This window comes from Tasmannia lanceolata, unplaced genomic scaffold, assembly GCF_043159265.1.
Source record: "Tasmannia lanceolata isolate RefF3 unplaced genomic scaffold, GAP_Taslan_0.1 ptg000037l, whole genome shotgun sequence".
Classification (NCBI taxonomy): Eukaryota; Viridiplantae; Streptophyta; class Magnoliopsida; order Canellales; family Winteraceae; genus Tasmannia; species Tasmannia lanceolata.
This window is the reverse complement of record NW_027518714.1, coordinates 55,632,500-55,776,678: the sequence shown is the minus strand read 5'-3', so window position 1 is coordinate 55,776,678 and position 144,179 is coordinate 55,632,500. Positions and strand designations below refer to the sequence as shown.

General features: G+C 40.8%; 7 protein-coding genes, 1 long non-coding RNA gene and 2 pseudogenes across 10 annotated transcripts; 7 read left to right on the top strand and 3 right to left on the bottom strand.

Moving 5' to 3' along the window:
- Positions 1–22,433: 22,433 nt before the first annotated feature.
- Positions 22,434–29,045, top strand: LOC143861609 (UPF0481 protein At3g47200-like). The gene is made up of 2 exons (XM_077372507.1): positions 22,434–22,751; positions 28,320–29,045. The coding sequence occupies exons 1-2, from the start codon at positions 22,434–22,436 to the stop codon at positions 29,043–29,045; spliced, it is 1,044 nt and encodes a 347-aa protein (XP_077228622.1).
- An 11,363-nt stretch (positions 29,046–40,408) lies between these two features.
- Positions 40,409–43,127, top strand: LOC143860206 (uncharacterized). The gene is made up of 4 exons (XR_013239632.1): positions 40,409–40,486; positions 40,569–40,610; positions 40,721–40,783; positions 43,086–43,127. It is a non-coding gene; the product is annotated as an uncharacterized LOC143860206 (long non-coding RNA).
- Positions 43,128–56,922: 13,795 nt separating this feature from the next.
- LOC143862176 (UPF0481 protein At3g47200-like) lies at positions 56,923–63,253 on the top strand. The gene is made up of 2 exons (XM_077373180.1): positions 56,923–57,530; positions 62,375–63,253. Exons 1-2 carry the CDS (start codon positions 56,952–56,954, stop codon positions 63,122–63,124), a joined length of 1,329 nt encoding a protein of 442 aa, XP_077229295.1. The 5' UTR covers positions 56,923–56,951; the 3' UTR covers positions 63,125–63,253.
- An 8,489-nt stretch (positions 63,254–71,742) lies between these two features.
- Positions 71,743–85,977, top strand: LOC143861608 (UPF0481 protein At3g47200-like). Its single transcript, XM_077372506.1, has 4 exons — positions 71,743–72,354; positions 78,748–78,937; positions 81,435–81,505; positions 85,225–85,977. Exons 1-4 carry the CDS (start codon positions 71,767–71,769, stop codon positions 85,975–85,977), a joined length of 1,602 nt encoding a protein of 533 aa, XP_077228621.1. The 5' UTR covers positions 71,743–71,766.
- Positions 85,978–91,147: 5,170 nt separating this feature from the next.
- On the top strand, positions 91,148–91,897 carry LOC143861607 (UPF0481 protein At3g47200-like). The gene has a single exon (XM_077372505.1). The coding sequence runs from the start codon at positions 91,148–91,150 to the stop codon at positions 91,895–91,897; it is 750 nt and encodes a 249-aa protein (XP_077228620.1).
- Positions 91,898–93,362: 1,465 nt separating this feature from the next.
- LOC143860407 (uncharacterized) lies at positions 93,363–103,970 on the bottom strand (annotated as a pseudogene). The gene is made up of 2 exons (XR_013239705.1): positions 103,804–103,970; positions 93,363–94,201 (listed from the first exon to the last, which is right to left on the bottom strand). The product of XR_013239705.1 is annotated as an uncharacterized LOC143860407 (transcript).
- Positions 103,971–108,270: 4,300 nt separating this feature from the next.
- Positions 108,271–110,846, bottom strand: LOC143861606 (uncharacterized). Its single transcript, XM_077372503.1, has 4 exons — positions 110,174–110,846; positions 109,880–110,019; positions 109,051–109,533; positions 108,271–108,672 (listed from the first exon to the last, which is right to left on the bottom strand). The coding sequence occupies exons 1-4, from the start codon at positions 110,844–110,846 to the stop codon at positions 108,271–108,273; spliced, it is 1,698 nt and encodes a 565-aa protein (XP_077228618.1).
- A 3,555-nt stretch (positions 110,847–114,401) lies between these two features.
- LOC143861605 (UPF0481 protein At3g47200-like) lies at positions 114,402–115,004 on the top strand. Its single transcript, XM_077372502.1, has one exon. It carries the CDS (start codon positions 114,402–114,404, stop codon positions 115,002–115,004), a length of 603 nt encoding a protein of 200 aa, XP_077228617.1.
- A 19,205-nt stretch (positions 115,005–134,209) lies between these two features.
- LOC143861603 (UPF0481 protein At3g47200-like) lies at positions 134,210–134,950 on the top strand. The gene has a single exon (XM_077372501.1). It carries the CDS (start codon positions 134,210–134,212, stop codon positions 134,948–134,950), a length of 741 nt encoding a protein of 246 aa, XP_077228616.1.
- Positions 134,951–135,732: 782 nt separating this feature from the next.
- On the bottom strand, positions 135,733–143,864 carry LOC143860406 (uncharacterized; annotated as a pseudogene). Its single transcript, XR_013239704.1, has 2 exons — positions 143,192–143,864; positions 135,733–136,732 (listed from the first exon to the last, which is right to left on the bottom strand). The product of XR_013239704.1 is annotated as an uncharacterized LOC143860406 (transcript).
- Positions 143,865–144,179: the final 315 nt, after the last annotated feature.

Genomic DNA, 144,179 nt, shown 5'->3' with positions numbered 1-144,179 from the left:
CGAACGTACCTGCACGTAATATTTTTTTTAAAACTGAGGGGTGATAAATTCATCTCCGCCCACTAGAAATTCACCCCTTTTGTGTCTGTATGTAGGTGTGCATATCATATAATATATATGTAAAACGGAATCCTAGACGACGTGGGTGCGCCACCTTCCATTCCACGTTTCCTTTCCTCTTAAAATAAAAAGATCTCGAGAAAATATATGCTAAAATCTCTCTCCTATATCTAAAATCATATCCATCCTAAGCAAAATCCTACTTATTTTTCCTATAATTTCTCTATCCCCTTGAATAAGAAGCTTTCCTAATCTCAGCAACTTCCTATCTCCTCATTGAATAAGGAGTTTTCCATATCTATAAAAGACATGCAGGTATATCTCTCTATATTTCTCTCTTTTTCTTATTCACAGCCACTTCAGATTTTCCTCAAGGTAAATAAAATTTAGATATTTCTGATTTCTTCTTCAATCCTTTTTTTTGGCTATTGTCTTGAGTCATGCTATGTTCTTTTTGTTTTTTTGTTTTTATTGGGTTCTTCAATTTCTTTTTGGTACTTCTTAATTATAGCCCACCCATTCTTTCCCTCTTATTCGTTCCAATTGTTTTGGATATACTATCACTTTGGCCTTGTTTGTTTTGGTTTTTCAGAACCGATTGTATTTCCAAAACTGATTATTGGACTCAAAATTGTTGGAAAAAATTGAGGGTACTGTTGTTGATAGAAAACAGAAACTTGTTGCTTCAAGGCGTGATATCACTTTCCTTAAGACAAGATTCGCCCCCACTAGTAGTGTGCAAAGGGGATCCACGAATTGCCTCCAAGATACAATGAAGCCTAGTAGGGAAGCACTACTAATGTTTGATGACGCGTAGCACTAGCGGAATCAAACCCGAAATGCCCTTCCGAAATTTCAAGCCTTAGAGAAATTTCTAAATACTGTTTTTGCAGAAAAACAGTATCTAAAACAGTAAACAAAAGAAAAACAGTATGTAGAAATACTTGGGGATTTTGTAGGAGTGTAGAAGAGAGTGTAAAGTCTGTCAGAATTGCCAATTCGTTCTCCTGTTATGAAATGACTAAATTCTGCACATTTTGTAAACCACCTGGTGTATTTTCAGTGTGAAAAACACCTCTACATGGCACCTTTCCATAATGTTTGAAATCTGACCGTTAGATCGCACCCATTGATATTGAACGGTCATGATCGATCATAGAGGTGACTGTTGGTTTGAGTAATACCTCTCTCCAACCCAGTCATCGTTAGATCAACCATCTATGGTGTGGATCGCACCCCTTGGCATTTGACCGTTGGGGGAAGGGACACAACCCATTTGATCACACTCTTTGACCGTTTGAGTTATGGGCCCGTTGGGCCAACCATTAGGTCCGAACCGAAGCCCAGCCCAACCGAACCATTCGGCTTGATGGGCCGCCTACGAACCATTTGACCCACCCATCCGATCGGTCCACCTTCATCTTGATCCAACGGTGCAGATCAAATCTGAAAAAATTAAAGGCTCCAATCGCTCCTCGCGACGTTGCGTACAAGTGCAAAGTGCGCCTAAAAAAGCGCCACTATGTGCCCTATAGCCCATTGCCCACGCCGCGCGTGCGGGTGCGCGTGTGCGAACTTTGCGCTGCACCGTCCCGCGGGTCCAACCATGGGTTCAACCCAATGTGCAATCAATAAGTAGTAGAGAAGTGTAGTGCTTTATAAGCCCTTCTTTTTCCTTTCTCTCATCCGGTACAGGACTATCTTTTCAACTACACTTCTACATCCTTTTGTACAAGCAAATCTTTCCAAGAAAACATTTTCTTTTTCTCAAACGCTTTTGATAAAATATTTTCCAAAACACTAAAACATGCAAAATACATGATTTTGAAAATCCGAAATCACTAACAAAAATTACATTCAATTTTGACCCCATTAATCAGTTTTGGACTCTCAATCGGTTCTCAAAATCAAAACAAACAGGGCCAAATTGTAATTCGAGTCTAATAATCACTTTTGGGCTGAAATTCTATCCTCAAAAGCTAAATCAAACTGTATCTAAAATGCCATGGAAATTTCGGGACTGCTTCTCTCTCTAAATCATGCACCCAAAATTTATTCAATTATAGACCCAGTGCTTCTAATAACTATGTCCAAAGTATCTGTGGATACCAACACAGTAGTTATCCATATATATGATCTTAGTTACCTGATCTCCTTTGCAATTAAATATTATGTTGCTTCTGCAATTTTTTAAGAAGTACAGTGGGACAACATGGTGGCCCAACAAAGGAACGGTTTGGATCATCCATCCACTCATTTCTAAATACTATGATCAAGGACTTGCAGATGCCAACATAGTCAAAACATATTGATCCTATAGGATCCCAAGAATTATTTAAGTTGGGGCGAACAAAGCAATTGTTGGATCATCCATGTAGGCGGGCTGCATTTGAAAACACTATGTTGCTCAATTTTGCACTCCCTTTCTTTCTTCTCTTTTCATGATTACAATGTTTTATTTTGTTCTCAAGATTTTTATGACCAAAATCAACTTTTCATTCCAATTGCTCTTGATGAGAACTGTTGTTTCTTAAAATGGATTTCTTATAATGTCTCCTCTGCCATTCTTTCTCCATTTTTCCATAAGTTAGAAATTGTTTTATGTTGTTTTTTGGGCTACCCCATGCATCGCACGGGTTGACTCACTACTTTTTTTTAATAAAAAAATGAGAGCGGTGTTCCACTTTCTTCAAGGATCTAAATTTGTTAAGCTCAACGTAAATATGCCGTACCCAAAAACAATATAACCTTCTAATCTTCAAACGAAGTTGGCTCAAGTGATTATTTTAAAATTCGTGCAACGTACCTTCTAATCTTCAAAGAGTGGTGTTGAGAGAGAAAGTTGTAAGGGGTGTGTACAGATTTGTGTGAGAGAAAGAATGAGGGAGAGTGAGAGGGTTGCAAGGGTGTGTAAAAGGGGTTTGAATTTAAAACCGCCCAAAAAAAATTTGTTGTAAGGCCCATATGGTTGGATGATCCAAACAACATATGGAAAAAAAATTTCTGTTAATTTTCAAAAAAATATATATATGGAAAATTTTGCTAGAATTTTCCCAATTTTTTTTACGCAACATCGGTGGCCCATCATTTTATAATACATCTTTGGAAATGATATATTGCCACTTTATTTACTTGAGACGGCCTCCTCTACTGTAAAAGAGTAGTCATAAACATGGTTTAAAATTTCGGTTTTGATACCGGTTTCGAACCCCTGAAATTTTGAAATTTCGACCGAAATCAGGTGAAACAAAGAAAAGAATATTTTATTCAATATTAAATTTTGGCCCAAATTACCGAAATTTCTGTGAAATATTAAATTAATTAAAAAAATAGGTTTTTTGGGTGAAATTTCGGAAAAATTGAAATTTCTACCGAAATTCCGAAATTTCGACCGAAATAAAATAATGTTTCCGGCTTTCGTGATTTCGGTGTCGGTAATTTCGGATTTCAGTCGCTAGAGGGGGTGGTCCCGAGTAAAAAAAGGGGGTGAGTATATTGCTTCCCTACATGTTTTGATAAGATGGTGCCCACCATTTTATACTCATTGTTTTGTTTTGATGTGGCTCACCATTTCTACCCAAACTCATGCATGTGGTGAGACCCACTACTGAACACCCATGAGTGGGCCACCATCTCCACCCAAGTCCATGCATAAGGTGGGTCCCATCAACTCCACTCGAACACATGATCTGGTTGGACCCAAAATTTTACCTCATGTTTTGATGGAGTGGTTCCCAGAATCAGTCAAAGGGCGAGAAGAGTGAAAAAGGGGATACTCTTATCATTTCCCAAATTAAATCAAGGTATTTAGTTGATGTAATTTTTATCTTGTGTGCTCCCCTACGGCTGCCTAATCGTGAGCGGAAACATACAAATCCTTACACGCCACTTAGCATGGGGAGGGGTATTTTTGTCGTTTTAAGAAAAAAAAACACAATGAAAAAAAGAAACTAAGGCAGGAAGATGCTATTTGTTGGTTGCATACTCAATCTCCAACTCGGTTACCATTTTCACATATTCCGCTATTGCCTCAGAGTAGGTAATTGGTTCAGAACCCAACAACTCCTTGGTAATGGGTTTATGAATGAAATGCTGTGTAGTTGAGAATGTCTTCAGAAATTTTGCTAGTACAACTTACTTTTGAGTTTTACGGTATAAATGAAATGTTGTGTACGTTAGAATTGGGTAATGAAATTTTGCTAGCAGAACTTACCTTTGGGATTTTGCTAGCAGAACTTGTTAGGCCTAAAATTGGTAACAGATACGGCAGTGACGTAAGAGCTGAGCTGGAGGGTCCGAGGAGCCGAAGTGAGGGAGTTGAGCCCTGCACAGGAGCACACGAGGTCAGAAGACCAACCCGGAGTCGTTACTCCGGACAGGCCCTTCGACACTCAAGTCAGTATGAGCAGGAGTGCAGAGCGAGTTTGTAAGGGTTTTTAGTTTTAGAAGTTATTACCCTCAGATCTGAACCCTGAAAGGTCTTTTATAGAGGGAAACCTGGGGTGGTTGGATTACCTACCTCAGGACATGTGTCGGCCTTTTACAGGTTTAAGGTTACCTACTTTTAGGTAATTACCAAACTACCCCTGGGCCGACACTGGATTTGCAGTGGGCCATCCTGGGGCCACGCGTCGACAGCTGATTGACTGCTGTTTTTTATACCCCATCAGTTGCCCCCCAGTTCTCCAAGTCATTGTAGTGATTTGGGGAAATGTGGTGAGTTATATTCCTGAACGGGGGGAGTTTGCCTGGAAAATCTGCCCGGCGAAGCCGTTTGTCCGGCATGGAAATCAGTCCGGAAATTCTGTATGTCCGGCTTGGGAATCAGTCCGGAAATTCTTTCTGTTCGGCCTAGAAATCAGTCCGGAAATTCTGTCTGTCCGGCCTGGGAATCAGTCTGAAAATTCTCTCTGTCCGGAAGTTCTGTTTGTCCTGCCTGGGAATCAGTCCGGAAATTCTCTCTGTCCGGTAAAGCCGTCTGTCCAGCTTGGGCCGGACTGATTTTTGTCGTTTAGCGAATGCGTCATATCCTGTCCGGCTTGGACCGAACTGATGTTTGTCGTTTAGCGAATGCGCCATATCCTGTCCGGCTTGGCCGGACTGATTTTTGTCGTTTAGCGAATGCGCCATATCCTGTCCGGCTTGGGCCAAACTGATTTTTGTCTTTTAGCGAACGCGCCATATCCTGTCCGGCTAGGGCCAGACTGATTTTCTTGACGGGCACAATCGCTTTAGAAGTTATCCAGTACACAAGCACCTTACGGACTTCCCTTAGCCCCTTGGAGATACACGCGTATTTACTCACGCCCTTGCCTTGAAATCTGTGTCCGTCATTAATGAAAGACACGTGGCACCTATGTAAAGGCCCTCGAAGAGCGTGCCCTCCATTAAATGCGAACCGCCTTAGCCAAGGTCTATAAAAGGAGATTTTCACTTTTCACATTTCACTTTTACTCTTGCTTTCTCTCCCCTTTTTTCTTTCTTTCTTGCTCTGCCTGCTCGGCTTGGGTAGCTCGTGGTTGTGAACCTCCGCGGATTTAGGAGCTCTTCTCTATTCGGACCGGTGAGCGCGTCTTTTATGTCCGGTAGTGCTTCAAGTTCTGAGTCCGGTTCTAGGTCTGATTCAGGGGAGTCCGGATCCTCTAGTAGTTTGGCATCTAGCTCGTCAGAGAGGACTCGAATTGATTTGACAAGGGTTCCCGGCCCCTACATGGCGAGTCCTGACATTAGCGTAGAGGCCATAGATAGTGGGGACGATGAGATTTTGGATTTGAATAATACTTCGCCCCCAACGGATAGTTACTTTCGAGCAGAGGCGAGCGTTGGTAGCGACGCCGCTGAGGCGTCCACAACATTCCTCCCGGGCCGGGCCGTCGAGGTCGTAGCTAGGGCCCGGATGGACGCCAATCCTCAGTACAACATCCAGGCTCTTTACGAGGAGAACATCCTTGATGAGTCCAGGCTGGGGGACATTAGGGATAGGTACTGCATTCCCCTAAGGTTTGGGCTAAGGCCGCTGTAGAGGGAGATAGGGCTTGCAACGAAAGCTCCGACGTCTGTATATACAATGAGTCATTGAGGGCTGGGTTTAGGTTCCCTCTGCACCCATTCATCGTCGCGGTCCTTCAACATTACGGGCTGGCTCCGGCTCAGGTCACGCCGAACTCATGGAGGACGCTGATCGGGTTCATTTACTTCGTCCAGGGCCGGCTTCAAAGAAGTTTGTCTGTGCCATTGTTCCGCATGTGTGCGCACCTGAAGAGGCACAAGGACGGGGGTTGGATTTACATTAGCCAGCGCCCGGAGGTGAAAATGATCACTGGCATTCCTTCCTCCATCCATCTATGGAAGAACAGGTTCTTCTATGTCGAGGACAGGGAGTCTACTGAGCCCTGGTCGGTTCCTCTAAAATGGGACGCCCCAGACACACAGGCGTTGAGCCGCAAGCCGCTCCTCGAGGGCGAGGATATGGGGACATTTGCCTTAGTCTGTGAGGAGTTGCACCGGGAGGGCCACATTCATTGTGCAGAATTCTCTGGGGAAGAGGTTCTGGTCGGGCTTGGCATTAGTACTGCGACCCGGGCACATATGTGGCTAGTCTTGCTTTAAACTCTTTTTCCTCCATTTTGCTTCTGACCGGTTTGTTCATTCATATTGACTTTCAGAGATGCAGAAACAGTCCAAGTTGGAGAATGTGAGGCAAGGAGCATTCGGAAGGGCTCAGCAGGGCCAGAAAAGGAAAGCTGCGGACATCTCGAGTCCTGCTCCGACCCAGGACGCGCCGCCCCCAAAGGGCAAGACTTCAGTGAGGCTGGTCGGCGCCTACGGCCGAGGAGCGGGGTCTTCAAAGTCAGGTGGAGCATCCACTGGAGCCCGTCCACCCCCGGCGAAGTCTGGGGATAACGTTTTTCGGCCCAACTGGGCCGTTCAGAAAAGTGACACCGGCCTAGGTGAGAGCCGGGTAGCCATGGAGATCGTCACTAAGGGTCTCCTAAACAAAGACAAGCTGCGGATTCTAAACGAGCCTCCAGTTGCGGCCGACGAGACCATCTTCTCTTCACTCTATCAGGTAAGATGGCTTGCATCATTACTACATGTTTTTTTTTAACGCTTGCTTGCCCGCAGATCGGATTGTACTACAATGATTTTCGGGAGAAGAGCAAGAAGTTTTCTGAGGCGATCACCAAGTCTGAAGAGGAGAGCAGCCAACTGATGAAGGAGGCAGAGGAGCTCCAAAGGTCTACCGAAGAGAGAGACGTAGAGAATAAGCGGCTTAAAGATGAGTTGGCCGCCCAGAAGCACAAGGCCGCCGAAGCCCTCAACGCACAGAGGGAAAGAGCCCGGGAGAGGCAGATAGCGGCCGTCGAGGAGGCCGTACAGAAGAAGGATGACGAACTTATTAGTTTGTCCAGCGAATCCTACAAGCTGGGATTCTTTGATTGCCTTGATCAGGTCAAGGAATCCAACCCGGCTGTGACCTTGACGGGCCTAGTTCTCCCTGATCCATTGGTGCTTGGCGACGACAAGCAGAGCACTGCCGCTGCCGTAGAGGTCCCGAGGCACATCCATCACGGGGTGGTAGCCACGGGGTGTCTTGAGCTTCCGTTCTTTTCTTTTTTTTGTAATGGTCCTTGGAGACCCTAATTTTTGTAATGGCCCTTCGAGGCCCTATTTTTTGTAATGGCCCTTCGAGGCCCCACTTTTTCATGAATAGAAATTGCATTTTGCTTTCCATTATCCACTTATGTATGCCTCTGGCTAAGTACTGTTTTGGTTTTATACTGTGGGCCAAAAATACTCCGGGCAGAAATTCGAGCTCCGGTTGACCCGGGTCCTTGCGGGGGTGAACCGGGGTGAAATAACCAAAGAGTACCCAAGATTTAGTGAACTGGGTTTCCAAGCAGCTTTGGTTTTTACTGTCCGGGCTTGTTTCGGACCAGGAGTGTGCTCCCGGTCTTTGCGGAGACGAGCCGTGGCGAACCAAGCAGCGAGTACCCTAGTTTTAGTGAACTGGGTTTCCAAGCAGCTTTGGTTTTTGCTGTCCAGGCTTGTTCCGGACCAGGAGTGCGTTCCCGGTCTTTGCGGAGACGAGCTGTGGCGAACCAAGCAGCGAGTACCCTAGTTTTAGTGAACTGGGTTTCCAAGCAGCTTTGGTTTTTGCTGTCCGGGCTTGTTCCGGACCAGGAGTGCGCTCCCGGTCTTTGCGGAGACGAGCCGTGCGAACCAAGCAGCGAGTACCCTAGTTTTAGTGAACTGGGTTTCCAAGTAGCTTTGGTTTTTGCTGTCCGGGCTTGTTCCGGACCAGGAGTACGCTCCCGGTCTTTGCGGAGACGAGCCGTGGCGGACCAAGCAGTGACTATCCTAGTTTTAGTGAACTGGGTTTCCAAGCAGCTTTGGTTTTTGCTGTCCGGGCTTGTTCCGGACCAGGAGTGCGCTCATGGTCTTTGCGGAGATGAGCCATGGTGAACCAAGCAGCGAGTACCCTAGTTTTAGTGAACTGGGTTTCCAAGCAGCTTTGGTTTTTGCTGTCCGGGCTTGTTCTGGACCAGGAGTGCGCTCCCGGTCTTTGCGGAGACGAGCCGTGGCGGACCAAGCAGCGAGTACCCTAGTTTTAGTGAACCGGGTTTCCAAGTAGTGCGAGGAGATTTGCAAAAGAGTTTCTATCATTCACATTCAATATATATTTACAAAGTCACTTTCAAGCCGGGTGGTCTACTACTGATAGTATTTTCGGAGGTTCTTTGAGTTCCAGGCATGGGGTAATAGGTGCTCCTCAAGCGTCTCCAGCTTATAACTCCCCGGGCGAATCACCTCTTTCACTTGGTACGGCCCCTCCCAGGTCGGGGAGAGTTGTCCGACCTTCTTTGGTTGGGAGATCGCAGATTTCCTTAGGACTAGATCCCCTGCTCGGAATTCTCTGGGGCGTATCTTCAAATCATGATAGTTGGACACTTTTTGCTTGTAGGCGGCGACCCTGATTCGGGACTCTTCCCGGGTTTCTTCCAGTAGGTCGAGATTAGCACGGAGCCCCTCTCCAATGAGTTGCTCATTGAAGTTGGTAATTCTTGGAGATGGGGCGCCCACATCGACGGGTATTACGGCCTCCGTCCCAAAGGACAAGTTGAATGGTGACTCCCCCGTTGATGTGCGCGGGGTGGTACGATACGCCCACAGGACATGATAAAGTTCATCTGCCCATCGGCCAGCCATCTCGTCCAGCCTCTTTTTAATTCCCTGAAGCAGGATTCTGTTCGTTAATACTGTCTGCCCATTCGTCTGAGGGTGCGCCACTGAAGTAAATCTCTGTTCGATCTTCAAGTCAGAGCAGAATTTTCGGAAGTTCCGGCAGTCGAATTGTCTCCCGTTGTCTGTTATCAAGATGCGGGGGATCCCGAATCTGCAAACCACCGACTTCCAAAAGAAGTTCTGCACATTTTGCTCTGTGATCTGGGCTAGAGGTTCGGCCTCCACCCACTTGGTGAAATAGTCAATGGCCACTATTACAAACGTGCGCCTTCCGGAGGCTGGTGGAAAGGGGCTCAAGATGTCCATCCCCCATACTGCGAAGGGGAGGGGGCTGATGATCGGGGCCATGGGCACAGCAGGTTGGTGGATGGTGGGAGAGAACTTTTGGCATCTCTCGCACCTCTTGACCAGGTTCAGTGCGTCTTGTCTTAAGGTGGGCCAGTACATACCTCTCAGCAGCACTTTGATTGCCAGGGCTTTGCCCTCTAGCTGTTCCCCGCAAATCCCTTCGTGCGTCTCTTGCAAGGCGTACGAGGCGTTGCTGGGCCGGAGGCACTTTAGGTATGGGAGGGTGTGCGACCTTTTGTACAGGCTCTCACCATCGAGGGAAAACCTGGCTGCTCTCTGTATCACTTTGCGGGCCTCCTTCTTGGCCTCGGGGAGCTTCCCGCTACGTAGATATTCAATGATTTCGTCCATCCAACAGGACTCGAACTCCATCTGCATCACTTCGGTGGCCTCATTTTTTATACTGGATTTCTGTAGAAACTCCATACATATACTTCCGAGGGTGGTGTATCCGGATGCAGCCAGTTTAGACAGCAAATTCGCTTTTGTATTTTCTGTTCTGGGGATTCTGATGACCTTAAAACTTTTGAACTTGCTGGCTAACTGGCGGACCTTGGAGAGGTCTTTGATCATACGTTCGTCACGGGCCTCATAGACCCCTTGAATCTGGTTTGCAACCAGCTGGGAGTCACAGTACGCTTTCAGCCTTTGCGCTGGTCTGGACTGCTTGGTTCATTCCGGCGAGGAGGGCCTCATATTCTGCCTCACTGTTGGACGCGCGGAATCCGAACCTTAGGGCGTAATCTAAAGTGAAGTTGACAGGCCCGGTGAGAACCAAACGAGCTCCACAGCCACCCTTGTTCGAAGATCCGTCCACGTACACTTCTCAGAGTGGTTGGATGGTCGATGGATCCTGCTCTGCCGGTACGGGGATGATTTCTGCTCTTATCGGTTCAGTCCCATCTTCTGTTCGCTCCTCAGTTGTGGTTTCCTCCTCCACAGCCGGGGTTTGGACAGTTTCGGATTCGAGGCTCTGCTGGGGAATGGTGCATTCAGCAACGAAATCTGCCAGCACTTGAGCCTTTATCGCCGGCCTAGGCATGTACTGGATGTCGAATTCGCTCAGCTCCACGGCCCATTTTACAAGACGCCCCGAGGTGTCCGGTCTGTGGAGAACTTGCCTGAGCGGCTGATCGGTCAGGACCTTTATAGTGTGGGCTTGGAAATACGGCCTTAATTTCCTGGCTGCCATGACCAGGGCGTAGGCCAATTTCTCGACCCGCTGGTGCCTGATCTCGGCGTCGTGCAAGACCTTGCTGACATAGTAAACCGGTTTTTGTTGGCTGTGCTCTTCTCAAACTAGGACGGCTGCCAGAGCCATGGGGCTCACGGACAGGTACAGGAGCAGCTCCTCACCCGGTTCTGGCTTTGTCAACAGTGGTGTAGAGGACAAGTACTGCTTCAACTCCTCGAATGCGGTTTGGCATTCCTCTGTCCAGGGTGCGGTCTTGAGTCCTTTGACGGCGTTGAAGAAGGGCAGGCACCTCTCTGCAGATTTTGAGATGAAGCGCCCCAGTGCGGCCACCATTCTTGTTAGCCGTTGTACTTCTCTGATGGTTTTCGGTGGAGTGAGGTCCACCACGGCCTTGATCTTTTCTGGATTGGCCTCTATCCCTCTCTGGCTTACCATAAACCCCAAGAACTTTCTCGAGCTGACGCCGAAAGTGCACTTCGTGGGGTTGAGCTTCATGTTATGCTCTCTTAGGACTTGGAATGTTTCTCTCAAGTCGGACACATGATCTTGTGCGCTTCGGCTTTTGACCAGCATATCGTCGACATAGACTTCCATATTACGACCGATCTGATTTTGGAAGAGTTTGTTCACGAGCATCTGATACGTGGCCCCGGCATTTTTTAGGCCGAAGGGCATGACACGGTAGCAGTACGTCCCCTGATCCGTTATAAAGGAAGTCTTTGATATATCTGACTCATACATTCTGATTTGGTTGTATCCGGAGAAGGCGTTCATGAAGCTCAGTCGTTCGTGACCTGCAGTGGCATCAATGAGCTGATCGATTTTCGGGAGTGGGTAGCTGTCCTTAGGACAGGCTTTGTTCAGATCTGTGAAATCAACGCAAGTTCTCCACTTCCCATTTGTCTTTTTTACCAGGACCACGTTTGCCAACCAGTCCGGATATTGGATTTCCCGAATGAAGTCAGCCTTTAAAAGCCTCTCCACTTCTTCCTTGATCGCTTGCCGCCTTTCAAAGGCGAAATGTCTTCTTTTCTGTTTCACCGGCCTGCAGGTTGGGTCAACACCAAGTCTGTGCGTGTGTGGACCCCGATCCGAAGAATAAGGTGAGGGAACTAGTCCCTACACCATCCTCTGGATCATCCACGTGGAAGAGAGCTCTACCAAGGAACTCTCAAAATATGTGCCACCCTCATAGCATAGCACGAGTGGCGATATAAAAAGAAAGGGATATGTCTTGATCCAGAACCGAGGTTCGAAACCGAGACATACCTAAAATAAACTCAGAGTCTCCATCCATGGATATGCCATGGAACCCTAAAATCAAATCCTCTGTGCAATGGATAACCAGAAATATATATGGGTTCGTGCCTGATTACGAATGGGGAAGGTCTTAAGAGCACCCCCAATTCGTCCGAGTGCAAGCACTTGGTCTCTTATGCCATTTTCGTTAACTCCAAAGAAGTTTGGGTAAAAATCATGTGAAATGGGAATAATCCTCAGGAATCGTCTACCTAAGCATGCATTTCCTGAGGATGAAGAAATAAACATATAAAATGAAATGAAAAATGTGCCACCTAAGCAAAACTAGGTTATGAGTGACATGCCTAATGGGTGTCTAAGTTTCTGGTGGACAAGCACATGCAGGCTACAGCTAAAGGCATAGTATCAGTACAAGAAAGTAAGAAAACACATCAAAACATGAGATACAAATCTATGCTATATATGACAGGACAGGACAAGTCCTAACTCTAATGCAGGACTGGACTCGGACCAGAATGGCCATCCATCCTAGCTGCGCTACGTATCCCGGCCTCGGGAAGAATCGGAGTCCACGTAGTTCGATGCCCTATTCTAAACTATGATGGCCTAAGACACCTAGCCCTCTATCCTAGACTCGATCTAAAAGACCGAACCAGTTATTAAAGCTTCTTGTATGATTATTAAAATTCCAGTGAATTGTGGATTTTAGAACACCCTATATGCCCTTAACTAAATGCAGATTAGCCCTAAGCTAATGCAGGTGGATCCTATATCCTATGTGTAACTAGGCCGTGCGTCCTAAGAAAAACCACGGGCTGACTATATGCCTAGTCTAGCCATCGGTTCGACTAAATGTCTAACCGATCGACTCGAGGCCTCCTAACTCTAGGGACACTCACACGACAGGACACACCATATCAATACAAATCAAGACAAACTCCTAACTCTAGAACACAACCTAAACAGCTAGGACATACTCCTAACTCTAGAGGAAGATCTTTTTGAAAATGTTTTGAATATTTTTGTAATTTTGAAAGATTTAAAATGTTTATTTTTAAAGGTTTGGCTGGACTTGGGATGTGGATCTCAAGCTGCACTACGTACCTCGTGGAAGAGGATCAAGCCAACGTAGTTCGGAACGAACTCCCCTAATGGCTAATTCTAAAAACAATCAACACTTTAGACTTTTAAGGTTTTTTCAAATGTTTTTGATGTTTTAAATTTCCAATGTCACCCTTTTGGTCAAAGACCTAAGGGAACACACAAAGCAAAGCCCTATGGCTAAACCTTAGGGCAAATAGGGGAAACCCCTAAACCAGGTAAACTAATGTCAAAGACGAAGGAATGATCTAAGATCACAAATAAGAAAAAGCTCTAATGAGACTGTGCTAGTCTCAAACAAAGAAGAACGACGACAACACTAAGGAGAAACTCCTAACAGATAATACCAAGGAAGGAGCACAACTGAGACAGACGCTCTCTAACAATACCACGAAAAGATGAATGAGTCAAAGACTCCGATAACACCAACTAAAGGATAAATGAGTCAAAGACTCTCTAAAAGAAATGGAAACACGAGTCAAAGACTCCACTAACACCAACTAAAGAATAGATGAGTCAAAGACTCTCTAAAAGAGAATGAAACACGAGTCAAAGACTCCACTAATACCAACTAAAGAATAGATGAGTCAAAGACTCTCTAAAAGAGAATGAAACACGAGTCAAAGACTCCACTAATACCCACTAAAGGATAGATGAGTCAAAGACTCTCTAAAAGAGAAGGAAACACGAGTCAAAGACTCCGCTAACACCAACTAAAGGATAGATGAGTCAAAGACTCCCTAAAAGAAAAGGAACATGAGTCAAAGACTCCACTATCACCAACTGAAAGATAAATGAGTCGAAGACTCTCTAGAAAAACCAATAAGAGAAAGATTGAGTCAAAAACTCTCTAATAACACCACCTGAAAGACAAATGAGTCAAAGACTCTCCTATAACACCACCGAAAAGGCAAATGAGTCAAAGACTCTCCTATAACACCACCTAAAAGGCGAATGAGTCAAAGACTCTCTAATAACACCATCTAAATGATGAATGAGTCAAAGACTCTCTAATCAGGGCTGACTCCTATGCGAATGGACTATCGAATAAGGAGAAGCTCATAAGTAAAAAGGAATAAGAGACCTTGTGCATATTTGGCAAAGGTAAAACACCCAGCAGGGCCGGACAGCTACCTAGCCCTAGGGTGCAACAAATGTGCAACCAGATACCCATATAGGATAGGGGTATGAAGCCAAGCCGAGTAGGGTGTTCTCCCAAAAAACCAAACAACGCACAAAGAGGAGATCTAACGAGAGAATGAGACCAGACGGGTCTCCTAAACACACACAAAGATGGACTCTAAGTAACCTTGTTATTGCCCAAAAGGGGGAAGCAAGGCTAAGACAACTAATTGACCAAATTGGTCTCTAATTAACAGAGGTACAAATTGAGGTGCGACCTCAGAGAGGACTCTACAAATGAGGCAAGGCGTGCCTCCTACACACAAAAGATGCAAACAAGAGCACCAGACTACTATCAGACCGAAATGGTCCCCTACTAGCAGGAGGGACAAGTTAGGGAGGTTCTATAAATGAGGCTCGCCTCCAAAGGAGGATTCCCTAATGAGACAGAATATGCCTCCTAGCACAGGCTCCGATATCTAAAGAAATCTAAAAGAAATCTAGAAGACTGTGTTAGTCTAATCAAAATAGAGAAGAAAAAGGCTACCAGGCAATCTCAAATTTCCATTCAATTATTATAAAAACAAATCAAGTATTAGCAAAGTATGATTTACAACTAAAGAGTGCACAATCTGTAAGAATAGCAATCATAAAATAATAAACAACATTAATTAGTCCAGACCAGCCGCTGGATAGCCTAATAAAGTAAAAACAATATCAAACACTTCAATGCCAACCACAAACCCCATTACGGGGATTCAGCGAAATCAGATGATGTCAAAGTAATCATCTGATTTCCTACACATATAATATTTCTACAAACCGCCTTGAAATCAGACGATATTCGTGTCAAGGACATCGAATAGTGCAAATCATCTGATTTCCTTCTTCAATTAAACAATTTATTTAAAATAAAATTAATTAGCCCAGACCAGCCGCTGGGTAGCCTAAAAAACTTAACTAAATTACAATTACAAAGACTATAAACTTGCAGGACAGTAATTATGCATTGATGGATAGTAGGTATGCATTTTAGCTTAACAAATCACATTTATAAGGCAATTGAAATCCATAGGACAGCAGTTACACTCTAAAGGGGCAGCAGATATGATTTGTTTCAATGTCAAAAATTCTTCATAATCACTATATGAACAAAGTAAAGATATACATGAATCAAAGCATTTTAAGCGTGACAACCTGATAATTCACGAGCATTCATCCTATAGAATCATTCCAAACTAAATTAAATATAACCCTGCTCACACATGAACCTGCACACACAAATCTATGATCATTTCAGCTCATGCATATACACACAAAATCTATGATCATTTCAGCTCACGCATGCACACACAAAAATCTGTGTTCATTTCAGCTTATGCGCACTCACACGAAAATCTGTACTCATTTCAGCTCATACACATACATACACAAAAAATCTGTGATCAATTTCAATTCACGCCTACACATACAAGAAAATCTGCGATCATTTCAGCTCAATGGAAATTGACACTAAAAATCATTTCTAATAACTGGGCTTGGCTCCAATGATGCTATAAACTCCAAATTTCACAATCTGAGATGCCCTGGAGTATGGAATACTCAAAGAAAATGAAATTCACTCAAATTATGGTGGAGATGAATATGCAATAATCATTCTCTTCTATTAGTAATTCTTTGAGATTAAACTTCATAGACCAACATGGGGCCTACCATTTACAATTAATCAACATGCAATCTGACGAAACAACCCATGTAGCTATCAACATAAATAAAAACCAATTCACAGAGCTCATGCTGATACTATCACCATGCAAATCACAGGTAAAAAGGGGGTAAGAAAATTACTTGAGTTGCCGGATTCTGGTGGAAACTATCGAAGAAAATGAAGAAAAATCCTCTCTTCTCTTCCTCTTAGTCACCAAGAAATGAGTAGCCCCCGCTTTTCCAGAAAATTCCTCAAAACAAATCAGATGTCCCCAATGTAATCGGAATCTATGGAGTCTATGATTCTATTTCCCTGCACTGTTTTAATTTTGTGTGCAAAAACTCAAGATCTGATGAAGTATACAGCAGATCTCAAAAAAGGGAGTTAAAAAAAAATGCATTCCAGAGAAGACCAGATTCTGAGCTCCGTTGATCTTGCTGAAGCAGATGATCGGAGCAAATAAGATGAGATTAGGGTTTCTGGTTCAAAAAAAATGCAAATTCGTGAAAAAATGGTGAAATTAATGAGGTTATACAGCTTAACTTTAAGATTCTCTAAGAAAAAATGGATTCACGGTTTCGTGAACAGATCTGAGAACATCAGTGCAACTAGGGTTAGGAATGAAAGCAAGAGAAGAAGAATAGCTAGCAAAAAGACCGGCCAGAGAAAGAAATTTGGCTGAAAATTAATCGAATCTTGGCCGGAGTATGGTTTAGGTATGACCGGAGAAGATGGAATAAGGATTTAGGGCTTATTGGTTTTTCTCTTTCTCTCTCTCTACAATTTTCCTCTTCTCAGATCTGAGATTTGAGATCTCAGATTGAGATTTCTCTACGAGGAAATGAGATCTAGGGCTTGGGATCGGGAGGTGGAGATGGAGTTGGCCGACGGGAGGGTTGACCGGAGATGGAGGTTGCCGGTGGATCCGATCGGAGAAAGAGAAGAAGAGGGTTTGCAGAAACGGTATTGATGAAGATGGAAGAAGAGGAGGATGATAGAATGATGATGGGAAAATGGAGGAGCGGGGAAGATGACCGGAGCTAGCCGGAGGTAGCCGGAGAAGGCCAGAAAATGATGCCGATCCCTCTCTCTCTCTCTCTCTCTCTCTCTCTCTCTCTCTCTGCTTTCTCCCTCTCTGCGAGAATCAGATTTTTCGAGACGATGAACCCTCCTCTTTTTTTTCTTTGATTTTTCTTTTATATCAAATGAAGGTTGATAACGGCACCCCCCATTGATGAGCGCACAATTATTGATGAGCGCACGAATCGGCCGCGATCTGGACGGGATTATGCACCCCTCTTTTCATGAGAAATAATATAATTGCACTCCCTTTTCCCCCATGGACAACCCCCTTTCAGATGAATCACCCTCCTTATGCATGGATACCCTCTCTCTCGGCTCGTCTTATTTGACAAATTGGCTCGGAATTCAATGAAATTTTACGGGGACCTATGGGGGACCCTAACCTAGCTTAGGGTGCAATCTGGGATCCTAGCTTGGTGATTGGATGGGGTTTTCGGAAAATCAACATGAACCCGGGTCTGGTCAAAATGGGGTGTCTACAGCGTGCTGACCTCCGGGTCTATGCCGGGCATGTCAACGGGAGCCCATGCGAAGACGTCTGCATTGTCTTGAAGAAATTGGGTGAGGTTGTGCCGGGTGCTGCTGCCTAGAGAGGAGCCGATCTGAACGACTTTCTCATTATCACCTTTGCACTAAGGGATGGAAATGAGGTCTTCGGCGGGCTGAGTCCCCTGGGCTTCGTCCCTCAAGTCGAGTAGCTCAATCGGCAGCGATTCCACCGCATTTTTGCCCCGAGTGCTATGGCATAGCACTCCCTGATCTGTGGTTGGTCCCCCCTGACTTCTCCCACGCCGTTTGACGTTATGAACTTCATTTTCTGGTGATACGCTGAAGTAACGGCGCGGATTAAGTTCTGGCCGGGTCGTCCCAAGATAGCGTTATAGACCAAAGTGGCCCTCACTACCAGGAAGTTGACCATCGCAAAGGCTTGACAGGACGGCTCTCCGACGAGGACTGGGAGTTCAATCTGTCCCTCTACTTTCACGACCTCCCCTGAGAAACCGAACAGATCGGAGTTTGCCGGCCTCAAACGGTCGTCACCTATCATCATTTTCTGGAAAGCATGATAGTACAGGATATCTGCCGAACTTCCGTTGTCAACAAGGATTTTCTCCACCTCCCAGTTCGCGACGAGCATAGTTAGGACCAGGGCGTCGTCGTGCAGCAATATCAAGTTGTCGAGATCCGCATATGAAAAGGAGATCTCATTCTCCATCTTCATCTTTTTGCTGCATGTGTGCACGGCGTTGACTCGGCGTGCGTATGCTTTTCGAGCCGCGGATGATGTGCCCCCAGCGGCTGGTCCGCCCATAATCGTGCTGATGACCCCCTTTGGCTGGGACCGTTAAGCCTCTGGTTGCGGACTGGATGGCGGGGGAGATTGATCCCGTGCAGGGGGCAGCTGTGACCGTTAAGGGCTCCGGCCCTGGGGACTCTTCTCCCTGCGGTCTCTTCTGTGGCCGTCACTCATGACATATTTTTTTCAAGTATCCCCGGCCAATCAGCAGCTCGATTTCTTCCTTGAGCTGCCAGCACTCTTCTGTGTCGTGACCGTGGTCCCTGTATAACCGACAGTACTTCGACTTGTCTCTCTTATTTTCCTTGGAGATCATTCTGGTCGGCCACATTACGAACTCCTCTCCTCTGATTGCGGCCAGTATGTGTCTCCGGGAGGTGTTGAGAGGGGTAAAGTTCTCTTCCCTCCTCAGGGGGGACCTCTCTCTTCTGGTGGCCTTATCCTCCCTACGCTGCTTGGTAGGGTTCTTGTCTTCAAAGGTTCTCCTCCGATTTAAGTCCAGGGCCGCTAGTGTCTCTTCAACTGCTATATATTCCTCTACTCCGGCCATCAGATCTGCCAGTGACCGTGGATTTTGGAGAGCCACTGAGCGGCGGAAATCGTTGGATCTAGAGCCTGCGAGGAGCGCGTTCATGGAGGCTGAGGGATCCAAATTCGGCACTTAGAGTGCCTCCCTGTTGAAACGGCTAACGAACACCTTCAGAGGTTCGTTGTCCTCCTGCCGCAAGGCCATCAAGGATGTTGTTGTTTTCCTTGGCCTACGGCTGCTCATGAAATGGCGGACCAGATCGTCTCCAAAGTCTTCAAAGTTGCTGATGGAGTTCGGTTTGATACTTGAGTACAAGTCCCGGGCCGCACCAGTCAGTGTGGTCGGGAACGCTCTGCAGAGGAAGCCATCGAATCCGCCGTGGAGGAGTATCATCGTTCTGAACGTTTCCAAATGGTCCACAGGGTCAGTGGTCCCGTCATATTGCGGGATGGTTGGCATTTTAAACCCCGTAAGCACCGGGGCGTTCATAACATCGTCGGTGAACGACGTTCTGCTTGAGAACGCCCGCACAGCAGGCCGGCTCTGATCTTTTGCCAGCTCTTCTATACGGTGGTCCATTTCTTCTATCCTTCGTAGCATCGGATCAGCTCTACGATCTGGTCGGTCCAACGACCTGTTTCTCTCCACTGACGGGTTCGCCGCAGAGCCGGATTGACTTTCCAAACTCCTTCGATGAGGCTAGGATTTTTCTTGCGGTGCGTGGTCTTCATGGGCTAGGTGCTTTTGCGCAGACAGGGACCGTGACCTCCGGCGGTGGTGAGGCTCTGTATGGGCATGCCTGGCTCTGGAGTGTTGAACTTGTCTCGTCGAGTGGTGGGTCCGGTCTTCACCGTGGCGCGCTGACTCTCCCCTGTGGGCATTCGACATTTCCTGTAGAAGTCATGGAGCTTCTGGAGGATGTTGGGAAGGCGCTTGGATTAGTTGTTGGTATTGACCGACGAGAGCCGTCATCTATTGAAAGAGAGCTTGAACTTGATCCGGAGTGGGTGTGGGATTAAGGTGTTCCGAACGAGCTGGGCTCTGTTCTGCTGTAGCAGAAGTAGCCACTACCTGTGAGGCGATTCGCTCGCTCCGAGTCCTGCGAGGTAGCACGGCTCGAGTAGTCTGTGCAGTTGGTACCCGTGCACTCTTCCGCCCTGCCATTTTGTATAGGGGATTCGAACAGCTTTTAATTCGTGGTCCCACGGATGGCGCCAATCTGTTAGGCCTAAAATCGGTAACAGATACGGCAGTGACATAAGAGCTGAGCTGACGGGCCCGAGGAGCCGAAGTGAAGGAGCTGAGCCCTGCACAGGAGCACACGAGGTCAGAAGACCAACCCGGAGTCGTTACTCCGGACAGGCCCTTCGACACTCAAGTCAGTATGAGCAGGAGTAGAGAGCGAGTTTGTAAGGGTTTTTAGTTTTAGAAGTTATTACCCTCAGATCTGAACCCTGAAAGGTCTTTTATAGAGGGAAACCTGGGGTGGTTGGATTACCTACCTCAGGACAGGTGTCGGCCTTTTACGGGTTTAAGGTTACCTACTTTTAGGTAATTACCAAACTACTCCTAGGCCGACACTGGATTTGCAGTGGGCCATCCTGGGGCCACATGTCGACAGCTGATTGGCTGCTGTTTTTTATACCCCATCAGAACTTTCCCTCGCTGCTCCTCAACCCAGCTGCAGCCAAACCTCCCACCCTTCCCCTCTCTCTCTCTCTCAACATGAGCATGAGGATGTTTGATGTATTTTGTATCCAAAACTCAAATCCGAATCCAAAAGCTTGAGGTATCGAAACGTGGCCTAGAGGTTTTTCTCCCAAGTAAGAAAATGAGTTAATGTATCACGAGATTTTATATGGTGTAACCATTTATAGTCTCATATTTTTCAGAAAGGACTGTACGAACCACACTATAAGATGATCCAAACCATACATGTGATGGAACTCAACGTAAATAAGTTGTTCCCAAAAAATCATTTCCTTTGGATGATCTTAGCCCTCCGATCTGTAGAGGTTTCCTTAATATGTAGTTCCTCTATAGATCGGAGGGTTTGAATTATCCTATAGAAATGATTTTTTTTTAGCAGAACATATATAATTTGTGGCCCATCACATGGACGGTTTGGATCATCCTATAGTGTAGTCGGTACAGTACCTTTTGAAAATACGGGACTATAAGTGCCTACACCGTATAATTCCTCATATATCACTTCCCATCTGATACTATATTCGTGGTCGGTCCCACGTAGGCCTCACTTGGACCTTTTCTTTCTCCTACGTATCCACGTCTGACATGACAAATGACATGGCCGGAGATGATGACCCGGCTTTTTTAGGGCTCTTCTATAAATAGAGATGGACCGGAGACGAACCGGGAGCCCGGTCTACTCTCGTCAAAGGAGTGACGGTTCGACTAGCACCGGTTCATCATCTCCGGCCAAGTCTCCGGCCCCACCACCACTCCCGATCGGCTTCCACGACCGGTTTTTCAACTATAAAGAGGATTCAGAATGTTGCGGCAAAGGCCGCGGCACAGAGGCTTGCGCAGGTCATGGCATCTCAAAGTCTCAAACTGCTGGAGATGATGAAGATGAGGATGATTATCTGACTGGATTCCGGTCCAATGTTCCTCTGACTTACTTGAATAGTAGTGGTGGTGGTGGGAATGGTATTCCGGCGATCTCGTCTGTTAGGCAGATTAGATCTCCGTCTCCTGCGGTAATTTAACTGATTTGATGTGATTTTGTTGAATTGTGTTAATTTGAGACTGTTTTTGTATGGATTTATTTGAAAATGGTAGGGATCTGATTTGGATTTGATGATTAGTTGAATAGAACTCTAGTGGGGATGTCTTAGTCTTGAAATTTGATGACTTTGAAGTTTTTAAAGTTAAAAAAAAAATCTGATATGGATTTGGTGTTGTTGGGTAGAAGTTTAGTGGATTGAGACTGATTTTTTCGCTGCTGTTGACAGTGGGGTTTCTAGATTTTTCTGAAAAGCATATCTAGAAGAGGTGTAGGAAATGCAGCCCCTATTTTGATCTTTACACTCCTTTGCCCGTAGGAAAATATTCCCAATCCAAAAGTTGTTAATAACACATCCACTTTCAAAAATTCCCATACCAATTCTTTTGTAAGGCTTGTCAATCAAAAGGATAAGCACAGATCTCCTTCCAAGATTCACACACGTATGCACACACGTCATAGTTCCTCCAACAACATTAAACTCCACTACCTACCTCATCCACCACTTAATCCAACCGGAACTGGATTAAGTGGTGATCGGTGAAGAAGGGAACTGGGTCGAAGGATTAATGGAGCCTTTGGAAAATGGCACCCAAATTTCTTGGAAGAAACAGTAGATATACAGAGTACCAACTTACGTCAAAGACCTCAACATTAAGGCGCCTTAGGTCCTTATCATTACGGTAAGGAGATCTCAATCAATTCCTCAAAAAATCAAATCATCAAATAACTGTTTACATGGCGGCATTGGGGGAAATTGTAGAAGAGTTGATGGATTCATATGACCTGCTGGACAAAGAATGGAGAGACGACGATAAAAGTAGATTCTTACAACTCATGATCCGCGACGGATGTTTCTTGCTGGAAATCTTGAGCAAAAACTGTGGCTCGGAATACGGCGACTATGAGTACAAAGACCCCAGTTTCAGCAGCCATGGATTGCTTAAATACTATGATGTTATGATGGCAGACATGTTGATGATCGAAAACCAAGTGCCTCTTATGGTTCTTACAACATTAGTTGCTACTGAAACGGAGGCCACAGCAGATCATCAGGTGAGACCTGGTGCACACAACGGCTACTTTCTCTTTAATTCTTTTCCCTTCGGCTTCTAACAGCATTTCAATTTTGAGTTAGACGTTTGAACACTTTGAATGGATACTTCAACAAACTATTTGTTCTCTTGTGAGAGAACGGTTTCTACACACTTGTAGACAAGCTATCTACACACTTGCTTAAAATACAGTGGAGGGCATATTGTTTGGGTGATCCAAACTATTCATTTGATTGGCCCTCACATAGATAGGGTCTCCATAAAAAATCAGCTCTATAGGATCATCCCAACCCTACGATTTGTGGAGGTAAAATGGACGTGTATAAACCTTCACAAATCTGTCCATTTTTTGCCTCCACAGTTCGAAGGGTTAGGATGATCCTATGTAGCTGATTTTTTGTGGACACTCTACCTATGTGAGGGCCAATCAAATGAATGGTTTGGATCACCCAAACAATGTGGGCCTCCAGTGTATTTTAAGCTAGAGTGTAGATAACTTATCTACATAGAAACCGTTTTCTCTTGTCTATAAGATTAACTTGAAATAACCTTACCTGCAAACAAGAACAGATTCTAATGATAACTAAAGATGTCCTTGGTGTATAGAAACGAATCCTTCTGACCTTTCTATTTGAAGTTGCCATAAAAGACCTAAAAGCGGCAAAGTGAGTATTGTCAAGGTTTTGAATCCCAAACTTTAAAAATGTGCTCACATATGCTGCTTTGTTCAACACACTTTACGGTTATCTAATCGTATCTTAAGTGTACTTACGAGTGTCCTGAACGATTATCTAAAATGTTCATCAACTGCATTTACAAATTCCTCTGCATTCCCGGGTCAGAAAAAACATCCCAGATTGCAGTCAAAATAGAGCTCTAGACCGATATGATTAGAACACTCCCACTCCCCATAAGCATCCTTCATAATTTCATTGGGCTTGTCCTTCAGTAGTGTACAGTCTAGATCTATGTAGCCTAGAACCATATCAATCCATTCTATCACTTGCTAAGGTTTTGACCTACTAATGTCCTTAATACAATCAGGTATCATAATGATACTTAGGGTTCTATGCTATAGATTTAAACTTCCCAACAAGCTCATTACTTTTGACACCTATTATCCACATCCGAAGTTTAATAGCAAATATCACGTCATTTTATCGAACTTCCACCGATTGGTTAGATTTCCCAAGGATCACTCAAAACATCAAATGTGATCTTGGCGTGACACCCGATGTGTCATCATGGCCCTTCCGTTGGGCTGAGCTAGCACACACGATAGGCTCTTACCCATGAGACAAGCCAGAGATGAACAACTTAGCACTAGGGATTCCATCAGTGCTGGGAAGAAAAGAATCCCAAGCCGGCCATCAATTTCCTACTTCCTCACACCATCCAATCATGCTAGACAACAATTCTCTGTTGGACTAATTGTTTCCATGAATGAGTGGGCGCCAGTTCTTTTTGATCTTGCACAACAAATTGATACACACCTGTATCACCATCAAACAATCCATTGTGACATAAAAGAGAGATTCATTACATTCCATAATCATCCATACATATGAGATTGGATAAGGTATATTGCACAAGTAGCACACCATCCATTCACATTTTGAGAGGTCAAAAACTTGAAATTTTGCAACCACATGACCTAAAATTGCATAGGGAAAAGAAACTTTTGTTGGGCCGATCAGAGCTCTTATACAATTTTAAAGTTGCAAATTCCCAGCAAACATACATTTTCTTCAATTTGAGCCTCACACATCAGTAAGAATTCTCTTGGCATCACTTGTTTCATGATTCCAAGAACTTATACACAAGCAAAATATTTCAAGGCAATCCACCATAAATCCATTCATATACATACACAATCCACATAGGGTGCTAAAAAAGAAGCAAGGAATGCACACCACAAACATACTTTATGTAATAAAGCATTCTAGTATATATGGCCAACCACAAATCTGCCTCAAGAACCCAACAGCGGTAACCCAAAACATCTAAAACCATTAGAAGAGGGGGCCCATGCACTTTTAAAGAGAACCTTTCAAAAACTAGAGGCACACGTCTCCTTGGGGCATCACAAATACGTAGAGGGACAAGAGAGGGTCTTGAAACCGATTCGAACCGGCTGAGAGATGGCCAAACTGGCCCCAGAACCATCACAAGACATAGGGAGCCAGTTCGGACAAAATCGGCCTGTAGAACAGGTCGTCTCCAGTTCGGTGCTCCAGAAAACCCGACTGCCCGCTCATGGTCTGCCCTCCTTAGCGACACGCTCGTTATGGTGATGCTGACCTCCTCTCCTTTTGTTCTTATGCAGATCCTTAATCGAGCCGGGCATCCGGGTCCAACCTAGATTTTTCGGTCAAAGTCCCGGCCCGCCAGACTAGTGTCCAAACTAGTTGGATCAGTTTATTTATAGAAAACCGCCACCACTTAAAGGATAGGTTCCCTGTTACGAACCCGAATCGGTTCGGTTCGTAACGATTGTGATCTTCTTAGAGGGAGGATCGGCCTCTTGATCCACTTCGAGGGAAGGATCAATCCTCCTTTGTGCAGAAACACAATTTCTAGAATAATTTCTTCATTGATGAAATAAAAGATTACAATTTATTTATTTCTCACAATTCTAAGTAACTTTCCTACATAATAAGAATCGTACCAAAAAATAAAATATTAACTTGCTATTCCAAGAGTAGCCAATATTCTAATCAAATCCCCATCTCCTACTAAATATAGATAACTACTAAAACTATTGCCAAGAATCACATTAATATCAAAAGCTCATTTAGATATTGCTAAATCCTAAGTGGGACCCATCTAGGTACGTATCATTCCACCACCCTTGAAATCAACCTCGTCCTCAAGGTTGAAGATTAAGCACTGGTTGGTGAAAAATGAGATCTTGCGTCCCTTTCTTCTTCCCTTCATCTCGTAATTAGTCGTCGTTTCGCATGTTGTCATCAAGGGCCAGGACAACTTCATCTTCAAATGAATATCATCATGTCGTTCATCAAAGCTCTTTTGCCACGCTTTTTTGAAATAATTGCGATTTGGATGCATGAATGGTCTTGGATGAGAATCTTCTCGATGGCATTGGACATAGCAGATTTTTTGGAGACGAACTCGTCGAACTCGACGACACTGAAAATAGGCTACGACTTTCTTTTGTGGCTTCTTCTCTTCTATATGATCTCTTTCGCGCTTCTTCTTGTCTCCTCTTTTTCTGTTTCGTCGTTTCCTTTTTATTGTGCAAGGCTTTTCGACGGTGCTCTCTCTCAAATCTTCCATGAGACATGGAGGTTCTTTTGACTTCACACCAAACGATAATGCTATCTCATTGAACTTGGCCTTCATAGAAGATAGATGCCTTAGGATCTCTCTTATATTCTCATCCCACTGATCCATTGCTCTTTCGATTTGCTTCGACATGATAACGGATCGTGTCGCTCTGATACCAATTGTTACGAACCCGAATCGGTTCGTAACAATTATGATCATCTTAGAGGGAAGATCGGCCTCTTGATCCACTTCGAGGGAAGGATCAATCCTCCTTTGTGCAGAAACACAATTTCTAGAATAATTTCTTCATTGATGAAATAAAAGATTACAATTTACTTATATCTCATAATTCTAAGTAACTTTCCTACATAATAAGAATCCTACCCAAATCTACTTCCTAATTAAATAATAACTTCCTATTCTAAGAGTAGCCAATATTCTAATCAAATCTCATCTCCTACTAAATATAGATAACTACTAAAACTATTGCCAAGAATCACATTAATATCAAAAGCTAATTTGGATATTGCTAAATCCTAAGTGGGACCCATCTAGGTATGTATCATTCTCACTTTTCCAGCCATCGGATCGACCTCAAATGTCATGTGGTGGTCCATCGGTCGGAGGTGAACACAACGACACAGACCGCTCACCAGAAACCTTCTCTAGTCGCCGACAACAAGGGTTTTCCGGCGACTTGCCATACTCTCCATTTTTCAAAGAAAGACGATTTTCTCCGGATTTGAATGCCTCCAACTAGAAGCTCTGATACCAAATGTTAAACCAGCATTACCTGGATCGATCCCTTGGAAATTCAGCATTCAAATCAAAGAAAACTCATCTTTTACTTCAAGAGAGAGTTAGACCTTGTTCCATTGCCGCTTTCCAATTTCTTCAATCTGATGAAGAACCTTTGCTCTTTCTTGAGCTTGAAGACAACCCAGAAATGCCCCTTGTTCTTCTCTTCCATTCACTCTCTTTGATAAATTGGAGATCGTTTCCTTTGACGTGAAATCTCTCTCTCTCTCTCTCTCTCTCTCTCTCTCTCTCTCTCTCTCTCTCTCTCTCTCTCTCTCAAGCAAAACATGAAAGAGTAGGAAAGAGGGACCAATGGCCAGAGATGAAAGCTCCCATATTAAGCTTTCCATTCTCACCCATTTTCGTTTGGTATATATGTTGGAGCAAACTTTAGCAACATGCTAAAGCAAAACGTTAAGCCCATGAATCTTCCAAAACCATGTCCAAAACAAGAATTTCCTGATGCAAGGCCTCCTAGGGTAAGAAAGTTCTAACACATCTAAGATTAGTAACTTTTATCATTAGCAACAGTCACATTTTGATTCACAAAAATAAGGAAGAAATCTTGGGTGACTGGGTTGTTTATCACTAGCCAATCAAATGAGTCCAACTACTAGGGGTGCAAGTTTGGCCCTGTGAGCTCGTACCCGCCCTGGCCTGCCCTGAGCCCGAACAGGATCTGAGCTGGATTTTCCAACCCTGAGGGCGGGCTTGGGTTCACTTTTGCAGGCTCGAGCCAGGGTCGAATCGGGCTCAGGGTTGATACCAAGGGCCAACCCAACCTGGCCCAGCCCGACCCTGTTTACACTATATATTAAGTTGAAAAAATACGAATGATGTTTTTATACAATATAGCAAAATATATTCAGATTTGGGACAGTTGATGGAATTTTAAAAAAATATCTGAGTCTCATCCGATTAAATAAGTGTTGGTGTCTATGTCTTACATGGGAAACTCAAATCGACCCACACTATTTGTCACACTTCTGCCCATTTAGTCATATCTAAAGGATTTGTGACATTGTCTAGCTGGGGGTGCAACTCGGGTGTGTTTTTTTAGAATTCAGGGTCAATCAGGGCGGGCCTGGGCTGGGCTGAGCCCGGCATGGCAGGCTTGGGTTGAGGTTTCTTAGGCCCTGACTCAGAGTCAGGGTGGGCCTGGGCTAAGATAATGAGATCCAGGATTGGGCTTGGGTTTTGAAAAACCCGGCCCAGCCCGACCTGTTGCATCCCTAAGTCCAAGTCTCCACCCTGATCTACATATGAACAATCAATAGCTTAGAGAAATAAAAAAAGATGCCTTACTATCACCCTTCACAAACATGGTAATCATTTAAGCAAGATTTAATTTTTTTTTTCTTACATTTTTTGTGATGATGATATTATAACAGTAAAAAATGTGTTCAGTTGTTACTCATATTCTAACTTCAAAATGCAGGCTAATGCGTACATAAATGATCTAGTGTTCTACTTCATTTGACAGAGCAATTTTTTATTTCAAGTAGACCGAGGAATGGAATTGGGCTCCTACAAAGGTCTGCACCTGTTGGACTTAACTTGGAAGTTGGTGATTGGACAACCACATGGAAATGTTTCAGATTATTTGGATTTGAAACCTGTTCAAATTTTGTCTGCTAGCCATCTTTACGAAAAGGCCCAAGTTCAGTTGATGAAGAGTGAAACCAACAACCTCAACGATGGAATTAGATTTGATAATGGTGTCCTCAGAGTCCCCATATTCCGAATCCACTTTCCTACTTTTCCCACTGAATCAGTGCTCCTCAATCTTGTGGCCTTTGAGCATCTTCATGCGGGCGCAAGCCAACAAGTGAGTTCCTATATCGACTTCATGAGTGCCCTCGTCAATTCGGCCAAGGATTCATCAATGATCAGAAATATAAATGCAATGCAAACCATATGGAATGATGAGGCAGTCCCCAAATTCTTTCAAAAGATAAGAAATGACATGGGATTCAACCCTTGCTATAGTTATAAACTGCATGATATGGCTCTGACGTTGAATGAGTATTGCATCAAGAGATCGAAGTGGAGGAGACAACTTCACGAGTGGGGTTCTACCCTCAAGGAGAATTACTTAAAAAATCCTTGGACTTTCATTGCTCTCATTGCAGCAACTTTGCTTTTGGTCTGCACCATTATCCAAACCATCACTGGATTACTATCTTTGAAGTATAATAACCGATATTGAAGTTAGCACGATGTTTTAGTCACCTTCATGCATACTTTTGAAGCTCGATTAACCCCCTTTTTCTGTCAAATCATCTTTGCTGAATTATGGGCTTGTTCATGAACTTCGGTTGTATCACTCCTATTACAAGACATGTTAGATATGTTGTATGTAGTAAAATTGTTCTCTAAAATCAATTTGAGAGTGGTTATCATCAAATCCAGATACAAGAAGGAGATGAAAGGAAAACTACATTAAAAAACAAGAAACTTTATAAGTTGATGGTTATGCCATTTGGTTTGCCTGATGCACCAGTTACTTGAATGCGTCAGATAAATCAGCGTAGGCTTTCAAATGTTTGTGTTGGTGTTATATTGCTTACAAAAGGCTCACTTGCGGCATATATATAAAGTATTGAAGACTTTATGAAGAGAGTTGTATGCTCCTCTGAAGACGTGTGATTTCATGATGGGCTAGTTGGATGACCATTAAATGCTGATCCTATTTGCCTGTGCTTCTATTCCCTAACTTTCTATATTGAACATTACTGATAATATCTTGTATTTTAGCTTCTGACCTTATAATGTAATGCTTTATACAGCTATTTCTAGCCTCTGAGCTTGTAATGTAATTACCTGCCATCTCACTGCAAACTGTAAGGCTATATACGCTAATTATCTTCCATCAAGCTTCTCTCTTTACAACCTTAGCCTTTTCAATTTCGGCTCTCATGGTTGCTAATTTAGCGACATGCCAAATCAACAAAAGCAAAGGCTATTGCCGTTTGTAACACTTGCTAATTTTAGAGCTTGCCCTACGCATAAGGCCACAAAACAGATACTTTCTAACATCACTAAGCATCTCAATGTGTGTTATGTGTGTGAGATAAGCACTGAAATGTTTTGTAAATACTCCAAGGAGGAGCCTTTCAATTCTCCTTCGGCTTTTGTCATTCAAGATTTCATGGAAGACTGCACCAAATGTCAACAGAATTTGAGATAGTGAACTAGTAATGGAAAAGTCTCTTTTACGATCAATTGTAAAAGGCAGGTATTGGGGGTTTTGTATGGAGGCTTGTATGTTTATGTGAAATCAAGATCATTGATCTTGTAGAGCATTCCCCCACACTAGGGGTGTAAACGAGCCGAGCTTGGCCAGGCTCGGCTCGGCTCGTTAAGCTCAAAAGCTCGGCTCGGGCTCGAACCAGGCTCGGTTCGGCTCGGTCAGGCTCGGCCAGGCTCGTGAGCCTTACCGAGCTCGGGTTATATTAAGTTCACACCCCTCATCTTCCCTGGACAGCCCTATCTAGTGTAATTTGACTACTTTTTTTACACTATGGGAGGTGGTCCAAGTAACAAATGGAGTTCCAAAAATGAAGTGACATATTTTGCCTCCCCCTTTCACTCCCTGGATAACCCTTTTAGTGTAAATATTAATATAATATATATATAAATATATTAAATTCTTAACGAGCCTTAACGAGCCGAGCCTGGCCTAAATCGGGCTGGGCTCGTTAAACTTAACGAGCCTGGCAAGCCGGCTCGGCTCGGCTCATTAAGGATTCGAGCCGAGCTCGAGCGAGCTTCCGAGCCCGAGCCAAAATTGACACCCTTACCCCACACTAAACTTTGATCAAGCATCCTTTTTCAGGATGAATACAATCCCATCACTTCAAGGCTAGAAACATACATATCAAGCACGCTTTAAACAGCCTCTCACAATAAAAAGAAATGACATTTTAAGTTAATTGTCAAAAGAGAAATGATATCAGCACAACCATGTTTTAATAATTGCACGGTCCTAGCTTATCCTTTCTTTTTTAAGAGGCTTGTAAGAGCTTTTTGGGAACGACAAGATGCATTTGAGCATATAACAAAAAATGGTGGCACTGATATCATTTCCGTTGTCAAAATTGTGAAATGGGTTGCTATCTTGTGCTAAGAACTGCCACAGAAAAAGTATTATGGCAAAAAAAGAAGAAAAGAAACGAGGACAGCTCCAATCCTGCATCTTTTGGAGTTAGGAGCTTTGAAACATGTAGATAGAAATCACATTCCATATTTCCTTCTCCATCTCTGCTCTGATCAGAAAGACCTTATTGTTAACTGGAGTTGGACTAATCAGTTGTTTATCACCACGCCGTTCATCATCACCCATCCCACATCTGGAATTGGCCTTTCGTTAATCAAACAGTTCCTTTCCTTTTATTAACTAACAGATGCTGAATTGGGTACCTGACGATGCCGAGATATTACGCCCAGGAACATTCAATCCGATGAAAATGCAAATTATGGAGATCTGAGATGAGGAACCAATCGGCCAGAAGAAAGTAATTCTAGGTGTTGGCAAGTGCCGATCCCTCTTCCCTTTTTTTTTTTTCTTTCTGTAGTTTGATATCTGGTAGACTAGTATTTTGATACAGGTCCTAAAAGTTGTTAGCATTGATCAATGATATGTCTTCATCGATCGTGGATAAACTATTCTGTTCTCTAAAAGCGATTCTAGAAATTTGTAAGTATATGACGCAAGTGATCACATACACTGAAACTCAAAGATCAAATGTTCATGAAAGATAGTCCATGAGAAAATGATACCATACACTAGGTGAGTTAGACATCTTTCACCCCTATTTCTTACTTGGGACAGTCCGTTCCATCGGAAAAAAAAAGTAGTCATAAATACACTAGAGCTTGCTCTCCCAAGTAGGAAAAATGGGTTTAATACTGGGCGATGATATTTTCACTTCCCCTGGAGTACACATCGCTCCTCTCATTAACGCTTTTTTACGTCAAATCATGTTAAAAGGGGAGCGAATGCGTACTGTAGGGGGAGTGAAAATATCATTGCCCTTAGTACATCACAGGATTTTATATGGTGTAATCACTTATAGTCTCCTAATTTTCAAAAAGTACTGTGCGGACCACACTATAGGATGATCCAAACCGTCCATGTGATGGAACCATGGTTTTAAATTTCGACTACTGACACTGAAATCACAAAAATTCAAAATGGCATTTTATTTCGGCCGAAGTTTCACACCTGTTCGATTTTCAAGGGGTCCGAAACCGGTACCAAAACCAAAATTTAAATCCTTGGATGGAACACAACCTAAATATGCAATTCCTCTATAATTCGGAGGGTTAGGATCATCCTATAGAAATGATTTTTGTGGCACAACCTATTTACGCTATGGCCCATCACATGGACGGTTTGGATCATCCTATAGTGTGGCCCGTACAGTACTTTTTGAGAAATACGGGACTATAAGTGCCTACACCATATAATTCCTCACATATCACTTCCCATCTGATACTATCCTCCTTTCTCCTGCGTATCCACGTCTGACATGACAAATGACATGGCCGGAGATGATAAACCGGGCTCTTCTATAAATAGAGATGGACCGGAGACGAACCGGGAGCCCGGTCTACTCTCGTCAAAGGAGTGACGGTTCTAGTAGCACCGGTTGATCATCTCCGGCCATGTCTCAGGCCCACCACCACTCCCGATCTGCTTCCACCACCGGTTTTTCAACTATAAAGAGGACTCAGAATGTTGCGGCAAAGGCCGCGGCACAGAGGCTTGCGCAGGTCATGGGTCTCAGACTGCTGGAGATGATGAAGATGAGGATGATTATCTGACTGGATTCCGGTCCAATGTTCCTCCGGCTTACTTGAATAGTAGTGGTGGTGGTGGTGGGAATGGTATTCCGGCGATCTCGTCTGTTAGGCAGACTAGATCTCCGTCTCCTGCGGTAATTTAACTGATTTGATGTGATTTTGTTGAATTGTGTTAATTTTGAGATTGTTTTTGGATGGATTTATTGGAAAATGGTAGGGATCTGATTTGGATTTGGTGTTGTTGAGTAGAAGTTCAGTGGACTGATTTAGTCTTTAGGTAATTAACCAATTTGCTGTGATTTTGTTGAATTTTGTTAATCCATGCGTGATTTCTTATGAATCTATCAAAAAATGATAGGGATCTGATTTGGATTTGATGTCTTAGTTGTTAACATACGCTAAAGACTGTTTTAGTCTTTAGGTAATTAACTGTCTTGATTTTTCTTCTTCTATTGCATGTGATTTTTTTTTGAAATGGCAATAATTATATATAGCAAATTTAGGAGGCCGAGATGGACCACCCATATCTACAATAGGAAGCAAGAAAGAAACAGGAACGAAGAAAAAACAAAATACAGAGAAAACCCCTTCTCAGGAGGAAGGTGGTCGAACCACATAATAGAACCACCGGAGACACCACGCTTAGCTAGCGCATCCGCCTTATCATTTGCCGATCTTCTAACATGTTGAAAGCCGATAGCGTACCCCGCAGTTAAGTCCTCAATCTCATCAAAAATGGAAAGAAATCTCCACGGAGGAGCCACCCCACCTTTCAACCAACGAATCACATTTAACGAATCTCCCTCAACAATTGTCTGATCCATCAACCTTCTATCAATATTCAAAATGCCAAAATGTGCCGCCCTCACTTCCGCATCTGAGGAATCAGACACACCAATAGAGCCGTAGTATGCCCACATAACATCCCCCTTATCATTGTGACAAACCTCTCCCACTCCTGTCGGACCTGGATTGCCGGAACTCGCACCATCGAAATTAACCTTATACATGTTTTGAGCACGGGGCTTCCACCTTTGCAAAATAAGATCTCTGCGCTCAACACTAAAGCACACCTCCTGCCAACCTTCCCAAAGATCAAAAGCCGATATAAACCGGAATGATGGGAGGCATCTCACCCAAGATATAACCAAGGTGATGATCTTCAAGTAAATCCAATGAGGATTCATGGCTTTCCCCTCAAAGACTCTAGAGTTCCTCTCCTTCCATATAGACCACCACGTAGCTAGTAAACAAAAATTCCACAAGGTTTTTCCTTTTTCCTTCCAAGGAACCCCTCCCCATTGGTGCAATAGCGACGGAATAGATTTTGGAAAAACCCAACAAATCTCAAATCTCAGGAAGATGAATTGCCATCTGATCCTAGTGAACGAACAATGCATAAACAAGTGATCCACAGATTCCCCATCATGCAGACATAGTGGGCAATGATCAATAAGCCACATACCACGGTTTCTCAGAAAATTAATAGTTTGTATTCTATCACGACAAACCGCCCAACCAAAGATACAAACTCTAGATGGGCAATGAAATTTCCATACCTTTGCCGAACATGAAGGGTTAGAAATGGGCATAATACTTTTATAGAAAGATTTAACCGAGAAAGTCCCAGAAGGTCCTCAATCCAAAGCCTTTTATCCTCCCCATTCCTTTTAATGTAACAACCCTCAATAAGGGCCCGCAGGCTAGAGACCAATTCCACCTCCCACTCAAAAAATGATCTTCTAAACCCAGGGTTCCACACAAGAACATCCTCATTCCACTCAAAGCAATCGCTAACAAAGGCCTCCCTATTTGAAGCCATATTGAATAATCTCGGAAATCGACACTTAAAGGACACATCCCCACACCACACATCCTGCCAGAATGATATTCTATCACCCCTATACACTCTAAATCTAACCTTTAACTTGAAAAGAGAAGACATTTATGAATGTCTCTCCAAACTGACAACCCTTTTTTTGCAAACAAGTCCAAGGATTCCCATCTCCCCATATCACATCCATACTTACTTCTAATGACCTTGACCCACCAACGATCATGCTCATCCCCAAATCTCCATAACCATTTACCCAAGAGCGCATGATTAAAATCTCTAATTCTCCTGATACCCAAACCACCCAACTTGATGGGGACACAAACCTCCTCCCATTTGACCAAAGCAATTCCTCTCTTATCCTCATTCCCACCCCACAAGAATCTCCTCTGGATCTGTTCAATCCTAAGGGAGACACTAACATGGCATTTAAATAAAGACATGAAGTATATAGGTATATTGGACAATACCGCCTTAACCAGCACAAGCCTACCACCACGAGAAATAAGATTCCTTTTCCATGTACCTAATCTTCTCTCGATCCTCTCAACTATAGGAACCCACAGATCTTTATTCGGTCTACCAACCCCTAACAGAAGGCCCAAATATGAGGAAGGCAACGCGTCCAGCTGACATCCCAGAATCACAGCAATTTCTAGAGCCCTCTCCTCACTAATATTGAAAGCAAAAATTTTAGACTTGTGGAAATTAGATTTTTGGCCTGAAATGAGCTCATAGCATCTCAAAATGGCTTTTAAGTTTCTCACTTGCCCAATCTCCGGCTCACAAAATAATAATGTATCATCAGCAAATTGCAAGTGGGAGACCTCCACCTCCTCCAAGCCAATCCTGAATCCTCTAAAAAGATCAAGGCCGCTTCCCATCGCCAGTAACCTACTAAGGATTTCCGCCACAATGATAAACAAGAAAGGGGATAAAGGTTCCCCTTGTCTAAGCCCTCTAGATGACTTGAAGAAACCCTTTGGAGATCCATTAATGAGAATAGAAAACCAAGCAGATGACACACAACTCTTCATCCACGAACGCCATAGACATCCGAATCCCATACGCTCAAGAGAGTAATCCAGACATCCCCAATCCACTCTATCATAAGCTTTCTCCATGTCCAACTTACACAAGATGCCTTGCTTACGAAGTTTGCGATATGAGTTAATAGCCTCATTCGCAATCAAGGAGCAATCTAAAATTTGTCTTTTTCTACGAAAGCACATTGATAATCCGATATGATTGATGGAAGTACCCTTTTTAAGCGATCTGCTAAAACTTTAGCCAAAACCTTATAAAGGCATCCCACAAGACTGATAGGCCTAAACTCCGATATCCTACTAGCACCTTCCACCTTAGGAATTAGAGCAATGAAAGTAGCCCCCGAACCTCTATCCAACTCCATACCTTGATGGAACTCATGAAAAAACACCACTAGGTCACCCTTGACATATTCCCAACAAGATTGGAAAAATGCAAAACAAAAGCGGATCCTCCAATTTCCTACTCTGATCTCTACTCAAAGAGAAAACAACCCTCTCAATCTCGTCGAGCTCAAACGGATCCTCCAATTTCCTACTCTGATCACATTCTAAATGATTAAAATCCACCCCCTCTGGAATAGGCTTCAATATACCATCTGATGTATATAAGACATTATAAAAGCTCAATATAGCACTCGAAATATCTTCCTTTCCGGAAACCACCGCCCCGTCCACCATCAATGAGACAATCCTATTACCCCTTCTTCTAGCACTTGCCATAACATGAAAGTAAGCTGTATTTTTATCACCTTCCTTCAGCCACTTGACCCTCAACTTTTGCCTCCAGGATATCTCTTCATGTAGAAGAATACTTTTATGTTCTTCCCGAAAACGCCCCAATTCCTCCCTGGAAACAATGTTCCCCAATCCCTCTTCCTCTAAATCTCCTAGATCTACAATCCTACTTTCCAACCAATTCTTTCTGCAAGAGTCAGACCATCTTTTCTCCTTAATCCATTCCTTCATCATCTTCTTAACAAATCTCAATTTTCTCCCTATTCTTACGTCTGCAGGCCCCTCAAAATTTTCAGAGGCCCACCATTTTCCCATCCTTTCTTCCATATTCAGATCCTGGAGCCATGCAATCTCAAATCGAAAGGTGGGGGGCCCCAAGATTCTAACCTCGGATCCAGAAGAATAGGACAGTGATCTGAAACCGAATGAACCAGGGATTTTTGTATCACCTCAAGAGTCAAGCTCATCCACAGCGGACATACAAGGAAGCGGTCAATCCTACTATGACTCTACCCTCTATTCCACGTGAACTGAGCCCCAGATAACGGAAGATCGATTAACTCATGCTTAGAAATGAAATCAGCGAACAAGACCATATTTCTATCAGACCTCGTGCAAGCCACCCTTTCACACGCAAATCTAATTTCATTAAAGTCTCCACCTAGACACCAAGGATGGGACCATCACGCCCTAATCCCATCTAGCTCCCCCCATAACAACCTTTTTTTCCACCCTTTGAGAAGGCCCATAGACCCCAGAGAAAACAACCCTCACCGTGTCTTCCACCCTTTCCAGAACTACAGACAAGGAGAACCTACCCTTCCATTCCTCGACCACATTCCAATAAGACTCCTCCCAAGCAACCAAAATCCCCCCAGAAAGGCCAATTGAACCCACAAAAGAAAAGCTCCACTGACTTGTGAGACCAATACTCTGAACAGTAACCTTATCTATAACCTCTAATTTGGTTTCTTGTAGACATACAAGACTCGGTTTACATCTTTTAACCATTTCCTTCACTTGAGCTCTCTTCGCCAAAGAACCCAATCCATTTACATTCCATGATAACGTCTTCATAAGGAAACAATTTTCACGTACTTTCTCCCCTTTCTCCTTGACTTGACACTACTCAATGGAGAACTCTTCTTACCTCCCTCACTCTTCTTATCCCCATAGTTAACACCCGATTTCAATCTAGCCAACTCTCGGAGTGACTTCTTCGAAGATTCACTCCTGTGAGACTCGTTTACCTCTCCCCCTACCATATCCCTTAATTCAATCGACCGTATCATACCACGAAACTCCGGTAATGGTCCGAGGTATCTTACCCCCACCTTCCCACTAACATCTATCACCTTATCCACTGCCCTCTCCACTAGCTCCATGTTACCCTCAGACCCCTCAACCCCCTCTATCTCCTCGGGACTATTGGAATTTTCCCGGCCCAACAATGCCCTCTTATCAAGATGCCCATAACAAGAAGGAATAGGAGAGGATAGCAAGCAATGGTTTGGGACATCCATACCCAAAGACTCACTGATTTCGTCCTCTACATAGAAACCCATTTCTGTGCCCTGCATGTTTGGACAAGGAAAAGACACCTCATTGCCACGAAATGAAAACGAAGAGTTGATACCTTTGGGGGAGTTGAAGCCAAGACTACAACCATCGCATTTCAGTTGTGATTGATTGACTTGAAATATCTTCATTAACCCACCAATACCAGGTAAGATAGGATCTTCTACGGCACTTGTGGTGCTTTTCTCTCCCGCTCGGTCCAGGCTGAACTGTACAGTGTGCTCTAAGTTACCCAAACCATCATTAATTCTCCGGAAAACCAATTCCGAAGGGATAATCCTCGAGAGTATTCCTCACACCCTCCCCTCAAATCAGTGTTAGAATCTTCCCTACGACTCACCGATGTTCTCCTTAATTCAACTTCACTTGAATGGACACTATCCACCGCTCTTGAATCAGCCCTCCATTCTTCCAGGCTAATTTCATTTCCAGCAACACCATGCAAATCTGCCCCAAATTTTATGATCCCTTGATCTGGTGACATATCAATGAAGGGCGGGCCATCTGCAATGTTGCAAAATTTCCTAGCAATTGGCATTTGTCTTAAAGGTGTAACAGGCCCACAACCTCTCCCTGAGTTGTTCTCCACCAGCCCAATAATATTCTCCACCAGCAGGTTCAAATGTCTTCTAAGCCCATTAATATGTCCACTGATTTGATCATCTGGCAAGCCCACCAACCTATGCCAACTTATATTATCTTCCAGGCCCATTTCCTTTTGACGGCCCACTAGCAAATGGTCCAGCCATTATATAACTCAAACCCACCTATTCCACTTGCATAACAGCTAGCGTCAATCAAGTCAACCCCCCTACCTCTGTCAACACCAGTCGTCAGACCTTCCAGAAACTCCCGCCCACTCCCTTCCATTCTTTCCTCACCACATATTTGAGAAATTTGATTTTCAAATTCTGCGCTATCGTGCGCCCCCTGCTATCGTGTGCCCCCCCCCCCCCCCCCCCCCCGCTATCGTGCACCACCCTATTCCTTCCAGCCCAATCCATGCTAACCTGTTCCTCCAGCCTCCAAGACTCTTCCTCCCCACTGCCGGACTGGTTTTCTGAACATCCATCAGCACCAAACCCATCCTCATCATCATCCGAGCTGAATTGATTGGAATATGTCTCCCCCCCATCCACCTTTTTGCGCGCCGACTCCATTTCTCATTTCACCCACATCGTTGCTCCGTCGATGCCTACCGGAAAAGCCACCACAACTGGGCATCCAGAGCTTGTGGCAATCCGAACTTTGGCCCACTGATATCCTCTAGCAGCTTTGCAGGAATCATCCATCTCAATTACCCTACCAATCCTCTTCCCTATGTTTCTGAAATTCTCCACACACCAAGCTTGAGGTGGAATTCCAGAAATGAACCACCACTCCACCCTTGTCAGATTCTCAAACTTCTTCGACCAAGAGCTCAATTCAACAAATGGCGAATCTCTAGCAGCAAACCAGGCTATCTTCGATTTCCAAAGCCTGAACATTGCCAGACCATCCTTCCCCGATTTTGCCTCACAAACTACGTTCTGTTCCTTTCAAAGATACCAATGGAAGAACCGCTCCTTTGTCCGGCTCGCCAAAGACAATATTCAAAGGAGTTTTCCTACTGCCAGACTCAGGCTTATCTATCCCTTCCATGCTCCCACTACTTGATGCATTCAATGCATTGGTCTTTGGTTTTGTCGGACTCGTATCGACATTGCAGTCATACGACGACCAGATCTTCCCGCATTGCCAACATTCAACCCTTCTCTTGAAATTGTGGAACCCACACTTGCAGCACTTCCAATCTCCACTCTGCTGTTCCACTCTCTTCTTTCCTATTCTATCTATTCTCTTCTCCCTGTGATTCTTTTGTTTCGCCCAAGGAACCACCATTCTCTTCTCCCTGCGATTCTACTGCTTAACCTTCTTCCCTCTCAAAATCTCGGTAAGTAATTTTACTGGTAGCAATTCTTGCCTACATACCCCCTTTTTTCCTCCACAGCATATTCTTTTCATCCAACATGAAATATCTTATGACCCAGAATAACTAAGATAGCCCAGGAGTAAAAGAGAATCTGCCCAAAAGAAAAAATCTGAGTTTTGAATGTCGTGGATTTGATTCAATCTGGTCGGAGGGAAGCTGTCGGCGAAGAAGGGAAGCCGTCGGAGGGAAGCGCCCAAACCTGACCAGACAAGTGGGGTTTGGAGGCGAGAATGAGGAAAACAATGAAACCCTAGATTTTCTCACCGTTTCACCTCCGCAGCTCTGTTTTTCCACGGATGGGGATAACCTCAGTATATACTCTCAATCTGGTCGGAGGGAAGCCGTCGGAGGGAAGCGCCCAAACCTGACCAGACGAGTGGGGTTTGGAGGCGAGAATGAGGAAAACAATGAAACCCTAGATTTTCTCACCTGACCAGATTTTCTCTTCTATTGCATGTGATACAAACACATTTATGTATTCAATGAATGCTATCACTGTAAACAAAGTTGATAATTCTTCAATTTGACATAGGTATTATGGTGATCGATTTGACATTCTTTTGATAGGCTGCATACTAGCTGTTAACATACGCTACAGGTTTACAGCAGACATGGGACATCTGAAAGCAAAAGAATCAGGAAATCAGCGTGAGGCTTCTGCACTTCGAGATGAGGTATTTCACTTTCATATATGATGAAATTTGATACTGTAGTCCTTTAAAATTTTGGCATTAAATCTTTCTTCTCAAACTGCAGCTTGATATGCTACAAGAAGAGAATGAGAATATCCGTGACAAGGTGCGTTGCTTTTTTGTTTTTCTAAAGAAGTGAAGGGTTTAGTCATTCTTTTACTCCCCAACATAGTTTGCGGTATCTGCATCACATTCACATTGCAATGTGCCATCCAGCTTCAACATGCTGAGGAGAAATGGGAGGAAGCAGAGGCCAGAGCTAGGGAGCTTGAGAAACAGGTCATTTCTTATTGTTTGCCTTTATACTTATTAATTGCGTTTTGATATACGATATACGTGATACGATGATCTAAGAGCACTAAGTGAAAAATGAGTACTTCTGCTAAGTAATTCCTTTTTCGATTGCTAAATTTAATTGGCTCTAGCCTCTAGTTCCCATTGAGGCAAACGATCTCCATATGCTTGTCCGGTATGGAGAGGCTGAGTGCCAAGGATTCTCTATTTTGGCAAAAAGATGTCTAGGAAACAATCAGCATGGATGTTAAGGAAAAGCCATAATTTATCATCTTTTTTTCCTGATGTTATTTATATACTATTTAGTATTTACATTGTTATAATGATAATAGCCGACCCCAACTAGTTTGGGACAAAGGCTTAGTTGAGTTGTATTGTTATAATGATATTATTGTAAAATCTAGTTGAATTTATGTCTTTCACATGTTGTAGAAGAAGTCGAGAGAAGAGAGGGAAGACAAGTCATGGGAAGGGAGTGTAAACTATTTCATTAACTTCTTAATATGGCTTTACATTATCTTATCTATAGTGCCAAAGACTAAAATGCCCTTAATGAAGCACAACTACTCATCCTAGAATGGTGTACATGAGACTATTTTAACACCAGCCCCCTCTCTCAATTTGTTATGTTTTTCTGAACATGATCAATTTGTCAACTAGATGCTAATGATGATTTGTAGCAAGCCCCTTTGTAAAGATGTCTCCAATTTCATCGTGACATAATATATACTATGGAAGAATCTCACCCTTTCTATCTCTAGGATGAAATGATAGCCAATCTCTATACATTTTCTCTGTAACTAAACAACACGGAGGGCTTCTTGGCGCTTGGCAAGGACAGTCAGATCGACTGTGAAAGGCGTACATAAATCCAGCCGCTGGCACGCCGGAGGCTCATCCACTCAGGGTAGACATCACACATCACAGGTACGAGTGAGGTTATCAACCCCAGAATAGAGAGTAGATGTATGCTCCCAAATGTTTTTGGAAGTCTTGAGGCACGTCACCATGCCAGCTACGTGAGATTCCATAATGTTCCAGAGGAGAGTGCGGATCAGTGCATCATTCTGCCGCCACTTAGCATATGATGGATCCGTGGAAGATCACGCTCTATAAAATCACCTTACCTCGTGCCAGGAGGTAGGTCTCAACAGCCATATGCCAAGGAAGATAGTTGGACCTGTCGAGTTTGATGGAAGTCATTTGTGAGAAAGGAGCCTCCACAGAAGATGAAGAACTAGAAGAGGGAGTCGAAGGTGGTGGAGTCTTGATGATATGAGGATCCATGATGACAGAAATAAACTGAAAATTACAACCACAACAACGGCAGATGAACAATAGAGAAGGGAAAATCAAGAGATGGGCCCAAACACCATACCGCGGCTCCGATTTGCGATGATGTATGTGGGTGGGAGAAATGATGGTAGATGCCATGTGATTATAAAAAAAGGCTCGAAAGTCATGGTAGGTGTACTCACCAGTCACCATCTTCATCTCTTCATAGGCACAAGTTATGTGCAGCTAAGTGCTCAACAACAAGAGTATGTATCTGATTTGTTGAGAAGGAAATAAATTTAAGTAAAATGTGAATAATCATCAACAAATATAAGATACTAGCAGGAACCAAGCTTCAAAGATTAAACCAAAAAAATCTCTATTAACATAATCATCCATTACAAAATGTCTTGCAACTTTATATGATCCCCTAAACCCCTAATTTGTTCAAGTAACCCAAAATTTCGATTCTAGTCTATTCCAAACACTTTAAGACATGATATGTTTGATTTCTTAATCCCGCTGGGACTCTCAAATAAAAACATGGAAAGACACCCTCCAATGTTTTCATGTTTTCCTTTGAGGGTCCCCAATGAAACCACTTAAACTAACTCCTAACTTCCATAAGGAATTACTAGAATTCCGCTGAAATAGAAACAATACTCTTTAAAATTCCTCATCTTAAACAATTACCTAAAGACCCCTACCACACAAATTAGAAAGAAAAACACCATTTACAATTTTCAAATGAGATTAAATTTAAAGACCACAAAGTTAATTGTAGAACCAGTTATCTTTTACCATAAATCCATGTAAGCAGGAATAATGAAACCCTAAAATTTCAAGCCAAAAGAAGGCATCTAGAGACCTAAATTATCTTCGTAGGACCTAGTGTTTTGCACTCCATATTCTTCTGAATTTGTTAGATAATGTCACCTTTTAAGATACTGATATTTGAGTTACAATGCCTGATGTTATCCTCTTTTAAATTTTGAAATCTGATATTTTATAGGTTGCTGCTCTGGGAGAAGGGGTGTCTCTGGAAGCGAAGTTGTTGAGCACGTAAGTCTTGGGGTTTATTGATACTTTATGTTTGCCATTTTTTATATATGCATTAAGTCATCTTATGCTATTCATTTGCAGAAAGGAGGCAGCATTGCATCAAAGAGAGGTAATTGTGGAGCACTTTCATTTTATGGCTAATTTTCTTGTTTCCAAATTAATATTAGAAAAACATTTGTTCCTATTTGAAGGTATTATCACTAACATGTATTGCTATTTGAAGGTATTACCACTATGTAAATGTATATTTAGACACACATGCATGAGGGGTGGCTAGGGTCAATAGATCCAATTCAGATCAGATCCCACATATGTCTAGGTCACAATCCTTTCAAATCCTATTCGGAGTGTTCTTCGGATCCTACTTTTAGTGCATGGGAAGCGATCCATTTCAAATCAGACCATCCATCAAAGTGTCCTATGTCCTACCTAAATTGTACACAGATGGAATTTTGAAAAAGTTTGAATGTTCTTTCCACTATTAGTGCGTCTACGCAGTTTATTCCGTCGCATAAGTCCCCCTTATCTGTGACTAATCTAAACTTCTAAATAAGTAAAATAATGCTTGTAAACAAAAGGAATTAATCTGAACTGCATACAAGCATCTAGCCTCTAGAGTTAGGTTAATGCCTAATTGGTTTGAGCTTAGGGCTGAGATACTAGAGACTTCGTTCGTTTGAATTGAGGGAAAATAATTTTGATTAGGGATTTTATATGACAAAACTACCATTCATAAATGCTCTTTTATTTGCAATATGAAGAGTATTTTCATACATTAGCAGCCTCTAATCAGATTTAAGATGCTCTAACAGATTCTGTGGCTATGTTTGGGTTCGATCTGGCACGGTTTCAGACCTCAGGATATGGATCTGAATCATATCTGGTATTGTCCAATTAAATTCGAACCCTTTGGCTGTTAATGTCCACTGAAACCCTAGGGGTAGATTAGACTATTATTTCTTATGCCATTTATTATGCTATGAAGCACTTCTGTCATTCTGATCTTATTATGTCTCTATCGAGTGTTTTATCTCTTCTTGTCCTATGGAAATCATTATGCTTTGTATAATCATTTATATTATATGGATCATAATAGAAACTTTTCCTTTTGTTCTGTTTAAACTTATTGTAGAGGTTGCTTATGATCTAGTGATCTATGAAAACTTGCGAGTAACATCACAGTCTCTGATTCTCACTCATTGTAACAGACCTTTTAAACTTATTTCTTCTATTATACAACCACCCACGACTTACATTACCTTGATGTTACCAGTGATCACCGGCTATAAAGATCTTAGTTGGACAAAGTGAGAGTAGAAGCAGGAGTAAAGAAGCGGTGGCCTCAATGCGCACTTAGGAAACGGTTTTTTTCCCCTTTTTTTATTGATAGTGCATAGGGTGTATTTGCGTAAGATATATTGAAGAATTCAAAAATATAAATTATATTTAATGAGGTATAGGAATTATCTTATGTGGTTAATTGTGCAGATAAAAATTGAGTTTCTGTATTCCAAAATGGACAAAACTCGTTGTAGTACAAATTGAGAGAGTTAAAGGTGTTTTTTTCTGGGGAATAAGTGCAAGTAATGAGTGCGATATGATAGTCTTGTAAAGCATATATTTTAGGGGAAGAGTTGTAGCAGTAATGAATAGGATATGATGGTCTTTAAATAAATCAGAGTATTTCATTGAATGTCATCTTGTAGTCAAGACCTTTTGACCAGCGTTTCTTTTCTCTGGCCTTTTTTCTCTCTTTCTTTCTTTCTTTTATCACGACTAGGATCTTGGTGTTGTCACATCTTGGCATCTTGCCATTTGCTACTCCATCTTGCCATATTTCAAGCATGGTAATTAATTCCATAACCCGCCAGAAATTCTCTTCACAGAGTACCCACATTTGTCCCAGTCTCCCCCCTTTGACTCATTAGTTTTGTTTTCTATCATGTGGCACCTTTTGCATCTCCTGCCTGCCCGTACTTCCAACGCCAATAATGGTTATTCCTCAATCACCATCTGCCACCGCTACTTATAATAGCAACATTTCTCAATCCTCTTCACCATCATTCTTTTTTGCCACTCATGCAGCCATGTGGACTTGCAAAGGGCCGTCAGTCCTTTAAGTTCTTGTTTGTCTTGCCTTATTCATCCCCAGTCCCTTCTCTGAGCTTCCCTTATAAGTTATAACTCCTCTTTAGGTTATTACTCAATTTCCAGTTACAGATGCTATATGCTTTCTTAGTATGCATCTGAGTTTGGTAATTGTAATTTCTCCTTGGCATTAGCACACGGTTTACTGATGCTGCAAAAAGAAGAAATTCAATGTGGATGGTATGAAAAAGTTCACTTCTTGTGTAACCCACATGCTGCAACCCTCCGTCCAACTTACTCTTGACCCATCAATCAAGTACCATCTCATTTACTTGAGGCCTTCTCACGAGGCATTATGAAAAGTTCAAAGACATCTTTATCATCCGTGCCAGTCTTCTTCACAAGCATCTTTTTTATCCATGCCATTTTTTTCTCTTGGTCTATATCATACCCTTTGTCATGCTAGGCAGGTATCTAACATGGCAACCCCTAAAAATCTAGAAATAGTGTCACACTCATACACATACATACATATAAAGTAACTGACACTTCTAGCAGTACACTTGAAGTGTCTAAAGGAGTGTCGACATGTGTGGATACGGGTGTCGTGTCGGACACGACATGTATGTCGGCAATAAATTCAAAGTGTCGGCCAAATCATAGCAAAAACTATTCAAAAAACAGCAGGCCGAATCTCAAAACAGCTATACATGTTTCTTTTAGGTGTATTAAAAATCAAGGAATATAGCACTTCTATATCCGCTTCCTTGCTCTTTAGATATATGGGCACAGTTTTTTTCCCTTTTTTTTTGCTTGTGTATGCTAGTTAGGGGCATTGAGATCAATTGTTTGCTCCAGGCTGCTCTTAAAGCTTCCAAACAAACTATGGGAGAGATGAAGAAGTCGCAGCTCTTAGATTGGAAGTTGAGGTAAAGTATACTAAACTATATGCCTGTTTGTTCTACGATTAAGTTCTTTATGTCTTGCTGCAATCAGGTAGTGCCTGGTGTGCACCATAGGTTAACACATTCCATTCATTTGAATCACGGTGCAAAATATGAGGCTGCATCTGGGTCAGTCTTGAGGTTTCACAATCAATCGAATTATAAAAGAGAAAGTAACTTTCTCTTTTATAATTCGATTGATTGTGAAATCTCAGGACTTCCGTGTACAACACTCTCCATTCATTTGAATCAGGGTGCAAAATATGAGGCTGCATCTGGGTCAGTCTTGAGATTTCACAATCAATCGAATTATAAAAGAGAAACTTTCTCTTTTATAATTCGATTGATTGTGAAATCTCAGGACTTCCGTGTACAACACTCAACCAACTCTCTCTTTTTTAAATTATAATTTTTCTCTTTTATAATTCCTTTCTCTTTTATAATTCGATTGATTGTGAAACCTCAGGACTTCTGTGTACAACACTCAACCAACTCTCTCTTTTTTAAATTATAATTTGATTGGGACACATCGAGACCATGGTTTTAAATTTCAACCGGTGGCGACCGAAACCAGTATTTGGCAAAATTAGAAATTTTGCCATTTACCAAATTTCGGTAATTTCGGTCCGAAATTTCGAGAAAATGCCTTTTTTATTTTTTAAAAAAAAAAGCGTTACAAATTTCGTCCGAAATTTCAAAATTTCTTTGGCCGCGTTCCGTGTCGCATCCGCATTTTTAAACACTGACTAAAACTCAGACCCGTGCCCACACTGACAAGCTCTCCTAACTGACGATCCTTTGCAAGACCATGTTCCCCTAGAACCCTCATCAGACATTGTCCTAGCGGTTCAAAATCTTCAAGAGACTCCAAGAGGGCAGAAAAAAAAACATCAAAAAAAAAAAAAACAAAAAAAACAAGCACCTCAACCCGATCAGGAAGGCCGTCAGGAAGGCCCTCAGGAAGATATTCTCCATGATTTGCGGCATTATATGGAATATCAGAGGGGTAAGAAATAGCCTCACTCGGAGGAGACTGAAAGTGATATCAAAGATGTACAACCTTAGCTATATAGCTTTGATGGAACCATTAGTAAATGATCAGGAAATTCAAAACCTTGCCAAAATATTGAATTTCGACCACTCTTTGACTAACCTCACTGGTTATTCTAAGATTTGGCTTCTTTGGAACAAATCCCTTAGTATGAGACTGGTATCTACCATGTCTCAAGCCATGTCAGTTGAGCTAACTCACCTCCACTCTGGAAGTGTGGCCTTTCTCTCTCTCGTCTACGCCAGCTGCTCTATGGTAGAGAGGAGAGAGCTCTGGTCCTATCTTAGTGATTGCAGCCAGATATTTCACACGGCCTGGTTGGTGGGGGGGGACTTTAATGCCCTTCTTAATGCTAGAGAAAAATTGGGTGGGAGGCCTCCAAACCCTGTTTCCTGCAGGGAATTTCAAGGAGCCATTGATGATGCGGGTCTGATTGATGCAGGCTTCACAGGATCGAGATTCACCAGGTGTAACAATCAAAGAAATGGAAGTTGTGTTTGGACTAGACTTGATAGAGCGCTCTTCAACTCCCAATGGCTGAATGACTTTCAAGCTACCTCAGTTACCCACTTATCTCGTACATGCTCTGACCATTGTCCTCTCCTAATAAGCATCCATGCTCCATCTTCACCAATCATCAGACCATTTAAATTCCAAGCCATGTGGACTAGGCACCCCCAATTCCAGGCAATTGTAGCCGAGGCTTGGTCTATCCAAGTGGATGGAAACCCACTGGAGGTACTCTCCGTAAAACTGAAAAATACCAAAAGAGTCCTCAAAACCTGGAACAAGGAGATCTTTGGCAATGTATTTCAAAACATCAAAAGTCAGGAGGACGAGGTCCTGAAAGCAGAAGTTGCTCACCAAGGCAATCCAAACCCAGAAAATATTGAGGCTCTCAGCAGGGCTAGATCTAACTTGAATGAAGCTATTCTCCATGAGGAAATCTTCTTGAGACAAAAATCAAAGGAGAAATGGCTCAAAGAAGGTGATCAAAATACCAAATTTTTTCATGCTTCTATGCAACACCAAAGAAGAGGAGTAGGGATCACCAAAATCAGACACTCGGGAGAATGGATTACAGACCAATGCAGGATCAAAGAGCTAGCAAGAAAACACTTTGAAAAGGCCCTATCAGAAGAAGGTTCAAGGCAGAATCAAGAACTGCTTAATCACATCCCCATGTTGATCTCTACCGAGGACAACCAAATGTTACTGGCCCCTCCCTCAGAGGAGGAAATCAAAGTCGCCACTTTTAGCATGCCTCAGGAAAGCTCTCCAGGACCCGATGGGTTCAGTGGGCTCTTTTATTCCACTTGCTGGGACACAATCAAATCTGATCTAGTGGCTGCTTCCAAAGCTTTCCTGGCGGGAGGTAAATTATCTAAACACTACTCATCTACATTCATTTGATTGATCCCAAAGTTGGAAAACCCAAAAGATTTCTCAGACTTCAGACCCATCAGCCTTTGTAACTTTTGTTATAAGATTTTCTCCAAAGTTATTGTATCAAGACTTGCAAAAGTATTGCCAAATCTAATCTCCCTAGAACAAGGAGCTTTTGTCAAAGGCAGGTTCATTTCGGACAACATAGCAATCGCTCAAGAAATGATGACAGGGTTGAAGAAAAAAGTAAGAGGCAGCAATGTGATGCTAAAAATAGATATGGCCAAAGCATTTGACAGACTCAACTGGAAATTCATGCAAGATGTGCTAAAAAGGTTTGGATTCTCTAATCAATGGAGAAAGCTTATCAAGGAGGCTACTCAAAGTTGCTGGTTCTCAGTCATTCTGAATGGTGAGCCCAATGGATTCTTTAGATCTTCACGAGGATTGAGACAAGGAGATCCCCTGTCGCCCTGCCTTTTTATTCTAGGAGAGGAAGTTCTAAGCCGAGGGCTCTCCTCTGTTTTTAGAGACGGCCGAGCAACATATTTTCAAAGGTGCAGAGACAGCATCCCGATCACCCACTGCTTGTTTGCGGACGACACCATAATCTTCTCAAATGGGAGTAAACATAGCCTCCAGCAAGTCATGTCCTTCCTCGGTAAATACGAACAAGCATCAGGCCAACTAGTTAACAAATCAAAGAGTTGCTTTGCTGTTTCTGAGAAGACCTCTCCATCTAGAAGAACAATTATCGCAAGCACAACTGGATTCACTAATAAAATTCCACCAATCACTTACTTGGGAGTACCTCTCTATGTAGGGCGTGTGAAATCCAGCTTCTTCGATGATTTAATTCAGAAGATAAGAAGAAAGATAGAGGGCTGGAAAGGTAAACTTCTTTCCCAAGCTGGGAGATTAGTTCTCATCAATCATGTCCTGTCCAGCACTCCTATTCACACATTATCAGCAATGTGTCCTCCCAAAGAGGTCCTAAAGAGAATAGAGAACTTGTTGTCAAGTTTTTGGTGGGGCGGCAGTGATCAAGGAGCCAAAATGCACTGGGTATCATGGAGCCGTATATCCAAGCCCAAAGTGGAGGGCGGCCTGGCTACTAAATCCCTTTCGGAACTCAGCTCAGCATTCAGATTAAAGTCTCTTCACCACCTCCACTCTAACAACTCGTTATGGAGCTCCCTTATCAGATCGATATACTGCAGAAAACATCACTTGAATTTAATTCAACCATCTCGTGGTTGTTCAAAAATGTGGAAAGAAATCTTATCTGTTCGAGCTACTTGGATTCAAAATTCGAGATGGATTATTGGAAATGGATCCATCTCTTTTTGGGCTGATCTCTGGATGGGTAGCACCCCATTATTCTTCTTGGCTGAAAATAGAGAAGACATAAACATCACTGCTACTATCAAAGACATGCTCCTTCCATCAGGGGGCTGGAACATGGAGATCATTGAACCACACCTCTCGACAGTCTGGCTTGAGGTGTTATTCAACACCAGGCTCCAATTGAATGAATCTCCAGATATTTTGATTTGGTGTCCCACCCCATCAGGCACCTTTACTACCAATTCAGCATGGATCGTCAACAGAACTAGAAATAGCAATGTGAACTGGGCCGCACCAACCTGGGGATCTATCCCTCCAAAAATCAGCTGTTTCCTCTGGAAAGTTTTCCAGGATGCCATTGCCACAGATGAAAGAATAAAAAGCAAGCACATTCAGGCGCCATCCAAATGTGTTTGTTGCTCGATCCATAAAGAGGAAACCATGAACCACCTATTCATAGACGGAGAGTTAGCTCGATCTATTTGGTCAGAGTTTGCCAACCTTTGGAACTTCAATCTGATCCAATTTCAGTCTATCAAGACTAGAATTATAAGTTGGTGGAAAGCAGGAACTAAAAGAAAAACTCAAGCAGCCCATCTATTCAGCCTCACAGCTCCCATCATAGCTTGGGAAATTTGGAAAGAGCGGTGTCGCAGACGAATGGATGGAAAATCTAATTCCACCAATAGAATCATCAGCACCATTTCAGAGGGTATCAGAAACCTGGATTATAGCAATTCTCCTCTCAAGGAACCAAACTTGTTAGAGGTTCTTTCTCTGTCCCAGCTTGGCATTTCTCCTTGCCGTCCAAGGATTCAAAAGGATTGCTGGATTCTATGGAAGAGACCACCTAAAGGAACTCTTAAGCTCAATATAGATGGAGCTTCGAAGGGGAACCCTGGAGAAGCAGGTGGAGGAGGAGTTATTCGAAATGAAAAATCTACGGTTATCTTAGCTTTCTCTCTTTACTACGAGAAAGGCTCTAACATGGTTGCGGAAACTCGTGCACTCTTGGACGGGCTCCGCTGTTGCATGGCCTTTAATATGAGCAAGATAATCGTGGAATCTGATAGCAAAGTTCTGATCGATCTCATCGACGGGAAAGGGCAAATCCCTTGGGCAATCCAATATCTCTGGAAGGAAATTCAACCACTTCTTTGCATTTTGTCTCCCACTTGCAAACACCAATTCAGAGAGGGAAACTCAGTTGCAGATGCCCTTGCAAACTTCGGCTGCTCATCAAGATCCAATTTGTTCTATCCCTCCTGGGCCTCCATGCCTCGCCTGGTAAGAGGGGCAGCAAGATGTGATGCACTTGGCCTTCCCAACATCAGAAGCAAGATCATCTAAGGGCACTCTCCCTTATAAGGATTGATTGTTGTCTTTTTCCTATGGCTTTTAATTGCTATTTTGTCGAGTTAGAGGCTTCCCCTCCTCCTTTCTCTCTTTCTAGGGCTACGGCTTCCTGTATTGATGGCTAGGAGGTTTTCCCTCCTCTTGTATGGTCCCAACTTTTTATCTATAAATTTGCCGATCCACCCCGGGGTCGTTATCTTTCCGGGTTAAAAAAAAAAAAAAAAAAAAAAAAAAAAAAAAAAAAAAAAGTTGAGTTGAAGAAGAGTGAAACCGACAACCTCAATGGAATTATATTCGAAAATGGTGTCCTCAGTCTCCCTATATTTCGAATCCACTCTACCACTGAATCAGTGCTCCTCAATCTTGTGGCCTTTGAGCATCTTCATGCGGGCGCAACCCACCAAGTGAGTTTGTTGATGAGAAGTATAAATGTCATGGAAACCACATGGAGTGATGAGGCAGTCCCCATATTCATCCAAAAGATTAAAATGACATGGGATTCAAACCTAAATATAAGGGTAGGTGATATGATATAAATCAGGAGTTGAATGACTATTTCATCATGAGAACGAAAAAGTGGATGAGTGGGGTTCTAACCTCAAGCAGACTTACTTCAAAAATCCTTAGACTTTCTTAGCTCTCATTGTAGGAGCTTTGCTTTTGGTTTGCACCCTCATTCAGACCATCCCTACATTACAATCATTATAGTTGTTTAACCATATTTGATGGATGATCACTAAATGCAAATCCCTTGCCTGTGCTTCTATTCTCTAATATTCTCTTTGCAATGAACATTCATAATAAAGTCATGTATTATAGCCTCTGAGCTTGAAATGTAATGCTTTTTATAGTTCTTTCTATGCTCTCTGAGCTTCTAATGTACCATCTGTCTTCTGAGAGAGAGAGAGAGAGAGAGAGAGAGAGAGAGAGAGAGAGAGAGAGAGTCTTATAGTGAGTCATGTATGTATGTGAAATCAAAACCTTTGATCTTGTAGAGCATTCCACCTTTGTTCTCCCTCTCTCCTTCCACACAAATTTCTTCTCCTAGGGCAGAAATGGTTTTGGTGAGTCTTTCTAATCCCGATAAAGCCTTCAAAGAGAGTATTTACAGGTTCTCTTAAGAAACCTTAACCACAATTAACTCCAGGGACAAAAAGGTCCCTCACTAACAAAGGGAAAACTAATTTTTGTTGAGAGTAGTTCATTATTGAGAGACCTGTTTGTTAAACCTTCATAGATATGTTAAACCTTCATAATGAACTGCCTGTTTGTTGGGGCACTATTTTACTTCTTTGAATATGTTAGTGCATCAAAAAGTACCTGCAAAGTGAAGTGCATCAATTGCTTGAGTAGGATGGGCGATCAATTCCGAAAAAGTTATCAACAGCCAATGAAGAGGATTTAGTATAGTAAAGTGTTGTACACTACCTTGATAAAATTCAGTAACGGGTACAGCATGTGTTAGGAATTAACAACGAAGCAGAATAACGATATGCGAAAGATAAATGAAAATTCACACATAAAACACATAGATTTACATGGTCCACCCAGAATGATATGGGCTACATCCACAGCTGAGCAATAAGCCAACGATTCCACTATTTAAAGAAGAGAATAAAAAGCCCTCACAACCCCTCATGGCTGCTCCTGATATCACACCCTGTATATAGGGTTCTGAGTCATGTTATGATGAAGGGAAAAACTGAGATCAGACTTCACCAATAACAGTAGACCTGGCAAACGGGTGGGTCCGGCCGGGTCAACCCGCGGGTGATGCGGGTGCGGGTCACACGGGTCGGGTCAGGAGATGACCCGCATTTTTGCGGGTCAGAATTTTGGTGACCCGCGCGGCCCGCGGGTGGGCTGGGTCAACCCGCGGGTCACCTGCAAATTCAAACAGTAGTTTGTTTTGGAAAATATTATCACTGAATTTTGATGAGGGGGGTATGGCCGGCACCGTGGGATGATCCAAACTGTCCATTAGATGGCCCACAGCCTAAATAGGTTGTACCACAAATCAATAGATTTCAAAGAAAAGAATAAGAAGAAAGAAGAGGAAGAAAAAAAATAGGGAAAAATTTACCATGCTTGACCTTTTGAACTGAGCTTCTCTTTAGCCATTTGTTTAAAAAAAAATCCTAAAAAATCCAATTTCACTAGAATCGCTTCAAGAAATCCAAAAAAGCAACTTTCTTTTGAGGTAAACGACTTTTCTTCTCATAAATATCAACAAAAAAACAATCTCCTTAGTTTTCCAACTTGAGTTCTTCACAAATTCTGCTCATTTGTTCAGATCTGATGAATCTAGAAATCTTCTATTGGTATCTGGTCTGAAGTAGGAGACGAAAATGGGTGGAAAACGCAGAGAGAGAGAGAGAGAGAGAGAGAGAGAGAGAGGGGGGGGGAGATGAAATTTGGATTCTAAAGGCAGATCAGACAAACATCATTTGAACAAACAAATAGGCAGAAGCAGATGAGTTTTCTATCTTATTTTTATGGTTTCAGCATTTGTTTTTTTATTTCATCTGCTGAGAATCTCACTCTTGCAACGTCCTTTTTTTCTCTTTTTAATTCCTTTCGTGGTCTTCAATCTGTTTGCCAACTGGGTTTTTACCCTTTTGGAAAGTTATATATTCACCCCCTTTTCTTACCTGGGACAGCCCCCTCGAGTCTATTTATGAATTATCTTTTTCTATTCTGGTCTCCTGGTCAATGGTCATGACTCATGATGTTTTTGCAGGGATTTCCATCCCTCATCAATTTCACGTCTACCCTCTCATTAATGAAGAGAAGGAAAGGAAGGGTATTTTGGTAATTTACATGAAATCCTAAATTACATCACCTAAAATTATAGGTGGGGCCTAAAATGATCTTAACCATTTATCTGCTGGGCCATGTTCTGAAAATCTTTTTTTGTCATGATTCATCCATAGGGAAAATACACAGAGACACTACCTGTATAACAGCTCAATTTTTTGAATATTTTAGAGTTATTCTTGGTAAACGAGAGACATAGTACGGACCATCCACTTACAATCGTACCATCCACTTTTTCATGACTACAGTACGGACCTGTTTGGAAAAGTTTGAAAAATATTTCTTGACTTCAGTACGGACCACTTTTTCACCACTACAGTACGGAAAAGTTTGTAAATGAGCCTTACTGTTCAGCTGAAATGCCAGCTTGCAATCACCCACTTTTTCAAGACTACAGTACGGTCCTGTTTGGAAAACTTTGAAAAATATTTCTTACTCTTTTTTTTAATTAAGAAAAACTTCAATTTATGAAGATATCCCTCTAAATTAACCATAATCATATTGTTTCCCTCTAAACAGTAGAAATTTTAAAAAATAATCTCAAGAAAATATTTTCCATCAGAAATGTTTCTCTTGTAATCCAAACAGGGCCTAAGTTGAAATTCCTGATTGTGAGATTTTTCACCATCTAATCTAAAAGTCTAAAACATTAAACCTCTTGACTACAATAAAATTCAGAACTGGTATCTGTGACATGTCTAGTTAGCAAGCAAATGGGGAAAATAATAGCTATTCCAAACATTGATGCCAGTCTCCATATTAATTCACATAATAGTTATTCCGAACACAGATTAAACTGAGAGCCGATTACCGTTGATTAGAGACATTTCACAGAACAAAATTACAATAAAACAAGTTATGAGAAGTGAGAAGAGAGAGAGAGAGAGAGAGAGAGAGAGGGGGGGTGGGTTTTTTGTAGACCTGGCAAAAAGCGACCTGTGCCCGCGGGTTGACCCGGCCCGCCCGCAAATTTGCGGGCACGGGTCTACGTTTAGTGACCCGTCAAAAACTAACCCGCGGGTGACCCAACCCGCAAAAACACGGGCCGGGTCGGGTCAACCCGCGGGCACCCGCATTTTTACAGTATTATTTAATTTTTTTGAGAATGTTATCATCACTGCTGTTTTTTATGAGGGAACTCCTCACTTTATAAAAAGTGCGGTATGGCCTGCACTATAGGATTATCCAAACCGTCCATTAGATGGGCCATAGCCTAAATAGGTTATGCCCCAAAATTATTTCCATTAGTTGATTCTAACCCTCCGATCTATATAGGGTTAGGATCAACCCTCTAACATTCAGATTGGAGGGCTAGGATCATCCTATGGAAATGATTTTTGGAGCATAACCTATTTAGGCTATGGCCCATCTAATGGACGGTTTGGATCATCCTATGGTGTGGGCCATACCATACTTTTAATAAAGTGAGAGTGCGCTCGTATGAAAAGAGTAGTGTTGATAACATTTTCATCTGTTTTTTATTTTATAATAATTTGCTACCAACTGGAAGATGCCGCCCCATGGCAAATGTGCTAGCAAAAGTAAAAAAGTAATCATTACACAAAAAAAAGTAAAATAGCTAAAGTATAAAGTTTTAAATGAAAAATTACCTAGAAATGGTTATGAAATTGTAAAATTATGAAAAAAATACTAATAAAATATATAAGGTTATGACAATTACTGAAAAAAACACATATAGTAAACTCAGAATAATTATTACAATCCAATAAAATATATAAGGTTATGGCAATTACTGAAAAAAACACATACGTTAAACTTAGAATAATTATTACAATCCCAAATTTAGGTTACCGGCGGATTTACCCGGACCCGCCCGGGTGGGGTCTGGGTACATGAAATGGCTACCCGCAGGATCGCGGGTATTTTTTACCCGTACCCGTTGGGTCCGTAACCGTACGGGTCGTACCCGTACCCGCACGGGTTACCCGTTTGCCGGGTCTAGTTTTTTGTATGCTGATTGTAAATTTGTAATATCTCTTTCTAATTAACGGGTAGGGGTCCCCGCGAAAGATTAGAAAGGCCGGAGAGTGATGGGACTGCAACAAATTAATGAAGCCCACGCGGGTTGGTACGATTTGTCAGTGGAAAGGACGTAGGTCCTGGCCAAATGAATCTGATAATCTCAGCCTTTGTCTTTACATTGAAAGCATCCCATGGGGCAACAATCATGTGGATCACATCATAATGGTATAAGAGATCAACGGCCTCGATTTTACATATGTATCATTTTCAAGGATCCAAAAATTAAGGGAGATGATTTTTGGGCAGGCTTTAACGTTATTTGACGTCAAAACACGTTAAAGGGAGTACGATTTATGGAGTTGCGAAAAATCATCACCCAAAATTAAGCGCTATGATAAAATCACATCCCCTGTAGGATAATTTGCACCCCTTGGCGTTAAAAAGCGTTTAAAGTCTGCCACATACCCCCTTTAGAGGGGCGCGACTTATCCTGCAGGAGTAGTGAAAAGTCTGCCACATACCCTCCTTTCAAAGGGCGCGACTTATCCTGCAGGGGGAGTGAATTTATCATCGCCCAAAATTAAATGCCATTGTTGAATTTTGGGAAATTATATATTCGCTCGCTTTTCTTCCCCGGCCCAAACCCCATGTAGCGTAAAAAGAGTAGTAAAAAGTACACTAATAGGGGGTGGACTGGGGAAGAAGCGGGGCGAATATAAGGAGCTCGATTTAGCCTCACTTCTATTATAATTTATAAGATCCTGCAACAAAATTGAGGAATTGATGGTTAAATTGAGGAATTGATGGTTTTGTGGTTGAGTTGAGACTTGAGATCATTGCAACCATGGTTGAAGAAGCAACAACAGCGGGAAATTGGGAGTGGGTCATCGAACTAGAAGAGCGAGGCAGGTCTTTGGACAATAGGAACGACAATCTTTGGGAAAAACAATCGATATACAGAGTACCCACTTCCATCAAAAATCTCAACAGGAAGGTGTACGAGCCACGATTAGTTTCATTGGGTCCTTATCATCACGGAACTCCAGAGTTGAAGGCAATGGAAGAACACAAGGAGAGAGCTCTACATAACTTCTGCAAAAAAACAAAAAAAAGATTAAGTGTTTTCGTAGAGGCGTTAAAAGGAATTGTAGAAGACTTGATGGGTTCATATGACATGCTGGAGGAAGAATGGAGAGATACAAGTAGATTCCTACAACTCATGATCGTCGACGGATGTTTCTTGTTCGAAATCTTAGATGGACGGATTGCCGATCATGAAAAGAACGACCCCATTTTTAGCTCCCAAGGAATATTAAACAACAAGGATGTTATGATGCAAGACATGTTGAAGATCGAAAACCAAGTGCCTCTGATAGTTCTTACAACATTGGCTGCTACTGCATGGGGGAAGACGGTAGATGAGGTGAGGCTTAGTCTAAAGCCATGAGTGCTTTCTCTTTCATTCTTTTCCCCTTTTGTTTCTAGCAGCATTTTAATTTTAAGATAGACCTACGACCTCTGTTGATGGATACCTCTAAAAAAAATTTGTGCGTAATCTAGTAGATTAACTTGAAATAACTTTACCTGCTAATAAGAACGGATTCTAGTGTTATCTAAATAGGCCCTGAATGTATATAAACGAATCGTTTATAATTGTGTTCGTAGATCTATCTTTGCATTATTTTATTTAGAAAATTTTACCCTTTAAAATCTAGTCGTTAAATGGGGGGTGCCCAAGCCCTTGTAAGCCCATCCACATGTTCTGAGTTTTCTGTTGTGGGATCTTTGCTTTTGCATGGAACCCCCAAAGGTCGGTTCAAGCTTTCTAAAAAATGAATTGGAAAGACAGTAAAAATGAAGACGGAACAATAAAATGAATTTCATCTCGGTTAGAAAGCTCAAATAAGCTTCATAAAAATAGTAAAAATAAATTTAGCATGCTAAAATTTTAATTATAAAGCTAGGGTAAAAAATTAAGAGCGTTAAAAATAATTTAAGGGAGGTAAAATTCAGCCTACTGAAGTGTATTTTAGAAAGATAAATTTTATTATGCTGAAAATACTTATTCACGATTTTTAAGAACAATAAAATTCAAATAAGAGCGATAAAAAGTTAAGGACATGCAATAAAAAATTTCAAGAGTAGTAAAAGTTAAATAAGAGTAAAAAATTATAAGTAGTAAAAAAAAATTAAGAGCGGTAAATTTGATCTTCATTGGAAAACTTTATTTTGATTTTTTACTACAAGTAACTCTTACTAAACAATGGCAATAAATTTAGAACAGAAAAAGTGATGTGAAATGGTAATTTTTTAAAAATAATTTCCTTCTCTTCTTGTTCTTTCCGGTCTTCTTTCTATCATATCTGTTTTTCTTTTCTTTTTCTCTTCATCTTCTTTCACATCAATTTTGATGTTCTTCTTTTTATATCCTCAATGAAATTTTGTAGTGATTTTTTTCTATTTTCCTTCTTTTTATGACATAATATGTTTGTATGCAGCCAGATTTTTCTCTATGGAGACTTGGATAAGTGTTCTTTATAAGTAAAAAGAGGAACAAGTAAAGGGAGAAGAGGAAGAACAAAAGGAAGAAGAAAAAGTAGAAGAAGACCAGTAGAAAAATGCAATCCCATTTTCATTACCACCACAATTAATCAAGAGATACGTGCCACATGTCCAAGAATACTCAACTCAACTCAACAAAGCCTTTGTCCCAAGCTAGTTGGGGTCGGCTAAATGAATCCTTTAGAAGAAAAAAAATTCGTGAAGAAGGTAAAAGGGATCTACCCGGCTCTAATCCTGGTTCTAGTTGGGTTCTTCTACGTGGATCATTTTCTTCCATTCTATCCTATCCAAGGTTATTTTCTCTATTAAGTTCCTAGCTATCAAGTCTTTCCTCACTGTTTCTACCCATGTTATTTTCGGTCTACCCCTACCTTTTTTTACTCCCTCAATTTGGCACGAGTCACCTCTTCTCACCGGAGCATCCAGAGGCCTACGTTGGATATGTCCAAACCATCTTAAGCGGTGCTCTCTCATCTTCTCCTCGATTGGAGCTACCCCCACCTTCTTACGAATGTCTTCATTTTTAATTCTATCTAACCTTGTGTGGCCGCACATCCATCTAAGCATTCGCATCTCCGCTACACATCTTATGCACATGCTGCTTTTTGGTGGCCCAACATGCTGAGCCGTACAACATGGCTGGCCACATGTCCAAGAATAGAGCAGAAAAATTAGTCAAACTATTGGCAATAAGGTATTTTAGTGAGAACATGATACAAACATTGTTGGGAAAGTTGCCTTATTTCCCATGGTTGGTGGGAAGCAAGAGGCAAAAAAAGAAGGAAACTTTGGGTTTTAGGTTTTGTGGCAACTTGGTATAAAAACCCACTTTCATCAGCAACAAAAGTACGGTCAGCTTCAAGAGTGGCTTAGGTGTGAGGCCAAAGGAGAGAGAGAGAGAGAGAGAGAGAGAGAGAGACGGATTGGGGGGGGGGGGGAGAGAGAGAGAGAGAGAAAAGGAGAGAGAAGAAGTTGTCTTCTAGGATTGTTCTCTTAGGTTCTTCTAAGGTTTCTTCTCGGGCTATTCTCTTGTGTACAGTCTTGGGTGAGAGAAGCAAAGAAAGGGTTGCGGGTTTGTGGGCTTTGGATTTAATGCATTGTAATCCTTGTATATTGTTTTCTCATAATGGAAGACAGTGTTTCTTGCCCGTGGATGTAGGCTTGGCCGAACCACATAAATCTTGGTGTTCATCTTATGGCTTCTTTTATTTTTTACTTTTTCGTAAATTTGTGCACGATCAAATCAGATTTCCCCGACGGATTTTCTCAACAAGTGGTATCAGAGCTCAGGTTGGAGCAATCGTTGAAGCCGGGTGGAGTGATCATAGGTATTGTGGTTGAATTGCAGCTTGAGTGATCTTTGGGAGTAGAAAGATTGTCAAAGAATGATTATCGTTCGAGGAAGAGCTCTACACCAAGAAGTGCAGAGTAAACTCAGATGTCGGTAAAATTAAGTTCTACCTCGTTCAACATCAACAAGTTTGATGGAAAGAGAAGTTTCACCCTATGGAAGATGACGTGAAGGACATTCTAGTTCAACAAGGATTGGCTAAGGCGTTAAAGGGAAGAGATGGAAAGACGGAAAAGATGACGGATGCAGAGTGGGAAGACATTGAGTCGAAGGTGATCAGCTCGATTCAGCTATGCCTGGCAGATAACATTATGTTTAACGTTATAGAAGAAGATGAAGTGCCTCAATTATGGCCTTATGGGACAAGTTGGAAATGTTCTGACAGTCTCTATAGGTACTCATGTATGCTCCAAGAGGGAATATTTTGATACATTCAATGAGACAAGGACATGTGTAGTGTCCTTACGTGACGGGTCTACTTGTGACGTCACGTGTATTGGGACGGTTAAGATCAAGATGTTCGATAGAGTGGTTCGTATCTTTGGTGGTGTGGCGTATGTCCCAAAGATGCGAAGGAATCCAGTACCAGTAGGTAAAGATCCAGGGTAAGCGAAAAGGGCATGCAATATTATCCTTGCACGGAATACGACCGCATCAAGCAAGATTGTCCGAAGTGAGCTGACCAGTTTCTCATTGGTACAATGAATACGGTGGTAGCCGTGACAGATAAATAGAGCGAAGAGGTTGGAGACGTTCTCACAGTTTCCACAAGTAATCATACTTCTTCTCATGATGAGTGGATTCTAGATTTGGGGTGCTCTTTTCATGTATGCCTTAGGAGAGAATATTTTGATACGTTCCAGGAGACAAAGGCAGTGTAGTGTCCTTAGGTGATGGGTCCACTTGTGACGTCACGAGAGTTGGGACAATTAAGATCAAGATGTTCGATGGAGTCTTTCGTACTTTGGGTGATGTGGATGCGGAGGAATCTAGTATCGCTTGGCCGGTTAGACCCTGGGATTGTAGGTATTCAACTGCAGGTGTATCCTTGAAAATCACATGCGGGTGTATGGTTCTAATGAAAAGATAGAAGTGTGGCGGATTATATCGTATGGTCGGGGACACTGTGACTAGTGTTCATGAGATCTCAATGGTTAGTTGGATACAAAGTGCTATTGTGTGCACACATATTGTCGCTTTCGTAGTTGGTAAAGACATAGGTTATCAGGCTGCAAACGTTGGTGAAAAGGTGACAATAATTGTGTTGGGGAGGATGGATCGAGATCCCTATCCAGGGTTGACTAGGCGAGTCATCAGGTTGGCAGCTATACATGTGAATTGGCCATGTTGATCGAATTAGAAAGACTCAGAATCGGGATGATTCGAGGGGCATGTAGCTAGTACTTCAGAAGGCCAACGACAGTTTGCGGCAACAATGGACCAGTGGCGACATCATTAAAAAATCTTTAGGTGGGTGGGAAATAAGGTAAGGTGTAGATTGTTGGCAAAGCAGACTTATTTTCCATGGTCGGTTGGAAGCAAGAGGCAAAAAAGAAAAGGAACTTTAGGTTTTAGGTTTCGGGAAAACCTAGTATAAAATCCCTCTTTCATCAACGACACAAGTGTGGTCGACTTCAAGAGTAGCTTGGGCGTGAGGCGGCGAGAGAGAGAGAGAGAGAGAGAGAGAGAGAGAGAGAGAGAGAGACGGCGAGAGTTGTTTTCTCTGGTTTTCTTCTTGGATTGTACTTTTAGGTTCTTCTTGGGTTTCTTCTCGGGTAATTCTCATGTGTCTTGGTTGAGAGAAGCAAGGAAAAGGTTGCGAGTTTGTGAGTAGGAAAGGGTTGCGAGTTTGTGATTTTTGGGTTTAATCAATTGTAATTCTTGTATATTTTTTTCTCATAGTGGAAGATGGTGTTTCTCGTCCGTGGATGTAGGCTTAGCCAAACCACATAAATCTTGGTGTTCATCTTGTGGCTTGTTTTATGTTTTACTTTTCTGTTAATTTGTGCACAATCGGATCAGATTTGCATGGCAGATTCATGAGCTAATTTTCTAGAGTGAGAAAGTAATCTCCATGGGACTAGACGACACCAACACAGCCGAGAGACTCACATCATAGTTTGTTTTATGTATGGACATTAATTAGCAAGATGGTCTCATTTTGACTCACAAACTATGGTATACTCAATAGCTTAGAGAAACCAAAAACGATTCCTTTTTATCACCCTTCAAGAACATGGTAATCATTTAAGAAAAAATTAATTTTTTTTCTTACCATTTTCTGTGATGATAATAATATCACTGTTAAGAAGTGTTTAGTAGTTATTTACTCACATTCAAACTTCAACATGCAGGCTAATAAGTTCATAAATAACATGGTGGTCGAATTTTTTGCAAATGCCAAATTTGTCTTTCCACTAGACGAATCCATAGATTTAGCCTTCTACAATGGTCTGCACCTGTTGGACTTAATTTGTCAAGCGGCGGGTGGACAAAAGCAGAAATATTATAGAGTGCTCTCGGATTCGAAGCAAGTTCCGTCTGCGAGCTCTCTTCACAAGAAGGCCCAAGTTGAGTTGAAGAAGAGTGAAACCAAAAACCTCGATGGAATTAGTTTCGAAAATGGTGTCCTCACCCTCCCTGCATTCCGAATCCACTCTACCACTGAATCAGTACTCCTCAATATGGTGGCCTTTGAGAATCGTCATCCTGGAGAAAACCACCGAGTGAGTTCCTATATCGACTTCATGAGTGCCCTCCTCATTTCAGCCGAGGACTCATTGTTGATCAGATGTGTAAATGTAGTGGAAACCAGAAGGAATGATGAGTCAGTCTCCGTATTCATCCAAAAGGTTAGAAATGACATGGGATTCAATCCTGGCCATGGTTTTGCACTATATGATATAACTAAGAACTTGAATCGTTATTACATTAGAAGGAAGAACTGGAAGAAGCGACTTCATGAGTGGGGTTCTAACTTCATGCAGACTTACTTCAAAAATCCTTGGACTTTCACGGCTCTCATTGCAGCAACTTTGCTTTTGGTTTGCACCATCATTCAAACCGTCACTGGAGTATTATCTTTAAAGTCTAATCATAATTGATGGATGATCACTAAATGCAGATCCCATTTGCCTGTGTTTTTTTCTCTTTTTCTCTATATGGAATGAACATTAATAATAATATCATGTTTTACAGCCTCTGAGCTTGAAATGTAATGCTTTATACAGTTATTTCTAGTCTCTTAGCTTCTAATGTACTATTTGTCTTCTGTGTCGCTTGTATTGATCAATGGTAAAATTCATTTTCTGGTGGGTCTTATAGGGGGGTTTGTATGTATGTGAAATCAAGAACTTTGATCTTGTAGAGCATGCCCACCCAGTATTAGCCCCATCCTAGAGGGACATCCCATGCATAAGATAAACGACCACAAAAAACGACAGTCTGGCTTTAGAGCTCTGGTGAAACTCTTCTTCATAGGAAAATTAGGTTCCAAAGGAAATAATGAGGCAGATTTGGAAGTCTTCGATTTTTCTTCCTCTTTGATTTTTTTTCCTCCTTGTTTGATTTTTCTTTCATTCTGTATCTGATTCAGAAGGTCGTTTGGGTTCTCCCCCTGTTTCGTTTGTCTATTAATTAATAGTGCTAGTCAATTTGTGTCTGTTTTTGGTTTGGTTCCTCCGCTTATTTGTATTTAGATGTGAACTATAGATAGTTTTTGGCAACATTCTTAATGGAACTTTCTGGGCTTCCAAATATCAAAGGTTCAACCCAAAGTAAGCCATCGACGTAGGCTAAGCTTCAGACTTGTTGAAAATTGGAAAAAAAAAACTTGGATCAAGCAACCTTGGATTTCAGGACGAATAGAATGCCATCACAAGATTCACAACAACGATAGAAGCATACATATCAAGCACGGGCTTCAAACAGCCTCTCCCAATAAAAAGAAATGACATTCTTAAGTTAATTGTCAAAATTGAGAGATGGGTTGATATCTTGTGCTACAGAACTGACACACAAAAGAATAAAGATGGAAAAAAAAGAAAAAGAAATTAAAGCATCTTTTGGAGTTGGTAGCTTTGCAACATGTAGATATCACAGTTCATATTTCCTTTTTCATCACTCTGCTCTTATCAGAAAGACCTTACTGATGACTGAATGGAGTTAAACTAAACACTCCAGAAGAATCTAAGTGGGGCCAATAATCATTTGAATCCAAGAAGGAGGCGTCTTTGGATCTGCAATTTGTACCTAAAGAAACCTCAAATGTGCAGTATCATTCAGCCTCGTTATCTTCCAACCTGTTCTCAGTGAATGACGTAAAACTGTTGTTGAAGATTCATCTATTGAAATCCTATGCGACATTGCAGGACTGCACCGAAGCAGGCCTGTGGAAATACACTTGATTGGCGTTGCATGAGTGAAAAGCAATATTGACAAGGAGGTTCAGGCATTCAATTCATGAAGGTGCCCATGGTTGGTTTCTCTAGGAGAGAACTCATCTTCGGCCTCGTTATTAGACCTGGCAAAACCGACCCGTGCACGCGGGTCGACCCGGCCCACCCGCAAATTTGCAGGCACGGGTTGGAATTTTCGTGACCCGTGAAAATCGACCCGCGGGTTTTGTGGATTTTGATTTTTGTTTTTTATTTTTATTTAAAAAGAAAAAAACCAAAGGTCAAGATCAAAAGATCAAAAGCCGAACTGAAGAAGACACCTTTGATCCTGCCACCATCCGAGAAATCTCATTTCTCTTATTCTTGAAGAGAGAGAGAGAGAGAGAGAGAGAGAGAGAGAGATCCCAAAACCCTTTTCCCCTTCTCCATTCATCTTCTCCGGCGAGGGTGCCGGAGCTCCGGCAAACAACATTTCTATATTTTCATCTCTTTTGTTTTTTACTAACACTATTATTTTCATTTGATTTCTTCATCTTTGTCACATCTTTTCACTCAGATCTGATTTATCTCTAAACCCTAATCCATTTTTTTCTTCTTCTCCGGCCAATCACCGGTCCGGCGATCACCTTTTCTTCTCCTCAACCATCTTCACTACTAGAAACCTCTACCTCCACCATTTTCACTACCATTTCCTAGATCTAAACCCTAGATCTGACCTTTCCTTGTTAGGTTTGGCCATTTTCATTTCAGCTTCGGTTAATTTCCATCGGATCTAACCTTTCTTATCTCATCTCCGATCGTCCTCTATACTTACTTACCTTCTCAAGCAAATTTCAGCTGTGAATTTATCACCTCCCAATAAAAACATTGTTTTGGATAAAATTGCGGGTTACACGCAGGTCGACCCGACCCACCCGCACTGGGTACGGGTCACCAGGTTGCTGACCCGTAGAAATGCGGGTCATTTTGACCCCCACCCGCATGACCCGCTGGTCGACCCGACCCGACCCGACCCACCCGTTTGCCAGGTCTACTCGTTATCTCCCATTGTCACAAATTAGAGACTGCTCTTGCCAGACTTTTTCCTTGAAAGTCCTTGCCAGTGCCTGTAAAGCAAATCCCACAGTCGGAGCCTGGAGTTACTTCCTAGGCCATCTTATGCTGAAGCTATATGGGACTCGTGGTCCCTTCTCTATGTAAGTACAGTTTGAATATAAATATAATTGGTCATCTTTCAAAAAAAAATCCCACAGTGGGAGAGTGGGCCCATCTCGGTCTGGAATTGAGTTGGACAGAATCTGAGAGTTTTGGTGTGAAAATCCCTTGGCGTCAATTTGATGCAGTGATGAAGCTCCTGTTCTCTGTTTTTCTCGCATTCTTATAACTACGTTGTTAAGGAATTCGATCATCCGGAGCTCCACCTGCCAGAGTGATTCTCCAGACGGTGCACAGAAATCAGGTGGGGATCTGTCAATCATGCTTATAATATTGGGTATATATATTTCTGATCGGATGCAGTCCTCCCACCGACCTTGACTCATCTCATATTGGGTATATATATTTCTGATCGGATGCAGTCCTCCCACCGACCTTGACTCATCTCGACCAGTGCAACCGAAGATTGTATTTGTTCCTCGGGAAAATTCAATTCCTGCGAAATTTCACGCATATATCAGTGGGTTCTACTGGAGGCATAGAATAAGGATGCTCACATATACAAAGTTCAAGCTTGCAAACCATATAGTATCTCATTAAATAGTAGATTAATTGGCGAGCTGACAGAACGAATTTTCAACATGATACAGAGAAACTTGATTCAGGATCTCTTCACCATCAAATCAAATATACAAATTCGAATGCCTTGTCGGTCTGTATGAGCAACATAGGTAAGAAAATCCCTAACGAGAGCATTAGGCAATTGAACACCAGAAAACGAGAAAAAAGGTGACGAGTATGAAAAGAGATGCTGATCACCAACAAGGAATAGACCAAGACGTTTCTTCCTACCTCTGTTTCTCAGCATAGGGAAGATGGTTTTACATATTGCTGATCCACTCTGCAAATAATTGGCACGCTTAGTAACATATTACATAGGTATATAGAATAGCATTGAAATCCATGTACAAGGGCCAAGATGACTGCTAATTAACTGCTCAATTTATTAGTGAGTGAAAATCGGTGAAAAAATAAAAACTGACTCATCATATAGAACACGGGATAGTGGCAACCTGCACCTCTTTGAGAGAGACTAGAAAGCAAAACCACCCACTTGGAGTAGAAGGTAATACACCAAGGGAATTAGCAAAATCCTGAACAAGATCTGTGCCTATCAATTGTGTGAATCATGCCCACCTTGATCAGAGATGTTCAGTCCATTGCAAATATGGCTAAGCAGTGGCGAACGCGAACGACCATTTGGACCACCAACTGCGACCTCAATGCTTTGAAGCAGGTTGCGCACTGCCACTCCCAAATATAGAGTTGATGAATTCCACATCGGGGGTGAAAAGAAAAGGCGATAGGGAATCGCTTGGCACGAATACCAAGACGTCAAGGTAGCCCACTAGCCACCGATGATTAGAACAGAAAAATACAAATGACATACACTACCATATCCACTTCCACCTCAGATCAATTATATGGTCATAGCTGCAGAACCCAACTTGTGAGTTGCCACAAACCTTGCTAGCATCACAAAACCATCTCAAATTTGCCACCCCCAACAAAGACACTTTGATTAGGTGCAACCTGATGACCCAATACATATCTAGTGCGAAGGGCTCTCCTTTCACCAAAGCCTTTAGCCCCCACAAGTTGGGCCAAATTCAGGCAAATAGGTGACTTTGGGTTAAGGGGAGGTAAAGAAAATTTTAAATGACGGCCAATGGAGTAAAAGAACTTCAAGATTGATATGATATCAACTTCCAGTACCTCACAAAAGTATTGATGGAGGAGTAGAAGAATGCCATCAGGCTATCAGGCACGAGAATGTCATCCTTACAAATGTTGAAAGAAAAACTTCCACCTCATCTCAAGAGAAAGAGGGCTCCCGGCCCCATCTTCATTCTCCACAGAGAGGCAAAGAAATTCCCGACTTGCAAAACCAAGGCTTAATACCCCACTCGAACCAATAAAGTTCCTCCAAATGCTCTAAAGGCCTCCTCCACCGTCAACTTAGATCCATTCATTAAAGGGCCGTTTGGATATGCGGATTTTAGAATCCAGGTTTTTAGTTTGAAAACAATGTAAAAGATAGTTCATGATCAAGCTGCTGCCGCTGTCCTGGCAACGTTTCCTGGATTTTAAGTAAGAAAACCAGGTTTTAGTAATCTCTCCTGCATCCTGAGATTTCTAAAACCTGGGCAAATGGGAGGATCTGCTACTCTCTTGCTGTCGGAAAGGAGGGCGAGAAGTCAAAAACGACGGCTGGTCCGCTTCTTCTCTCGTCTCTTAGCTACAATTTTGAAGAAATCCGAGATTTTAAAATCTGGGTATCCCAAGAGAGCCCCTAACGGTTCTGCATTAACCCTGACAAAGGACATCAAATACTATTGAAAGTTTACTGCCCTTAGCTTTATCGTTTTTCTTTTGTGACGTTAATGAACAATTACTAGATGACAAACAAAAATTGAAAGAGAGAAAGGTTGCCCCATACAAAAAGCTATTCTAGTTACACCTAGGGCTGCACACGGTTTGGTCCGGTTCGGTTGAGGGAGGTTTTTTGAATCGAACCGATCCTATTGGTTTGGAGAAAATCCAAACCGTAACCGAACCGATGGGGGAATAACCGAACCGATTTTGACTGGTTCGGTTTGGTTTGGTTCACAATTTATCTGGTTTTTGGTTCAGCTTTAATACAGATCCAAATCAAGTAGTTAAATAAGTTTATCTATCCCTCAAATAAGGCTTTTATGTTGCATTTATATCTAGGGTTGAGAAGGTAAAAGGAATCTACCCGGCTCTAATCCTGGTTCTAGTTGGGTTCTTCTACGTGGATCATTTTCATCCATTCTATCATATCCAAGGTCATGTTCTCTGTTATGTTCCTAGCTATCAAGTCCTTCCTCAATGTTTCTACCCAAGTTGTTTTCAGTCCGCCCCTACCTCTTTTTACTCCATCAATTTGATACGAGTCGCCTCTTCTCACAGGAGCATCTAAAGGCCTACGTTGGATATGTCCAAATCATCTTAAGCGGTGCTGTCTCATCTTCTCCTCAATTGGAGCCACGCCCACCTTTTTACGAATGTCTTCATTTTTAATTCTATCTTGCCTTGTGTGGCCACACATCCATCTAAGCATTCGCATCTCCGCTACACTCATCTTATGCACATGCTGCTTCTTGGTGGCCCAACATTCTGAGCCGTACAACATAGCTGGCCTCACAGTTGTCTTATAAAACTTTCCCTTCAACTTGGTAGGGATTTTACGGTCGCACAGAACTCCTGAGGCAAGCTTCCACTTCAACCAACCTGCTCTTATTCTATGGTTAACATCCCCTTCAATCTCTCCTTCCTTATGTAGAATTGAACTAAGATAGCGAAAGATATCCCTCTTAGGTACCTCCTCTCCAGTCATTCTCGGATTAAAACTCAAAAACCGATGGGATCGGTTCGGTAAAAGCCTTAACCGTGACCGAGCCAAAATTCATCTCCATATGATGATCCTAGCCCCTTATTAGAGATTGCTCAATATAGAAACCTTTACTAATCTGAGGGCCAGGATTATCCTATGTAGATGGTGTTTTCCAACTAATGAATGGTTTGGGTTTGCAGCAGCAGCAGCAACAGCAAAACTACATATTGGTCATTCTAATTTTGTTAGGAGATTTGTGAACTTTAATTTCTTCTTTCCAGTCCGGGAAACTCACAACTGGTTAGAGAAAAAAAGTCTAATTATATGCAGGCTTTCACCTGTTTGTAGGAACAGTTTGTTCTGTCAATTTCCTTTGAACGGGTGGGATTTAAAGACCCCAAAGTCCCAAACGTATTTAAATTTGGAAAGAACGCGGAAAACGTCACACTATTTCACTTCCCACCTCTGCAATTAACGAGCCTAGAAATTTTGCTCGAAAAATTCCATGGAGGTTTACAAAAGAAATGGTCTAATTTTGCTCCTGTTTGAACGTCAGTTTGTTCTGATAATTTCCCTTGAACAGGTGGGATTTAAAGACCCCAAACGTATTTAAATTTGGAAAGAACAAGAAAAACATCACACTATTTCACTTCCACCTTTGCAATTAAGGGCAACTATTCTTTTATGGGATTTCCCCCCTTTTTAGGGGTGGAGAATAACAAAAGCCAAAAAAATCTCAAAAATCTACCATGAAAGTGACCTGGATTTTTATTTTTTTTGGGGGAAATGAAACCTATGTAGACACATCCACAGAAGTCTCGTCTTAATGTTTACTTTTGAACGAGGTTTTAAATTTCGGTCCTCACTAAAATGGAAATTTTGGCCGAAATTCGGTGAAGGCGCTCGAAATGTCAGCTTTTGGGGCTGAAATTTTGGCCGAAATTCGGTAAAGGCGCTCGAAATGTCAGCTTTTGGGGCTGAAATTTTGGCCGAAATTTCAGTAATTTGGGCTGAAAATCTGTAAAGCAATAAAAAATTAATATTTTATCAAAAATTTCACCGAAATTTCGTAAATTTCGGTTTCGGTCCTGACCGAAATCCGAAATTTAAAACCATGCTTCTGAAAGGCCAAATAGGCTACGGGGTCGTCTGACTCTTTTTTTTTTGTCCTCATAGCATTGTTTCCACCTATTTCTAGGCATGATCGGTCATAAGATAAGAGATCGAGTCACTAGATTATGAATCATTTTGGATCTATTCAAAAGAGTTACATGCGTACTCGGTAGGGTCGAGGAAAATACAAATAATGGAGTCCAAAACTAAGCGATTAATAGGAATCCCCTCCTACCAATGCCTATCCGTAAGGACGATTAGTCAAACTGGACCGAGTTGTGAAACAATGACCCAATTGGACTAGTAAAAAAAGTGGCGCATCATTGTCACCTGAGGGAAGGTGGATGACAACCACCTGGAAGAAAGGAGGACGTGTGAATAGTGGAGCCTGAGATAGGCGGTTACGAGTGGAGATGAGATCCCTCCATAAGAATCTAAGGTAAAAGGGAGCCATTACCCGAATATACCTAAATAATGAGACGATTGTCTCCAAGAATAAGGTCTGAGAACCAAAATCAAACATGTCTTAGCATTTATCTTTTTATCATTTACCTTTCGTGTACTGGTTTTCTTTTTTTCTTTTTTAACTTTTCGTAGTTGTAGCTTTTCAGATTAAGCAATGAATTCATCTTCCCAAGTGAGTTTTTCTCTTTAATTCAACTATCCCTTGCAGTGATGTCTCGCTTTCGTTGTTCTGTTGGCCAGTTAGATCGAACGGCCTGTCGATCTGTCGATCCCAAAAGTCGTTTGCATTTTGCGTGCATCAGCGGTGTTTTTTGCATTATGAGCGCATTGACGTTCTAATCACGATTCATTCACATTCTGGGCGTGTCGACTTGTCGTTCACATTCCGTGTGCGTCGACGTCCCCACATTTAGGATTGCGTTTGTATTGTAAAAAGTCCTTTCCATTCATGTAAAGGAAGAGGAGCTCAAGGAAGTTGTTTCCCTCTTTTTCTCAATCGCCTGAAATCCAATCGCTAGAGACGAAAATGTTTTGGTTGTAGACCCTTCGAATTGAGTTTCCGATTCTTGCCTCCCAGGAGGCTAGCATGCCCACGCATCTCACACCACACACCCACACACACTACCTAAAGTTGGAACCGCGTACAAGTAGCAATAGGAGATTTGTGCAAAGTGACAATGAAATAAAAGTAATCGTGGTGCAAAGAAGCAAACCACATTTTGGTGCAAACTCCAAGGATATGTGAGAGCACTCTCTTCACAAAAACTATGTTCAAAATCTAGTTCCCATGTTCAATCGTCCCTTTTCCTCCTCTTACAATTCATAAAAAAGAAAACTAAGCAAAACAGCAACTTTTGACTGATAATAGAAATTACATGAAAAATAAAAAGGAAAAATAACAACTAGACTAATCTGGCAGCAGCTTGCCATCTATAAAGTAAGTATTCTTCTCCAAGATAAGAAAAAAAGAAAAATCAGCTAATTGACAGCAGCTTCTCATGATTGAAATAAAGTTTGCCTTCACCTTTATCCACATGGAATTTGGAATTCAGCCAATTACTTTCTATTTCAACAAGTTCACATAATAGCAAACTTACAGAGAGGAATTTCTAATAATAAGGAACGGGTATTTGTGGGCCCTCTTTGGATGGTCCATTCATGCCATGTGGTTGATTTGGGACTTGAGATCATTGCAACCATGGGTGAAGAAGCAACGACAGTGAGAAATAGGGACTGGGTCATCAAACTAGAGGAGCAAGTCCTGTCTTTGGACAATATGAACGAGGATTTTTGGAAAAAACAATCAATATACAGAGTACCTACTTACATCAAAGATCTCAACATTAAGGCATACGAGCCGCAATTGGTCTCGTTGGGCCCCTATCATCACGGAATTCCAAAGTTGATGGCAATGGAAGAACACAAGTATAGAGCTCTCCATTATTTCCTCAAAAGAAGCGATCATCAAATAAGTTTCTACGTAGAGGCATTGGAGGAAATTGTTGAAGATTTGATGGGTTCATATGAACAGCTCGACGAAAAATGGAGAGATAGAAATAGATTCTTGCAACTCATGATCCTCGACGGAAGTTTCTTGTTGGAAATCTTGCAAGGAATCCATTTCAGTGTCTCTAGCAACTATGCTAAAAATGACCCCATTTGTAGCAAGAATGCATTATTTAAAAACAAGGATGTTATGATGGAAGACATGTTGATGATCGAAAACCAAGTGCCTCTCATGGTTCTTACAACATTGCTTGCTATTCAAAAGGGGAGAGTAAATGAGGTGAGGTTTTTTTTATACCTCGAGTGCTTTCTCTTTCATTCTTTTCGACTTTTGTTTCTAACAGCATTTCAATTTTAACATAGACATATGACCTCCGTTGATGGATACCTCATAAAATTATTTGCACATAATCTATAAGTTTTACTTGAAAATAAGAACTGATTCTAGTGTTATCCAAAGAAGTCCTTGGTATATAGTTGTGTTCCGAAATCAATCTTTGCATTAGTTTTTTTTAGAAAATTTTACGACTCGATCTAATTTCATAAGTTGTTGTAAATACCAGTTAGGATCAATTGGCGACGGAGGTTTTTCATACTGTAAAAAAGACCTAATCATCCCTCTCTCCGCAAAACCTTTTTGAATTTTTATTCTGTCTCTCCCTTCTTTTTCCTCTTTCCTTTTCTCAATCTTACTTTTCTTCTTCTTCGATGTTTTTTTTTTTTGAAATGGCAAATATATTATATAAAAGAGAGAGAAACAGGGAGCCCGAAATGGATCACATCCAAGGAAACAAGGAGCATTAAAGAAAAGGAAAAGAAAATTACAACTCACGGCGGAAGATAATCAAACCATTCAAGAACCGAACACCTAACTCCATGCTTAGCCAACGTATCCGCCTCCCCATTGGCCGATCTCCGCCCATGCTTAAAAACAATAGACAATCCCGAGATAAGATCATCAATTTCGTCAAAAATAGAGGAACATCTCCAAGGCGGAGACACCCCACCCATGAGCCACCGAATCGCATTTAAAGAATCACCCTCCACAATAGTTTTATCCAACATCTCACCATTTAATCCTTTAATACCATAAAAAACAGCCCTGACTTCAGCCTCCGAAGCATCACATGACCCAGTAGGCCCAGAGTAAGCCCACTCAACATCACCACTGTTATTGCGACATAAGCCGCCAACCCCGGCCGGGCCGGGGTTACCAAAACAAGCGCCATCAAAGTTCAATTGAACCATACCAGGGGGAGGATGCTCCCACCTCTGCACAATTTGATTCCTCCTCTCACTACTAAAGCAAACTTCCCTCCAACCCTCCCAGAAGGCAAATGCTGATACAAAGCGGAACGTTGGATGACATCTCGCCCAAGATATAGTAAGGGCAATAACTCTCATATAAAGCCAATGCAGAGATTTAGCAATCCCCTCAAAAATTCTGGAATTCCTCTCTTTCTAGATAACCCACCATGTAGCAAGCAAACAAATATTTCACAAGATTTTTCCATTCCTTCACCAAGGCACAAAACTCCATTGGAGTAGCAAGTCCGGAATAGATAATGGAAGAACCTCAAGAATAGAAGACATTTCTTCGACGTTTTTTCTTCTCTTCTTCTTCCTCTTCTTTTCTGAAGTAAAGTGTCCGAAGTCTTCAATGAGTGAAATAAGTCTTAAATCTTATTGTCAAAAAGGAATAAAAATAGGAAAAATCTCTAAAAAAAATTTCGAGTATGGGGGCAATAAGAAAAACAGAAACAACACATGAAAAAAAAAAATGTGAAAGAAGATGAATAAGAACAGAAAAAAGAAGAGAAGGAAATGATTTTAAAACAAATAACTTTCTAAATCAGTTATATGCTTCTAAATTTATTGTTGCTCCTAAGTTTTATCACTCATAAGAGTATAAAACTTGGCTCCAAACCGGTCTGGAGCTGCTTCCTCCAACCCCTCTAATAGCAAGGGGTGTGGAAATATCAAATCCATGTACGGTTACATGGATTTGATATTTCCACACCCCTTGCTATTAGAGGGGTTGGAGGAAGTTTCTCTAGACCGGTCTGGAGCCAAGTTTTGTTCCTCTTAAGAAACCCAATTTTGTTTTGCCACAAAAAAAAAAAAAAAAAAAATCAAATTTACTGCTCTTAAAAATTTCTACTGCTCTTATTTATTTACTGCTCTTAGCCTTGAATGCTCCAAAAAAAATCTGAATATATTTTCTCCCAAAAGATCAATTCTGTTGCTCATAAAGCGTTTTTCACTGCTCTTAAAAATCCGAATACATATTTTCATTAAGGGCATGTTTGGCTACCATGAATTTTTTTTCTTTCTTGATAAATCGGTTTCTCCAAGTGGAGATGAGGGTGAAGTGGCTAAAAATCAAAAAACAAAAATTAGGAACCTAGTGTCTCCATGTGATGGTAATATATAGCTAAAAGCCAAGAAAAAAAAAACTCTAGTAAAAATAGGATAAACATTTTCCTGATTTTTTTCCACTTCTCAGGCTCATTTCAATCATGCCCTCTCAAATCTCTCTCCTTCTCCCACTGCACTACCCATCTCTCACCACTTGGAGCCATCGATTTATCATGAAAAAAAAATTCCTGGCTGCCAGACATGGCCTAAAGATCAAATTTATTCTGCAATCTTTTACCCATCTCTCACTCACTACCTAATCAGAAACTCTTTCCTCACATTGTCCTAACATTTGAGGAGTAACTTTCGAACGACTTTCTATATACTAACTTGAAAATTTTATTCCTCAATCTTTTACCGCTAAAGATTAAATATACAAACTCACTACCTAAACAGAACTATTTCGTCACATTGTCCCAACATTTGAGGAGCAACTTTCGAACGACTATCCATACACTTACTTGAAAAATATTAAATAAAAGTGCAAAAGTGTCTCCTTTACCATTTGAAAACGATCTTCCCTAAGACCATGTTTGGATTGCAAGAAAAATATTTCTGATGGAAAATCTTTGGAAAATTTCTTCTTCTTCTTTTGAAATGGTGAGATTTCATTAAAAAAAATCCACGACCAAGACGGTCATGAAGACAAAAGAAAACAAACAGAGGAAGATACAAAAACAGGATCGGTAAAATTATTGGAAATGATATGATTATGGTTATATTGGAATTTTTTTCCATGATTTAGAGTGAAATGATATGATTATAGTTAATTTAAAGGTATATTATCATAAGTTGAAGACCCCTCTATGTAAAATTTGTATAGGATTGGTTCAAGTCATCTTTTTTCATGTAAACAAAGTAGGAACTTTTACAAATATTTTTCCTTTCTAAACTTTTTCAGAAAATTCTTGCAATCCAAACAGGGACTAAGAGGTAATTGCCTTCCATAATTTTTGAGATTGTTAGGGAAAAATCGAGAATCAACGTAGGATATAGGAAGTGTCATCATAGAAATGAAATAAATGCATTTAACAAATTATCATATAAAAAAATTGGATTGTCATGAATGGATCAAAAGAACAAAATTACCGGAGTGTTTATGGGGTAGGAAGTCCCCTTAATGGGCTAGCATCCACACCAACAACTTCCTTTTGTGAAGGGTTCATTTTCGATTATACCGTTGAACAAAACATGTACAAATGTGAACATTACTGGTTTTGATAATTGAGGAATTAATCAGAAAATGTAATACCTGATGTAAAAAGATATTTTAACTATAAAAAATCTGCCAAGAACAATCAAAAAATGTAAAAGAATGTGAGTACCCATAGTAAATATAAGCTGTACAGCTAGGAAAGGAAAAAAAATAAAAATAAAAGTGAGCTTTCGATATTCTCCATACTCGATCCCTCTCAAATCTCTCTCCCACCGATCATTTTTAGGATCTAGGGAAAATACGGGTGCCTTGCTCTCTATAGATTGCTCACTGCCGTCTCATCCGAACAAGAATCAAACCGGGGCATACTTCCCATCTGTTCCCATCCCAATGTGACCGTCGATAGCTTTCCCTATGGAAATGGAATCCCCGGTCCTATCTTTCTCAATTCATCGATCGACGGCCTCCCTACTTCTAATGATAGATAGAAAAGGTAGCAGAGGGGCTGAGGGACGGCAAAGGTACAAAAACAAAAACTACATAACATATGTATGTGAAATGGTAGGCCCATTACGAACAATCATTAAGGCCGTCTCCATATTGATGTTCATCTTTTGCTATCGCCGTCAACGCCTCGGTCACTTTGTTCAACCCATTGTATAAACAGCTGTTGCTACTGCAGCCAGGGAGACCTCGTGTTGGGACCCGAGTAGAACTCATCCTTAAAAGCCAGCCGTTAAGGTGAGGGTGCACAAGCCCTTATAAGCCCAACGGTATCTTCTGAGTTTTCAGATGTGGGATCTTTTCGTTTGCGTTGAAACCCCAACACCACCAACCCCCCCCCCCCCCCCCCCCCCCAACACAATGCGGTAGCAACATGGACAATCTCGCCCCTCTATGCGGCGGCAACATGGGAACTACGAGATCTTCTCCGAGGGGATTTCACTGTCCTTGAAGGTACATCGTGGTTACCGAGATCTTCCCTGAGGGATTTCCTCCATCCTCAAGGGTACACTGGGGTTACCATGCCCTAGCTCTGATACCACTTGTTGGGACCCGAGTAGAACTCACCTTTAAAAGCTAGCCGTTAAGAGGAGGGTTCCCAAAGGACCCAAACCCTTATAAGCCCATCCACGTCTTCTGAGTTTTCCGATATGGGATCTTTGCTTTTGTGTGGAACCCCCAACGGCTCGGGTTGAGCTTTCTAAAAATGAATTGGAATCAAGCTGAACCCAACTTGATTTTAAGGTAAACGCTCAACCCGAATTCCCCAAAATTGGCCCGACTTCCATCCCTAAGTCAAAACCCATAGTTGAATTACCAATAATTATAATAATAATAATAATAATAATAATTAGAAAAGATTCAAAGAACCAAACTAACCAGTTCAAGTCGTAGGAAAAAGGTTGCCGAAAATAGCTGTGGGAAACAGATGTTGGAGAAAGTCTTCAAAGGAGGGGGGAAATCAAGTGCCACAGGAATGAAATATTAGTAAAAATGAAGACCTAGCGACAAAATGATTTTATCTTTGTTAGAAAGCTCGGATAAGCTATAAAAATAGTAAAAATAAATTTAGCATCCTAAATGTTTACTTATAAAGTTTTGGCAAAAAATAGGAGCATTAAAAATAATTTAAGGGTAGTAAAATATTTAATTAGAGTATGAAAAAGTATTTTAGAGAGATAAATTTTTATTATACCGAAAATACTTATTCACGATCTTTAAGAACGGTAAAATTCAAATAAGAGCGATAAAAAATAAAGGACAACTAAAAAATATTCAAGAGTAGTAAAAATTTTCTTTAGCGGAAAATAAATTTTGGGTTTTCAAGACTGGCAAAAGTAAAATAAGAGGAGAAAAACCTTAAGATCAGTAAAAAAAAATAAAAATTAAGAGTAGTAAATTTGATCTTTACCGGAAAATTTTATTTGGATTTTTTATTAGAATAACCTAAAAGCTTTCCCTCGTCCAACTCTTCATAGTCTTCTAGAAGAAATAATTTCAAATGGGCTGGACTCTAATCTTTAGTCTGAATTAGGTCTCTAGCAAGAAGAGGAAGAATAATAAGTAGAAGAACACAAGCAGAAAAATGCAATACCGTTGTCATTACTAACACAATCAATAGATACATGCCACGTGTAGAGGAGAGAGCCAAAAAAGTAGTCAAACTATTGGGGAGAAGCTATTTTAATGAGAACACTTGTTGCACGATGCACGGGGCGTATCTATTGAATAGAGGGAAAGAGAACTGTCGTTTGGGTTTTGACTCTTGCTTAGGAATATGAAACGTGTTTGAGACGGCAATGGAGAAAAATAAGATGGGTCATCTAACCAAATCAGTCACAGATAAATTGTCAACAATATAAATATCGATAATTTATTGAATAAGGCATGGGGAAACGTGTCATGTAATTTGGAAAGAGCAACTTTTGGAATTCCTTGCGGTATCATCCTTAAAAAAAATACGTTTTTAAATAAAAGAATGCAAGCATTCTTAAATTTCGGGATGCCACCTGGGGGTGCTAAATTAGGGAATGCAAGCGTTTTTAAATTTCATGGTGCCACGTGGCGAGACCCCAGCTTACCACATTTAGCTTTATAGATATAGATAGATGATAAAAATACCATTTATTCAGGAGTTAATTTTCAAGAGCGAGAAAGTAATCTCCATGGACTAGACCACACCAATACAGACGAGAGACTCACATCATAGTTTGTTTTATGAATGTACACTAATTAGCAAGATGGTCTCATTTTGATTCACAAATTATTGGATAATCAAGAGCTTAGAGAAACCAAAAAAGAGGCCTTTTTATCACCCTAAAGGTTATAGATATTGATATGAAACTCCCTTCTCTGGTAACCCGCGGCCGCATATGTAGGGCAATACTGAACTGAGATTTAGCAGTGTTTATCACTCAGGATGGCCAGACTCTAGTCGTCGTTATACTATAACAAAAGCACTGAAATGAATATGAACACCGATCCTTTCCTAGCAGGATATTCATTCTTTAGACGTGCTACAATTTTTTGATGATAATAACATTACTATTATAAAAGAAGTGTTTAATTTACTCATATTCTAACTTCAACATGCAGGCTAATGGGTTCTTAAATAGACTAGTGTTCTGCTTCTTTCTAGATGCCAAATTTGTCTTTCGACTCCAACCAAGCATGGATTTTAACTTCTACAAAGGTCTGCACCTTTTGGACTTAACTTGGCAGATGGAGACTGGACAACGAAATGACAATGTTTCTGAAAGAGAACCAGCTTTTGACATTGTTGAAAGTTATATTGTTTTTTTTTTTTTTTTCTGCGAGCTATCTTTACGAAAAGGCCCAAGTTGAGTTGAAGAAGAGTGAAACCGACAACCTCAATGGAATTATATTCGAAAATGGTGTCCTCAGTCTCCCTATATTTCGAATCCACTCTACCACTGAATCAGTGCTCCTCAATCTTGTGGCCTTTGAGCATCTTCATGCGGGCGCAACCCACCAAGTGAGTTTGTTGATGAGAAGTATAAATGTCATGGAAACCACATGGAGTAATGAGGCAGTCCCCATATTCATCCAAAAGATTAAAATGACATGGGATTCAAACCTAAATATAAGGGTAGGTTATATGATATAAATCAGGAGTTGAATGACTATTTCATCATGAGAACGAAAAAGTGAATGAGTGGGGTTCTAACCTCAAGCAGACTTACTTCAAAAATCCTTGGACTTTCTTAGCTCTCATTGTAGGAGCTTTGCTTTTGGTTTGCACCCTCATTCAGACCATCCCTACATTACAATCATTATAGTTGTTTAACCATAATTGATGGATGATCACTAAATGCAAATCCCTTGCTTGTGCTTCTATTCTCTAATATTCTCTTTGCAATGAACATTAATAATAAAGTCATGTATTATAGCCTCTGAGCTTGAAATGTAATGCTTTTTATAGTTCTTTCTATGCTCTCTGAGCTTCTAATGTACCATCTGTCTTCTGAGAGAGAGAGAGAGAGAGAGAGAGAGAGAGAGAGAGTCTTATAGTGAGTCATGTATGTATGTGAAATCAAAACCTTTGATCTTGTAGAGCATTCCACCTTTGTTCTCCCTCTCTCCTTCCACACAAATTTATTCTCCTAGGGCAGAAATGGTTTTGGTGAGTCTTTCTAATCCCGATAAAGCCTTCAAAGAGAGTATTTACAGGTTCTCTTAAGAAACCTTAACCACAATTAACTCCAGGGACAAAAAGGTCCCTCACTAACAAATGGAAAACTAATTTTTGTTGAGAGTAGTTCATTATTGAGAGACCTGTTTGTTAAACCTTCATAGATATGTTAAACCTTCATAATGAACTGCCTGTTTGTTGGTGCACTATTTTACTTCTTTGAATATGTTAGTGCATCAAAAAGTACCTGCTAAGTGAAGTGCATCAATTGCTTGAGTAGGATGGGCGATCAATTCCGAAAAAGCTATCAACAGCCAATGAAGAGGATTTAGTATAGTAAAGTGTTGTACACTACCTTGATAAAATTCAGTAACGGGTACAGCATGTGTTAGGAATTAACAACGAAGCAGAATAACGATATGCAAAAGATAAATGAAAATTCACACATAAAACACATAGATTTACATGGTCCACCCAGTATGATATGGGCTACATCCACAGCTGAGCAATAAGCCAACGATTCCACTATTTGAAGAAGAGAATAAAAAGCCCTCACAACCCCTCACGGCTGCTCCTGATATCACACCCTGTATATAGGGTTTTGAGACACGTTATGATGAAGGGAAAAACTGAGATCAGACTTCACCAATAACAGTAGACCTGGCAAACGGGTGGGTCCGGCCGGGTCAACCCGCGGGTGATGCGGGTGCGGGTCACACGGGTCGGGTCAGGAGATGACCCGCATTTTTGCGGGTCAGAATTTTGGTGACCCGCGCGGCCCGCGGGTGGGCTGGGTCAACCCGCGGGTCACCTGCAAATTCAAACAGTAGTTTATTTTGGAAAATATTATCACTGAATTTTGTTGAGGGGGGTATGGCCGGCACCGTGGGATGATCCAAACTGTCCATTAGATGGCCCACAGCCTAAATAGGTTGTACCACAAATCAATAGATTTCAAAGAAAAGAATAAGAAGAAAGAAGAGGAAGAAAAAAAATAGGGAAAAATTTACCATGCTGGACCTTTTGAACTGAGCTTCTCTTTAGCCATTTGTTTAAAAAAAAATCCTAAAAAATCCAATTTCACTAGAATCGCTTCAAGAAATCCAAAAAAGCAACTTTCTTTTGAGGTAAACGACTTTTCTTCTCATAAATATCAACAAAAAAACAATCTCCTTAGTTTTCCAACTTGAGTTCTTCACAAATTCTGCTCATTTGTTCAGATCTGATGAATCTAGAAATCTTCTATTGGTATCTGGTCTGAAGTAGGAGACGAAAATGGGTGGAAAACGCAGAGAGAGAGAGAGAGAGAGAGAGGGGGGGGAGATGAAATTTGGATTCTAAAGGCAGATCAGACAAACATCATTTGAACAAACAAATAGGCAGAAGCAGATGAGTTTTCTATCTTATTTTTATGGTTTCAGCATTTGTTTTTTTATTTCATCTGCTGAGAATCTCACTCTTGCAACGTCCTTTTTTTCTCTGTTTGCCAACTGGGTTTTTACCCTTTTGGAAAGTTATATATTCACCCCCTTTTCTTACCTGGGACAGCCCCCTCGAGTCTATTTATGAATTATCTTTTTCTACTCTGGTCTCCTTGGTCAATGGTCATGACTAATGTTGTTTTTTGCAGGGATTTCCATCCCTCATCAATTTCACGTCTACCCTCTCATTAATGAAGAGAAGGAAAGGAAGGGTATTTTGGTAATTTACAAGAAATCCTAAATTACATCACCTAAAATTATAGGTGGGGCCTAAAATGATCTTAACCATTTATCTGCTGGGCCATGTTCTGAAAATCTTTTTTTGTCATGATTCATCCATAGGGAAAATACACAGACACTACCTGTATAACAGCTAAATTTTTTGAATATTTTAGAGTTATTCTTGGTAAACGAGAGACATAGTACGGACCATCCACTTGCAATCATACCATCCACTTTTTCATGACTACAGTACGGACCTGTTTGGAAAAGTTTGAAAAATACTTCTTTCTCTTTTTTTTTATTAAGAAAAACTTCCATTTATGATGATATCCCTCTAAATTAACCATAATCATATTATTTCCCTCTAAACAGTAGAAATTTAAAAAAATAATGGCAAGAAAATATTTTCCATCATAAACACGGCCTAAGATGAAATTCCTTATTGTTAGATTTTTCACCATCTAATCTAAAACTAAGGGTGTCAATTTTGGCTGGGCTCGGAGGCTCGCTCGAGCTCGGCTCGAATCCTTAACGAGCCGAGCCGAGCCGGCTCACCAGGCTCGTTAAGCTTAACGAGCCGAGCCTAATTTAGGCCAGGCTCGGCTCGGCTCGTTAAGAATTTAATTTATTTAAATATATATATTATATATTAATTTATACATTAAAAGGGTTGTCCAGGGAGTGAAAGGGGGGGGGGCGCAAAATATGTCACTTCATTTTTGAAACCCCATTTGTTACTATGACCACCCCCTATAGTGTAAAAAAAGTAGTCAAATTACAATAGTAGGGCTGTCCAGGGAAGATGAGGGTAATATAACCCGAGCTCGCTAAAGCTCGCGAGCCTGACCAAGCCGAGCCCGGGCCTGGTTCACATTTTAGGCTAAACTAGCGTGTCTATTCCAAACATTGATCCCAGTCTCCATATTAATTCACATAATAGTTATTCCGAACACAAATTAAACTGAGAGCCGATTACCGTTGATTAGAGACATTTCACAGAACAAAATTACAATAAAACAAGTTATGAGAGAGAGAGAGAGAGGGGTGGGTTTTTGGCTATGGAAGATGACGTGAAGGACATTCTAGTTCAACAAGGATTGGCTAAGGCGTTAAAGGGAAGAGATGGAAAGACGGAAAAGATGACGGATGCAGAGTGGGAAGACATTGAGTCGAAGGTGATCAGCTCGATTCAGCAATGCCTGGCAGATAACATTATGTTTAACGTTATAGAAGAAGATGAAGTGCCTCAATTATGGCCTTATGGGACAAGTTGGAAAAACTTTACATGTTAAAAAGCTAAACCAACGGATTGTATCTGAAGCGACGGTTGTATGGGCTGAAGATGAAGGAAAGCGGGAATTTTCTGTAACATATTACAGTGTTCAACGAGCTTGTGGATCAACTCTACAAGGTTGATGAAAAGTTGAAGGAAGAAGACAAAGCCTTTTGCTTCTTATTTCGCTTCCTCATTTGTATGACAACCAGGTACAACTTGATTGTTTGGTAAGGACACAATAAAGTTAGAGGAAGTCAGGCGTCGCTCTTGTCGGATGGAACATGGCTACATTAAGCGGGATTGTACGAAGGTGGAAATCAAAGAGAAAGGTAGTCTGGCAGGGGATCTGGAAAAGGCAGGTCAAGATTCATGGTCAACGAAAAGGGCGTGAAATATTATCGTTGCAAGGAACACGACCACGTTAAGCAAGATTGTCCGAAGCGAGCTGACCAGTCGAACATTGCTGCTATGAATACGGTGATGGCCATAGCAGATGAGTAGAGCGAAGAGGTTGGAAATGTTCTGACAGTCTCTATAGGTACTCATGTATGCTCCAAGAGGGAATATTTTGATACATTCAATGAGACAAGGACATGTGTAGTGTCCTTACGTGACGGGTCTACTTGTTCGATAGAGTGGTTCGTATCTTTGGTGGTGTGGTGTATGTCCCAAAGATGCGAAGGAATCCAGTACCAGTAGGTAAAGATCCAGGGTAAGTGAAAAGGGCATGCAATATTATCCTTGCACGGAATACGACCACATCAAGCAAGATTGTCCGAAGTGAGCTGACCAGTTGCTCATTGGTACAATGAATACGGTGGTAGCCGTGATAGATAAATAGAGCGAAGAGGTTGGAGACGTTCTCATAGTCTCCACAAGTAATCATACTTCTTCTCATGATGAGTGGATTCTAGATTTGGGGTGCTCTTTTCATGTATGCCTTAGGAGAGAATATTTTGATACGTTCCGGGAGACAAAGGCAGTGTAGTGTCCTTAGGTGATGGGTCCACTTGTGACGTCACGAGAGTTGGGACAATTAAGATCAAGATGTTCGATGGAGTCTTTCGTACTTTGGGTGATGTGAATGCGGAGGAATCTAGTATCGCTTGGCCGGTTAGACCCTGGGATTGTAGGTATTCAACTGCATGTGTATCCTTGAAAATCACATGCGGGTGTATGGTTCTAATGAAAAGAGAGAAGTGTGGCGGATTATATCGTATGGTTGGGGACACTGTGACTAGTGTTCATGAGATCTCAATGGTTAGTTGGATACAAAGTGGTATTGTGTGCACACATATTGTCGCTTTCGTAGTTGGTAAAGACATAGGTTATCAAGCTGCAAACGTTGGTGAAAATGTGACAATAATTGTGTTGGGGAGGATGGATCGAGATCCCTATCCAGGGTTGACTAGGCGAGTCATCGGGTTGGCTGCTATACATGTGAATTGGCCATGTTGATCGAATCAGAAAGAGTCAGAATCGGGATGATTCGAGGGCCATGTAGCTAGTACTTCATAAGGCCAACAACAGTTTGCGGCAACAATGGACCAATGGCGACATCATTAGAAAATCTTTAGGTGGCTGTAAGGTGGAGATTGTTGGCAAAGCAACCTTATTTTCCATGGTCGGTTGGAAGCAAGAGGCAAAAAAGAAAAGGAACTTTAGGTTTTAGGTTTCGGAAAAACCTAGTATAAAATCCCTCTTTCATCAACGACACAAGTGTGGTCGACTTCAAGAGTAGCTTGGGCGTGAGGCCAAAGGAGAGAGAGAGAGAGAGAGAGAGAGAGACGGCGAGAGTTGTTTTCTCTGGTTTTCTTCTCGGATTGTACTTTTAGGTTCTTCTTGGGTTTCTTCTCGGGTCATTCTCATGTGTCTTGGTTGAGAGAAGCAAGGAAAAGGTTGCGAGTTTGTGAGTAGGAAAGGGTTGCGAGTTTGTGAGTTTTGGGTTTAATCAATTGTAATTCTTGTATATTTTTTTCTTATAGTGGAAGATGGTGTTTCTCGTCCGTGGATGTAGGCTTAGCCGAACCACGTAAATCTTGGTGTTCATCTTGTGGCTTGTTTTATGTTTTACTTTTCTGTTAATTTGTGCACGATCGGATCGGATTTGCACAGCAGATTCATGAGCTAATTTTCAAGAGTGAGAAAGTAATCTCCATGGGACTAGACGACACCAACACAGACGAGAGACTCACATCATAGTTTGTTTTATGTATGGACATTAATTAGCAAGATGGTCTCATTTTGACTCACAAACTATGGTATACTCAATAGCTTAGAGAAACCAAAAACGATTCCTTTTTATCACCCTTCAAGAACATGTTAATCATTTAAGAAAAATTTAATTTTTTTTCTTACCATTTTCTGTGATGATAATAATATCACTGTTATAAAAGAAGTGTTTAGTAGTTATTTACTCACATTCAAACTTCAACATGCAGGCTAATAGGTTCATAAATGAAACGGTGTTCGCATTTTTTGCAAATGCCAAATTTGTCTTTCCACTAAACCGACCCTTATTTTTACGCTTCTACTATGGTCTGCACCTGTTGGACTTAATCTGTCACGTGGTGAGTGGACAAAAGCAGATGACTTTTACTGGGCTCTCGGATTTGGAGCAAGTTCCGTCTGCGAGCTCTCTTCACGAGAAGGCCCAAGTTGAGTTGAAGAAGAGTGAAACCAAAAACCTCGTTGGAATTAGTTTCAAAAATGGTGTCCTCACCCTCCCTGCATTCCGAATCCACTCTTCCACTGAATCAGTAGTCCTCAATATGGTGGCCTTTGAGTATTGTCATCCTGAAGCAAACCACCGAGTGAGTTCCTATATCGACTTCATGAGTGCCCTCCTCATTTCGGCCGAGGACTCATTGTTGATCAAAAGTATAAATGTAGTGGAAACCAGAAGCAATGATAAGTCAGTCTCCGTATTCATCCAAAAGATTAGAAATGACATGGGATTCAATCCTGGTTATGGTGTTGAACTACATTCTATAACTGGTAACTTGAATCGTTATTACATCATTAGAAGGAAGAAGTGGAAGAAGCGACTTCATGAGTGGCGTTCTAACTTGAAACAGACTTACTTCAAAAATCCTTGGACTTTCACGGCTCTCATTGCAGCTACTTTGCTTTTGGTTTGCACCATCTTTCAAACCGTCACTGGAGTATTATCTTTAAAGTCTAATCATAATTGATGGATGATCACTAAATGCAGATCCCATTTGCCTGTGTTTTTTTCTCTGATTTTCTCTATATGGAATGAACAATAATAATAATATCATGTTTTGTAGCCTCTGAGCTTGAAATGTAATGCTTTATACAGTTATTTCTAGTCTCTTAGCTTCTAATGGGACTCGTGGTCCCTTCTCTATGTAAGTCTCTATGTAAGTATGGTTTGAATATAAATACAATTGGTCATCTTTAAAAAAAAAATCCCAGTGAGAGAGTGGGCCCATCTCGGTCTGGAATTGAGTTGGACAGAATCTGAGAGTTTTGGTGTGAAAATCCCTTGGCTTCAATTTGATGCAGTGATGAAGCTCCTGTTCTCTGTTTTTCTCGCATTCTTATAACTACGTTGTTAAGGAATTCGATCATCCGGAACTCCACCTGCCGGAGTGATTCTCCAGACGGTGCACAGAAATCAGGTGGGGATCTGTCAATCATGCTTATAATATTGGGTATATATATTTCTGATCGGATGCAGCCCTCCCACCGACCTTGACTCATCTCGACCAGTGCATCCGAAGATTGTATTTGTTCGTCGGGAAAATTCAATTCCTGCGAAATTTCACGCATATATCGGTGGGTTCTACTGGAGGCATAGAATAAGGATGAACACATATACAAAGTTCAAGCTTGCAAACCATATAGTATCTCATTAAATAGTATGAAAATATAAACAAGTACCAGAACATTAGATTAATTGGCGAGCTGACAGAACGAATTTTCAACATGATACAGAGAAACTTGATTCAGGATCTCTTCACCATAAAATCAAATATACAAATTCGAATGCCTTGTCGGTCTGTATGAGCCACATAGGTAAGAAAATCCCTAACGAGAGCATAAGGCAATTGAACACCAGAAAACGAGAAAAAAGGTGACGAGTATGAAAAGAGATGCTGATCACCAACAAGGAATAGACCAAGACGCTTCTTCCTACCTCTGTTTCTCAGCATAGGGAAGATGGTTTTACATATTGCTGATCCACTCTGCAAATAATTGGCACACTTAATAACATATTACATAGGTATATAGAATAGCATTGAAATCCATGTACAAGGGCCAAGATGACTGCTAATTAACTGCTCAATTTATTAGTGAGTGAAAATCGATGAAAAAATAAAAACTGACCCATCATATAGAACACGGGATAGTGGCAACCTGCACCTCTTTGAGAGAGACTAGAAAGCAAAACCACCCACTTGGAGTAGAAGGTAATACACCAAGGGAATTAGCAAAATCCTGAACAAGATCTGTGCCTATCAATTGTGTGAATCATGCCCACCTTGATCAGAGATGTTCAGTCCATTGCAAATATGGCTAAGCAGTGGCGAACGTGAACGACCATTTGGACCACCAACTGCGACCTCAATGCTTTGAAGCAGGTTGCGCACTGCCACTCCCAAATATAGAGTTGATGAATTCAACATCGGGGGTGAAAAGAAAAGGCGATAGGGAATCGCTTGGCACGAATACCAAGACGTCAAGGTAGCCCACTAGCCACCGATGATTAGAACAGAAAAATACAAATGACATACACTACCATATCCACTTCCACCTCAGATCAATTATAATGGTCAAAGCTGCAGAACCCAACTTGTGAGTTGCATCACAAACCTGGCTAGCATCACAAAACCATCTCAAATTTGCCACCCCCAACAAAGACACTTTGATTAGGTGCAACCTGATGACCCAATACATATCTAGTGCGAAGGGCTCTCCTTTCACCAAAGCCTTTAGCCCCCACAAGTTGGGCCAAATTCAGGCAAATAGGTGACTTTGGGTTAAGGGGAGGTAAAGAAAATTTTAAATGACGGCCAATGGAGTAAAAGAACTTCAAGATTGATATGATATCAACTTCCAATACCTCCCAAAAGTATTGATGGAGGAGAAGAAGAATGCCATCAGGCTATCAGGCATGAGAATGTCATCCTTACAAATGTTGAAAGAAAAACTTCCACCTCATCTCAAGAGAAAGAGGGCTCCCAGCCCCATCTTCATTCTCCACAGAGAGGCAAAGAAATTCCCGACTTGCCAAACCAAGGCTTAATACACCACTCGAACCAATAAAGTTCCTCCAAATGCCCTAAAGGCCTCCTCCACCGTCAACTTAGATCCATTCATTAAAGGGCCGTTTGGATATGCGGATTTTAGAATCCAGGTTTTTAGTTTGAAAACAGTGTAAAAGATGGTTCATAATCAAGCTGTTGCCGCTGTCCTGGCAGCGTTTCCTGGATTTTAAGTAAGAAAACCAGGTTTTAGTAATCTCTACTGCATCCTGAGATTTCCAAAACCTGGGCAAATGGGAGGATCTGCTACTCTCTTGCTGTCGGAAAGGAGGGCGAGAAGTCAAAAACGACGGCTGGTCCGCTTCTTCTCTTGTCTCTTAGCTACAATTTTGAAGAAATCCGAGATTTTAAAATCCGGGTATCCCAACAGCCCCTAACGGTTCTGCATTAACCCTGACAAAGGACATCAAATACTATTGAAAGTTTATTGCCCTTAGCTTTATCGTTTTTCTTTTGAGACGTTAATGAACAATTACTAGATGACAAACAAAAATTGAAAGAGAGAAAGGTTGCCCCACACAAAAAGCTATTCTAGTTACACCTAGGGCTGCACACGGTTTGGTCCGATTCAGTTGAGGGAGGTTTTTTGAATCGAACCGATCCCATCGGTTTGGAGAAAATCCAAACCGTAACCGAACCGATGGGGGAATAACCGAACCAAACCGAACCGATTTTGACTAGGTCGGTTTGGTTTGGTTCACAGTTTATCTGGTTTTTGGTTCAGCTTTAATACAGATCCAAATCAAGTAGTTAAATAAGTTTATCTATCCCTCAAATGAGGCTTTTATGTTGCATTTATATCTAGGGTTGAGAAGGTAAAAGGAATCTACCCGGCTCTAATCCTGGTTCTAGTTGGGTTCTTCTACGTGGATCATTTTCATCCATTCTATCCTATCCAAGGTCATGTTCTCTGTTATGTTCCTAGCTATCAAGTCCTTCCTCAATGTTTCTACCCAAGTTGTTTTCAGTCTGCCCCAACCTCTTTTTACTCCATCAATTTGATACGAGTCGCCTCTTCTCACAGGAGCATCCAAAGGCCTACGTTGGATATGTCCAAACCATCTTAAGCGGTGCTCTCTCATCTTCTCCTCAATTGGAGCCATGCCCACCTTTTTACGAATGTCTTCATTTTTAATTCTATCTTGCCTTGTGTGGCCGCACATCCATCTAAGCATTCACATCTCCGCTACACTCATCTTATGCACATGCTGCTTCTTGGTGGCCCAACATTCTGAGCCGTACAGAATAGCTGGCCTCACAGCTGTCTTATAAAACTTTCCCTTCAACTTGGTAGGGATTTTACGGTCGCACAGAACTCCTGAGGCAAGCTTCCACTTCAACCAACCTGCTCTTATTCTATGGTTAACATCCTTTTCAATCTCTCCTTCCTTATGTAGAATTGAACCAAGATAGCGAAAGATATCCCTCTTAGGTACCTCCTCTCCAGTCATTCTCGGATTAAAACTCAAAAACCGATGGGATCGGTTCGGTAAAAGTCTTAACCGTGACCGAGCCAATGCCTAAAAAAACCGAACCGAACCGAACCAAAACGCCCGGTTCGGTTTTGTTTATCGGTTTGGCCAGTTTTTTGTGCAGCCCTAGTTACACCCACTCTAGTTAACAAATCTTCAATCTCGCTAACTGTCAACACACGATAAAGTAATATAGAATGGTGTAATAGATTAAAACCAATTGCTTTATCCTATACAAACCCTGGAGCCTTGTCACTCATAGAAGTATAAATCTTATCTTGCCTTACTAATAATCAATTAATTATCATTCAGTCAAATATTTTTACTTTTAGAGGGAAAAAAGTCAAATTAAAGACTTTTTTTTTTTTTTTTAAAGTGACTATGTATTAATATGGAAACCAAAATACAATGAAAGGGGACGAGTCATCCGCCACTAAGATTACATTGCTACCCCCTGCAGCGATAGACGCTTAACTACCTTGCAGTCCGCTCAGCAAGCGCATGCATTTAATATTACCTCGAGTCGAACAATACCATCTCTTCCTTATCTACCCCGCCTTTCGCAAGTTCATCGGCCCGCTCATTTGAAGACCGCTTCATATGAATGAATTCCGAGCAAATAATCAATGCTAGATCTAGGATTTCAGATATTATGGTACCCAACTTACAGGGGCCAAGAGACTTTTTGGAAGACCACGCCGACACGATTGCCGAATCCCCATCAATAATTAGGGGCTCCGCCATCGAACCCACATACCGTCATAAACCCCATGGGAGGGCTGTCGCTTCCCCCATGTTAGAGTTGCACACCCCAGCCGGACTGGAGAAAGAGAATTTTGTGTGATCGCTACTAGCACAAAAAAGACCGCCAATACCTGCTCGGCCTGGTCTACGATTAGAACCCTCATCAAAATTAAACTTCACCCACCTAACGGATGGTGGATGCCATCTCGGGGCAATTTCAATATTCCTCCCTTTCTCATTGGCGAGTGTGCTCCAATTTCTTTGAATCTCTCCCATGGCATAATATAATACTATGTTAGCTTTTCCTCATCATGAGACATGATCAATCCTAATTTCCGTTACAAGCCTCACACGACTTGTCTTCTTATTTAAAAATGCAGTTGTTTCTTTCCTTCCATAGATGCGAAATCAAAGCAAAAGGAACTAATTTCCAAAGGATCCACCCATATTTACCGAAAGGACTGAAGCTCTAATGTAGAATCTTCTTCTTGATGGATCTGTGAAAGACCCAATCCTATATAAAACTTTTGATGATGACATACAAGTACTGCATAAAAGGACAATGAACAAATAAAGATCTAGGGACTCATCGCTCTTCTTGCATAAAATGCATTGATTGACAAGATGGACTCTCCTTTTGAGACGATCATAGGTATTGATTCCGTTGTTCGCCACCGTTTAAGCAAAAGCGGTGACTTGAGGAGAGGCCAAGATTGCCAGATGATGGAAGAATGGGACCTCGATCCAACGCCTCCAACTAACCTGTGAAAAAATGAATGAAAATAAAATGAACCAATGGGGTTAGGGGTCTAGACTCGGGAATTAGGGCAGGAAGGAACTCACATTCAAACTTCAACATGCAGGCTAATAAGTGCATAAATGAAATTGTGGTCGAATTCTTTGCAAATGCCAAATTTGTCTTTCCACTGGACGAATCCATAGATTTAGGCTTCTACAAAGGTCTGCACCTGTTGGACTTAATTTGTCAAGTGGTGAGTGGACAAAAGCAGGAAAAAATTATTGGGCTCTGGGGTCCATATCAAATTCCGTCTGCGAGCACTCTTTACGAAAAGGCCCAAGTTGAGTTGAAGAAGAGTAAAATGGAAAAGCTCGATGGAATTAGTTTCAAAAATGGTGTCCTCACGCTCCCTGCATTCCGAATCCACTCTTCCACTGAATCAGTGCTCCTCAATATTGCGGCCTTTGAGTATCTTCATCCTGAAGCAAACCACCGAGTGAGTTCCTATATCGACTTCATGAGTGCCCTCCTCATTTCGGCCGAGGACTCATCGTTGATCAGAAGTATAAATGTGGTGGAAACAAGAAAGAATGATGAGTCAGTCCCTGTATTCATCCAAAAGATTAGAAATGACATGGGATTCAACCCTCTCTATGGTAATGAACTACTTCTTATGACTTATAAATTGATTGATTATTACACCATTAGAAGGAAGAGGAGACTTCATGAGTGGGGTTCTAACCTCAAGCAGACTTACTTCAAAAATCCTTGGAGTTCCATGGCTCTCATTGCAGCAACTTTGCTTTTGGTTTGCACCATCATTCAAACCATCACTGGATTATTATCTTTAAAGTCTAATCATAATTGATGGATTATCACTAAATGCAGATCCCATCTGCCTGTGTTTTTATTCTCTTATTTTCTCTATATGGAATGAACATTAATAATAATATAATGTATTACATAGCCTCTGAACTTGAAATGTAATGCTTTATACAGTTATTTCTAGTCTCTCGGCTTCTAATGTACTATTTGTCTTCTGAGAGTACCCAGACACTCGCTTGTATCAATCAGTGGTAAAATTCATTTTCTGGTGGGACTTATAGGGAGGTTTGTATTTATGTGAAATCAAGACCTTTGATCTTGTAGAGCATTCCGACACAGTATTAGTCCCTTCATTAACGAACATCCCATTCATAAGATAAATGACAGCAAAAAACGACAGTTTAGCTTTCGAGCTCCACTGAAACTGTTACATGCCCTTGCTTTTTCCAACCAAAATCAGCAGAATAAACCTCCAAATGTAATAGAGACTTTGTACTCAAATTAGGTTGGGATTTCATATAAGTTCTTGGCTTTTACGAAGGAGTTTAATATATTAATCAATTAGTTTTCAATAGGTCATAGCAGAGGGTGACTCTTTGAACATGGTAAGATGGTTAAAAGAAAGTGAGGCTCATCATGGCAGTTTGCGCAGTGGATTGATGAGATCTCGGATCGTGCTATTCCATTGCATTTCATCATGTAAGAAGATCGGATAATAATGAGGCCGATAGGCTAGCTCTGGAGGAGGTTTCAATGGCTGATTTGGAAGTTTTTCCTTTTCTTCCCCCTTGATCTTTTTTGCTCCTTGTATGATATTTCTTTGATTCTCTATATGATGAAATCTTCTCGATGGTTGGGGTTCTCCCTTATTTTCATTTCTCTATTATTTCAATCCTTTACCATTCAAAAAATATAATCAACTAGTTTTCAAGATCGGAGGAAACTTTTGTACTCAAATTAGGTTGGGATTTGATACAAGAAACGAAATATAATAAGCTTCTTCGCATGTAGTCTGTGAACATATTTGTAGTGCTTGGCGAAGCCACATAAGCCTTGTGTTTGTCAATTTGTGTCTGTTTTTCATTTGGTTCCTCTGTTTATTTATATTTCAATGGAAACTCAACTCAACTCAACAAAGTCTTTGTCCCAAACTAGTTGGGGTCGGCTAAATGAATCATTTAGAAAAAAATCATGAAGAAGGTAAAAAGAATCTACCCGGCTCTAATCCTGGTTCCAGTTGGGTTCTTCTACGAGGATCATTTTCTTAATGGAACTAAAGATAATTTTTGGCAACATTCTTAATGGAACTTTCTAGTCTTTCAAACATCATATTTTCAACCTAAAGTAAGAGCCATGCACGTACGCTAAGCTTCAGACTTGTAGATGAAAATTGAAAAAAATATAGAACATGGATCAAGTAACCTTGGTTTTCAGGATGAATAGAATGCCATCATAAGACATAAGTTCACAACGAGGATATAAACATACATATCAAGCACTGGCTTTAGACAGAATAAAAAGAAATGGCATTCTTAAGTTAATTGTCAAAATTGAGAAATGGGTTGATAAATTGTGCTACAGAACTCCACACAAAAGAATAAAGATGAAAAAAAAAGAAATGACAGCTCCAATCCTGCATCTTTTGGTGTTGGGAGCTTTGCAACATGTAGATATCACATTCAATATTTCCTTGTTCATCACTCTGCTCTTATCAGAAATACCAAATTGATGACTGAATGGAGTTAAACCAAACACTCCAGAAGAATGTAAGTGGGGCCAATAATCATTTAGATCCAAGACGGAAGGGTCTTAGCATCTCCAATTTGTGCCTAAAGAAGCCTTAAATGTGCAGCATCATTCAGCAGATCTGCCAACCTGTTCTAAGTAAATGACGTAAAATTGTCGATGCAGATTCATCTATACAAATCCTATGCAACATTGCCGGACTACACCCAAGCAGGCCTGTGAGAACACACTTGATTGGCATTGCGTGAGTGAAAAGACCAATTGACAAGGAGCTTCGAGAATTTACTTCGTGAAATGCCCATGGTTGGTTTCTCTAGGAGAGAACTCATCTTCGGCCTCATTATCTCCCATTGTCACAAATTGGAGCCTTCTCTTCCCAGACTTTTTCCTCAAAAGTCATTGGCGGTGTCTGTAGAGCAAATCCCACTGTGAGAGAGTGGGCCCATCTCTGTCTGGAATTGAGTTGGACAGAATCTGAGAGTTTCGGTGTGAAAATCCCTTGGCTTCGTTTTGATGAAGTGATGAATCTCTTGTTCTCTGTTTTTCTCGAATTCTTAGAACTACGTTGTTGAGGAATTCAATCATCCGGAACTCCACCTGCCTGAGTGATTCTCCAAATGGGGCACATAAATCAGGCTGGGATCTGCCAATCATGCTTATAATATCGGGCATATATATTTCCGATCGGAGGCAGCCCTCCCACCGACCTTGACTCATTTCGACCGGTGCATCCGAAGATTGTATTTGTTCCTCGGAAAAAATCAATTCCCGTGAAATTTCATGCATATATCAGTGGGTTCTACTGGAGGCATATATCAAGGATGATCACATACACAAAGTTCAAGCTTGCAAACCATATAGTATCTCAGTACATAGAATGTAAATATAAACAAGTACCAGAACAAATCAGAACATACATTCTTTGGCAGGCTAACAGAAAACAAATTTCCAACATTGTATAGAGAAACTTATTTCAGGATCTTCTTAGCTATAAAATCAATTTACAAATTCCAATGCCTCATCATCTTGTATGAGAAACATATGTAAGAAAATCCCTAACAAGAGCATCAGGCAATTGAACACCAGATAACGAGAAAAAAGGAAGTCAAGAACTAAGGTGACAAGAATGAAAAGAGACACTGATCACCCACAAGGAATGGACCAAATGTCTCACGTTTCTTCCTACTGTTTCTCAGCCTAGGGTGGTTTTACGCACTGTGGATCCACTTTGCAAATGAATTGCATGCTTAAATATCAAATAGAAATACCATATGTGAGGTATATAGAATAGTATTGAAATCCATTTACTAGGGTTATGATGACTACTAATTAACTGCTCAAATCTATGTTTAATACAGTGAAAATCAATGTAAAATAAAAATTGGATCTATGGCATCCTTCTCTCTTGGTTAACAGAGTTCTAGCTGGCTTCTTTGGAAGCTCGAGGGGCATTAGGCAGAGGGACCCTCTGTCTCCATTCAACTTCATAATGGCAGCACAAGCCTTTAGCTTGCTCTTATCCAAAGGCGAAGAAAAGGTCTCATTCATGGATTGCACCCGAGTCAAAATGAACACACAATCTCCCACCTGCAGTTTGCCGAAAGCACTCTTATCTTTTTACAGGAGAGCGAGGAGCACACAAGAAATATAAAGCAAATTTTCAGATGATTTGAAATGCCCTTTAGGTTAAAAATTAACCTCGCAAAAAGCCTCCTAGCAGGGTTGAATGTGAATCAGCATAGGTGTCTCAATATGCAGCCATTCTTGGTTGTAATAGCGGGGAATTGCCACTAACTTAACTAGGCCCGCCGTTAGGATATGGAGTACCCAAAGCCTCATTATGGAACCTGGTGATAAGTTAGCCTCTTGGAAGAGGCAATATATGTCTCTAGAGGGCGAATCACGCTTATCAAGGCGCCCATGGCGAACATGCTGGTATATTATCTATCAACTTACAAAGTTCGGTCAAAAGTAGCCAAACGTATAGAAAAATTGCATAGAGATTTCTTATAGGAAGGGAGGAGAGACGTAGATTGAAGCATCTCATGAGATGGAAGGTGTACAAACTGAAGCCTCGAGGAGGGGTGGGTATCAGTCAAATCAAATTAAGGAACCTATCTCTATTGGGAAAATGGCTATGGCGGTATGATGAAGAGGAGGCTCTACGGCACATGATAATTGGCAATAAATATAGGAGGGGTGGGAATGCAGAGATCCTGTTGCAGGCAAAGGATTCGAAGCATGGAAATCCATTTGCAACGCAAGATGCTACTTCAATCCATGTGTTAGAATGTCAGCGGGCAAAGGGGAGAAGACACGCTTCTGGTTGAACCTCTAGTTAGGGGACTCTCCTCTCGGCTAGTTTTCCCTGACCTTTATTTGTTGGCATCCGACAGAGAAGCTCCAGTTTGTGATCATATGGACAGAAAAAGGGATGGGAGAAGGATAGACTGGATGATCAAACTCGAAAGGAACCTTAAGGATTAGGAGATGCTCGGTCTCACACATCTTTTATCTCTCCTTGAGTCTCAGTATTGCTCTCTGGCGTGTCAGAATCGCCGGATTTGGTCCCCTGATAGGTCTGGCATTTTCTTTGTATGATCCTTCTTCCGCAGGCTAGTGCCCGATGATGGTTCAGAGTCCAAATATTCCATCATTTGGCGATCATCGGCTCCCTTTTAGGTGGGAGCTTTTGCTTGGACAATGGCTCATAGGCGGATAAACACATGTAACCGCCTCAAGAGGCATAAGGTGTCTATTGTTAGCAGTTGCATCCTCTGTAAGGCGGTAGAAGAATCCCTAAATCACATCCTCTTGCATTGTCCCCTCTCATCATCGTCAGTGTGGACGGCGATCATCAGGAGTTTTGGTGTCTCTCGGGTTTTCCATAGATCCATCGCAAGAACCTGCTTTTTTGGCGCAATTCCACTTTCGACGAGACGGGTCGATCTCTTTGGAGTTTGGTTCTGTTTGCTACATTGTGGCACATTTGGGAAGAGAGAAACAGGAGAATCTTTGAAGAGAAAGGTAAAGCATCGCCAAAATCTTATCAAAGATCAAGACTGATCTTATAGCTTGGGCAAAACAGGTGATCTCTTGGAATCATACTCGGTGGCTGATTTGTTGAGGAATTGGCAGACGATAATTTGGAAGAAAAGAGAAAACCCTGCCCATCCCCCTCTTGGAAGCTGCCCCAATCGATGGTAGCACCAATGGTAAACCGAGTCCGACAGGAATTGGAGGTCTCATTGGATATGCAGAGGGTAACATCTTATTCTCATATTCCAATTTGGTTGGGATATGCGAGTCCAATGAGGCGGAAGTGAAAGCCCTTCTACACGATCTTAAGTGGTTAGTGACAAATCAACCCGACCCCTTGATAGTGGAGGGAGACTTCTAACATTATAGATTTGTTGAGTGGAGCATCCCCGAGCTCTTGGAAACTCGCAAATATCATTTCTGAAATTCGGGACTGTTGCATGGCTTCTCAACATCGCTGATTGGGCTATAATTATTCATAAATAAGGGCTATTAAATTAGTGATTTTAATTGAATATTTGTGATTAATGTGACTTACTTTGTGATTTCTTTTAATTGCAGGATCTAGGTTCCGTGCCAAACAAGGGTCTCATCTGCGACATTGAGGTGAAAAACATCAACGGTTTAAAGGTATTTTAAAGGGTGACATTTTCATTAGGCTTGATCAATGGTTTAGAACCAGCTGAAGAGATTGTCACTGACATCATCCAATGGGTGGTTCAGATTATACAATTGAAATAATTTGAGGGGGAACAACCTAATTACATTATGGCCCCACAAATGGGCTCCGGATCATTTAATTAAAATGATTTTTGGCGCACCTCATTGAGGCCCCACAATTGATAAACCCATTTTTGTAACCGGCCCATCATTTGGACGGATATGATCGTCCTATGGAAATAATTTGTGGGCGCAAATGAATCAACAAAATGGGCAGTTGGGATAAACATATGCTATTAAATTTGGAGCAACCTATTTACATTGAGGCCAACAAGATGAATGGTTAGGATCATACAAGAAAGGACAACTTATTTGGGACTCTGGAGAAGAGAAGATAGCTGGCGAGATATACATCATCAGAATGAGGGGGATGTTATCACCTTGGAGACAAGAAACCCAAAGGAGAAGGGAGAGAAACAGGCATAGAGGCAGAGATCCGAGCACTCCTCTTGACATTGGCCACCTACCACACCCCCCATCTTTATCGCCACCCATTTTCTTCTCATCCGGATTTCTGCCCTCACCCCACAACCATCTCTATTTTCCACCTTTAACCCCATTACCTTCACATTGGCTACCTACCCAGACCCAACATCCACCTCCATTAAGACTTCCATCTCCATCTTACCCCTGTCCAAACCCATCCAAACTCCATCGCCACCACCACTGCCCCTATCATTCACAAAAGCCCTCTTCTCAAACCCCATATCTAACCCCATTCCACCATTAATTCCGACCACCCTACCGGAATCCGGTCACCATCACCTTCTATCCCAACCTTCACCTCCATTTCCACCGACCTCTACCTTCATCAAACCCACTTTGCAAAAATCTGAAATCGTAACAACGCTAACTGGTTTTCCCCATTTTGCAGACCTCATTCTTCTCCCATTTCAGCATTCAAACCTCAACTTCTTCGATTAGCATTCCTCTGTACAGATTATCAAACCCTCCTCCATTTCTTCCAGTCACCTCTTTTCACCTCCACCCAAACCCTTTTCATTTGTTTGGTCTCCACCATCATATGCCCTGTAACAAGCCATCATTACCCTTGTCAAATTGAGCCTTTAGTTACCCCATTCTCGCCACCTCCTTTCGATTTCAAGTCACCACACCATGAATGCCGATCACCTTCACTGAATAGCTCTCCACCGGCGCACCGCATCTTATGGGAAATCATCTTCTTTGCTACGTAGTATCAAATAGCATCATAAGTAGCTAAGTTTCTTTTGTCTTTAGGTGTAGATGAACCATTGAATTTAGTTAATTAGTTTCTGATTTAGTGCACTTAATTGCTTGATGTTAGACCCTCATTTTATTGAATGAATTTTTAATGTTAAATTTAGTTGAGAAAATTTGTTTCTGTGATTCAAAATTTTCTATTCAAGCAATAGTTCGTAGGGTGATTGTGATTATACCGATGGAAATCTATAACTGGCCGAACCAAGCGTGCTAAGCGTAGCGAAAGACGATAGTGATTGGCAAGATAGATTATAAGTAGGAAAAATTGCAATTATTTTTCCGGGGTATCATTAGACTTGTAGTCGTAGTGAATCGAAGTGTGCGTCGGAAATTAATTAATGAATCAATGTGGATTCGAAACCTAAAGACAGCTTTTTCTCTAGATTTTTAATCCTTCAGTATTTGTTGAACTTTAGGTTTGATTTCCAATTCAAAAAAATAAAATAAAATCGGAAACTACTTTCTTTCAAAAGTATCTTAGCCTTCCAGTTCCCTGTGGATACGATCCTTTTCTTACCACTATTCTAGTAGTAATAATTAGGTTAATTAATTTATTTTGATCCGATAACGACTCGATCAATCGCTTCGTGCATACATGTCAACAAACGATAAGGCCGCCAAGCTAGCAAAATCCGGAGTAGAGGCATATTGTATGGAAGAGATTCAATTCACTCTTGTTCAGGCGCCCTAGGTGGTGGTATGGGGCGGTGTTGTCTTTTCTTTAAGAAAATCTGTACTTATATAGTGATGGGGGAGAACTTGTCCCTAGAATCCTAGTGTATGGTTTGATCTAAAGTTATCTATTTCATAAAGAAATATAAAATAAAAAGGGGAGTCATAAATCGACTCCCAAATATCTTAAATCGACCCCCCATGTGTTTTTCTCTCTCCTCTTTCTCTCTCTAACCCAGAGGAGAGAGAAAGACACATGGGGAGTCGATTTAAGATATTTGGGAGTCGATTTATCACGGCCCAATAAAAACTGACTCATTATATAGAACATGAGATAGTGGCAACCTGCACCTCTTTGGGAGAGACAAGAAAGCAAAACCAACCCACTTGGAGTAGAAGGTAATACACCTAGGGAATTAGCAAAATCCTGAACAAGATCTGTGTCAATATCAATTCTGCAAATCATTCCCACCTTGATCAGAGATGTTTAGTCCAGTGCAAATATGGCTAAGCAATGGCTATTATGCCATCGACATACTGAAGGTGAACAACCATTGGACCACCAACTGCCACCTCAATGCTGTGAAGCAGGTTGCACCTCGATGCTCCTAAAAATAGAGCTGATTAAATCCACATTAAGGATGAAAAGAGATGGTGATAGGGAATCACTTGGCACAAATATCAAGCCTTCAAAGTAGGCCCACTTGACACTGATGATTAGACCAGAAAAAGAAAAAAGTGACATGCACAACCATATCCACTTCCTCCACTTAAGATTGAACTCTATATCCAAGATCATAAGCCTTTTCCAGATCAATTATAATGGTCCAAGCTCCAGAGCCCAACTTGTGAGCTGCATCACAAACCTTGCTAGGATCACAAAACCATCTCAAATTTGCCACCCCACAACAAAGACACTTTGATTAGGTGAAACCGGATGACCCAATAATATAGTGCAAAGGGCTCAACTTTCACCAAAGCCTTTAGCCCCCACGAGTTGGGCCAAATTCAGGTAAATAAGTGACTTTCGGATAAGGGCAGGTAAAGAAAAATTTAAAATATCAAGCAATGTGGCTATAAGTACTTTAGGATTGATATGATATCTACTTCTAATACCTCCCAAAACTACTGGTGGAGGAGAGGAAGAATGCTATCGGGGCGTCAGGCACAAGAATGGTATCCTTGCAAATGTTGAAAGAAAAATTTACACCTCATCTCAAGAGAAAGGGCACTCCCAGCCCCGTCTTCATTCTCCAAAAAAATTAAAGTTTGCAAATGTCACTCCTGGCCCCGTCTTCATTCTCCACAAATAGGCAAAAAAATACCCTACTTGTCCAACCACGGCTCAAATACACCACTCCAACCAATAAATTTTCTCCAAATGCCCTAAAGGCCTCCTGCAGTGTCAACTTAAGATCCATTCATTAACAGTTCTGCATCAACCCTGAGAAAGGACATCAAATACTCTTGAAAGATAACTGCGCTTAAGTTTTTGTTTTTCTTTGAGACAATAACAAACAATTACTAAATGACAAACAAAAATTACATAGAGGGAGAGGTTTCACCACACATAAAGTTATTCTAGTTCATAAAGTTATCCTAGTCACACCCACTCTTGTTAACAAATCTTCAATCTCGTTAAACTGTCAACACACAATAAAGTAATATAGAATGATGTAATAGATTAAATCCAATTGCTTTCTCCCATCCAAACCCTGGAGCCTTGTCACTCATATAAGTATAAATCATTAAATCTTCTCTTGCCTTACGAATGATCATTCAGTTAAATCTTTTTTATTTTTAGAGGGAAAAAGTCTAATTAAAGACTTTTTTTGAAAAGTGATTGTTTATGGGTATGGAAACCGAAATCCAATGAAAGAGGACAAGGTGTCCTGCACAAAGATTACATTGCTACCGCCTGCAGCGATAGACGCCTACCCTGCAGCCGCCCAGCCAGCGCCCCTATCTGCCTCGCATTTTCGCAAGCTTGTCAGCTCGCTCAATTGCAGACCACTTCATATGAATGAATTCCAAGCAAATAATCAATGCTAGATCTAAGATTTCTGATACGATTGATAGCCAACTTCTAGGGGCCCAGAGACTTTTTGGAAGTCCACGCCAACACAATTGCCGAATCCCTTTCAATAATTAGGGGCCCCTCCATCAAACCCAAATACCATATTAAGACCCACAAGAGGGCTCTCGCCTCCGCATTGCTCAAGTTGCACACCCCAGCCAGACCAGAGAAAGAGAAGATTTTGTGACCACTACTACCACCAAAAAGACCACCAATAACTGTTTGGGCTGGCTTACCATTAGAACATCCATCAAAATTAAACTTCACTCACCCAAGGAATGTTGGATGCCATCTCAGGGCAATTTCAATCTTCTTCCCTTTTTCATTAGCAACTGTGCCCCAATTTTTTAGAATCTTTTTGTTTTGAATGGTAATTTTTTAGAATCTTTCCTAAGGTATAAAAGATCCTATGTTAGCTTCTCTTCCAAACGAGTCGTGATCAATCCTAATTTCCATTACAATCCTCACAAGGCTTGTCTTATTATCATAAAAAATGAGGTTGTTTCTTACCTTCTATAGATGCCAAATAAGAGCAAAAGGAACTAATTCCCAAAGGATCCACCCAAATTTATCGAGAGGACCGGAGCTCCAATACAGAATAGTCTTCTTGATGGATATGTAAAAGACCCAATCAAATGTGAAACTTTTGATGAAGACGTACTACAAGTGCCACACGAAAGGATAATGAAGAAATAAATTATCTGGGGACTCCTCGCTCTAAAATGCATCAATTGGCAAGATAGACTCTCCTCCTTTTGAGACGAACGCAGGTATTGATTCCTTTATTCACCACCGTTGAAGCAAAAGTGGCAACCCGGGGAGAGGCCAGAGATCGCCAGATGATGGAATAATGAGACCTCAATGCAACACCTCCAACTGACCTGTGAAAAAATGAACGAACAGAAAAGGAACCAATATGGTTAGGGGTCTAGGTTCAGAAATTAGGGCAGGAAGGATAACAATACTGGGACACAATAAGACCAAGAAAGCGGGAAAGACTCTCAATTTCATCGTCCCTAAGATTACTTCTAAGCCTAACCACAAACACCACCCCACCATCTCCCCTCCTCTCCATATGGTCAAAAACTCTCTTCCCTCTATCAGTAGTTAGACGGTATAGCTTTAGAAATGCATGGCACAACAAGGACTTCCCTAACCACAAATCTATCTAAAAGCGAGTCCCCCTCCCCACTCTAAATGTATCCAAAGACTCGTGTGAGGACCTGGACCCACAAATGGACTTCAGTGTACCCAAACCTTTTCCTAAGACTGGGTTCCTACTCTCCCTGCCATGCTTGTTCAGATAATTTTGTGCCAAAGAGCCTCCATTTTTTTGAATGGTGCCAAAGAGCCTCCTCCTCGTCTCCATATCTCCATAACCATTTTCCCAGAAGAGATTTGTTCCTTAATCGAATTATTCCAATCAAATTAAAGACTCAGTTTCTTCGTCATTCAAAGCTGATCTCTCAGTGACCCACCACAAATATACCTTGGCATTTCAAACTAATTATAATGGTTGTTCCTTTATATAATATGCTTGTAAAGCCAAATCCAGAAAACTATAACTTAAAGGAGATGCTACACATAGACACCCCTTGATATTTAAAAGTATCTGTAGCCATTGCTGCCTTGTCTTATATGCTAGTAAATCTAGGACCAGAAGAACTAAAACTTGAAAGAGACAGTTCATACTTCATAATGAATTTCTACCATAATCTTATCTGTATTGCCTACCCATCGTATAATTCCTTTCCTAATAACCCACCAATTTATAGCCTAACTTTCCCTTGAAATCCTATAGCTAGAAACATATCAAACATCTTACCCTCCTTTTTTAGGTCCATATTTGCCCACAGTTACCTCTTCAGTGGAAACTCTTAAGTCTTAACCGGTAACCAAATCTCTTAAAAAGAGTTTCCCCGAGTCAATGGACACTTTATGACTAAAGTAATATAAACGTGATTCGCACGACCCTATCTAGATTCTAAAATCAACACATTTCTCCTTCCAGAACTCACAAACAAGCCTAGATTAATAAACTAAAATACGAACAAAAAGTCCACAGCCACTAGTGATTTAGTATCATGTTTAGAAATATGTGCACGCCATAACGAACTTCCGACCTCCCAATGTAGCAAGAATCATCTTTCGCGTAGTTTTCAATCTAAACAATTTAGATGTGTTGTTTATTTCCCATTAAATTGTTAATCAAAACAATGCATACAACAATAATTTAGATCTATCAAACAATTGATACCAAATGTAGCTATGTGGATCCACACACAAAACAGCAAGACAAAACAAAAATGTAGCTAATTCAGTTCCACTTACAAGCAATAACTCATAACCCAGAAAACTAATTTAATGAAATTCAATACAAAATATGCACGAAAAAAAAAAGATAATAAAACCCTAGAAGAAGATAAACTTTTGAAGAACTGAATCTGAATTACCTGGCAGATGGACCCTGCGGTCTCCATCGCCCGATCCAACGGTGACTAATAGACGGCATCAAACCGAACCCCCTAAGATTTGAGGAAAACGGCGATAAAATCCGGCCTCAGGCTGACCCCACACTTCACCGAGAGTGATCAGGAACATCTCCACCGTCCGATCTTCATCTAGGGGATCGGAAGATAAGCATCTAGAGAACGTTGCATGGAGTCCCAGACCTTGATACGGGGAGTGCCGATGGAAGAGAGTTGTGGAGAGAGTGGAGATGCTGACGCGTGGCAGGGGAGGATCTCTGGTTCTTGTTCTAGGACCTTCTTCTTCTTTTTTGATGATTTGTTTGGGTTTCCATTCCGTTCTGAACCCATGGGGGGGCTGAAAATTAGGAATGGGTACCTTTATTCCATTAGAAGAAGATGCATTGTGATGTGAAATCAGAAGCTGAAATGGGGTCTCCCTAGATTTGGAAGCGAGATGTAGGGCTTGGAAGGGCAGATCTGGAAACCAAACATTTCTTTCTTTTTTTTCTTCTTCTGTATCTCTCGTCTGCATACTTCCAGCTGGGTCAGCTATTCTGTTTTTTTTACAGTGAAGGGGGATGGGAATGGCAATGGTCATACGGTGTCCGAACGTACTTGCACGTATTTTAAAAAAAAGATTGGTGATAAATTCACCCCCTCCCACGAGAAATTCACCCCCTTGGTCTCTCTCTCCCAAGTCACAACAATGACTCCCGTATAGGGGTGGCAATGGTTCGGGTTCGGTTCGGTTCGACCCCCGAACCGAACCGAACCGAAATTTGAATTGGTTTTACCAAACCGAAACCGAACCAAAATCGAATTTTCGGTTCGGTTCCGCCAATTTTGCTACCCCTTACTCATAATCATTGGAAATATTCGGTTTCGGTTCGGTTTGATCCCCAAACCGAGCCGAACTGAAATTTGAATCGGTTTGGTTTAACCAAACCGAAACCGAATTTTCGGTTCGGTTTCGGCTCGGTTCCTGTCCGGTTCGGCCAATTTTGCCACCCCTACTCCCGTATTCTCTCTCCCCTTCAAAACCGTACACACTCAGTCCAACTTTCTCTCTCTCAACGCGACTCTTTGCTGGGTCAATGTTTTGGATTTTTGAATATGTAGGCCCCACTTTATTTTAAAAAATATGTGCACTTAATTTAAAATAAAAAATAAAAATACTTGGACCTATCTTTTTGGAAATCCAAGCCATTCATTTGATGGGCCGCAATGTAAATAAGTCTTGCCTATAAAATCATTTCCATAGGATGATCCTAACCCTCCTCTAATCTATAGACTAAAGGACACCGTATAATAGATCAAACAGTTGGTATCATCTTATGGAAAGGCTAATTGCTCAAGGGCCCAACAAATGAACGGTTTGGATCTTCAAACAAGGTGGGCCTCAATGAATTTTCTATTAAATACGCATTTGATAGGGCAGTGATATTTTCACTTGCCCTCCAGTACGCATCCACTCCCTCTTTTAATGTGATTTGACGTCAAAAAGCGTTATAAGGAGTGGGAATGCGTAGTGCAGGGGGAGTGAAAATATCATCCCCCAATTTATAGTGTTTGTATGTGGGTGCATGTATTTTAAAAAAAATTAAAAAAAAAAAAAAAAATATATATATATATATATATATATATATATATATATATATATATATATAGCGGTGTCCACTTTGTTCAAAGATCTAAATTTGTTTCAACAATGTCGTACCTAAAAATCATCTCCATTGAATGATCCTAACCTTCTGATCTTCGAACAAAGTGGTCTCAAGAGATTATTTTAAAATACATGCAACTGTGCACCAAATAATACATAGGGAAAAATACATTTACACCCCCTCTAATTTCAGACACATTCAGCTCTAATCCTGACTTTCAAAACGTGACAAATACACCTTCTGAGGTTTTTTTAACGTGACGGAATAGACTGTGATGCGGAAATGACCAAAATGCCCTCGTCTTCTCCAAATGAAAATTAGGGTTTGATTCAAACCTTTTTTTATTTATCAATATAACCCTCGATTTAGGAGTTTTATTTGTCTCCATTCACGTCATTATCATGATTTGCACAAAAACCCTAAAATATTAGGGTTTTTTTGTTTTGTTTTTATTAATGTTTTTTTTTTCTTAAAATGTGGGTTTGATGTAGCCATAGGGTGGGGTTCCATTGTCTGTGGTGGAGGTGACGGTGGTGGCCAGAGGTGTGACGGCGGTGGTGGGAAATGGCGTAACCCTAATCCCTTTTGCAAATGGCTTAAAACCAGTCACTGAGGGTATTTCTGTCCTCAAAATCTTAACACAAGTTAGTTTCAATCTTTCCGTCAGGTTAAACTGACGAACCGTTGATGGAGGGGGTCTAACTTATACAAACTGAAACCTTAGGGAGTGTACTTGTTACGTTTTGAAAGTCATGGTTAGAGTTGAATGTCTAGAGGGGGTGTAAATGTATTTTCCCTAATACATATTTATCACCTTATTCAAAGATCCGAACCATTCATTTGTTGGCCCATATGTAAATAGGTTACCCCCAAAAATAATCTCCATAGGATGATCCTAACTATTCGATCTATTATATGGTACCTTCCTTCTATAGATCAGAGGGCTAGGATCATCATCAACCTATTTAATAGAGACTGGTTAGGAAAACAAAATCTACCATTGGTACTTTGGTCACAAATTGTTGGTAAGGCTGGATTAGCAAAGTTCAGTTAAATGTGATGACACTATTTGTAAATTGTCAAACTAGAGACTGCTCTTGCAAATAAGGCAAAGTAGGCACTTCTTTTGCAAAAACCCCTTTTAAAATTATGGACACCATGTAGTAATAATCTCTTGAGGAATGATATTTGAGGTTCAATGGTGGGGTTTTAATTAAGTTTTTAAATGATGTCGCACTCATGCAGCTGTGTGCATTTTTAATAAAATAGTGGCGTCTGCCATATTTGAAGATCCAAGCCATATATTTTATTGGACCCCAACTAAATATTGTGTCCCAAAAATCATCACCATAGAAACCTATAATGATCAAAGGGTTAGGATCATCCTAAATTTTATACACGATTTTTTATAAAGACACTAGTAGGAAATGGGGTTTTTCTTGCTATAGGGCAAGATATTACAGATCTACTGCAGGTACACTTACTTTCCTTGTAGTAGACGACAGTTTGGGCTTCCTGGGCCTTCATTACTTGAGATTGATCAAGATGAGAGGCCAGAAGATGGGACCCTAGCATCCTCTTTGGCGGTATGAATCTGTGTTTAAGATAGATCCTCTTTAAACAACCCCACTAAGTTTTCAGCTTCTAAGATCGTTTTCTGCCCCTAAACAGATTATTGAGAAATTACACCAGATCTTTTTCTCGCACCGATTTAAACGATGTTGATGTTAGAAACATCCTCGCCTCCGAGCAGAGAAAGATTCTATCTGGATGCCGAATAGTTTTTAGTCGGATTTTCCCGGTGGGAGAAGCTAACCCTCATCTACATCCCCTATGGCAAACCGCCGAGCAATTCGGTGCAATTTGCACCAATCAGTTAGACGATCAGGTTACTCATGTAGTCGCTAATTCTCTTCGAACTGACAAGGTATTCACATCGCCTCTACCAATGAGAATTCCTTCACGTTCATCTTCTAAGCTCTAAATTTCTTTGTTATTATTGGATTTGTAGAATTCTAAGAACAAAACAATTAATGCACAAGAAGAAGATAGAATAGAAGAGGATCGTTTCTCTTTTTAGAATTGTATTTTGTTCACACAGCAAATAACTACTACATCACCCTTTAAATAAAGCTTGTTGCTCCGTACGTGCAACAGAGCAAAGCACCACACGTTTTTTACTTTCACAGTCCTATTGTAACTCTAAAACAATTACTTGATAGAAACAACTCCCTGAATATCAGATGATAGACTCCATCATAAATCAAAACTAATTTAGACTTCTAGAAAGCTACAACCGCCCACATTAGAAGACTACTTCTAAACAAATTCTAAAACGTTAGCTAGGGTGGGACCCACTACTTCACCTTCGTTTAAATTAGTATTCCAACACGCCCCCTTAATTCAAACTATGTGAATGGTTGTACTCCCATCATCTGGCGAAATTTCTTGAACTTTTCTTCTGGCAAAGCTTTGGTGAAAATATTCGCCACTTGATCTTCAGTGTTGCAATGCTTTAAATCAACTTCTCATTTGGCTGTGACTTCTCTAATGAAATGATGACGAATTTCAATGTGCTTCGTCCTCCCTTGTTGAACTGGATTCTTTGTTAAGGCAATTGTGGATTTGTTGCCACAAAACATCCACGTAGGCCCGTTTTGTTCTTCTTTCAGATCACGCAAAATCCTTCGTAACCAAATTACTTGACAAGTTGTAGTTGTGGCAGCAATATACTCGACTTCCGTGCTTAAGAAAGCCGTAGTAAGTTGCTTCTTGGATGCCCAAGCTATGACACCCGATCCAAGGCTAAAACAATACCCGTTGTGCTTTTACGATCATCAATGAAACTTGCCCAATCACTATCAAAAAAACAAATCAATTTATTGTTAGTAACTTTTGAGTACACAACACCAAAATTGATTGTGCCTTGGATGTATCTCATAATTCTCTTTGCTGCCCCAAGATGATGCTTGCTTTCTTTGTTTGGTGGCAAATCCACTAATGTCCAAGTGTTGTTCTTAGTAATTGCATCAATATCTTCATTCATTGCTTCACACCATTCTTTCTTTTTCACTGCATCAACAAAACTAAAAGGCTCCATTGCAAAACATGCAAACTCACATGAATCATAAATATCAGCAAGATTTCTCATGCTCATAGGAGAGGAATCATCAGATGAACTTGGTGACTCATCAGAATTTGGTAAACAAACATCAAAAGAAGGAGTTTCACTTGATGTGTTTTCATTTAGAACACATAAGGGGGCTTCAACATCATTTTTTCAATTCCAAGCTTCTTTTTCTTTAAAAATAACATTACGACTGATGATCAATTTTTTGGAAATAGGATCATAAAGTCGGTACATTTTTGTCTCCACACTATAGCCAACAAAAATTCACTTTCTACTTTTATCATCTAACTTTTGTCTTTTTTCATATGAAACAAAAGCATAGGCTATAGAACCAAAAATTTTAAAATGACTCACATTGGGTTTTCTTCCACTCCAAGCCTCATATGGAGTTTTTTCTCGAACTGCTTTTGTAAAAGCGCGATTGCATAAGTATACCGCTGTGGCTACTGCTTCAGCCCAATAGTCATTAGGCAACCCCTTGTCTTTTAGCATGCTCCTTGCCGCCTCAACAAAGGTTCTATTTTTTCGCTCTGCGACTCCATTCTGCTCTGGGGTGTAACTCGCTGTCAACTGTCTTTTGATTCTACTTTCATGGCAGAAATCCTGAAATTCTTTGGAAATAAATTCACCACCGCGGTCAGTACGAAGAGTAATAATAGAATGACCACTTTGGTTTTCGACAAGTGCCTTGAACTGTTTGAAGATAGAGAAAGCCTCATCTTTTTGTTTCAGAAAATATACCCATGTCATCTTTGAGTAATCATCAACAAATAAAATGAAATATTTATTTACACTCAAAGATAAAGTTTGCATAGGGCCACAAATATCGGCATGTATAAGCATCAAAGGCTTATATGCCCTCCAAGACACTTGGAAATTGCTCACAGTGGTATTTTCCCAAAACGCAAGCTTCTCACACTTTTCCACCATATTTCAAAGAAGAGAAACCAACAGTCAGATTCAATTTTTGCAATAAAGACAATCCACCAAAAATTAAATGTCCATATCTCTTATGCTATAACATAGAGTCATTATTAGATGGACTAAAAGCATTGAATACTAGTTTTGAAAACACTAGTGGAAACATCTTATTTTCTGTCATCTTAATAGACAAAACTAGTTTCATTCTTTTCTTATCATAAAGTTTACATTCTCCTTCATCAAAGATAGCGCAATACCTCGGTTTTATCAATTGACCCAAACTTAACAAGTTTTGAGCCAACCCAGGAACATACATAACATCTTGAATTTGTTTTTTGCTAACCAGTGTAGAAACCATGATAGGACCAATACCATGGGCATTAACATGATTATTATCACCCATTCTTACTCGTGGTTTGACAGTTACATTTGTTTCAAGAAAATACTCCTTGTTCCCGGTCATGTGATTACTACAACCACTATCTAAATACCATATTTCATCATTCAATTTAACATTAGCAGTTAGACATGACAAAAATACGTTATCTTCTTTTTCAACTTTTTCATAACTTTCTCTTCACGATAGTTTGCTTGTTCTCTAGCCATTTGATGATAATTTTTGTCAATATGACCATACTTTTTGCAATAAAAATATTATGGTAAATTTCTATTTTGATTTCCACTATCCTTATATCAACAATCCTTATCACTATGATTTGATCTTTTACAAATAGAACAAAATAAAGAAGTAGATTCATGGTTACCTCCACTTTGATTTCTTTGATAACCATTGAATTGGCCTCTACCTCTTCCTGTGCTGCGGGATCCACCACGACCTCTTCCTCCTCGGAAACCTTTATTTGAATCATCTGATTTTTTTTTAAATCCACTTTTGATTGAAACGCTTGTTCTAGTGAATTTTCTGTAGTCATATTTAATCTCTGCTCATGTGCTTGCAAAAAACCCATTAATTCATTCATAGAATACTTAGTTAAATCTTTAGACTCTTCTATGACAGCAACTACATGATCAAATTTATTAGGAAGACTCCTTAACACTTTTTCAACAATTTTTTTATCATCTAATTTATTCCCATAAGTTCTTATTTGGTTTACAATAGAACTAACTCTAGAGAAAAACACTTGAATTGATTCAGAATTTTTCATAATCAAATTTTCAAAATCACGACGAAGAGTTTGTAATTTAACAGAAATTACCTTCGAAGTACCTTGATATTCCTCTTGAAGCAAATCCCATGCTTCTTTTGATGTAGTTGCAGCCATGATCCTTGAAAATATTGGTTCATCCATGGCTTGTTAGTTGAGGAAAAGAGCCCTTGCATCTTTCTTTTTGCTCTCCTTCAATTCGTTCTTCTGTACCGTGGTCGGTCTTTCAACTTCTGCAAAATTTTCATATCCATTCTCCACCAATTCCCATAATTCATAAGACATAAATAACGTCTTCATTTTAATTGACCAAAATTGAAAATTATCTCATTTAAATAAATGTACACTTTGCTGAAAATTGGAGGAATTAGTGTTACCTACCATGTTGCTAACTTACCGAACCCTTGCCGGTGTTTTCTTGAATTCGCCTAAGCTTTTCTGCTCTATACTCAATTGAGAGATCCCAGGACCTTCTGCTTTGACACCACTTTGTAGAATTCTATGAACAAAAAAAATAATGCACAAGAAAAAGATAGAATAGGAGAGGATCGTTTCTCTTTTTAGAATTGTATTTTGTTCACACAGCAAATAACTACTACATCACCCTTTAAATAAAGCTTGTTGCTCCATACGTGCAACAGAGCAAAGCACCGCACGTTTTTTAACTTTCACAGTCCTATTGTAACTCTAAAACAAGTCCCCGAATATTAGATGATAGACTCCATCATAAATCAAAACTAATTTAGACTTCTAGAAAGCTACAACCGACCACATTAGAAGACTACTTCTAAACAAATTCTAAAAGACCCACTACTTCACCACCGTTTGAATTAGTATTCCAACAGGATTCAGGGAAATTCGTCGTACATCCAGGCTGGTGAGAATCATTTCCACAATTCTTAAATTCATTCTAATTGATACTGTTTATTCATGAATCAGAACATCTCTTTTGTTCTAACAGGGTGGAAGCTTCAGCTCTGTTGTATCGGAGGGTGAACGAGCGAGACTTTGCCGTTAAATAATAACCTATTTCGGTCAAAATGATGACCCCCCAACTCGGTTTAACTGAGAAAAGATGAACTGGGTGGGGATTGGATAGGATTGAAAAGCTTAAATCTGCAGCATAGCCTCAGTCCTTGCTAATCTCCGGCCTTGTTTGTCTGCCAGCTCTTTTTCATGCTCAACCCAACGAGAAAGATGGATTTCGATGAACACCTTGACCTGGTTTTGCCCCTCTACTGGTAAAATCATATGATATGGAGGGGTAATATGAGGAGAGAGGAGAGAGGAGAGAAAGAAGAGAGGCCTTGAAGAGGGGGGTTGTCGGGGTTGAAGAATCTTTCAACAGGGTTAAAAAGCCTCAAAGTTTAAATTTATAAACTGTTATAATATTTGCAGAGAATGAGTTATTACATAGCAAAAAAAGCAACCCAAAAAATGTATGGTTTAAATATTCGAAAGAGTGAACGACAACTGAAATAGACTGAGAATTTCCATCTGAAAGTTCAAGTAAAAGGAAAAGGAAAAAACTCCAAGGCTTTCAAATAAATTGTATTTTGATTGTTTTTTATTTTGTAAGTGAATATAAAATTGAAATGAAAAAAAAAGGATGAATTGAATCCAAAGTGTTTTAGTAGATGGAGTCCACATGGGCCAAGGAGAACCGTTGATGGTTCTTCCGAAGGACTTGCCCATCTGCTCAAGGTATAATTTAACAAAATTCTATACTCAGGTGAACCAAATGACTGAAATTTCTGCGTTTTTTTCTTTTCACATAAGTCTTCTTGGAATGAATTATACTTGACTTGGATTTTTTACGGAATTTACTAAATAATTTATGGAATTTCTACCATGAATTGACCTGGATTTTTATTTTTGGGGAAATGAAACCTATATAGGCACATCCAAGGTTTCAAATTTCGGTTTTGGAATGTGTTTCGGTCCTCACCGTAACCGAAATTTCGGCCGTCGAAATGGGACCAAAATAAAAAAAAACTAATATTTTATACCGTACAAAATTTGGCTGAGATTTTTGGCTGAAATTTCAGGAAAATATTAAAGAATGAATAAAATCCGGATTTTTTGGCGAAATTCCTTAAATTTCAGACCAAAATGTCAAAATTTCGGTCGAAATAATGTAACGGTTGAAATAATGTAATGCTTCGAGTATCACAGATTTCGATTTCGGGGCTGACCGAAACCTGAAATTTCGGATTTCAGTCGAAATTTAAAACCTTGGCACATCCATAGAAGTCTCGTCTTATTTTCTACTTCTGAAAGGCCAAATAGGCTACAACGTGGTCTTACTCCCTTTTTTGCCCGGTTAGCATTGTTTACACCTATGTTTGGGCACAATCGGTCATAAGAGATCGAGTCACTAGATTATGAATTGTTTTGGACCAAGTCAAGAGTTACATGCGTACTTGACTGGGTTGGAGGAAAATGCAAATAATGGAGCCTGAAAAGGTGGATGGCAACCACCTGAAGGAAAAAAGGACGTGCGAATAATGGAGCCTGAGATAGGCGGTTAGGAGAGGAGATCCCTCCATAAGAATGTGGGGTAAGAGGGAGCTGTCACCCAGATAAAGCTATACAAGGAGACGATTGTCTCCAAGAAGAAGGTCCCAGAACCAATATCAAACATGTCTTAGCATTTTTATCTTTTTATCATTTACTTTTCATGTACTGTTTTTTACTTTTCGTAGCTATAGTTTTTCGGATTAAGCAATGAATTCATCTTCACAGGTGAGTCTTTCTCTTTAATTCAACTATCCCTCACACTGGCGTCTCGCTTTCATTGTTCTATTGGCTAGTTAGATCGAACGGCCTGTCGACCTTGAAAGACGTTTGCATTTTGCGTGCATCGGTGGTGTCATTTGCGCTCCAGGCGCATTGACGTTCTAGTCGCGTTTCGTTCACGTTCTGCGCGTGTTGACGTGTCGTTCACATTCTGTGCGTGTCGATATCCCTACATTTAGCATTGCGTTTGTACTGTAAAAAGTCTTTTCCATCCATGTGAAGGCAAAGGAGCTCAAGGAAGTCATTCCCCTCTTCTTCTCAATCGCCTGAAATCCGATCCCAATGGAAGGAAACGTTTCGGTTGTCAACCCTTCGAATGGAGTTTCCGATTCTTTCCTCCCTGGAGGCTAGCACGCCCACACATCTCACACCACACGCCCACACACGGCACCACACGCAAAATTTTTAGACCGGACAATCTGATAGAGAAGTTTCGAGAAGAACACATGGGATGAGATTACTCTTTAATTAAATTCTATCTTTTCCTTTGGCTAAAGTGCTTTTCCAAAGTGAAATTAAATGTTAAGCCTGTGATTGATACCTTGCGTTCTTTGCTGCAATCCCTAAGAAAGGAACAATAATAAGAGAGGTTCCAATAACCTGAAAATGAAATCCCTATTATTGGGAAATGATTTATTCGACCCCTTTTCTTCCCTGGTCTAACCCCATGTAGTGTAAAAAGAGTAGTCATAAATAAACTCTATAGGGGGTGGATCGGGTAAGAAAAAGGGGCGAGTGTATCATTTCCCTTATTATATAGAAGAGCAATGTAGAAGATAAGAATGATGGACGATACTCATATGAGGTGCTCGATTTAGCCTCACTGCTATTATAAGATGGTGCAACAAATTGAGGAATTGATGGTTTGTGGTTGGGTTGAGACTTGAGATCATTTCAACAATGATTGAAGAAGCAACAACAGTGGGAAATAGGGAGTGGGTCATCGAACTAGAGAAGCAAGTCAGGTCTTTGGACAATAGGAACCGCAGTCTCTGGAAAAAACAATCGATATACAGAGTACCCACTTCCGTCAAAGATCTCAACAGTAAGGTGTACGAGCCAGGGTTAGTTTCATTGGGTCCTTATCATCACGGAACTCCAAAGTTGAAGGCAATGGAAGAACACAAGTATAGAGCTCTCCATTGTTTCCTCAAAAGAAGAAATCATCCGATAAGTGTATACGTAGAGGCATTAGAAGAAATTGTAGAAGACTTGATGGGTTCATATGACCTGCTGGAAGAAGAATGGAGAGATACAAGTAGATTCCTACAACTCATGATCGTCGACGGATGTTTCTTGTTGGAAATCATATTGGAATTGTGGTTCGATTATGATAAGAACGACCCCATTTTTAGCGAGCAAGGATCATTAAACAACAAGGATGTTATGATGGAAGACATATTGATGATCGAAAACCAAGTGCCTCTGATAGTTCTTACAACATTGGCTGCTACTGCATGGGGGAGGACGGTAGATGAGGTGAGGCTTAGTCTAAAGCCGTGAGTGCTTTCTCTTTCATTCTTTTCCCCTTTTGTTTGTAGCAGCATTTTAATTTTAAGATAGACCTACTACCTCTGTTGATGGATACCTCTATACAAATTTTGCACATAATTTATTAGGGGAAGTGATACTTACGCCCCTTTTGATCACCAGGGACACCCAGCGCAGCGTCAGTGTATCAATGGCAAAAGGGAGGCTAATGTAGTGGCTTAGATTGCAAAGTGCACTGGCAAATGGGTGTCCCTGGTGATGAAAGGGGCGTAAATATCATTTCCCTTTATTAGATTAACCTGAATTAACTTTATTGCTAATAAGAACGGATTTTAGTATTATCTATCTTTGCATTATTTTATTTAGAAAATTTTACCCCTTAAAAGCTAGTCGTTAAGGGGAGGGTGCCCAAGCCCTTGTAAGCCCATCCAAGTCGGGTCGAGCTTTCTAAAAAATGAATTGGAATCAACCCAAACATGACCTTATTTTTAAGGTAAAAGCTGAAGCTGAACCTGAATTCCCAAAAATTGACCCAAGTTCCACCCCTAGGGAAAAAACCAAAGATGAATTACAATGAAAAAATTCAAAAAACCGACCTTTTCAAGTCGTAGGAAAAAAGTTGCCGAAAATAGCTATGGGAAATAGATGTTGGAGAAATTTAGTCTTCAAAGGAGGGAAACCAAGTGCCACAGGAAAGAAACAACAGTAGAAATGAAGACGGAACAATAAAATGATTTTCATCTCCGTTAGAAAGCTCAAATAAGCTTCATAAAAATAGTAAAAATAAATTTAGCATGCTAAATTTTTAATTATAAAGCTAGGGTAAAAAACTGAACAATAAAATGATTTTCATCTCGGTTAGAAAGCTCAAATAAGCTTCATAAAAATAGTAAAAATAAATGAGGAAGTCTAAACTGAAGGGAGCCCTTGCAAAAAAGAGTTGAAAGGGCTCCCCCATTGGCTGCAAATCACCATCATGTTTGACTTTTCGGCAGTTATTAATGCATGATGGTGATGTGCAGCCAATGAGAGAGCCCTTTCACCTCTTTTTTGCTAGGGCTCCCTTCAGTCTAGAATTCCTCAAAAATAAATTTAGCATGCTAAATTTTTAATTATAAAGCTAGGGTAAAAAATTGAACAATAAAATGATTTTCATCTCGGTTAGAAAGCTCAAATAAGCTTCATAAAAATAGTAAAAATAAATTTAGCATGCTAAATTGTTAATTATAAAGCTAGGGTAAAAAATTAAGAGCGTTAAAAATAATTTAAGGGAGGTAAAATTCAGCGTATTGAAGTGTATTTTAGAAAGATAAATTTTAATATGCTGAAAATACTTATTCACGATTTTTAAGAACGATAAAATTCAAATCAGAGCGATAAAAAGTTAAGGACAGTAAAAAAATATTTAACAGTGGTAAAAAAAATCTTTAGCGGAAAGAATATTTGGTTTTTTCAAGAGTGGTAAAAGTAAAATAAGAGGAGTAAAAAATTATTAGTAAAAAAAAATTTAAGAGCGGTAAATTTGATCTTCGACAGAAAAGTTTATTTTGATTTTTTACTACAAGTAACTCTTACTTAACAACGGGAATAAATTTAGAACAGAAAAGGTGATATGGAATGGTAATTTTTTTCAAAATAATTTCCTTCTCTTCTTGTTCTTCTCGGTCTTCTTTATATCATATCTGTTTTTCTTTTCCTTTTCTCATCATCTTCTTTCACATCAATTTTGATGTTCTTCTTTCTATATCCTCAATGATATTTTGTAGTGATTTTTTTTCTATTTTCCTTCCTTTTTTATGACATAATGTGTTTGCAAGACGCCGGATTTTTATCTATGAAGACTTGGGTAAGTGTTCTTTATAAATAAAGAGGAACAAGTAAAGGGATAAGAGGAAGAAGAAAAAGTAGAAGAAGACTAGTAGAAAAATGCAATCCCATTTTCATTACAACCACAATTAATCAAGAGCAGAAAAGTCAGTCAAACTATTGGGGATAAGGTATCTTAATGAAAACATGATAAAAACATTGTTGGGAAAGTTGCCTTATTTCCCATGGTCGGTGGGAAGCAAGAGGCATAAAAGAAGGAACCTTTGGGTTTTAGGTTTTGGGACAACCTAGTATAAAAACCCTCTTTGATCAACGGCAAACGTACGGTCAGTTTCAAGAGTGGCTTAGGCGTGAGTCCAAAGGAAGGAGAGAGAGAGAGAGAGAGAGAGAGAGAGAGAGAGAAGAAGAAGAAGAAGAAGAAGGTGTCTTCTCGGATTGTTCTCTTAGGTTCTTCTCAGGTTATTCTCTTGTGTACAGTCTTGGGTGAGAGAAGCAAGGAAAGAGTTGCGAGTTTGTGGGTTTTAGATTTAATTCATTGTAATCCTTGTAACTTGCTTTCTCATAATGGAAGATCGTGTTTCTTGCCCGTGGATGTTGGCTTGGCCGAACCACATAAATCTTGGTGTTCATCTTGTGGCTTCTTTTATTTTTTACTTTTCCGTTAATTTGTGCACGATCAAATCGGATTTGCACGACGAATTTTCTCAACAAGTGGTATCAGAGCTCAGGTTGGAGCAATCGTTGAAGCCGGGTGGAGTGATCATAGGTATTGTGGTTGAATTGCACCTAGAGCGATCTTTGGGAGTAGAAAGATTGTCAAAGAATGATTATCGTTCGAGGTGGAGCTCTACACCAAGAAGTGCGAAGTAATCTCAGATGTTGGTAACATTAAGTTCTACCTCGTTCAACATCAACAAGTTTGATGGAAAGAGAAGTTTTACCCTATGGAAGGTGAGGGTGAAGGACATTCTAGTTCAACAAGGATTGGCTAAGGCGTTAAAGGGAAGAGATGGAAAGGCGGAAAATATGACGGATACAGAGTGGGAAGACATTGAGTTGAAGGTGATCAGCTCGATTCAGCTATGTCTGGCAGATAACGTTATGTTTAACGTTAAGGAAGAAGGTGAAGTGCCTCAATTATGGGACAAGTTGGAAAAGCTTTACATGTCAAAAAGCTAAACCAACTGATTGTATCTGAAGCGACGGTTGTATGGGCTGAAGATGAGGGAAAGCAAAAATTTTATGTAACATATTACAATGTTCAACGAGCTTGTGGATCAACTCTACAAGGTTGATGAAAAGTTGAAGGAAGAAGACAAGGCCTTTTGCTTCTTACTTTGCTTCCTCATTTGTATGACAACCTAGTGACGACTTGATCGTATGGTAAGGACACAATAAAGTTAGAGGAAGTCAGGCGTCGCTCTTGTCGGATGGAACATGGCCACATTAAGCGGGATTGTACGAAGGTGGAAATCAAAGAGAAAGGTAGTCCGGCAGGGGATCTGGAAAAGGCAGGTCAAGATTCATGGTCAACGGAAAGAGCGTGAAATATTATCGTTGCAAGGAACACGACCACATTAAGTGGGATTGTCCGAAGCGAGCTGACCAGTCAAACATTAGTGCTATGAATACGGTGATAGCCATAGCAGATGAGTAGAGTGAAGAGGTTGGAAATGTTCTGACAGTCTCCATAGGTACTCATGTATGCTCCAAGAGGGAATATTTTGATACATTCAATGAGACAAGGACGTGTGTAGTGTCCTTACGTGACGGGTCTACTTGTGAAATCACGTGTATTGGGACGGTTAATATCAAGATGTTCGATAGAGTGGTTCGTATTTTTGGTGGTGTGGCGTATGTCCCAAAGATGCGAAGGAATCCAGTACCGGTAGGTAAAGATCCAGGATAAGCGAAAAGGGCATGCAATATTATCCTTGCACGGAATACGACCACATCAAGCAAGATTGTCCGAAGTGAGCTGACCAGTTGCACATTGGTACTGTAAATACGGTGGTAGCCATGACAAATAAATAGAGGGAAGAGGTTGGAGACGTTCTCACAGTCTCCACAGGTAATCATACTTCTTCTCATGATTAGTGGATTCTAGATTTGGGGTGCTCTTTTCATGTGTGCCTTAGGAGGGAATATTTTGCTACGTTCCGGGAGACAAAGGCAGTGTAGTGTCCTTAGGTGATGGGTCCACTTGTGACGTCACGAGAGTTGGGACAATTAAGTAGGGTTGCAACTTGGGTCGGGTTTTACCCGGCCCGCATCAACCTGACTCGAAAAACACATGGGTCGGGTTCAAATAACTAGGGTTTTGGGTAGGGCCGGGTTTGAGATTTAAAAACCCGAGGTATTCTCAGGTCGGGTAGGGTTTAAAGGCGAAAAACCCGACTTTAGTTAGCTTTTTTTATCGTATCTAATGGAAAGAAGTATACGACGGAAAGGGAAACTGACAACGAGGCTACTGACATTTTGGTTGCATTTAACACCGAGAAACCTACCAAAGATGTCACTTCCACAATGTACAATTACCTGTTACCCCTTCTCTTCACCCCTTCTCTTCTTTCGTTGCTTCTTGTCCCATGGCAGGCCATTGTTGCTGGTATTTTCGTTTGTTTCTTCTCGCCTCATTACCGGCTATTGTTGTTACTTGCTACTACTTGTTAGAATGTTCAGATAAGGGTCTTTGTTGCACAAATATTGTTGTCTATAAGAGGTAATGCCCCCATTGTTAGTCCTTACAGCTTGGAAGTATGAATTGATGAATCAGTGTTGTTAGTCACTTAGGTGATGCTAGATGGCCTTTCAAGAAGTGCTTCAGTTTTATTTATTAAAAATTCAACAGCATCCTTGGGCTTATGAAAGGTTGAACCAAGTTCAGGGTGAATTAGGGCAGGTTTAAATCAAGTTAGTATAATATTTTCATCAGGTTTAAATCAAATTTAGGGTGAATTAGAACAAGTTAAAAAAAGATATAGTTTTGCAGCGACAATGTGAAAAAACCCGACCCAACCCTACCCGACCCGGAAAACTACCTCGGGTAGGCCGGGTTTATGAATCGTGGGTTTTCCCAAAAAAAAAACCCCGACCCGACCCGACCCGACCTAAGATAGTTTCTCGAGTAGGGTAGGGTTCTTGAAAACTCGACCCGCCCGACCCGAGTTGCAACCCTACAATTAAGATCAAGATGTTCGATGGAGTCGTTCGTACCTTGGGTGATGTGGCGTATGTCCCAAAGATGCGGAAGAATCTAGTATCGCTTGGCTAGTTAGACTCATGGGGTTGCAGGTATTTAGCCGCAAGTGCAGCCTTGAAAGTCACACGGGGTTGTATGGTTCTGATGAAAAGAGAGAAGTGTAGTGGATTATATCGTATGGTCGAGGACACGGTGACTAGTTTTCCTAAGATCTAGATGGTTAGTTGGAAACGAAGTAGTATTGTGTGCACGCGTATGGTCTCTTTCTTAGTTGGAAAAGACAAGGGTTACCAGGTTGCAAACGTTGGTGAAAATGTGACAGTAACTGTGTTGGGGAGGATGGATCGAGATCCCTCTCTAGGGTTTACAGGGTGAGTCATTGGGTTGGCAGCTATACATGTGAATTGGCCATGTTGATCAAATCAGAAAGAGTCAGAATCAGGAAGATTCGAGGGGTGTGTAGCCGGCGCTTCAGAAGGCCAACGATAGTTTGCGGCGATGGCAGACTGGTGGCGACATCAACAGAACATCTTTAGGTGGATGGGAAATAAGCGAAGAGTGGAGATTGTTGGGAAGATATCCTTATTTCCCATGGTCGGTTTGAAGCAAGACGCAAAAAAGAAAAGGAAACTTTAGGTTTTAGGTTACGGGAAAACCTAGTATAAAAGCTCTCTTTCATCAACGACACGTGCGGTCGGCTTCAAGAACGGCTTGGACGTGAGGCAAAAGGAGACAGAGAGACAGAGAGACAGAGAGAGAGAGAGAGAGAGAGAGAGAGAGAGAGAGAGAGAGAGAGAGTTTTTCTCTAGTTTTCTTTTCGGATTGTACTTTTAGGTTTTTGTCGGGTTATTCTCTTATGTCTTGGTTGAGAGAAGTATAAAGAAAGACGGCTTTCACAACACCAGAAAATTCGCTTCTCAAATAGTGAAACCGAAGTTTACACTAGCCCAAGATCCACAACCAAAAGAGAAGAAGAACAATCACCACAAGATGTAATCCAATATATGTGATGGAAGAACACAATACAAGACAAGAACAAAAAGAGATGAAAGCTTCAAAACTAGGAGAAAATATGGAAATTTTGGCCTTTGCTTCACACACTAGCTTGCACATAAGAAAGCTTCAATGCAGGTCTCTTGCTTAGTGGAGAATCTCTACAAAAATGGAGTTAATGAGAATGGGCTTAGTCAATGGAAAGTAAAGATAAAATAGCTTAGGTAAGTGGTAGTGGGTATGGGAAAATGGTGTCTTAAATGCTTAGGGAAGTGGTGGGTTTGGAGTTCCAAGTAAGGGTTTGAATTTGAAATAGGTAGGTAGTGGGAAAAGATGGAGCAAACATGTGTGGCTCACACATGTGCAAGCTAGGCAAAATGACCAACATGCCCATGGACACAAAATTACAAATTTGTCCTCACTACATCTCTCAAAATAAAACAAAATAAAGCTAACCAAAAAATACACTTTAAAATTAACACTCCCCCTAAAAGTAATTTTTTGGAAACTACTCAAAGCTTACCCCGAAGTAGCTCAAATGGTCCTTTGGAAAGTGACTTGGTAAAGATGTCGGCAATGTTCTCTTTGGTCCTCACTTCTGCTACACCAAATGTACCATCTAACACATTTTCACGAATGAAATGATGCTCGATCTCAATATGCTTTGTTCTTACATGACAAACCGGATTTGTGGCAAGTTTGAGTGCACTTTGGTTGTCACCAAGAATAGTCGTCTCCTTGTGAATAGGTAAATGAACATCTTCAATCAACCGCCGCAACCAAACACATTCTTGAGACGCAAGAGTGGCGGCCTTATATTCCACTTCCGTTGTTGAAAGAGACACTTAATCTTGTTTCTTACTACACCAAGAAACGCCCGTCGGTCCACACAAAGAAACATTATCGGAAGTAGATCTTCGATCATCCAAGTCCCCTCTATAGTCGGCATCGGTAAATCCATTCAACACAAAATCAACCCCTCTCTTGTAAAGTAGCCCAAAGTCAAGGGTAAAATTCACATACTTCAAAATTCTCTTTGCCGCTTCCAAGTGTGGTTTCCATGGCGCTTGCATATAGCGACTAACAAGCCCAAAAGAAAAAGAAATGTTCGGTCTTGTGATAGTCAAGTAGATGAGACTACCCACAACAGCATGATATGGCCGCGGATCCGGAAGAATCTTGCCTTCTCCTCGCCTTATCTTTATATTGGGATCAAGAGGAGTAGAGGATCTTTTACTTTGATTCATCCCAAATCTTCCAACTAACTTCTCCGCATAACCTTTTTGAGAAACTAGCACGCCATCCTTCAAGGTCTCCACCTCCAAGCCAAGAAAGTGACTTAGCTCTCCCTAGTCCTTCATCTCAAAGCGAATAAATAGCTCATCCCTTAGCTTTGCAACCTCAACATCATTGTTGCCGGTAACTATCATGTTGTCGATGTAAAGAAGCACAATGACAAGCAAGCCTTTATCTTTCTTCACAAATAAACTAGAATCGGAGTTAGAAGCAAAATAACCGCAAAATTGCAAGTATTCAGCAATCTTACCATATCACGCCCTTGGAGCTTGCTTCAACCCATAAAGAGCTTTCTTGAGCTTGCAAACATGAGTCGGATGATGACTTGAATTGTAACCCGGCAGTTGCTCTATGTAAATGTCTTTGTCAATCTCACCAGACAAAAATGCATTCTTAACATCAAGTTGAAACAATTTCCAACCATGACAAGCGGCCAATGAGATAACAACTTGAACGGAAGTCATCTTTGCGACGGGACTAAAGGTCTTATCATAATCCTCTCCATACTTTTGAGAGAACCCTCTAGCCACCAACCTTGCTTTGAATCTATCCACACTCCCATCCGTTTTTTGCTTCAATTTGTACACCCATTTACATGTAACTGGATTCACATCCTTAGGCTTAGGAACAAGATCCCAAGTCTCATTTTTCACAAGTGCATTCATCTCTTCATCCATGGCATCGTTCCATTCTCTTACCCATTTTGCTTCGTCAAAGCAAGAAGGCTCATTATCGTCAAATGGACTAGAAAGGAAACAAGAATAAGTGCTTACCATGTTCTCATCCTGATACCGTGCTGGTTTGATAATCTTTCTTTTTGATCTTCTAAGATATGATGCACTACACTCCTCTTCATTAGTTTCTTCATTTTGATCATCTTCTTGAACATGACATGCAAATCACTCCCCCTATCACCTTGCTCCCCCATCGGCAAAGAAGAAGAAGACCCAAATTCTAATGGAACATTTGGTGTCACCGGAAAGTTCATTGTTGCTCGAGGCTCAAACTCAACACGGATGTGCTCACCTACACCTATACCATTAGTGGAACCACCATCCAAACCATAATAGGAAGAGACTTCAACAAACACAACATCTCTTGAAACAATGGACTTGTGAGTTGTAGGATCCATACACTTTCAACCTTTATTCCTTTCATCATACCCAATGAAAATACACTTCTTCGCCTTAGCATCCAACTTGGTTCTCTTTTCATCCGGCACATGCACATAGCAAATTGAACCAAATACTTTGAAATGTTTGACACTAGGCTTCACCCCAAACGTCAACTCATAAGAAGACTTCATATTAATCGGACTAAAAGGCACCCGATTAATCACATAAGTTGTACATGCCATACCTTCCGCCCATAAGGCCTTGGGTAAGTTCTTTGCATGCAACCAACTTTTATAAGTTTCCACAAGATGCCTAATCTTCTTCTCCGCAACTCCATTTTGTTGAGGCATATAGGCAAAAGTGAGATCCCTTTGTATACCATGATCACGACAAAATATAGAAAAGTCATCGGAAGTAAACTCTCCACCATTATTGGTTCTCAACCGCTTGATCTTCTTATGAAGCGCACCTTCAACGGTCTTCTTAAACTCAACAAACTTAGACAATGCATCGGATTTCTCCCTTATAAAATACACCCAAGTGAATCTAGTAAAATCATCAATAAATAACAACATATAGCGGAAGCCGAAAAATGAAGGTATCCTACAAGGTCCCATTACATCACTATAGATAAGCACCAATGGGGCCTGGGGCCTAGCACCTTGAAAGAGACTTGTCAAATGGAAGACATTGTGCCTTACCATATTGACAACCCTCACACACCTTTCCTCTACCAAAGGAATTCAAATTTGGTAGCCCATTCACTATATTCTTAATCACCATGACCTTCAATTTATTCATGCTAATATGACCCAATCTAGCATGCCAAATTGAAGCGCCATCATCTGTATTCATTTTATCAGCATATAAAGTTGAAGCCGATAAAACAAATAAATCTTTAACTCTCTTACCCATATAGACAACATCCACCTTCAAGCTTAAAATATTCCGGAGAAAAGAAAGACGCCTAAAATAACAAAGGAAAAATACTCCATGGATCTAAATCATCACTCATAAGCAAAAGGAAAAAAAAATCTATAAGAAAGAGAGATACTATGACCTACCTGGTGAGAACGATAGCCAAATGTTTTAAACCAGACAAAGATCACCTCTATAGAGTGTATATACCTATAAAGCAGCAGTTGGGTGTTTAAACCAAACAAATATCATAGCTACAGAATGTATAAACTGGTGGGGCAGCAGCTACATGCCTTTGACTGAATTATTATTACAAGTACAGAGTGTACAAACCTATATGACAGCAGCTATGGGCTTTTGTCCAAATCAAAATTACAACTATAAAGTATATGAACTTATGGGACAATAGCTATGGGCTTAAAAGCAAAATGAATCATGACCAATGTATGTACAGACCTACAAGGACAGCAGCTATGTGCTTTTAAAAAAACAAAAATCACTATTGTAAGCTAAAAACCCATAGGACAGCAGCTGTTGTGTAAACTTTAGAAAAAGAAAGTAAAAGTAATGCTATTATGAAATGTGGTAGTATATCTCCCAATCACTTAAAAGAAATGACCTCCCCACAATCCTATTCTCAGTACGACACAAACTCACCTTGTGTTTTATTTGTAAGGTCTCTATCAGAAGTGAAGCTAACTACAGTTTTACAAAGTGAAACTCCATAACATAAAGGATAAACTGATTTGTACCAAAATTAGAACTTGGTTGTTCTATCATCAATAACCCACAGCTGATGTCACTCTACTGAGTTCACTCTTCTTCTTTTTGACATTCACTTATTTTGCCATATTGATGCTACTATCACTAGGCTTACATAACTATTCAATCAAGGCATGCTCATTCAACTAAAACTACAAACCAATAATACTACCATGTTTCTACAATTATCCACTCTGCTTGTTTCATCCTCATAAGTTCCATCAAATTATCCTTATATTCTATCTCCAATCTTTCTTTCGAGACATGGTCAATGAAGACAAAAATAGCATCCAGTTCCTACAAATTAAAGACTCATCCAAATGATGGCTGCAACTCAGCTAATATTTTTGACATATTCCCCTTTCTACATGAAGAATATCATTTACCTTCGCCCCAATCCCCAAGTCAATAGAAGCTAAGAGTAATTTCAGTTAAATAACAACATAAACCAAAATACCACGTACTTTGAATTTCATAAGTCAATACAATAGAATGTATTCCGAATTTTCTGAATAATTGTAACAGAAAATACTCTAAATTTCTTCTAAAATCATTATTTTTTATCACTTAGAAACCTTTTCTTTTTACAACTTAAACATGCTCTTCTGTAATCAATGGAATAGTAAAAGTGAATTTGGCACAGGCTAACAAAGAGAAATAGGAAAAATTGAAAAGATCAACTTTGAACAAATAATTTTAAAACAATTTCAAAATGAATTTATTTTCACTCAAATCAGTTTTATGAATCTCATAAACTCTTCTAGATGTTCCACGACATTTAAATCCATGATAAAAACACTAATATGAAAAACTATCATGCAGTTATTGAAAACTCTAAAATATTTAACAGTAATTCGATACATACCTGATCAGAAAAGAGATCAAATGACAATGCCTTTGAAGATGCTAATTAAATTCCTTCTAAGGAGACATATAAGCTTTAGGTTGCAAATTTCATCACAAAAATATATCAAATGTCAATCAAATCTCGAGAAGATTAGCAGATCTCGGCGAACAGATTATAGATTCAAATTTCAGTTTCTATTACAGTGAATCTCACTGAATTAAACAAACTGAAGCTAGATCTATTGATTCTTCAAAGTTGTTGCTAAGGTTTTAAGAGCTAGGGTTCCGAGACAGATCTAGGGTTTAAGGTTAGGGGCAGTAACAGAGGAAAAAAGATTAGAAGAATGAAGAACAAGATTCGCCAGAGATTGAACGTAGCTCCGGCAATCCCGCCGGAAGATCAACTGGCGAAGAAAGGAGTAGGTGATCAGAAAAATGAAGTAACAAGTTAGGGTTTATAACAAATCAACAAAGAGAGATCAAAGACTTAAAGCATAGCATGGAAGAAATAAGGTGAAGGAGCATGCCGGAGCTTTGCCGGAGCTTTGCCGGAGAGAAGAATCGGTCGGAAAACTGGCCGGAATCTCGCAAATTTAATCGGAGAAGATGACACAAAGGGTTAGGGTTTGGTAAAAACTCTCTCTCTCTCGCCCGCTCTCTCTCTCTCGCCCTCTCTCTCTCTCTGCTCTAAAATTTGGGGAAAAACTCCAAATTCCCAAAAAATGAAGGATTAAATGCTATTTATAGGAAAATAGGAGAGTTGATATTGGCACAACGATTTTGATAAAGCGCGCGGAAAATTTATGAGCGCGCGAAATTTTTGATGAGCGTGCGAAATTTCGTGTCTTTTCTGCTCTCCTGCTCGGCCTTCTCCAGGATAATTCACCCCCCCTGTTGATTTGCACTGCGACACTTATCTAGGCTCGTTCGCTACGCAAATGTGCTCGGATTTTGACAAAATTTTGCAGGGACCTTGGTGGGACCCTAACCTAGCTTAGGGTACAATTTGGGATCCTAACTCACTAATTTGATGAGGTTTTGCACAAACATGGAGGTTTAGGGCACGGTCAAAATGGGGTGTCTACAGTAGTCCAAATCTCACTCACCGATTTACACCCAAAGATGTGCTCAAACAAGTCATGTGAAATACACCTCTTCAAAAGAAATTTGGCCCTGGCATTCTTCATCCTCCACGCCTTCAATACATCGGCATTTTCTTGTGTATCTTCCGAAACTACAACGGCATTGCCACAAACAACCTCCCATAAATCGTCTCCCACAAGATAAGACTCCATACATATTCTCCATATCTTGTAATTTGATTGATTTAGCAACTCAATGCTGAGTCCACTAACCCTTCCACTCATATCCATCTTCAAAGTACCGATTGAACTTCTTCACCAAGGAAATCTTGACAAGCACCAACTACCACCCTTGTAGCTCTGATACCATATAGAGAAAGACGGCTTTCACAACACCAGAAAATCCGCTTCTCAAATAGTGAAACCGAAGTTTACACTAGCCCAAGATCCACAACCAAAAAAGAAGAAGAACAATCACCACAAGATGTAATCCAATATATGTGATGGAAAAACACAATACAAGACAAGAACAAAAAGAGAGAATAAAGCTTCAAAACTAGGAGAAAATATGGGAAAGTTAGCCTTTGCTTCAAACACTAACTTGCATACAAGAAAGCTTCAATGGAGCTTCAATGGAAGTCTCTTGCTTGGTGGAGAATCTCTACAAAAATGGAGTTAATGGGAATAGGCTTAGTCAATGGAAAGTAAAGAGAAAATAGCTTAGGTAAGTGGTAGTGGGTACGGGAAAATAGTGTCTTAAATGCTTAGGGAAGTAGTGGGTTTGGAGTTCCAAGTAAGGGTTTGAATTTGAAATAGGTAGGTAGTGGGAAAAGATGGAGCAAACATGTGTGGCTCACACATGTGCAAGCTAGGAAAAATGACCAACATGCCCATGGACACAAAATTACAAATTTGTCCTCACTACATCTCTCAAATAAAACAAAATAAAGCTAACCAAAAAATACACTTTAAAATTAACAAGAAACAAGGAAAGGGTTGCAAGTCTCTGAGTTTTGGGTTTAATCAATTGTAATCCTTGTATATTGTTTTCTCATAGTGGAAGATGGTGTTTCTCGCCCGTGGATGTAGGCTTGGCCAGACCACGTAAATCTTGGTGTTCATCTTGTGCTTGTTTTATTTTTTACTTTTCTGTTAATTTGTGCACGATCGGATCGGATTTGCATGACAGATTCATGAGCTAATTTTCAAGAGTGAGAAAGTAATCTCCATGGGACTAGACGACACCAACATAGACGAGAGACTCACATCATAGTTTGCTTTATGGATGGACATTAATTAGCAAGATGGTCTCATTTTGACTCACAAACTATGGTATACTCAATAGCTTAGAGAAACCAAAAAAAGATTCCTTTTTATCACCCTTCAAGAACATGTTGGAATGAAACCAACGAGGTTGGAGGGAGAAGATGAGTTTCAAGAGAAGAAGATTGTTCTCTTGATGCCAAACACACAAAGAAAGTAACCCAAGTTGTTGTGCTACTCAAAACCCTTCAAATTTCACTAAAAACTCTTACATATGAAGAAGATACATGGACTAAAACTTAGTCTACCTTACAAATCCGAAATTAACTTTTCCTAATTACTATTTGCGTTCCAAAGCACAACTAACACACTATCACATGAAAAATAAAAGCATAATTTCAAAAAGTGGTCAAGACTTGTCTTCCAAGAAAGTAAGTAACTTAAGTCCCGAGAAAGTAGGTAACTTAAGTCCAAAGAAAGTCAAGTACTTGAGTCCCAAGAAAGTAAGTAACTTGAGTCCCAAGAAAGTCAAGTTGATAGATGATCAAGATCTAGTGGTCAAGATTAATTTCCAACAGCCCCCCTTAAGCTAGACCACTACCATGCCGAGTTTTATCTTCATCATGATGAATGTATCAGTTTTCAAAGCTTTTGTAAAAATATCTGCAACTTGATCTTTAGTTTTGCAGAAGCGAACATTGACAACTCTATCATTTACCAAGTCTCGAATGAAATGATACTTTATCCTTATGTGCTTGCTTTTGCCATGAAAAACTGGATTCTTTGTGAGTGAGATCGCCGAACTATTATCACAAAATAAACTTGTACTACGCTCTTGCGGATGTTTGAGTTCTTCTAATATCCATCGTAGCCAAAGAGCTTGAAAACCCGCCGAATATAATGACATGTACTCCGCTTCCGCCGTAGAAAGAGCAACAACCGATTGCTTCTTTGATGTCCATGAAATTGCACCCGAACCAATGTTAAAAACATAGCCGGAAGTACTCTTGCTATCATTAACACTTCCGCCCCAATCACTATCACAATAACCAACCAAGCTTGAATCTTCAACTCTTCCATAACGTATCCCATGATCAACTGTTCCACTTACATACCTTAGAATTCTTTTACCGCTTCCCAATGACTTCTTTTTGGTGATTCCATAAATCTACTAATCATACTCACCGCAAACATAAGATCCGGTCTTGTGGCCGTCAAGTACATGATACTACCAACAAGACTTCTACAAAGAATTGTACCAACTCCTTTCTCATCCTCATTCTTCCGAAGTTTCAAGCCAACTTTCATAGGTGTGTTAATATGTGTAGCACCTTCCATTCTAAACCTCTTTAGCAAATCTTTTGCATACTTCTTTTGAGAAATAAAAATTCTATCATTTCTTTGGTTGACCTCAATACCAAGAAAGAAATGGAGAAGACCCATGTCGGTCATCTCAAATTCTCGCATCATATTTCTTTTGAATTCTTCACACATGCTTGAACAAGTAGACCCGGCAAACCAACCCGGGCGGGTACGGGTACAACCCGTGCGAGTACGGGTACCGGCGGGTACGGGTAAGAAATACCGGCGCGGGTACGGGTAGCCTTTCATGAACACGGAACCCACCCGGGTGGGTACGGGTATACCCGCGGGTAACCCAGCAAATTTAAAGAAGAAATTATATATATATATATATATATATATATTTACGAAAAGAAATTATATGATGAATGGGTGTATGAACACATAAATGTGATACGATGGATGTACAAGCCTTGATATTTAGTCCAACAACAGCTTCTTAACAAGTCAGCTGCTGTTGGATCAAATATCAAGGATGGGATGATGAGTACATGTTTATACACCCATTCATCATACAAATTTTCATCTACTTTAACAAATGTTTGTTTTGGTACAACCAAAGATACCAGTTACATGGTCTGATTGCTTTGACTTGTTTTGTTGACCCACCCACATAGTCTGTTTTTTAGTGTTTAGTGTTTAGGCCTTAAGAATAAAAAGTTAAAAACCAAATGGCGGGTAACCCGCGAGCACTAACGCCCGACCCAGACCCACCCGCGGGTCACGGGTACGGGTTGGGTGCGGGTATTTTTTTTCTCGGGTATTGAAATTGGTACCTGTACCCCTGCGGGCCGGGTGTACCCGCGGGTACGGGTCCCATTTTGCCGGGTCTGTGAACAAGTACCAGTAAAAATCAAATCATCAACATATAAGCAAACAACCAAAAACTCACCTTGGGTGTTCTCTTTGATGTAGAGGGTGTGCTCATAAGGACACCTTTTGAAATCGTTCTTCATGAAATATCCATCAATGCGACTATACCATGCCCTTGGTGCTTGGTTCAAGCCATACAAAGCCTTCTTCAATCGGCACACTTTGCTTTCTTCACGTAACCGGGAGGTTGATCAACATACTCCTCCTCTTCAAAAAACCCATTCAAGAATGCCGATTTGACATCCATTTGATAAACATTCCAACTATTTTGCACCGCCAAAGCTAGAACCATACGAATTGTCTCAAGACGAGCAACGGGGCAAACACTTCTTTGTAATCAATGCCATACCTTTTTCTTGTAGCCTTTTACTACTAAGCGAGTTTTATACTTTTCAACTTCACCACTTGCATTCAACTTTGTCTTGTATACCCACTTCACACCAATAGTCTTTTGCCCATTTGGAAGCTCAGTTAGCTCCCATGTATTATTCTTTTGGATTGAACACATTTCTTGATCCATTGCTTGCTTCCACTTTTCTTCTTGATACGCCTCCTCAAAACTAATCGGATCGGCATCGGCAAACAAAGCAAAATTTGCCAACTCTTCATCGGTAATTTTTCTAGACTTTTTATAAATTTCTCTTATGCTTTTTGTCTTCCTTGGAGGAGAATCAGGGCTTGTTGAAAACGATGAAGATGATGGAGCCGAAGAAGATGGAGAAGAATATGGAGTGATAGGAGGAGTCATACCCTCTTCATTTTCTTCAATTCCACCATCATGAGTATCTTTGCTTTCATCCATATCTACAAAAACTTCTTTCTTCTCACTTTGATTCAAATTCCAAGACTCTTCTTCATTGAACTTCACATCCCTACTTATGACAATTTTCTTAGTCACGGGATTGAACAACTTGCACACTTTTGAACTTTCGCTATACCCAACAAGGATACATTTTTCAGATTTATCATCCAACTTTCTTCATGTTTCATCCAGCAAGTGAGAGTAGGCAATACTACCAAAAAATCTCAAGTGAGCAACATAAGGCTTATGACCACTCCAAGCTTCTTGAGGAGTCATACCTTGAACACCTTTTAATGAGGCCTGATTCAAGAGATAGATGGCACATGCAACGACTTCCGCCCAAAACATATTAGGCATCCCTTTGGCTTTCAACATACTTCTAGCCAATCCCATAATCGTCCGATTTTTCCTTTCGGCAACCCCGTTTTGTTGAGGTGTGTACCGGGTAGTAAGTTGATGCTGAATCCCATTTTCTTTCAAAAAATTCTCAAACTCATGAGAAATATATTCACCACCTCTATCGGAACGCAAAGTTTTCAACATGAAATCACTTTGCTTTTCAACCAAGCTCTTGAAAATTTTAAACCATCCAAAGACTTTCGATTTTTCGTTAAGAAAATAAACCCATGTCTTTCTGCTATAATCATCAAGGAAGGTGAGAAAATATCGATTACCTCCAATTGATGTTGTTTGCATAGGCCCGTATAAATCCGAATGCACTAGCTCAAGAGAATTTGATGCCCTCCAAGCCTTTCCAACGGGAAAAGATTCTCTTTGATGCTTTCCAAGTGCACATCCTTCACATACTTGATCTTGGCGGTCGATGTTCGGCATGCCTCTCACCATATGTTTCTTGTTCATGAGAGATAAAGAGCTGAAGCTCAAGTGACCATAGCTAAGATGCCATAGCCATGACATATCTTTGACAATGGTGTTGAAACAAGGAAGACCTTTACTTTGAAACTTTAGAGGGAACATCTTGTTTTGAGTCATTCTCACCTTGGCTATGAGAACATGATTCTTGTCTTTGATTTCACATACATCTTCCTTGAAATGAATATAGTGCCCTTTCATTAGAAGTTATCCAACACTCAAGAGATTGTGTTTTAGACCGAGAACATAGAAAACATTGGAGATGCACTTGACGCCTTTCTTTGTTTGAATATCATCACTTCCCCTTACGGAAAGCCTCTTGTCATCACCCGTTCGAACTTCACTTTGGAGAGATTCATCCAACTTTGCAAACATGCCTCTGTTGCCAGTCATGTGGTTACTACAACCACTATCAAGATACCACGTCTCTTCAAGAGCCACTTCTTGCACATTATAAGCAAGAAAAAAAGTGTCTTCTTCTTTACTTTCTTCCTTCTCATGCATGAAGGTAGATTCTTTCTTGCTTTCTTCAGCAATCTTCTTTCTATAATACTTCATGGTATGACCAAACCTTTGGCAATGATAACAATGAATTTGCGATAGAGGTCTTCCTATCCCCCTTCCTCTTGTAGAAGAACCACCTTCATTTTTTTCATATTTTTTATTTCTTTCTCCACCATTTCTCCCTCTTCCATGAAAATAACTTCTTCCTCTTCCTCTTCCTCTTCCTCTAGAGTCACCCCTAAAAGAGACTTGAGTTTGAAAAGCTTGTTCTAGAGGAAAAGAATCAAATTGCTTCATTCGTAGTTCATGGGACTGGAGCGATCCCAACAAACTTTCTAAGGATAAAGTAGCTAAATCATTTGATTCTTCAATTACAACAACAATATACTCAAATTTTGAGTCAAACTTCTAAGGACTTTCTCAACAATCCTTCGATCTTGAATATCTTCACCATTTACTCTCAATTGATTCACAAGAGAAATAACACGATTGTAAAAATCTTCAACCGATTCTGAATCCTTCATCCTTAATGCATAAAACTCACATCTAAGGGTTTGTAATCTTACCAACTTTACTTTGTCTTCTCCTTTGTATGAGGTATAGAGTGTATCACATGCTTCTTTTGCCGACGTCAACGATGAAATTCGTTCAAAGATGACTTCATTCACCGCTTGATAGATAAAGAACAAAGCCTTCTTGTCTTTCTTTCGATTATTTTTCAACTCATTGAGTTGTTGTGGAGTGAGAGCCGCTTGATCCTCCAGTTCTTCAACGTCATTCTCAACAATATCCCATAGATCTTGAGATCCATACAAAACCTTCATTTGAATTCTTCATTGATTGTAGTTCTTTCCATTGAATCGAGGAAGTTGAGGTTGCAACAGATTGGAAGCCATGATCAACCTTCAACCTATGCTTTGATACCACTTTGTTGGAATGAAACCAACGAGGTTGGAGGGAGAAGATGAGTTTCAAGAAAAGAAGATTGTTCTCTTGATGCCAAACACACAAAGAAAGTAACCCAAGTTGTTGTGCTTCTCAAAACCCTTCAAATTTCACTAAAAACTCTTACATATGAAGAAGATACATGGACTAAAACTTGGTCTACCTTACAAATTCGAAATTAACTTTTCCTAATTACTATTTGCTTTCCAAAGCACAACTAACACACTATCACATGAAAAATAAAAGCATTACATAATTTCAAAAAGTGGTCAAGACTTGTCTTCCAAGAAAGTAAGTAACTTAAGTCCCAAGAAATTAGGTAACTTAAGTCCCAAGAAAGTCAAGTTACTTGAGTCCTAAGAAAGTAAGTAACTTGAGTCCCAAGAAAGTCAAGTTGATAGATGATCAAAATCTAGTGGTTAAGATTAATTTCCAACAGATGATGGTAATCATTTAAGAAAAAATTAATTTTTTTCTTTCCTTTTTCTATGATAATAATGTTACTGTTATAAAAGAATTGTTTAGACGTTATTTACTCATATTCAAACTTCAACATGCAGGCTAATAGGGTCATAAATTATTGTGTGGTCGAATTCTTTGAAAATCCCACATTTGTCTTTCCACTGAGCAGAGATTCAGGCTTCTACAAAGGTCTGCACCTGTTGGACTTAATTTGTCAGATGGTGAGTGGACAAAAGCAGGAAAAAATTATTAGGCTCTGGGGTCCATATCAAATTCCGCCTGCGAGCACTCTTTACGAAAAGGCCCAAGTTGAGTTGAAGAAGAGTAAAACCGAAAACCTTGATGGAATTAGTTTAAAAAATGGTGTCCTCACCCTCCCTGCATTCCGAATCCACTCTCCCACGGAATCAGTGCTCCTCAATATTGCAGCCTTTGAGCATCTTCATCCTGAAGCAAACCACCGAGTGAGTTCCTATATCGACTTCATGAGTGCCCTCCTCATTTCGGCCGAGGACTCATCGTTGATCAGAAGTATAAATGTGGTGGGAACCAGAAAGAATGATGAGTCAGTCCCTATATTCATCCAAAAGATTAGAAATGACATGGGATTCAACCCTCACTATGGTGATGAACTACTTATTATGACTTTTAAATTGATTGATTACACCATTAGAAGGAAGAGGCGACTTCATGAGTGGGGTTCTAACCTCAAGCAGACTTACTTCAAAAATCCGTGGACTTTCATGGCTCTCATTGCAGCAACTTTGCTTTTGGTTTGCACCATCATTCAAACCATCACTGGATTATTATCTTTTAAGTCTAATCATAAATGATGGATTCTCACTAAATGCAGATCCATTTGCCTGTGTTTTTATTCTCTGATTTTCTCTATGGAATGAACATTAATAATAATATCATGTTTTATAGCCTCTGTACTTGAAATGTAATGCTTTATATAGTTATTTCTAGTCTCTTAGCTTCTAATATACTATTTGTCTTCTGAGAGTACCCAGAAACTCGCTTGTACTAATCAGTGGTAAAATTCATTTTCTGGTGGGACTTATAGGGAGGTTTGTATTTATGTGAAATCAAGACCTCTGATCTTGTAGAGCATTCCGACACGGTATTAGTCCCTTCATAAACGGACATCCCATTCATCAGATAAGCCTTGTGTTTGTCAATTTGTGTCTGTTTTTCATTTGGTTCCTCTGTTTATTTATATTTCAATGGGAACTCAACTCAACTCAACAAAGTCTTTGTCCCAAACTAGTTGGGGTCGGCTAAATGAATCCTTAAGAAAAAAATTCATGAAGAAGGTAAAGGGAATCTACCCGGCTCTAATCCTTGTTCTAGTTGGGTTATTCTACGTGGATCATTTTCTTAATGGAACTATAGATAATTTTTGGCAACATTCTTAATGGAACTTTCTAGTCTTTCAAATATCATAGGTTCAACCTAAAGTAAGAGCCATGCACATACGCTAAGCTTCAGACTTGTAGATGAAAATTGAAAAAAATATAGAACATGGATCAAGTAACTTTGGTTTTCAGGATGAATAGAATGCCATCACAAGTTCACAACGACGATATAAACATAAATATCAAGCACTGGCTTTAGACAGAATAAAAAGAAATGGCATTCTTAAGTTAATTCTCAAAATTGAGAAATGGGTTGATAAATTGTGCTACAGAACTGCCACACAAAAGAATAAAGATGAAAAAAAAGAAATGACAGCTCCAATCCTGCATCTATTGGTGTTGGGAGCTTTGCAACATGTAGATATCACATTCAATATCTCCTTGTCATCACTCTGCTCTTATCAGAAAGACCTAATTGATGACTGAATGGAGTTAAACCAAACACTCCAGAAGAATGTAAGTGGGGCCAATAATCATTTAGATCCAAGAAGGAAGGGTCTTTGCATCTCCAATTTGTGCCTAAAGAAGCCTTAAATGTGCAGTATCATTCAGCCTCTTTATCTGCCAACCTGTTCTAATTGAAAGACGTAAAATTGTCGATGCAGATTCATCTATACAAATCCTATGCAACATTGCCGGACTACACCCAAGCAGGCCTGTGAGAACACACTTGATTGGCATTGCGTGAGTGAAAAGGCCAATTGACAAGGAGCTTCGAGAATTTACTTCGTGAAATGCCCGTGGTTGGTTTCTCTAGGAGAGAACTCATCTTCGGCCTCATTATCTCCCATTGTCACAAATTGGAGCCTGCTCTTCCCAGACTATTTCCTCAAAAGTCCTTGCCAGTGTCTGTGAAGCAAATCCCACTGTGGAAGAGAGGGCCCATCTCTGTCTGGAATTGAGTTGGACAGAATCTGGAGTTTTGATGTGAAAATCCCTTAGCTTTGTTTTGATGCAGTGATGAATCTCCTTTTCTCGCATTCGTAGAACTACCTTGTTGAGGAATTCGATCATCCAGAACTCCACCTGCCTGAGTGATTCTCCAGATGGGGCACATAAATCAGGTTGGGATCTGCCAATCATAATTATAATATCGGGCATATATATTTTTGATCGGAGGCAGCCCTCCCACCGACCTTGATTAATTTCAACCAATGCATCCGAAGATTGTATTTGTTCCTCGGAAAAAATCAATTCCTGTGAAATTTCATGCACATATCAGTGGGTTCTACTGGAGGCATATATCAAGGATGATCACATACACAAAGTTCAAGCTTGCAAACCATATAGTATCTCAGTACATAGAATGTAAATATAAACAAGTACCAGAACAAATCAGAACATACATTATTTGGCGGGCTAACAGAAAATGAATTTCCAACATTGTATAGAGACTTGATTCAGGATCTTCTTAGCTATAAAATCAATTTACAAATTCCAATACCTCGTCAGCTTGTATGAGAAACATATGTAAGAAAATCCCTAACAAGAGCATCAGGCAATTGAACACCAGATAACGACAAAAAAGGAAGTCAAGAACTAAGGTGACAAGAATGAAAAGAGACGCTGATCACCCACGAGGAATGGACCAGATGTCTCACATTTCTTCCTGCTGTTTCTCAGCCTAGGGTGGTTTTACTTACTGTGGATCCACTTTGCAAATAAATTGCATGCTTAAATAACATATCAAATAGAAATACCATATGTGAGGTATATAGAATAGTATTGAAATCCATTTACTAGGGTTATGATGACTACTAATTACCTGCTCAAATCTATGTTTAATAGTCAATGAAAATCAATGTAAAATAAAAACTGGATCTATGGCATCCTTCTCTCTTGGTTAACAGAGTTCTAGCGGGCTTCTTTGGAAGCTCGAGGGGCTGTCTCCATGCATCTTCATAATGGCAGCAGAGGCCCTTAGCTTGCTCTTATCCAAAGGCGAAGAAAAGGTCTCATTCATGGATTGCACCCGAGTCAAAATGCACGCACTCTCTCCCACCTGCAGTTCGCCGACAACACTCTTATCTTTTTACAGGAGAGCGAGGAGCACACAAGAAATATAAAGCGAATTTTTAGATGATTTGAAATGCCCTCTAGGTTAAAAATTAACCTCACAAAAAGCCCCCTAGCAGGGTTGAATGTGAATCAGCATCGGTATCTCAATATGCAACCATTCTTGGTTGTAATAGCGGGGAATTGCCACTAACTTATCTAGGCCCGACGTTAGGATATGGAGTACCCAAAGCCTCGTTATTGGACCTGGTGATAAGTTAGGCTCTTAGAAGAGGCAATATATGTCTCTAGAGGGGCGAATCACCCTTATCAAGGCGCCCATGGTGAACATGCTGGTATATTATCTATCAATTTACAAAGTTAGGTCAAAAGTAGCCAAACGTCTAGAAAAATTGCATAGAGATTTCTTATAGGAAGGGAGGAGAGACGTAGATTGAAGCATCTCATGAGATGGAAGGTGTACAAACTGAAGCCTCAAGGAGGGGTGGGTATCAGTCAAATCAAATTAAGGAACCTATCTCTATTGGGAAAATGGCTGTGGCGGTACGATGAAGAGGAGGCTCTAGGCACATGATAATTGGCAATAAATATAGGAGGGGTGGGAATGGAGGGATCCTGTTGCATGCAAAGGATTCGAAGCATGGAAATCCATTTGCAACGCAAGACGCTACTTCAATCCATGTGTTAGAATGTCAGCGGGCAAAGGGGAGAAGACACGCTTCTGGTCGAACCTCAGGTTAGGGGACTCTCCTCTCGGCTAGTTTTCCCGGACCTTTATTTGTTGGCATCCGACAGAGAAGCTCCAGTTTGCGATCATATGGATAGAAAAGGGATGGGAGAGGGATAGACTGGATGATCAAACTCAAAAGGAACCTTAAGGATTAGGAGATCCTCGGTCTCACCCATCTTTTATCTCTCCTTGAGTCTCAGTATTGCTCTCCGGCGTGTCAGAATCACAGGATTTGGTCCCCTGATAGGTCTGGCATTTTCTCTGTATGATCCTTCTTCCGCAGGCTGGTGCCCGATGATGGTTCAGAGTCCAAATATTCCATCATTTGGCGATCATTGGCTCCCTTTCGAGTGGGGGCTTTTGCTTGGATAGTGGCTCCTAGGCGGATAAACACATGTAACCGCCTCAAGAGGCACAAGGTGTCTATTGTTACAAGTTGCATCCTCGGTAAGGCGGCAGAAGAATCCCTAAATCACATCCTCTTGCATTGTCCCCTCTCATCATCGTCAGTGTGGACAGCGATCATCAAGAGTTTTGGTGTCTCTTGGGTTTTCCATAGATCCATTGCAAGAACCCTGCTTTTTTGGCCCAATTCCCCTTTCGACGAGACGGGTCTGGAGTTTGGTTCTGTTTGCTACATTGTGGCACATTTGGCAAGAGAGATACAGGAGAATCTTTGAAGACAAAGGTAAAAGCATCGCCAAAATCTTATCAAAGATCAAGACTGATCTTATAGCTTGGGCAAAACAGGTGATCTCTTGGAATCATACTCGGTGGCTGATTTGTTGAGGAACTGGCAGACGATAATTTGGAAGAAAAGAGAAAACTCTGCCCATCCCCCTCTTGTAAGCCGCCCCAATCGATGGTAGCACCAATGGTAAACCGAGTCCGGCAGGGATTGGAGGTCTCATTGGATATGCAGAGGGTAACGTCTTATTCTCATATTCCATTTTGGTTGGGATATGCGAGTCCAACGAGGCGGAAGTGAAAGCCCTTCTACACGATCTCAAGTGGTTAGTGACAAATCAACCCGACCCCTTGATAGTGGAGGGAGACTTCCAACATTATAGACTTGGTGAGTGGAGCATCCCCGAGCTCTTGGAAACTCGCAAATATCATTTCTGAAATTCGGGACTGTTGCATGGCTTCTCAACATCGCTTCGTGCACACCTACATGTCAACAAACGATAAGGCCGCCAAGCTAGCAAAAGCCGGAGTAGAGGGTTATTGTATGGAAGAGGTTCAATTCACTCTTGTTCAGGCGCCCTAGGTGGTGGTATGGGGCGGTGTTGTCTTTTCTTTAAGAAAATCTGTACTTATATAGTGATGGGGGGAGAACTTGTCCCTGGAATCCTAGTGTATGGTTTGATCTAAAGTTATCTATTTCATAAAGAAAAATAAAATAAAAAGGGGAGTGATAAATCGACTCCCAAATATCTTAAATCGACCCCCCATGTGTTTTTCTCTCTCCTCTTTCTCTCTCTAACCCAGAGGAGAGAGAACGACACATGGGGAGTCGATTTAAGATATTTGGGAGTCGATTTATCACGGCCCAATAAAAACTGACTCATTATATAGAACATGAGATAGTGGCAACCTGCACCTCTTTGGGAGAGACAAGAAAGCAAAACCAACCCACCTAGGGAATTAGCAAAATCCTGAACGAGATCTGTGTCAATATCAATTCTGCAAATCATTCCCACCTTGATCAGAGATGTTTAGTCCAGTGCAAATATGGCTAAGCAATGGCTATTATGCCATTGACATATTGAAGGTGAACGACCATTGGACCACCAACTGCCACCTCAATGCTGTGAAGCAGGTTGCACCTCGACGCTCCTAAAAATAGAGCTGATTAAATCCACATTAAGGGTGAAAAGAGACGGTGATAGGGAATCACTTGGCACAAATATCAAGCCTTCAAAGTAGGCCCACTTGACACTGATGATTAGACCTGAAAAAGAAAAAAGTGACATGCACAACCATATCCACTTCCTCCACTTAAGATTGAACTCTATATCCAAGATCATAAGCCTTTTCCAGATCAATTATAATGGTCCAAGCAAACAACTAAACCGGAACCGAACCACTTAAATTTGGAACAGAACCGAACCAAAGTGGCCGGTTCAGTTCGGTTCCTCGGGTTGGACCCGAACCATGTCCACCCCTAATCCCGGGAGCCTTCGATTCCCGCTCTCAATTCTCCCTTTCAATTCCCCCTCTGGCAAACTTGGTTAGGGGTCTAGATTTAGAAATTAGGGCAAGAAGGATAACAATACTGGGACACAAGAAGACCAAGAAAGCGGAAAAGACTCTCAATTTCATCGTCCCTGAGGTTTCTTCTAAGCCTAACCACAAACACCACCCTACCATCTCCCCTCCTCTCCATATGGTCAAAAACTCTCGTCCCTCTATCAGTAGTTAGACGGTATAGCTTCAGAAATGCATGGCACAACAAGGACTTCCCTAACCACTAATCTACCTAGAAGCGAGTCCCGCACCCCCCCCCCCCCCCCCCCACCCCCCCACTCTAAATGTATCCAAAGACTCGTGTGAGGACCTGGACCCACAAATGGACTTCTGCGTACCCAAACCTTTTCCCAAGACTGGGTTCCTACTCTCCCTACCATACTTGTTCATATAATTTTGGGCCAAAGAGCCTCCATTTTTTTGAATGGTGCCAAAGAGCCTCTTTCTCCTCTCCATATCTCCATAACCATTTTATCAGAAGAGATTCGTTCCTCAATCGAATTATTCCAATCAAATTAAAGACTCAATTTCTTCGTCCTTCAAAGCTGATCTCCTAGTGCCCCATCACAAGTATACCTTGGCATTTCAAACTAATTATAATGGTTGTTCCTTTATATAATATGCTTGTAAAGCCAAATCCAGAAAACTATAACTTAAAGGAGATGCTACACAAAGACGCCCCACAGTATTTAAAAGTATCTATCGTCATTGCTCCCTAGTCTAATATGCTAATAAATCTAGGACCAGACGAACTAAAACTCGAAAGAGACAGTTCATAATGAATTTATACTACAATCTTATCTATATTGCCTACCCATCGTATAATTCCTTTCCTAATACTCAACTCAACTCAACTAAGCCTTTGTCTCAAACTAGTTGGGGTCGGCTAATGAATCCTTTAGAAAATTTGCATGAAGGTGGTGAAAATTCCTTTCCTAATAAACCACCAATTTATAGCCTAACTTTCCCTTGAAATCCTATAGCTAGAAACATATCAAACATCTTACCCTCCTTTTTGAGGTCCATATTTGCCCACAGTTACCTCTTCAGTGGAAACTCTTAACCGGTAACCAAATCTCCAAAATCACTTCCCTACAGGGACTTTTCAATCCTTTTGAATCCTCAGCCTTCTGCCTATTCTGAAGAAGAAAGATTCAATGACAGTAAATGCATCTGATCAAGGATAAGTATTAACTCTTCCAAGATGCCAATCTTGTGTCCTATCTTTCCAGCATCAACTCCCAAAATATCTTCATCAGTTTTCTAACTTCCAGACGTGCCAAGCAATTACAACTTATGATGTAAACCACTTGTTAGAGGGAGAACCACACAAGTCAATATCCATGAACCTAGTCACTCATTAATCACCCTAGAAATTTGCACTAAAACTTAGATAAAACTTAATGTATATCCATAAATAGAAGCAATATAGTTTATGAGATAAGACCATAAGACTACAGACATTCACAATACTGGCGACATTGTTGTCTATGTTGGTGAGACAAGAACACCAACATATAACAATAATGACATTCTTAAAAAGAGTTTCATCAAGTCAATGGACACTTTATGACTATAATCGATAGAGATGTCATATAATTCCCCTAACATGGCTAAAGTAATATAAACGTGATTCGCGCAACCCTATCTAGATTCTAAAATCAACACATTTCTCCTTCCAGGACTCACAAACAAGCCTAGATTAATCAACTAAAATACGAACAAAAAGTCAACAATTTAGCTAGAGATGATGTCTCCAGAGAGAAAGTTGAACTATTTGACTCGGTTCCTCCTTGACACCTGCAGTGGGGCTTGTTCTTGTCTTTCTTTTTCTTTTACCGCCTCTTTATTTGTATAGACCTCCTCGGTCTTTTTTCGCATTTAATGCAATTGCCTAACTTTCAAAAAAAATAATTAAGTTTTAAGTTCCAACTTCCAAGTTTTCAACTATCAAAACAAGAAAGCACAGGCCCAGCGACTCGACTTGACTCGGGTGGGTGGCCCAATGCATGAGGCTCCCACAGTTGCGGGGTTTAGGGAGGGCTAGATGTACGCAGCCTTACCCCCTCCTTTTCAGAGAAGTTGTTTCCATGACTCGACTTGGCTCGTAAGAGTCTTATTTTTTCGACTCGACTCGCAGCGACTCGTAAGAGTCTTCAACAGAGGCGAGTCACCCATGCGACTCGACTCGAGAGTTGACTCGTACGACTCGTAAGAGTTCGACAACTACGCGTGGATTAATAAACTAAAATACGAACAAAAAGTCCACAGCCACTAGTGATTTGGTATCATGTTGGGAAATATGTGCACGCCATAACGAACTTCTGACCTCCCAATGTAGCAAGAATCAAGTTTCACATAGTTTTCAATATAAACAATTTAGATGTTTTGTTATTTCCCATTAAATTGTTAATCAAAAACCATTTCAAAAAAAAAAAAAAATGTTAATCGAAACCTTGCTGACAACAATACAAAATATGTGGATCGACAGAAAACATCAAAACAAAACAAAATGTAGCTAATTCAGTTCCACTTACAAGCCATAACTCATAACCCAAAAAACTAATTTAATGAAATCCAATACAAATTATGCACAAAAAAAAAAAGAATAATAAAACCCTAGAAGAAGATAAACTTTTGAAGAACTGAATCTGAATTACCTGGCAGATGGACCCTGCGGTCTCCATCGCCGATCCAACGGTGACGAATAGACGGCATCAAACCGAACCCCCTAAGATTTGAGGAAAACGGCGATAAAATCCGGCCTCAGGCTGACCCCACACTTCACCGAGAGTGATCAGGAACATCTCCACCGTCCGATCTTCATCTAGGGAATCGGAAGAGAAGCTTGTAGAGAAGGGTGGAGAGAGAACGTTGTATGGGTCCCAGATCTTGATACGGGGAGTGCCGATGGAAGAGAGTTGTGGAGAGAGAGTGGAGATGCTGACGTGTGGCAGGGGAGGATTTCTGGTTCTTGTTCTAGAACCTTCTTCTTGTTTTGAAGATTTGTTTGGGTTTTCATTCCGTTGTCTTCGAATTCTTATTCTTGTTGTTGTTGTGAACTTGGGAGGACTACTGTACGGAACCCATTGGGGGGGCTGAAAATTAGGAATGGGGACCTTTATTCCATTAGAAGAAGATGCATTGTGATGTGAAATCAGAAGCCGAAATGGGGTCTCCCTAGATTTGGAAGCGAGATGTAGGGCTTGGAAGGGCAGATCTGGAAACCAAACATTTCTTTCTTTTTTCCTTCTTCTGTATCTTTCTTCTTTATACTTCCAGCTGGGTCAGATATTCTTTTTTTCCAGCGAGGGAGGCTCATACGGTGTCCGAACGTACCTGCACGTATTTTTTTTAATAAAAAGGGGCCGGGGGTTATAAATTCATCCCCTTCCAAGAGAAATTCACCCCCTTTGGTGTCTGTATGCATGGTTTTAAATTTCGACCGAAATTTTGGATTTCGGTGGAGACCGACACCGGAACCACCAAAATCCGAAACGGTCATTTATTTTGGTGAATAAAATATCGGTTTTTCCGAAATTTGACCCAAAAATTATGTTTTTTTTTTTTTAAATTAATTTAATATTTCACAGAAATTTCGACCGAAATTTCAGTGAATAAAATATTAATTTCGATTTTTGTACCAGA

Bases quoted from the DNA above. Each gene is read 5' to 3' on its own strand.
- LOC143861603 (XM_077372501.1), top strand. From the start codon at position 134,210: ATGCAGGCTAATAGGGTCATAAATTATTGTGTGGTCGAATTCTTTGAA.
- LOC143861608 (XM_077372506.1), top strand. From the start codon at position 71,767: ATGGGTGAAGAAGCAACGACAGTGAGAAATAGGGACTGGGTCATCAAA. The intron at 72,355-78,747 runs GTGAGGTTTTTT...TTCAACATGCAG, and splicing joins AAAAGGGGAGAGTAAATGAG to GCTAATGGGTTCTTAAATAG. The intron at 81,506-85,224 runs GTAATTTACAAG...TTCAACATGCAG, and splicing joins AGGAAAGGAAGGGTATTTTG to GCTAATAGGTTCATAAATGA.
- LOC143861605 (XM_077372502.1), top strand. From the start codon at position 114,402: ATGATTGAAGAAGCAACAACAGTGGGAAATAGGGAGTGGGTCATCGAA.
- LOC143862176 (XM_077373180.1), top strand. From the start codon at position 56,952: ATGGTTGAAGAAGCAACAACAGCGGGAAATTGGGAGTGGGTCATCGAA. The intron at 57,531-62,374 runs GTGAGGCTTAGT...TTCAACATGCAG, and splicing joins GGGGGAAGACGGTAGATGAG to GCTAATAAGTTCATAAATAA.
- LOC143861607 (XM_077372505.1), top strand. From the start codon at position 91,148: ATGCAGGCTAATAAGTGCATAAATGAAATTGTGGTCGAATTCTTTGCA.
- LOC143861606 (XM_077372503.1), bottom strand. From the start codon at position 110,846: ATGGATGAACCAATATTTTCAAGGATCATGGCTGCAACTACATCAAAA. The intron at 110,020-110,173 runs GTATGGTCATAT...TATGGTATTTAG, and splicing joins TAATATTTTTATTGCAAAAA to ATAGTGGTTGTAGTAATCAC. The intron at 108,673-109,050 runs GTATACTTATGC...AATTCTGATGAG, and splicing joins CTGAAGCAGTAGCCACAGCG to TCACCAAGTTCATCTGATGA.
- LOC143861609 (XM_077372507.1), top strand. From the start codon at position 22,434: ATGGCGGCATTGGGGGAAATTGTAGAAGAGTTGATGGATTCATATGAC. The intron at 22,752-28,319 runs GTGAGACCTGGT...TTCATTTGACAG, and splicing joins AGGCCACAGCAGATCATCAG to AGCAATTTTTTATTTCAAGT.